The sequence below is a fragment of the Salvelinus namaycush genome, chromosome 5, assembly GCF_016432855.1.
Source record: "Salvelinus namaycush isolate Seneca chromosome 5, SaNama_1.0, whole genome shotgun sequence".
In the NCBI taxonomy this organism is placed as follows: Eukaryota; Metazoa; Chordata; class Actinopteri; order Salmoniformes; family Salmonidae; genus Salvelinus; species Salvelinus namaycush.
In genome coordinates, this window is record NC_052311.1 from 64,769,488 (window position 1) to 64,882,161 (window position 112,674).

Here is a 112,674-nt window from a genome sequence, read left to right on the forward strand (position 1 = left end):
GTCATCCTCATCTGAATAGGTGGGACTGGAGGATGAGTGCCTCTCAATTCTGGGGACCCCGGACTCGGAGGGGGAGATGTTGCGGTAAACAGGGCGAAATACGTTCTGGCGTCGTATTGGAGAGTCAAAGTCTTTTGAGCGGAAATGGGATGTTCCCTTTGTGTTGTGCAAGGATGCTGTGCGCCGTACACCACCTTGTTGGTCTGAGTAGTCACAGGATAGTGTGTCTCTTTGAGAGTACATCTGGGGCTTACTGTATCTGGAGTAGCTACCTACACCATAGCTGTAATACAGGCCCCTTTGGGGCTTGTAGTGGGGTGGGAGAGGGGGAGGACATGTTTGGGGAGTGGGGTAGATGGGGTGGCTGGACTGGGGTAGGGAGGGGGAGAGTGATGGGGAGGGGGGCATGGTCTGACGAGGACGTTGGAACCCTAAGTGATCATATGATGATGGCAGGCAGCTGCCTATCAGAGGGTCCATCGTTTCTATCTTACCACTCATGGAATAGTAACCCAGCCCAAGCCCTACTCGGTGGTAGCCCAACGGAGGCACAGGGAGGGGGCGCGAGTGGAGGTGGTTGCCCGAGGAGGTTGACATAGAACGTGGCTTGGGAGGCAGGACAGGGGCCTGAGAACCAGTGGATGACCTACTGTCTCCTTCACCCCCCTCCTCCTCATCATCATCTCCTAAATCCACCACAGAGAAGTCAGTCACCCTACTGGAGGTGTCTTTGAACTCTGCCACCCCAGTGTTGGGGACCCTTAGCTGGACCTCGCTGGATCGGACGGTCTGGATGGATTTCCCACCTCGCCCAGTGTACTCCTCATCAGAACTGTACGGCGCGCGTTCTTTGCCCAGCATTCCGCTGCGTATCTCCACTAGCTCCAGATCTCCAGGACACAACGAGTCAGAACGGAAAGAGTGCGCTTTCCCTTTAAGAGATGGGGACTTATCTTGAGGGGTGTGCTCCTCCAATCGGATGAAGTACTCGCTGGCGAGGGAGGGGCTACGTGCACTTATCACAGGTACAACAGTGGGTGTGTCTAGGGATTGTCTGTGGGAGGGGTTGACCGTCGGGATTGGCTGGGGAGGAGGAAGTGGTTGGTAGCCCCGCCTCGCATGGGCCTTCTCCCAGAAGTACTCAAAATTTAACCCTTTACTGGTCTCCGTGACTGTCAGGATGTCATCGAGTTCTGTGGAGGATGGGGTGATGCAGTTCCCCACGGGGTCCAGTAGAGGGTAGGAGTTCCCCCTGTAATCCTTCCCATACTCCCTCTCTCTCTGTCGTTCACTCGCTGCAGCCTGGAAGGCCGGAGGACGGAGAGAATCCCACCGTCTCTCAAATGACTCATCGCTCTCTCCTCTTCTTCCTCTCCCTTCCTCATACTCCTCGTCCTCATCCTCCTCGTCCTCTCCCACACTCCTTCGGGACATCCCTCGCTCAGCAGCCAGAAGGGAGGAGAGGAGGAGGAATACCTCAGCGATGGAGGGGCGTTGGGAAGGGGGGAGCCAGCAGGACTGCATGATCTCATACCTGGAAGAGGAAAGACAGGAAAGACAAACACAAAGATAAGGGGGATTGGAAATGACGCAGACAATTACAATGATGGAAGCTACAATCTATCTGCAATATTAAAGCTGATCTATCCCCACCCCAAAAAAGAGAAGGTTTGAGGGGATTACATATATTAGCTTTGACCTTAATGATCTATTGACAAAGTAGGCCTTTAAAGTAACACATCTGTAATCGACTACTTTCTTCATCAAATGCAGATATCATTAGAGAACCAAAAGTCAAGAAATGGCCCACTGACCAGTAGTCAGCGTGGGAGAGTTTGAGCCGTGGCTGGGCCAGGGTGATCTGTCTCTCTCTGATGACGAAGGTCAACACTTCCTCATCACTCAGGTGCCTGTGAGGCTGAGAACCAAACTCAAACAGCTCCCAGATCACCACCCCCAGAGACCTGGGAGAAAAGGAAGAGAGAGGGGAGAGAAATGGGAGAGAGTGGGGGGAGAGTGGGAGAGAAGTGGGAGAGAGAGGAGAGAAATGAGAGAGAGGAGAGGGAAGTTGGGGAGAGAGGGGAGAGGGGGGGGGAGGTGGGAGAGAGAGGGGAGAGAAGTGGGAGAGAGAGGAGAGGGAAGTGGGAGAGAGAGGGGAGCGAGAGGGGAGAGAAGTGGGATAAAGAGGGGAAAGAGAGGGGAGAGATGTGGGATAAAGAGGGGAAAGAGAGAGGAGAGATAGAAAATAGGAGTAGAGAGAGAGAGTTGGAGAATAGAGAAATAATCAAATTAGATAAGAAATACAGAATACAGCTTATTGAAATATTCAGTTGTTTATTTGGTTGTTTTAGAGGCAGGTTGTGTTATGGTACGTACCACAGATTGCTGGTCTTGGTCTGGTCAGTGACGATCAGAGATCCTCTGTACTCCTCCAGCAGCTCTGGCGCTATCCACCTCAGGGGAATCCACAGCTTGTCTGATGTTAGGTAATAGTCATCCTACACAGATAAACACACACAGAGGGATGCATGGACTTGAAGATAAGCCATTTGGGACATCCAATATGTTAGGGATAATCAACAAGGGGCTATGTGTTCTCTGGAAGATAATGAACCCCCTGGAAGGTGTGTTCCATGACACGCTAAAGGAGCGGAACTGACCTTCCACAGAGTTGCATTATTTTGCAGAGAACGCATAGAGCCCCGAGTTGATTATCCCTTTTATACCATGGCTATAATTTAAAACATTTATAGCTAGAAATGTGTTCATTTGCAGGTAAAAAATGTGTTCAACATCCACTGAAGTACCTAGCAAGTTTACTATATAGAGACAGTAGTTGCCATGGTAACCAAACAAACAGACTTGCTAGTTTAGCTAACCAAATTTGAGTCCTAGCTTGCTATTATGAAAATCGAATCCAACAATGCCAATAATGTTTTCAACTTTTGCTTTCAAATGCAGCTCAAGCATAGAGCATGTAATAACTATACCCATTGAATTCTATCGTGCAAATATACTGTGGATTATAGGGAAATAATGCCCTCTCTAGAATGCCCTACAAGCCAATCAGAAACGATTATTCAACAATGCCATGGTATAAAGGGGTATAACTTGTCTACAGATTGTGGTGGTTCAAGCAAAGTACATGGGTAAGCGCATACGCCCACACACACACACACAAACATACCTTGTAGTGGTTGTGAGACAGCCCATAGTCTCCGATTCTGACAGTGAGGTCAGAGGTAAGGAGACAGTTCCTCAAAGCCAGATCACTGGAGAGAAAACAATCATAATCCCTTTACTATCAATCACTCAATTACCAACCAATCAATCACTGGAGCTATTGGAACCCCACTGGAGCCAGAGAGAGCCAGGATATGACCTCACAGACCTGTGGATGTAGTTATTCTCGTGGAGGTGCAGCAGGCCAGAGGTGATTTCAAACGCCATCCTCTGCAGGGTCAGCATTTCCCGGGTCAGAAGGTCAGGGGTCATCCCATCTGACTTCCTCTGGGCTCTCAGGTACCTCTTCAGGTCACCCTGGTAACACATCACAAATATAATAAATGTATTACACCATCAATGAGTGTTACCAATATCATTAATTTATTACACCATCAATGAGCATTACCAATATCATGTACAGTATGTGATACTTAAAACAATCAGAAGAACAATTAACATAGTTTATGACTTTGACCAGACATATTGAGCTATAAATCAAGTACATTTGTACATTTATACTGGAGAAATACCCTCTCCTAAGTGTTTTCCTGAACCTGAAGGTCCTCAAAAGCAGAAGGGGAATTGGAAATGAGTTAATATCATTAGAGAGATAGAGGTTGTACTGGTGGTAGGACAGGAGAATAAGATACTTCAAATGATAAAGGGATGTGTGTTTCAATGTACAGAGGATTTATACTTTATGTTCTTCTGGTAAAGGGCTGCGGTATTGTTTCTCTCCCGTCCCTGGTCGTTAATTGATCTGTTTGAGTCATTGATTGGCCAGAGAGTCCAATCACTTGGGATTTCAGGTCTCAATCGGTCTTTGATTAAAGAGCAAGAATGAAAGCAAACAAACAGAGGCAGCAGGTGTTGAGTGTTGGAGCTGGAAACGACTGGCATAACATTATACTACAAAAGGTATATCTAAGTGTGAAACGTCACCAAGTATTTACATGGTTATTTGATGGGGGAAAAGGAAACTAACCAAACATATGTTTCCATGTACGGAAGCTATAGTCTGGTGTTTGTCACTTAATTGATCCATTTGAATCCTTTATTGACCAGCAACCAGAGAGTCCAATCAGCTGGTTGTTCAGGTATCAATCAGTCTCTGATAAAAACACAATGAAACCAAATAATCCTAGAGGAATGGAGTAAATGTATCCATTCCAAAACAAAATGGCCTCTCTTTGGATCTCCTCTACAATGTGCCCTCCTCTTCTTCTCCATCCCATAATAGTAGTAAAAACAACATGGCCCTCACCAACTGACAGAACTCCATGACCAGCAGGAAGGGAATGCTCTCGTTGCATTGGCCCAAACACTGAAGGATGTTGGGATGTTGGAGACTCCTGAAGGCAAGAAAATAGAGAGGGAGAGAGAGGGGGGAGAGAGAGAGGGGAGAGAGAGAGGGGAGAGAGAGAAAGATGATGAAACGAGAGAGGCAATGCAGCAGAGGATATGCAGTTAAAGTGAGCGAGGGAAGAGGAGAGAGGGGGAGAACATCTGGGCGCATTTGTTTGTGTATGTTTACTTAGGTGAGTTTGTTAGTGAGAAAGTGGAGGACGAAAGAAAACAGACAGAACTAGAGAGAGGGGGAGAGGACGATAGAAAACAGACAGAGCTAGAGAGAGGGGGAGAGGACGAAAGAAAACAGACAGAGCTAGAGAGAGGGGGAGAGGACGAAAGAAAACAGACAGAGCTAGAGAGAAGGGGAAGAGGACGAAAGAAAACAGACAGAGCTAGAGAGAAGGGGAGAGGACGAAAGAAAACAGACAGAGCTAGAGAGAGGGGGAGAGAACGAAAGAAAACAGATAGAGCTAGAGAGAGGGGGAGAGGACGAAAGAAAACAGACAGAACTAGAGAGAGGGGGAGAGGACGAAAGAAAACAGACAGAACTAGAGAGAGGGGGAGAGGACGAAAGAAAACAGACAGAACTAGAGAGAGGGGAAGAGGACGAAAGAAAACAGACAGAGCTAGAGAGAAGGGAAGAGGACGAAAGAAAACAGACAGAACTAGAGAGAGGGGGAGAGGACGAAAGAAAACAGACAGAGCTAGAGAGAAGGGGAGAGGACGAAAGAAAACAGACAGGGCTAGAGAGAGGGGGAGAGGGGGAGAGGACGAAAGAAAACAGATAGAGCTAGAGAGAGGGGGAGAGGACGAAAGAAAACAGACAGAGCTAGAGAGAGGGGGAGAGGACGAAATAAAACAGATAGAGCTAGAGAGAGGGGGAGAGGACGAAAGAAAACAGACAGAGCTAGAGAGAAGGGGAGAGGACGAAAGAAAACAGACAGAGCTAGAGAGAGGGGGAGAGAACGAAAGAAAACAGATAGAGCTAGAGAGAGGGGGAGAGGACGAAAGAAAACAGATAGAGCTAGAGAGAGGGGGAGAGGACGAAAGAAAACAGACAGAGCTAGAGAGAAGGGGAGAGGACGAAAGAAAACAGACAGAACTAGAGAGAGGGGGAGAGGATGAAAAAAAAACAGACAGAGCTAGAGAGAGGGGGAGAGGACAAAAGAAAACAGACAGAACTAGAGAGAGGGGGAGAGGACGAAAGAAAACAGACAGAGCTAGAGAGAGGGGGAGAGGACAAAAGAAAACAGACAGAGCTAGAGAGAGGGGGAGAGGACGAAAGAAAACAGACAGAGCTAGAGAGAGGGGGAGAGGACGAAAGAAAACAGACAGAGCTAGAGAGTGGGGGAGAGGACGAAAGAAAACAGACAGAACTAGAGAGAGGGGGAGAGGTCGAAAGAAAACAGACAGAGCTAGAGAGAAGGGGAGAGGACAAAAGAAAACAGACAGAGCTAGAGAGAAGGGGAGAGGACGAAAGAAAACAGACAGAGCTAGAGAGAGGGGGAGAGGACGAAAGAAAACAGACAGAGCTAGAGAGTGGGGGAGAGGACGAAAGAAAACAGACAGAACTAGAGAGAGGGGGAGAGGACGAAAGAAAACAGACAGAGCTAGAGAGAGGGGGAGAGGACGAAAGAAAACAGACAGAGCTAGAGAGAAGGGGAGAGGACGAAAGAAAACAGACAGAACTAGAGAGAGGGGGAGAGGACGAAAGAAAACAGACAGAACTAGAGAGAGGGGGAGAGGACGAAAGAAAACAGACAGAGCTAGAGAGAGGGGGAGAGGACGAAAGAAAACAGACAGAGCTAGAGAGAGGGGGAGAGGACGAAAGAAAACAGACAGCGCTAGAGAGAGGGGGAGAGGACGAAAGAAAACAGACAGAGCTAGAGAGAGGGGGAGAGGACGAAAGAAAACAGACAGAGCTAGAGAGAGGGGGAGAGGACGAAAGAAAACAGACAGAGCTAGAGAGAAGGGGAGAGGACGAAAGAAAACAGACAGAACTAGAGAGAGGGGGAGAGGACGAAAGAAAACAGACAGCGCTAGAGAGAGGGGGAGAGGACGAAAGAAAACAGACAGAACTAGAGAGAGGGTGAGAGGACGAAAGAAAACAGATAGAACTAGAGAGAGGGAGAGAGGACGAAAGAAAACAGACAGAACTAGAGAGAGGGTGAGAGGACGATAGAAAACAGACAGAACTAGAGAGAAGGGGAGAGGACGAAAGAAAACAGACAGAACTAGAGAGAGGGGGAGAGGACGAAAGAAAACAGACAGAACTAGAGAGAAGGGGAGAGGACGAAAGAAAACAGACAGAACTAGAGAGAAGGGGAGAGGACGAAAGAAAACAGACAGAACTAGAGAGAGGGTGAGAGGACGATAGAAAACAGACAGCGCTAGAGAGAGGGGGAGAGGACGAAAGAAAACAGACAGAGCTAGAGAGAGGGGGAGAGGACGAAAGAAAACAGACAGAGCTAGAGAGAAGGGGAGAGGACGATAGAAAACAGACAGAACTAGAGAGAGGGGGAGAGGACGAAAGAAAACAGATAGAACTAGAGAGAAGGGGAGAGGACGATAGAAAACAGACAGAACTAGAGAGAAGGGGAGAGGACGAAAGAAAACAGACAGAACTAGAGAGAAGGGGAGAGGACGAAAGAAAACAGACAGAACTAGAGAGAGGGTGAGAGGACGATAGAAAACAGACAGCGCTAGAGAGAGGGGGAGAGGACGAAAGAAAACAGACAGAGCTAGAGAGAGGGGGAGAGGACGAAAGAAAACAGACAGAACTAGAGAGAGGGGAGAGGACGAAAGAAAACAGACAGAGCTAGAGAGAGGGGGAGAGGACGAAAGAAAACAGACAGCTAGAGAGAGGGGGAGAGGACGAAAGAAAACAGACAGAACTAGAGAGAGGGGGAGAGGACGAAAGAAAACAGACAGCTAGAGAGAGGGGGAGAGGACGAAAGAAAACAGACGGAACTAGAGAGAGGGGGAGAGGACGAAAGAAAACAGACAGAACTAGAGAGAGGGGGAGAGGACGAAAGAAAACAGACAGAGCTAGAGAGAGGGGGAGAGGACGATAGAAAACAGACAGCGCTAGAGAGAGGGGGAGAGGACGAAAGAAAACAGACAGAGCTAGAGAGAGGGGGAGAGGACGAAAGAAAACAGACAGCGCTAGAGAGAGGGGGAGAGGACGAAAGAAAACAGACAGAGCTAGAGAGATGGGTAGAGGACGAAAGAAAACAGACAGAGCTTGAGAGAGGGGGAGAGGACGAAAGAAAACAGACAGCGCTAGAGAGAGGGGGAGAGGACAAAAGAAAACAGACAGAGCTAGAGAGAAGGGGAGAGGACGATAGAAAACAGACAGAGCTAGAGAGAGGGGGAGAGGACAATAGAAAACAGACAGCGCTAGAGAGAGGGGGAGAGGACGATAGAAAACAGACAGAGCTAGAGAGAGGGGGAGAGGACGAAAGAAAACAGACAGAGCTAGAGAGAGGGGGAGAGGACGATAGAAAACAGACAGAGCTAGAGAGAGGGGGAGAGGACGATAGAAAACAGACAGCGCTAGAGAGAGGGGGAGAGGACGAAAGAAAACAGACAGCGCTAGAGAGAGGGGGAGAGGGCGAAAGAAAACAGACAGAGCTAGAGAGAGGGGGAGAGGACGATAGAAAACAGACAGAGCTAGAGAGAGGGGGAGAGGACGAAAGAAAACAGACAGAGCTAGAGAGAGGGGGAGAGGACGATAGAAAACAGACAGCGCTAGAGAGAGGGGGAGAGGACGAATGAAAACAGACAGAGCTAGAGAGAAGGGGAGAGGACGATAGAAAACAGACAGAACTAGAGAGAGGGGGAGAGGACGAAAGAAAACAGACAGAACTAGAGAGAGGGGGAGAGGACGATAGAAAACAGACAGAACTAGAGAGAGGGGGAGAGGACGAAAGAAAACAGACAGAACTAGAGAGAGGGGGAGAGGATGAAAGAAAACAGACAGAGCTAGAGAGAAGGGGAGAGGACGAAAGAAAACAGACAGAGCTAGAGAGAGGGGGAGAGGACGAAAGAAAACAGACAGAGCTAGAGAGAAGGGGACAGAGCTAGAGAGAGGGGGAGAGGATGAAAGAAAACAGACAGCGCTAGAGAGAGGGGGATAGGACGAAAGAAAACAGACAGAGCTAGAGAGAAGGGGAGAGGACGAAAGAAAACAGACAGAGCTAGAGAGAGGGGGAGAGGATGAAAGAAAACAGACAGAGCTAGAGAGAAGGGGAGAGGATGAAAGAAAACAGACAGAGCTAGAGAGAGGGGGAGAAGATGAAAGAAAACAGACAGAGCTAGAGAGAGGGGGAGAGGACGAAAGAAAACAGACAGAGCTAGAGAGAAGGGGAGAGGACGATAGAAAACAGACAGAGCTAGAGAGAGGGGGAGAGGACGAAAGAAAACAGACAGAACTAGAGAGAAGGGGAGAGGACGAAAGAAAACAGACAGAACTAGAGAGAGGGGGAGAGGACGATAGAAAACAGACAGAGCTAGAGAGAGGGGGAGAGGACAAAAGAAAACAGACAGAGCTAGAGAGAGGGGGAGAGGATGAAAGAAAACAGACAGAGCTAGAGAGAAGGGGAGAGGACGAAAGAAAACAGACAGAGCTAGAGAGAGGGGGAGAGGACGAAAGAAAACAGACAGAGCTAGAGAGAAGGGGAGAGGATGAAAGAAAACAGACAGAGCTAGAGAGAGGGGGAGAGGATGAAAGAAAACAGACAGAGCTAGAGAGAAGGGGAGAGGACGAAAGAAAACAGACAGAGCTAGAGAGAGGGGGAGAGGACGAAAGAAAACAGACAGAGCTAGAGAGAAGGGGAGAGGACGAAAGAAAACAGACAGAGCTAGAGAGAGGGGGAGAGGATGAAAGAAAACAGACAGAGCTAGAGAGAAGGGGAGAGGACGAAAGAAAACAGACAGAGCTAGAGAGAGGGGGAGAGGATGAAAGAAAACAGACAGAGCTAGAGAGAGGGGGAGAGGACGAAAGAAAACAGACAGAGCTAGAGAGAAGGGGAGAGGACGAAAGAAAACAGACAGAACTAGAGAGAGGGTGAGAGGACGATAGAAAACAGACAGCGCTAGAGAGAGGGGGAGAGGACGAAAGAAAACAGACAGAGCTAGAGAGAGGGGGAGAGGACGAAAGAAAACAGACAGCGCTAGAGAGAGGGGGAGAGGACGAAAGAAAACAGACAGAACTAGAGAGAGGGGGAGAGGACGAAAGAAAACAGACAGAGCTAGAGAGAGGGGGAGAGGACGAAAGAAAACAGACAGCGCTAGAGAGAGGGGGAGAGGACGAAAGAAAACAGACAGCGCTAGAGAGAGGGGGAGAGGGCGAAAGAAAACAGACAGAGCTAGAGAGAGGGGGAGAGGACAAAAGAAAACAGATAGAGCTAGAGAGAGGGGGAGAGGACAAAAGAAAACAGACAGAGCTAGAGAGAGGGGGAGAGGACAAAAGAAAACAGACAGAGCTAGAGAGAGGGGGAGAGGACAAAAGAAAACAGATAGAGCTAGAGAGAGGGGGAGAGGACGAAAGAAAACAGACAGAGCTAGAGAGAGGGGGAGAGGACAAAAGAAAACAGACAGAGCTAGAGAGAGGGGGAGAGGACAAAAGAAAACAGACAGAGCTAGAGAGAGGGGGAGAGGACAAAAGAAAACAGACAGAGCTAGAGAGAGGGGTGGAGAGGACGATAGAAAACAGACAGAGCTAGAGAGAGGGGGAGAGGACGAAAGAAAACAGACAGAGCTAGAGAGAGGGAGAGAGGACGAAAGAAAACAGACAGAACTAGAGAGAGGGGGAGAGGACGAAAGAAAACAGATAGAGCTAGAGAGAGGGGGAGAGGACGATAGAAAACAGATAGAGCTAGAGAGAGGGGGAGAGGACGATAGAAAACAGATAGAGCTAGAGAGAGGGGGAGAGGACGATAGAAAACAGATAGAGCTAGAGAGAGGGGGAGCGAGAGAGAAAGATGATAGAGAAACATGTGTTTCTATATGTGACAGAGAAAGAGGCAACTGTAAGTGTGTATGAGAGAGAGAGATAGAGAGAGATGGCGGGCCAAGTGTCATTTTAATCTAAGTTGAGCATAATAAATAGGTCAGACCAGTAGTCATCTGTCACTCCATGTTACAGTTCTAACACTGCACCACTTGTATGCAGCATGCAGTCTCTAACTACCAGCATCTCAATATGACACACGACAATTAAACACATCTACTGATGTGACTTGGTCCATGTAGATCTTTTTCAAACAGCACCAAATCAACCAGAGTGAAATACAGGTTGCGAGTTAACTGTGAAGTTAATCCCAAGAACTGTGATTTATATACACTGAATGTACAAAACATTAGGAACACCTGCTCGTAACATGACATAGACTGACCAGGTGAATCCAGGTGAAATGTCACGTTCCTGACCGGTTTTCTGTTATTTTGTATGTGTTTGACGGTCAGGGCGTGAGTTTGGGTGGGTAGTCTATGTTATGTGTTTCTATGTTGGTTTAAGGGTGACCTGATATGGCTCTCAATTAGAGGCAGGTGGTTTTCATTTCCTCTGATTGAGAGCCATATTAAGGTAGGTGTTTTCACATTGATTGTTGTGGGTGGTTGTCTCCTGTGTCAGTGTCTGTGTATGTTACGCCACACGACTGTTTCGGTTTGTTTGTTCGTTCGGTTTATGTAGTCTGTTCCTGTTTCATGCGTTCTTCGTGTCATGTAAGTTCTTATGTTCAGGTGCGTCTACATCGTTTGTTGTTTTGTAGTTTGTTAAAGTGTTTTCGTGTTTTTTCGTCTTTTCTTTAAATAAATCATGTCATATCACGACGCTGCATTTTGGTTCAATCCCTGCTCCTCCTCTTCGGATGAAGAGGAAGAGGAACGCCGTTACATGAAAGCTATGATCCTTTATTGATGTCACTTGTTAAATCCACTTCAATCAGTGTAGATAAAGGGGAGGAGAGGTTAAATAAGGATTTTTAAACCTTGAGACAATCGAGACATGGATTGTGTATATGTGTCATTCAGAGGGTGAGTGGGCAAGACACAAGATTTAAGTGCCTTTGAACGGGATATGGTAGTAGGTGTCAGGCACACTGGTTTGAGTGTGTCAAGAACTGCAAAGCTGCTGGGTTTTTCACACTCAACAATTTCCCATGTGTATCAAGAATGGTCCCCCACCCAAAGGCCATCCAGCCAACTTGACACAACTGTGGGAAGCATTGGAGTCAATATGGGCCAGCATCCCTGTGGAACGCTTTTGACACCTTGTAGAGTCCATGCCCTGACTTGAGGCTGTTCTGAGGGAAAAAGAGGGTGCAACTCAATATTAGGTAGGTGTTCCTAATGTTTTGTACACTCAGGAAACCACAAAAACAAATAACTTAAATAAAAGTGTCTGATGACACAAAATGTCAGTTTCTCTGACCTGTATGGCTCAGACTCAGCCAAGAACTTCCTCTGCTCCAGAGGGCTGGCACTGACCCGCAACTCCTTCACCACGGCCTGGGAGGAGCTGCAGTCACACAGCACCTCCGCTAGGATCACCTGAGGGAGGGAGAGAGAGAGGGAAGGAGGGAGAGAGAGAGAAGAGAGGGAAAGAGAGAGAGAGGGAGAGAGAAATATAGTGTGTAGGAAGAAGAAATAACTCATGAGAGCTGGTAGGAAGCCAATATTAGATTTACTGAGAAGCTGTTAAAAGGATGTGTCTTTTAGAGGAAACATGGGGTTAAGAGACATTTGGAAGAACTGCCAGATCCAGCTACCACCATTACATGATGACGTCACAACTGAGGGTGGAGGTATGAGTTGGTGATCTCACCTTTCCAAACCAGCCATTTCCTATTTCCTGAAGGTAGTTGAGAGTGTGCCTACGGAAGTACTTCGACTTAGAGTCTTTAGAGACAGAATAGAGGAGATGAAAAGAGAAAGACACATGATTTGGGCTTTTCTGATATCCATCAAGTTTGCTAATATTCATGTGCTATATACTGCCATCAGCTCCAGCTACAGAGAGTCTGCCTTAGTTACCTGAGTCATCTTGCAGGGCGGGGCAGTTAGCCCTGTCCCTGAGTGGGAGGGTGTAGACCTCCGGGAGGGAGGGGCAAGAGGACAGACTGTCCTCCTGGGCGGGGCTAGAACCCCCAGAACACTCCTCCCCCTCTGCATTGTCAAACTCCTGATTTGACAGGAAAGAACAGAGGAAGCGTAGAAGCTTTAGAGATATTGTAAGTTTGAAAAGCAGTGATCACCAAGCCTGGTCCCGGGAGATAAAGGGTTTGCAGGTCTTTGTTCCAGCCCAGCACCAACACACCTGATTCAGTTTATTAAACTCTTATTTATTACCGTAGTTGATTAGTTGAATACGGTGTGTTAGTTCTGGCCTGTCCTGGAACAAAACCCTACACACCCGAAGCTCTCCAGGATGAGGGTTGGTGACCGCTTTCTAGTGGGTGTGTCAATAGCCTAAAGTGGTTTACGTTTCTAAAGAAATTGGGCAAGTGTAAACGAATAACTGGTGGGCAGATACCATATTACTTTCCCCTTGTTGCCTGTGTTTTCACATCAGTTTAGATGAAGGAGGGGAGCCACTTTAGATAATTGAGATGCACCCAGTGTGCTGGCTGAAATGTCACAAAGAAAGACCTATCTGGATTTAATATGAGGACATCTATTAAATGTAAACAGACCCTAAGCTTTCTGGCTCATGCAACATCTGTAATACTTCTGGTAAAATGTGGTGCTGCACATGCAGCCAAAGAAACAATGAACCATCCAAAGATCCCAGATTCAAAGACAATAGATTCATAGAGGGTTTGAATTATGGGGATGCCCACCGCCCCTGTGGTGCTGGGCCCTTCCATGACAAATCAGGACATTCCCATATGCTATAACATTGTTACAGCCCTCAATGTTTAGGGTTTCCCTAAGGGCCAATGTGTAATATGATGCCTATATCTATTGATCTACAGTCGTGGCCAAAAGTTTTGAGAATGACACAAATTTTAACTTCCACAAAGTTTGCTGCTTCAGTGTCTTTAGATATTTTTGTCAGATGTTACTATGGAATACTGAAGTATAATTACAAGCATTTCATACGTGTCAAAGGCTTTTATTGACAATTACATGAAGTTGATGCAAAGAGTCAATATTTGCAGTGTTGACCCTTCTTTTTCAAGACCTCTGCAATCCGCCCTGGCATGCTGTCAATTAACTTCTGGGCCACATCCTGATTGATGGCAGCCCCTTCTTGCATAATCAATGCTTGAGGTTGTCAGAATTTGTGGGTTTTGTTTGTCCACCCGCCTCTTGAGGATTGACCACAAGTTCTCAATGGGATTAAGGTCTGGGGAGTTTCCTGGCCATGGACTGAAAATATCGATGTTTTGTTCCCCGAGACACTTAGTTATCACTTTTGCCTTATGGCAAGGTGCTCCATCATGCTGGAAAAGGCATTGTTCGTCACCAAACTGTTCCTGGATGGTTGGGAGAAGTTGCTCTCGGAGGATGTGTTGGTACCATTCTTTATTCATGGCTGTGTTCTTAGGCAAAATTGTGAGTGAGCCCACTCCCTTGGCTAAGAAGCAACCCCACACATGAATGGTCTCAGGATGCTTTACTGTTGGCATGACACAGGACTGATGGTAGCACTCAGCTTGTCTTCTCCGGACAAGCTTTTTTCCGGATGCCCCAAACAATCGGAAAGGGGATTCATCAGAGAAAATGACTTTACCCCAGTCCTCAGCAGTCCAATCCCTGTACCTTTTGCAGAATATCAGTCTGTCCCTGATGTTTTTCCTGGAGAGAAGTGGCTTCTTTGCTGCCCTTCTTGACACCAGGACATCTTACAAAAGTCTTCGCCTTACTGTGCGTGCAGATGCACTCACACCTGCCTGCTGCCATTCCTGAGCAAGCTCTGTACTGGTGGTGCCCCGATCCCGCAGCTGAATCAACTTTAGGAGACGGTCCTGGCGCTTGCTGGACTTTCTTGGGCGCTCTGAAGCCTTCTTCACAACAATTGAACCGCCCTCCTTGAAGTTCTTGATGATCCGATAAATGGTTGATTTAGGTGCAATCTTACTGGCAGCAATATCCTTGCCTGTGAAGCCCTTTTTGTGCAAAGCAATGATGACGGCACATGTTTCCTTGCAGGTAACCATGGTTGACAGAGGAAAAACAATGATTCCAAGCACCACCCTCCTTTTGAAGCTTCCAGTCTGTTATTCGAACTCAATCAGCATGACAGAGTGATCTCCAGCCTTGTCCTCATCAACACTCACACCTGTGTTAACGAGAGAATCACTGACATGATGTCAGCTGGTATTTTTGTGGCAGGGCTGAAATGTAGTGGAAATGTTTTTTGGGGATTCAGTTAATTTGCATGGCAAAGAGGGACTTTGCAATTAATTGCAATTCATCTGATCACTCTTCATAACATTCTGGAGTATATGCAAATTGCCATCATACAAACTGATGCAGCAGACTGTGTGAAAATATACATTTGTGTCATTCTCAAAACTGTACACAATATGCATGCAGACAGTGCAACACAATAGACAAGACGTGTGAATAAGTCTCTTACATGATGGAGACTTACATTGAATCCCACTCCTCCCTTCTTACAGCACAGACAGGTGAAGAGCAGTAAAACAAAGGAGACGAGCCCCGAGCAAGAGATGAGAATGACGACGTAGGGCGGAGAAGAGAGAGACGCAGCCCTGGATTGAGAGACTGAGATATGGCGGGAGAGAAAAGGAGGAGAGGAAAAGGTTAATACGGTTAATCGGCCAGGTAGTACTTCCTGAAGGAAACACACAGTTGTTAGGTTGAAGTGTTGGTGAGTGGATGAGTGAGTGGGGGAAAGAGAGGCTTCAGAGAATTGGGTTGAAAAGGGTCAAAGTCATTGTTACATATTGAGATTGAGGAGGAAAACCGTTGGAATTGTTTCAATAGAGGTACGTTTGAGACAAAGCGGAGGATCCCCAATGAACAACTGTCATTGGAGTTTTGGGAGAAGCAGGAAAAGGAAATCAACTTTGGAGGAAAGTCAGGAAACCATCTTCGGAATCAATAAAAGAGAGGAGAGAGCGGAATTAAAGTTAAAATCAGGGAAGTCTACCATTCCGGTTAGGAAAGAGGGGGAGGAGGGAGGGGGTACCAAAAAAAAAAACATTCCTTCCAGGAAACCCAGTTGAAAAGCAGGGAGGGGTGGCGTTGTCATTTTGGGGAAATTGCTACCGGGGGAGGGTTGGAAAATTGGAAAAGAATCACTCAAATCAGGGAGGTTGGCTACCTAGGTGAGAAGGAAGAGTTTGGGGCGTTTTTTTATATATTTGTACCTCAACTTGGCCGTTTGTGAGGAGCGAACCATCTGTGAAAAAGAGAAGGGGGAGGGCAGGGTGGTTAAAAACCCTTCACAACAGGCTACTACTTGTTTGTTGTATCTTTACATTTTAAACCCTCAAATCAAAACAAGCATCGCCACAATCAAAAATGAATATTTCTAGATGAACTTGTTGTCAATATTATTTGTTTTTCCCCATATACAATTTTACAAAAACACTTCTCCAACTCCCGAAGGTGAACCTCTGAGTACACATACTTGTCAATACACTTGCAAGTCAAGTGTCAATTCAGTACAGTACTTATGAATATCAACCACAGGGTGAGCATTTTCAGTGTCATTGGAACCAGAAAATGCAAGTACCAGAGCTACTCTGTTTTCCCCTGCTCATCCTATTCCATCATGCCCTGTATTCATCACTACTTCTAGATATTGACTCACTATTACGACACAGTAATGAATAATGCAAAACCAAATGTACGTTTCCCCATCCATTTCATGAGCTCATTGATTACTGAAAGCATGGTGTGGAGATGCATCAACAGTCCAATAATAGTCAAAACAAAAGGCTTTAATTGATGTTTACCCTGTTGGTAGATCAATGTGTAAGCTTAACTGTGATTAACAATTCTGGCACATCCTCTCCTCTGCCTCTCCCTCTAGACAGTACACAAATCTTACAGAGACGTCCAATAACACACTGAAAGGGAATCCAATCACAAATAGGCTTTTCTGATCAATGGAATATTTTCATGAGATCATTCATGAGTGGAAAATGCAAGTTACCCCTAAAAAGACATTTATGAAGCACTTTGAGCACTGATTTAAAATATATAAACAACATAATTGAACATTGTAATTAGCATTAAGGATGTTTTGAGCTCAGAAGTTATATGTTGTATGATTCCATCCTTCAATGGCTGTTTAATGAGAAAAACACTCAGACCTCTATGAAGGCCTAAAAACATAATGGTCCATGGTATTCTAACAAATTCAAGAGTGACGTGTAAATTCTAAGTAAGAAAAGCTACAAAAAATCATGAGTATGAATTTGAGAAAGATACATGAATTATTGGCTCATCATAAATGTGTAATAATTTCGTTGATTTATGTACTGGATTGGACTGCAGCCTATGCAAGCCTATGGCCTGGCAGTAGAATTACATTGGAAACTGTTAAAATAGGAAAAACATGTTGGCCTATATGAAATTCAAACTCTTTCACATAAGTCTATGTAGAATACAATCATATTTTATGTAGCCTATCCATCGGCAGTATAGATGCACAAATCCTGGGCAATTCTATTATTCTATCCCTAGACAGCTGTCCAGACATACACTGCATATAAATAGGTACACATAGCAGGGGCCTATTCCACCAGCTCCAGTTTACAGCTCTTATCAAAACAATACACCAGAACAACATGACTGCAAACGACAATACACAAACAAAACACTGCGATGCCTAATAAAAGGAGGACAAAATAAAACGGATTTTGTGGATTTTAAATGGAAATTCAAAGATTTTTTATCATTAAACCCAAGTGGGATAATATAGGTTTGATATACACATGAACGATACAGTGGCGATTAATTTAATATTCATTGGGCGAATTCCCGTTTTGACATGCCATCGATACTATTGATAAATATCACCGAAATAGGGTCGCAGATCCTACCGAATTCTCCTGGCTACTTGATGATAATAATGTGGCCATTGTCTTTCTGATTTCATCCCCAGTGTTATAAAGGCATATTGCCTACCATAGCCTAATCCTATCAGCCAAGAAAGATACAATATATCGTATTATTGTTGAGGCTGTCTCGGTGTGTTTTGGCCGTAATATTTCCGAGTACCTATTCATAACCCTCTAATCTATCCCCTCTCCCACCTCCCCCTCTCTTCTTTCTCCCAACGTCAATATCATTCCAGCTCACCGACACCACTCACATTCTCTCTGCGGGGCTCCAAGGGCTCTCTCCGGGTTGAAGTACGACAACATCCCCGCCAGCACTATCACCCAGCAGTGTCGTCGCATCGTCGCGGGATCCACCACCGCACAATCATTCGAGCGACGCTTTCGGTCTTCTCCTTCTGTCCGCTACGGTATCCTGGTCTGGCGCTGTCTTCCCCCGCTAATAAAGAACGTCTCCTTGTTGTTGTGTTCCCCTCTTCCCCTCCTCGGTTTGATCCCCCTCTCCTAATCCGCAACTAAACACGGTGTAAGAGACGCTCTTTTGTGCATCCCGTCCTGCCAACCCAACCCATCAAATCCAGAACCGTTACATCAGTGGTCTCTCCACAAAAACGGCGACGAAAACAACAAATAACCCCAATGAGGTCAAACCATCCGCTATTTTTCCCGTTTCGGCTCTTTCCCGACACCAGTACGAGGGCGACTGTAGTATTTATCTCCCGTTAATCATCGGCTACGTCAGACAAAAGTGAGCTTGCATTATCATGGTTCGCCCGTGGTTTCATGCGAGTGCGTCTGTCTCGCTTCTACACTGCTGTCTCGGGCCCGTTTTATTTCGCGGTGCTGTGCGTCTGTGTATGTATGCACCTGCTAGAAAAATGTATGTATTATACTGCCACAACTCTGTTTTGTAGCACAATCTATTGAAATTGCTATAGTAACATGTTTTAGGTTAATCATTTGGGTGGAGCATGGATATGGGGTATGTATAAAATAAGCAAAATAACGGAGAACACAGGATTTTGTTATTTGGCAGGCCTAACATTTTTATTGAATTAATTGAAATGGAAAATGTGCAATAATAGTTGAGCCAACCACCCTAAACTGCATCAGCTTGTTAAATAGAACAGATGCATGTACACACACTCCTCCTAAATTGGCACATGCTATTATCAGAAACAAAAAAGACATGAGACTTGAATAGACACAATTACATTTGTGACACAATGTTGCCATCAATAGTAAAACATCAAACACAGTCCAACTTGAACAGTGGTCTTGTGTTGTGGAGCAAAATGATCTCTGTATTGTCTCACACTTGAGCAGGGTGCCAGACAGACACCAACACTACACTCAGCTGTCCCAAATCTCTTGATTGGTTTCCTTTCTTTTTCTACCTCATTAGAAATAACATTGATCATTCAATGACAACAATCATCAATACGTCTGCTTAGGATACTCAGGATAGCCTAGTTTTTTGCTATTTTTGTACACATCTTCACTAGTTCAACAACCTACAGTGTATGCCTACACGCATAACTCCATGTTACTGCAAGAATAAGCTAAAAGCACTGGCTCACATTTCACAACAATACAACTGAATAACCTTCCAGGCTCTCTAGTCCTTGTCGACGTCTTCGGTGTCTTTCAAATACTAATAAATGTATCTTGAATGCCTCAATGTTCTGTGTCTGTTGCCCAAATAATGAGACTGCATGATGTATGACTTCAAAAGATACCATCTCTCCAGGCATTGCGGTCTTTCCTCTGCCTCTTGCGGGCCAGCTCTGGGAAATAAGCACTGTTGTACGGCATTTCCCTCTCCTCTGTCTCCCTTGGTCGCTCCTTCTCTTTCCCTGTTCCATTCTTCTGGTCCAGCAAGGCCTGGGCTCTCCTCTTCTCCTCCGCCTCTCTCTGCAGTCGCTCCGCTCGCAACCTTTCAATAGAGCTAGAAGAGAAGAGGTGGTTACCATCAACCATACATGTTTATCCAGAGGCTCAGTACACTTGGTTGTGCACTTGTCCACTTGGCTCAGTGTACTTGGTCTCTCGGATATGCATCCAAGTGGAGTTGAAACAATAACAAAGAGCCACCCCGCCCTTTTCGGCACTAAGCTGAAGAAATGTAACCACTCAAATTCATATACAGAGCTATGGATGCAAGGACTGACCATACACAAAATTATAGTTATAACAAAGTTGGGGCAATATAGTATTTGTTTACATATACTTGGTTTACAAACAGAGTTCTGATGCGGTATGACAGTTAAACTAAGCTAATGAGGCATTTATAACTTATATTCGTCAAGAATGATTTGGTACACATCATTAATTTAGAAATCCAAAAATGTATGTAGCAACTGCTGATTGCCCCTTTAGGTCAAAGCTAATTGGTCTTATGATTGATTAAAAAAAAAAAACGCCCCCCAGACATACAGATAAGACACCTAGTCTTGATAAAGACTTCTCACCTTTCTCCACCACTGCTTCTCCTCTCCCCTCTATCCCTCTTCTCCTTCTTCTTACTCTTATGTTCTTTTCTATCCTTCACCGCCAGTGCTTTCTTCATCTCTTTCAAGGGGTCCAGCATGTCTTTCAGTCGTCTGTCTCTCTTCTCCTTCTCCTCTTGACTGAGTGGCAGTCTCTTTCCTTTGTTGTCTTTCTCTTTCTCCTTTTCTTCGTCTTTCTCTTCTTCATGGCCTGTTTTCATGTACCATGGAGTTACCTCTGTCCCAGGTTGGGGGCCTAGGGACACTAGCAGACCAATAGCACGCTCCTCACGCTCCTACAACAACAGAATCACCATAGCATTAGAATAAGTAGAATATTATCATTCAAAGTAATGATCTGTGATGGGAGGAATCAGGACCAGCTATTACTATTTGGAAAGTTCAATACATTTATTCACATCTCATTCTCTGATCCTTCCATTGATGTGATAAGCATCAGTACATTAAATCTGTTAAAAAATCTTCCATATTAGCACCGAACACTCCATGATATTTAAATTCCAATATGCATTCTCAATTGCCAACATGGTACCCACTGACATTCAAAATCTTAAACTGAATTGGCCAATCTTTGTTTAGAAATGGCTCTGGACTAAATTAACCAGGCACTGTCATTGGCTGGCTAGATCCACTAGAGAAAAGCTTTGAAGTGTGTTACTAGAGCGGGATGAAAAAAACAGTAGCCATGTGCACAAAGAAACTTGATTTCAACACAGGTGAAGGGGGAAAAGCATAACAGAATGACAGGGAGGTCACCTTTTCATCTTTCTGGTCTTTGAGGTACTCTGCGTTTCCTTTCTTCTCAGACGACTCCTCCAGAGGAAATAGATTGAGGTGTTCCACCACTCCTCCACTCCCCTCCCCTCCTCTCTCACCTCCCTCTCCTTCATCCTTCCATCCTCCAGACTGTTGAAGTGCAGCTCGTGACTTCTGTCTCAGGTGCTCTGTTCGTGCCTACAGCAAAGAGGTTACTTACCTACATAACATTCAATTGCAATAATGAAGTACATATACACATTTATATGCACTTTTATGACTTGATACTATTTTAACAAAGCCTCTTACATCGCTTCTCTTAAAAAAATCGCACCTGTCATACATCGTATCACACAAAGTTTGGTTGTCACTTCAGACCATGCTAAATCAATTATGAGTGATGTATCAATGTAGCAATTTGGGGAGGCAACGTTGCTATGGTTACCTCCTGCTCTGCTCGCTCCACACGACGTTGGACCTCTCGCTCCTCTTCTGCGGCTTGTGCCTCGTCTCGACGCACGCGAGCGACGTTGTCCTTGTTGCGAACATGCCAGCTCTTTTTAGGTAGAATATTCATTTTTCTCCTGAAGTCGAGTGTTTGTTTTGATCAGGGCTTGTACAGTTAAACAAAAATGTGTCAAAACCGTAACATGCCCTGACTTCTGTTGTTTGCAATTCAGTCAATCTCTACTGTAACTCCAGTTCGCTAGCTAGCTAAAGTTAGCTAGTCTTAACCCATTTCCTGTAAAAAACAACAAAATTTTAACAGCTATTTCAATCACAGAGATGTAAATTCTGACACTGGATTTTGTACAGCTGTTACCGAATGAATAAAATATTTGCATAAAGCCAAAGAAAATATATTTAACACATCTGAAAGGTAAACAAGCAACCAAAAAGCTATTCAACCACAACCGGATATACACACCCGAAAATATAATTACGTCATAACGTCTACGTAATTTTTTTTTGTAGAAGTTCTCTCACGGGTCAGCAGGGGGCGCACGTTGCACATGACAGAAATAATAATATCATTTTGTTCCTTATAATTTTGTATTTATTTCAGAGATCTAAATACACAAGATACTGAGATATATATATGAGAGCGAGAGAGAAATTGTTAAACTGAAGAACATTAAAAATATATGTAAACAATATTTAAATAAATTTAGAAAAATAAACACATTTAATGTTGTAAAGTAGAGGTAGCCTTTTTTAGAATCCGAGAGTGAAAGACTTACACTCTTAAATCTAACATGTAGGTTCAGCATTCCCGAACAGTCCTATTACAAGTCAGAATGTTGAATAATCTTTATTTCAACTTGCTTTGCCTGTTGTCCGCTGATTGTGTCCTTATTTCGGGAAGTAACAGACAAAATATCAACAGGGAAGTGTTAACCTGACTTTCAATACGCTGGACTGGTCTGTATATTCGTTTGTATTTTCAGTACTGGCACAATTCGCACATGAAAGTTCCCTCTCAGTGAGCTGGGTATAATTTGTGGAACGTTCCAACAGGAATCTGTTCCAAAAAGTAAGTAAATAACAAGGTTGCCAGCAAACAACGGATACAAAATTGCACAATATGTAAGTAATGGCCAAGCTTAACTGAATCACAGACCGAACGTTGTCGCACACAATCAACTGGCAAATTTCACAAGCACTTCAAGTTGATGGGTGGGTATAGTTTGTGGAACGTTCCAACAGGAATCTGTTCCAAAAACTTCGTAAAGTATAATGTTGTATACAAAGTAGCATGATATATTCACCTATATAACTAACTGCCGAATAGGCATCAACTCACCACGTAGCTTATTCTTAATGTTTATCCATAGGCTACCAGAGTGAGAACAGACATTTTTCGGAATAAACAGTGGTGAGTGAAAAACTGAATGAAATAGCCCACTCCCTACCCGGTATCTTATTCTGCCGCTATGCAATTTTGTATCCGTTGTTTGCTGGCAACCTTGTTATTTACTTACTTTTTGGAACAGATTCCTGTTGGAACGTTCCACAAATTATACCCAGCTCACTGAGAGGGAACTGCTTCGGTCGACAACGTTCGGCTACTGTTTACATAATGTGCAACAATGCCTCGGGAGATTGAAAATACAAGCGACAGAACCTACCTTCGCCGCAAAAAGTCGGTTAAACAATACTTTCCTGTGGATATTTTATTTCCACTTTCTACGGTCAAAATAGACTGCGGCTAGAGCTGCTACGTAACACAGCACCACACTATCAGGACAGGGAGATAGAGGAGAGCAATGTTTATGCAACAAACACAGAATGTTATGTACAGGAATCTGAACACATGGAAATAACCCATGCTGACCATATGAGTCTATGCAGATATGGGCCTCCCATTTGTTGAGTTACAAAGCAATATTACATCATCAAACACAAGGTAGATAGTAACACACTGACCCATGTACCTGCAATGGACAATCGGATCAGTAAGACTAAATCACTCACCAGGAGAAAATGATGAGATCAGTAAGACTAAATCACTCACCAGGAGAAAATGATGAGATCAGTAAGACTAAATCACTCACCAGGAGAAAATGATGAGATCAGTAAGACTAAATCACTCACCAGGAGAAAATGATGAGATCAGTAAGACTAAATCACTCACCAGGAGAAAATGATGAGATCAGTAAGACTAAATCACTCACCAGGAGAAAATGATGAGATCAGTAAGACTAAATCACTCACCAGGAGAAAATGATGAGATCAGTAAGACTAAATCACTCACCAGGAGAAAATGATGAGATCAGTAAGACTAAATCACTCACCAGGAGAAAATGATGAGATCAGTAAGACTAAATCACTCACCAGGAGAAAATGATGAGATCAGTAAGACTAAATCACTCACCAGGAGAAAATGATGAGATCAGTAAGACTAAATCACTCACCAGGAGAAAATGATGAGATCAGTAAGACTAAATCACTCACCAGGAGAAAATGATGAGATCAGTAAGACTAAATCACTCACCAGGAGAAAATGATGAGATCAGTAAGACAAGGTGACTCACCAGGAGAAAATGATGAGATCAGTAAGACAAGGTGACTCACCAGGAGAAAATGATGAGATCAGTAAGACAAGGTGACTCACCAGGAGAAAATGATGAGATCAGTAAGACAAGGTGACTCACCAGGAGAAGATGAAGAGAGGGATGGAGAAGGCCTGGGAGCCCATGTAGAAGATGAAGTCCTGTGTTGTCAGGGAGAGAGTGTAGAAGGTGTTGGGAACGATACTCCACATCATAGTGAGAGAGCGGAACGGACCACAGCTCATAGAGGGATGGATCCTGAGGATGACATATCAACACCCTCACCATCTACCACCACTACTACACCTGGTCCATCTGCCACTACTATCCCTGCACTGTATAACAGGCTTCCTTCCTGCTGCAGTAGAGATAGAGACTGCATCCGAAGTGGCAGCCTATTCTCTATATAGGGCACTACTTTTGACTATAGGTTCTGGTCAAAGGTAGTACACTATATAGTGAATAGGGTGTCATTTCAGACGTAGGCAGAGTCACTCACTGGGCCAGGCTGTAGATCATGGCGACAAGGGCGATGCCCCAGCCGAACAGCAACACCACCAGGAAGAAGATGATGGAGGTGGTGGAGCGGAACGTCTTCACCGCCGGACGACAGTTAGAAAACAGAGTGACCTGGAGGAGGAGGAGAGATTAAGAGGAGGGGGGTTACTGTGGTTGTGTAGTGAAGGGAAACTGATCTGGGGCCAAATGTTAACTTTTCCATTATTGGTACAGTATGGAGAGCAGCCTGACCTTCTTGCAGTAGAAGAGGATGAAGAACTTGAGTGTGTTGATGAGAGGCAGCAGAGGGCAGAACAGAGCTCCGGTCCACACCACTGTCTGACCGTAGACCTGACCCAGCACATTGGGAGGCACCAAGAACTCCTGACGACCTACCCACCGGGTCAGTGCACAGGAGTAGTGGTCCACAAACAACCTGCCACAGTATGGAAGAAGAGATTATCAATAAATGTGATAGAGGATGACTAGCTCATAGATTGAGTTACACCACAGTAGGGTGTACAGTGTACACTACCTGCGTGGAAACTCCACCAGGATAAGCATGGCGATGGTAATGAGGAAGTCAAACAAGGCCAGTTTGTACATCTCCTGTCCCACACGCGTCTCCCAGCACTGGGTGGCAGCAGCAAGACAGACAGACATAGCATGGGTGGGAAAGAAAATAGAAGATGTGCAACATGGTTGATACCAGTTCTGTACTGTAGGTAGAATCGGATGGAGATATCATCTTTTCAGCCTTTTCTAGACCAATCTGCTAAATTAGACCCTGACTGCTACCCAGGCTACCATGGTGTTATAAGAGAGTGGTTACCGGATATTCCTTGTTGTTGTACTGGCAGAGCTCACATTTTGGACTGTCTTTAAAGCAGGTGATCTGACTCCACAGAGTAAACAGCAGCACTCCCAGACTTATCATACGCAGAAACACTGACCTGAACACAGGAGGGAGGGACACAGGCAATATTCACACACACAGAGACATACACACACGTATGCACGCACACACACTGGTTGAGTGAAGATCTAGCAAAGCGATAAGGTCACACACACACTAACCTAACGTAGCAGGCGTAAAAGAAATGCCTGAAACTAGGGACTCGACAGAAGCTACACACACACACACCTGAACAGTGCCATGATGATGGTGGTACTAGGAGAATATCTCTCAAACAGGGCTATCTGGTCACACATGAAGGGCACAACAAAGTTTCCTGTTGTGATGACGATGGAAGGAAGGTAAACCCAGAACAGGCCCAGAATGCCCTCTGCTCCAACCTGCGCCTAGAAACCACAGGGAGAGGGGGCAAAGGTCAACCAGAAAAGGTTAGAACAGCCCCAGGATACCCACCTCCCTGTACTGACTCAATATGACATGGAGAGGATGAAAGGCCAAACATTCAATCAATAGTTTTTGTTTTGTTTCTTTGTGTTTTTGACTGACCTGGCTGAAGACAGTAGCCTTGAAGATGCCAAAGAAAGCTCCTCCTATGAGGGCGAGGGAGACGAGCATGAGGAAGATGCGTAGAGAACACAGACCCACTGTCTGACCTAAGGTTAGAGACAAAGACTTTTTCTGTAGCCTCTCCTCCTCCAGGTCCACCTGACAGAGGGAGGAGACAGATAAAGGAGGGGAGAGAGAGTGGAGATGGGAGGAATAAAGGGGAGAGATAATACAGAGAAATTAGAGGGGAGGAAAGAGGAGTGCATCTTCAGTGACCCTGCAGTAAGTGGCAGAGCTCCTACCTGTAGCTGGTAGTGGATGCTTTTCTGTTTGAGTTGGGTGGCCCGGTCTCCCTGGCAACCGAAGTCCCAGCCAGTGAACACCATCTTGCTGTAACTGCCGGCAGCACCGCTGCCTGTTGCCACAGCAATGCGAAGTGCACTCCCCATGCTGTACAAGGGACCAATCGGAGTGGGGAGTGGGGGGGGTCAGTAAGTCATTAGGGTTAATGTCCATTCTATCCATTTTATTTCTATGCAGATGGATGTGTAGGGCATTCCAGAAGGTACCGTGTGATGATGCAGATGAGACAGAAGGCGAAGTAGAAGACGGAGGTGAGGAGGTAGGCCAGGGGCAGGTTGTAGTGGAAGCCACTGCTCTCTGCCACGGTGTTGTTATAGTAACCATAGAACATGTAGGAGTACTCCATGAAACCCTGGGAGAGGGAGATAGGTGGAGGGTGGGAAGTGGTGAGAGTGGAGCCTACTAGACTAGAAGCGTATCAGACTTGACACAAACCCACAAAATTACACAAACCCACAAGCAGACACAGACTACGTTTTTTATTTATTTCACCTTTATTAAAACAGGTAGGCCAGTTGAGAACAAGTTCTCATTTACAACTGTGACCTGGCCAAGATAAAGTAAGACAGTGCAACAAAAACAACAACACAGAGTTACACATAAACAAACATACACAAAACATAACACAAAAGAAAAATAGAAAAATCTATGTACAGTGTGTGTAAATGTAGAAGAGTAGGGAGGTAGGCAATAAATAGGACCTAGAGGCAAAAATAATTACAATTTAGCATTAATACTGGAGTGATAGATGTGCAGATGATGATGTGCAAGTAGAGATACTGGGGTGCAAAAGAGAAAGAGGGGTAAGTAATAATATGGGGATGAGGTAGTCGGGTGTGCTATTTACAGATTGGCTGTGTACAGGTACAGTGATCGGTAAGCTACTCAGACAGCTGATGCTTAAAGTTACTGAGGGAGATATAAGACTCCAGTTTCAGAGATTTTTGCAATTCTTTCCAGTCGTTGGCAGCAGACAACTGGAAGGAAAGGCGGCCAAAGGAAATGTTGGCTTTGGGGATGACCAGTGAAATATACCTGCTGGAGCGCGTGTTACGGGTGGGTGTTGCTATGGTGACCAGTGAGCTGAGATAAGGCGGGGCTTTACCTAGCAAAGACTTATAGATGACCTGGAGCCAGTGGGTTTGGCGACGGATATGCTGTGAGGGCCAGCCAACGAGAGCATACAGGTCGCAGTGGTGGGTAGTATATGGGGCTTTAGTGATAAAACAGATGGCACTGTGATAGACTACATCCAGTTTGCTGAGTAGAGTGTTGGGGGCTATTTTGTAAATGACATCGCCGAAGTCAAGGATCAGTAGGATAGTCCGTTTTATCAGGGTATGTTTGGCGTCATGAGAGAAGGAGGCTTTGTTGCGAAATAGGAAGCTGATTCTAGATTTAATTTTGGATTGGAGATGCTTAATGTGAGTCTGGAAGGAGAGTTTACAGTCTAACCAGACACTTAGGTATTTGATGTGGTCCACATATTCTAGGTCAGAACTGTCCAGAGTAGTGATGTTAGTTGGGCGGAAGCGTGCGGGCAGCAATCGGTTGAAGAGCATGCACTTAGTTTTACTAGCATTTAAAAGCAGTTGGAGGCCACGGAAGGAGTGTTGTATGGCGTTGAAGCTCGTTTGGAGGTTTGTTAGCACAGTGTGCAAAGAAGGGCCAGATGTATACAGAACGGTGTCGTCTGCGTAGAGGTGGATCAGAGAATCACCAGCATACACAGGCAGAAAGACAGACGGACGTGCAGACAGAGAGACAAAAGTGTGTGAAAGGCCAAGGTCACTGAAAACAGAGCTGCATGGTTTTGCAGACTAAACTTCAGAGAAGTGTTGTTCTCTCTGCTGTATTCAGTATATCTATAACCAGTGGTACACAGGACTAGATTACACATGTTGTGTTTTCTCACCGTTCCAGAGAGTAAGTCCAGGAAGTACTGGTAAAACACCACCAGACCTTGAAGATTTGGATCATAGACCCTACACTCCTCTAGACCTGAGACACACACACATCACACATATTCTCAGCTGTTTGAAGAAAAGCCAAGGTCACATTTGATCATGTTTCCCACCGCAGCCTTGGCACAGAATACCTCAGTTCCATAACCTGCTACTTTGTTAGGGACTCCATTCTCAAACCCGTGAGAGAATACCAGTAACAACTGCTGCAATATTTGCAGTTTCAATCCCTCAATTCAATTAAAAGCCCATCCTCTTAAGGCAGATCTGTTGCTATGATACTGCTACAGGGAACAGTGAGAAGATATTGTTTTATATTGGACACACAGAATAATGTTAATAGACTGGACTGGAATAGAGATAGTGAATGTCACTACAATGCCATCACCCTTTAACCAATCATAGGCCTGGTTTGAAAATGCATCCTCCAGTGCTGGCCTTACCAGTGCTGTCCACTGTCATGTTACTGGTGGATCTGAACACGATACTGGGGATGAGGATGAACCCAGCAATCAGCAAAAACGACAGGAAGTTGAGCACCACCAGGAAGCGCAGGAACATGAAGTAGGACTGGACACCACCGCCAAAGTGTCCTGCAAAGACAGGGGTCACAGGGCCATGTTGTGAATGTGAAGGCAACATAATTAACAATGACACTAGCCCTGGAATGTTTTTAATATTTTTCATAATTTCATAATTAATTTAAATAAAAATAACATATTGGGATGCAATGTCAGAATGTAATACATTTCAAGTCCTATATGTGACATGGTACAGGGGTCTTCATTTTTTAAGCCCATAACCATGTGTATGAGGTTATATTTTAGTTTCAAAGGAGATTTGTTTACGACTACCATGACTATCATGTGACCATGATTTAGCTCAATGCAGTAGAAATGTGTACAACCGAGGCCTTTTAGATATTGCTGAAAGCCTCGGGAAAACTTAACCTATATGTGAGGTGATTATGTATGTATTAACAAGTACATATAGTTAAGTTCTGTATATGTCACATACAGAAGTTTACATACACCTTAGACAAATACATTTAAACTTAGTTTTTCACAATTCCTGCCATTTAATCCTAGTAAAAATTCCCTGTCTTAGGTCAGTTAGGATCACCACTATTTTAAGAGTGTGAAATGTCAGAATAATAGTAGAGAGAATGATTTTTCAGCTTTTATTTCTTTCATCACATTCCCAGTGGGTCAGAAGTTTACATACACTCAATTAGTATTTGGTAGCATTGCCTTTAAATTGTTTAACTTTGGTCAAACGTTTCAGGTAGCCTTCCACAAGCTTCCCACAATAAGTTGGGTGAATTTTGGCCCATTCCTCCTGACAGAGCTGGTGTAACTGAGTCAGGTTTGTAGGCTTCCTTGCTTGCACACGCTTTTTCAGTTCTGCCCACAAATTTTCTCTGGGGTTGAGGTCAGGGCTTTGTGATGGCCACTCCAATACCTTGACTTTGTCCTTAAGCCATTTTGCCACAAATTTGGAAGTATGCTTGGGGTCATTGTCCATTTGCGATCAAGCTTTAACTTCCTGACTAATGTCTTGAGATGTTGCTTCAATATATCCACATAATTTTCCTACCTCATGATGCCATTTATTTTGTGAAGTGCACCAGTCCCTGCTGCAGAAAAGCACCCCCACAACATGATGCTGCCACCCCCGTGCTTCTCGGTTTGGATGGTGTTCTTCGGCTTGCAAGCCTCCCCCTTTTTCCTCCAAACATAACGATGGTCATTATGGCCAAACAGTTCTAGTTTGTTTCATCAGACCAGAGGACATTTCTCCAAAAAGTACGATCGTGGCCCCCAAGTGCAGTTGCAAACCGTAGTCTGGCTCTTTTATGGCGGTTTTGGAGCAGTGGCTTCTTCCTTGCTGAGCTGCCTTTCAGGTTATGTCGATATAGGACTCGTTTTACGGTGAATATAGATACTTTTGTACCTGTTTCCTCCAGCATTTCACAAGGTCCTTTGCACTTTTCAGTATGACGGCTGCGTGGTCCCATGGTGTTTATACTTGCGTACTATTGTTTGTACAGATGAACGTGGTACCTTCAGGCGTTTGGAAATTGCTCCTAAGGATGAACCAGACTTTCTTTCTGAATTCTTGGCTGATTTCTTTTGATTTTCCCATGATGTCAAGCAAAGAGGCACCGAGTTTGAAGGTAGGCCTTGAAATACATCCACAGGTACACCTCCAATTGACTCGAATGATGTCAATTAGCCTATCAGAAGCTTCTAAAGCCATGACATAATTTTCTGGAATTTTCCATGCTGTTTAAAGGCACAGTCAACTTAGTGTATGTAAACTTCTGACCCACTGGAATTGTGATACAGTAAATTATAAATTAAATAATCTGTATGTAAACAATTTTGGAAAAATTACTTGTGTCATGCACAAAGTAGATGTCCTAACCGACTTGCCAAAACTATAGTTTGTTAACAAGAAATTTGTGGAGTGCTTGAAAAACTAGTGTAAGAAATTGTAATAGATACTGGAAACTTGTAATAACAACTTCTCAACATAAGCTATCTTTTATACAAAATGCACACACCCCCTCTTTCCCTTGGACATATGCTGGTCTCATTAGACACCAACCACCGACACACACAACTCCCCTCCCCCATGACAACCACAGACACACACAACTCAAGGTTGGAGCACAAGACAAAGAATTATCTCAAGAACCAATGGAACGTTGATACCAGGCCTGATCAGGACTACCCACGACCCAGATCGACCAATCAGAAGGCCAGACTACAAGATCAACCTACTTTGCTTGTTGCCTATATAATCTGTATGAACTGTTTAGAGCGGCCTCTTTTCCGACGATTCCATACGAATCAGACAGAAGGGGCCGTGCTGCACGCTTTGCCTGATATTTTTACACTTGAATAAAACGGCCTTATTATACAAATATCCACCTCGTCCTATGTCTCCACTTGATCTCCTGTCTCCAGTAAACGTTTTATCAACAAAACTTGGTAAGCAGAGGATGGTTTAGACACCTTTGAATTCGGTCCATAGAAAATTGATCAGACAGGAGATGTGTGGGAGAAAGATTCCAGAAGGAGAGGTGACCTGTCCGAAGGAGATATCGCGATTCAACTCACCCAGGAAACTGATCAAAGAGCTCGAAACTATAAGGTAAGCAGATGCCTGTTTAATCAAAATCTGTATATTGTATTATAGCCAATATCTAAATTGTGATCAGGAATACTGGGGTGAGTGTGAATTGTTGTTAAATTTATGTGGAATTGTTTAGAATCTGAGGCATTGTGTAAAGATATCTGCGAAGTATAAAATCAAGTCGTATTAGTAATCTGGAACTAGTTGAATTGTTCTTCAACTAGGAGTATCGGGGATAAATCTAAGCTTGATGCTGTTCAAGTCGTATTAGTAATCTGGAACTAGTTGAATTGTTCTTCAACTAGGAGTATCGGGGATAAATCTAAGCTTGATGCTGTTCAAGTCGTATTAGTAATCTGGAACTAGTTGAATTGTTCTTCAACTAGGAGTATCGGGGATAAATCTAAGCTTGATGAAGTGTTGAAATGTAATGTAATCTGTTCAAGTCGTATTAGTAATCTGGGGCTAGTGGAAATGGCACCCCACTAGGAGCATCGGTGATAAATCTAAGCTTGGCGTTTCGGGATTCAAGTCGCATTAGTAATCTGGGACTAGTCGAAATATTCTTCCACTAGGAGCATCGGTGGTAAATCTAAGCTTGAACTAGGAGTAATGGTATTAAACCTGAAACTCTCCAAATTAATGTGAGTGATTGAACGTTCCACGAGACCGATTGCTACTAATTAGCCATATGCTAAGTTGAGGCTGTGTTTAAAGTGACCGCCGAGTCAGAATGTGTGAGCTGCTGTGAAGCAGCTATTTTGTGCTGATAAGTTGACTTGATTTTTTCCCTCTCGTGCTGCTGGGTTTGCCTTAAGGACTAGAAATCATTTGATAATTATTCTAGAAGCGCTAGGATACACTAATATATTGTCCCTAAAGGACACGTTTGAAATACTTTGGGAAAGTATTTAATTAATTAGTTGAATATTGTAATAATAATATTTTTTGAGAAAAATGAGTCCTAGAATTAATTAAATAATTATTTTAGAAGCGCTAGAATATACTAGTATATTGTCCCAAAAGGATATTTCTGAAATGTTTTGGCAAAGTATTTAATTAATCGAAAAAGTTAAAATTAATCGAAAAAGTTAAAAGTAATAATAACTTTTGAATAAAAGTTCCTAAAATTGCCATTCCAATTATTATAGAAGCGCTTGAATTCACTAATATATTGTTCCAAAAGGATATTGCCGAAATACTTTGGCAAAGTATTTAATTAATCGAAAAAGTGAAAACCAAAAATAACTTTTTGGAAATAGTTCCTAAAATCTTTATTCCAATTATTTTAGGAGTGCTTGAATATACTAATATATGGTTCCAAAAGGATATAGCTGAAATATTGTTGGAAAACGGGAAAAAAAATAATAAAATAGAATAGATCCAGATATAGCTTAATTACAAAATGGCCACGACCACCGTCCCCAAACACAAATTCAATGAATACTTAGATCAGAGAATGAAGGACAGAGCAGGGGGGAGAATACAATATAAAGCCATTAAAAAGGTGTGGGAAGAAGTGAGGCTAAAATGGACGCAGGCAGGTTACCTTAGTGGGGCGGCCCCATCAAAAGGGCAACTCCTCACTATGGAGAAAGAATTAGAGGAAGCAGTGAAGGAAGGGATAGAAAGTGAAGTTGAAAAGAATAAGAGTCACTTATTTAAGAAGGAAGGAACAAAGCATAGAGAAAGAGCAGAGGCTGAGCTGAAAGTAGGATCGTGGGCAATTGAGGGAATCAGAAGAGCACTCCCTTACAGAAAACCTGACATGATGGGGGTGGTCACTGGAGCCCTAACTGACACCAAAGAGGGCATGTCCAACAATAATGACGCCCCACCTACCACCACAGCAGCCCCATCGGCCCCAACCCATCTCAGGGGCACTGTGGGGTTAATGGCACTTCCCCAGGCTCAGTTCAACTCCCATGTGCATCACCACATCACCCAATACAACAAGGATAAGGGAGGGGCTGAAACACAAGTCCAGTCCCTACAGGTACAACTTTTGAAACTACAACTGAAAGAGGCCCAGAAAGGGGAAAAACCCAAGAAACAGATGGTGGCTGAAGATCAACCAGACATCTCACAAATCATTGAAAAAACGGTTTCACAAATGATACAGCAACAACAACCCCCCATGTCAACCCCACAGGGACCTCCCCTACCATCACAACTCCTGGATCAGCCATTACCCATGGTCACCCCACCATACTATCAACCAACACAACAAGGTTATCCTTCAACATGGGGACAACAACCACGTTACCCATCACCCTGGGAGACAGGACAAGCAAGACCAATGAACTGCTACAATTGTAAACAAACTGGACATATGGCACGTCAGTGCCCATACCCATTGACACCGACCCAACATTACTGGATGGCCAATCGGGCACTACAAACCACCCCAAGAGGACGTGGAGGAGTCAGGCCAATGATGTATCAACCACGTGCGGCCCTTCAACCCGCATACAACCACCCGAATCTAGACCCAAATCAGCAATCACCTCCTCCTTTCCAGGGCATGTCTGACGAATATGCCCCATGGCCCTGAAGCTGGCCACCACTAACCTACACTCATCATTGACCTGAACTACTGAAGCATCAAAGGCTTTTGCACTCTTGAAAACAGATCTCTAAGTGGCAGCAGCCTTAACAGCACCTGACTAAAAAAACAAGTTCCATCTGGATGTTTCTGAAAAAGAAGGATTTACATCATCCATCCTTTTCCAGAACCTAGAGGGGGAGAGTAGAGTGTTGATGTATCACTCCTCCAAACTGGACCACATTGAAGTAGGACAAACCACATGCTCCAGGTATGTGGCTGCAGTGGCAAAAGCTATTGGAAAAAACAGCTCATCTGGTAATGTGCCATCCATTGGAAATCCACACCCACCATGGAGTTGCAGCATATCTGATGAGCAAAGAATTCACGTTCAGCGCTGAAAGAAAAACGAAAATCCAGAATAAATGCACACAATCACACATCACATTTGTCAACACTGACAAAAACATGGCAGACGCACTCAATGCTGAAGAAGGTCTACCCCACTCCTGTGCAGAAAGAGCTGCACAAGAACTGAAACTGAGACCTGACCTGGGGAACGAACCACTCACCAACCCGGACCTATGGTTATACACAGATGGATGCTGCTATAGAGGAGAGGAAGGGAACATAGCAGCATACGCAGTGGTGCAGCAGCTCCCGGATAGATCACATGTGACTTTGGAATCTGCCATCATCCCACAACCTGCATCAGCCCAATTAGCTGAAATCATAGGTTTGACACAAGCTCTGGAAAGAGCTGAAGGAAAGACTGTAAACATCTACACCGACTCAGCTTATGCTCATGGAGCAGTCCATACGAATGGATCACAATGGCTGAGACGCAACTTCACCACCACAGGAAACCTTCCAATCAAACATAAGACACAGATGGAAAAAACTGATTAAATCGGTCTCACTACCTGAGAAGGTGGCCATCATGAAGTGTAAAGGACACCAACAACTGAAAAACAGAGTCGGCGAGGGAAATGATGCAGCTGATAAAGCAGCCAAGAAAGCTGGCGGATACACCCCGAGACAAATGGTACTACGGACCCAACCAGCTCGGACTGAGCTCACAAAGCAACACATAAAAGAACTCCAGCTCACAGCAGGACCCTATGAACACTCAGTATGGGGACAGAAAGGGGCCACCAAGGGACCTGATGAACTATGGAGATGCCATGATGGCAGACTAGTGGCCCCAGCAAACCTATGTCCAGAACTAATACGAGAAGCTCATGGGCCCACACACGAAGGCAAACTAAAGACTTTACAGAAGGTGTCCCACAACTGGTGGCACCTACACATGAAAGACATGACAGATTTATTCTGTGATAAGTGTGGCATTTGTGGTAGCCACAATCCAAAGAAACCATATCAAACGCCCATGGGTTCATACCCAGTCCCTAACGCTTGTTTTCAGGACAGAAGAATAGAGTACATTGACATGGAGCCAGATAATGTGACATATGGGAAAAGGTACCTTATGGTAATGGTAGACAGGTTTTTCAAATGGGTCGAGGCAATACCAACAGCACGTGAGGATGCCAGGTCAGTCATTAAGTGCCTGCAGACTGAACTCATACCAAGGTATGGAGTTCCAAGGTAAATCCGATCCGACAAACGGGTCCCATTTTAGTAACCAACACCTGAGACAGGTGGAGGAAAGATTGGGTATTGTGCACAAGTTTGGGTTAGTGTACAGGCCACAATCTCAAAAGCCTCGTGAAACGCGCCAATCAAATGTATGTCTGAATATGTGAGAAAACTGACGGAACTTTCTGCAGCTCTCTCCACACAGATTCACAAGGTCCAAATGGGGGAGCTGACGGGAGATCCGGCACCACTGAAGGTAAAAATTGGTGACTGGGTGGGGTTAAAGTCCACAAGAGAAAGTGGCTAGAACCCAGGTGGACTGGACTGTACGAAGTGAGGGAGGTTACTTCACACTCAGTCCAGGTCAAAGGTAAATCAGGCGCACCTTGGCATCACCTTACACATTGCACTCCAGCCCCAATCCCTTCTAGAACACTGACAGAAGTCAGAGCTGATTTAAACAGCTTAAATTCGATTCCAAATGAAGACATTCCTGACTCAGGGGATGCGGCATCAAACTCCGCCTCCCCTGAAAAAGGAACCTCGCCCAGTTAGAGGGACATTTCTCCCTCCCTGGGCAAGGCTAGGGATATCTGGCCCCTTATTTGTGATATTCCTACTGATATTTGGGGTGTCCCTGGGTACTTTCACATGGTTAATAGAATAACTATAACCGGATCCCCATGGATGTATGTCACGGACACTCTAGTCTAACTAGGTAATAATAGATAAAAAAAAAAAAATCAAAAATCAAAAATTTATTAAACAAAAGTTAAAATAAGAAACTATATGGCTTAAATTGGGAAGGTTGAATAGAGCGGGTGGAGAGCTGTGCAGAGAATGGACAGAAGATGGCAGTATTGCAGCACTCAACGGTCTCCCAGCCGACGGGGAGCCTGGTTGAATGCTGGTGACATAATTTTGTTTTTTGGAGTAAACGTTTAGGTTAAGGGTTTCCGTGTTCCCAGAGATAAGATATCTTAAAGGAGTACACTTATATATATATTAGGAGGATTATTTTCTGAGTTTTATTTAGACAAGGGATTTTTAAGATAAAGGGTTCTTTTAGTAAGTCTAGATATAGTATGAAACACGAATGTAAGGAGGTGATGTAACCTCTTGACCTGTCTTCATTGCATTTTCGTGTGGTTTGATCACCCACAGGGGAAATGTAGTGAGGATAATGAAATTGTGGTCATTTGGAATACTAATTTTGAGGTAAATTGATTATAATAGAGTTTATAACTCTTGACCATAATTGCAATTAACCACAGAGGAGTCAGGTTTCTGTTTTTAAACATTGGCTATGACGGTTTTGAATGGGCTGTTATTCCTTTTGCTAATCTTACCTAAGTCATTATTAAGAGTAGGTAAGGTTGATACCTGGCCAGAGCCAGGTATCAAACGGGAGAGGGGTACATTGTGGTCTAGGATAGGATTGGGGCCTATTGGATAATAACTAATTAAAAATTACAAGTTACTAGCTAACAAATGGGTATAGAAGTTAAATATATAATCAGATAGAACAAATGAGAAACTGTTTGTTAGCCAAGCCTGTATGTCCAGGATTCTATGCGTTACAGGTGAATTAAAGGAGAAGGTGAATCACTCGACCTGGGAGCATATCGCACTTGGAGGGTGAGACACACTGACACTGCCGAATGATCACAGAGTTAAGGAGAAGAACCGTTGCTAATAGAGCTCGGGGATCAACTCCTTAATGAAGAATCCCTGACCCCGACCTCTCAACACTGTGTACGTTCATAGAAGTGAAAGTGTTGCTTGATCTCTGGCTGATGATGTGTTCTCTGAGAGAGGGTGGGGTTTTTACAGGACTGCTGGTAGTCCTGAGCTGTCTGATTAGGATACAATGGGGATGTTACCATCACAGTGCTGCCAGAACCACCACCAGTTCCAACGGACCAGGGTTCAGCCGGCCTCCTCCACCACTTCAAGACCAAGTCCCACACCACCACCTAAGCTCTCCAATCCGGTACAGGTAATAAATATAAAAGACATCTCAGATAGTGAACAATTGGGGACTGAAACTGGTTATGAGAAAAGGAGAATATGTGGTTGGCCTACAAAACACTTAATAGAAAGGACTGTGTCGTATGTGGACATGCCAGACCTATTCTGGCTGCTCACCCATTTGCCCTAAGTAATGGGGAAGGTTGGATGTGTATATCGGAAAGTTTAAGCCAAATTCAACCCTGTGTAAAACTCTGAGTTTTGTGTTCCCAGAAGTCCCTCCCCAGAAGGTACCGTGGGGAGTTAAGGCATATGGGAGATATTACAGCTGTATCACTGGTACAGGTAGGGGTATAGACTATGGGAGGCTCCCTACTACTACCTGCATCACTAATGCCACTATTAACTAGAGGTGTTGCTGATGTATGGTGGATGTGTGGACCTGCCAGGCGGTTGACCCCATTTTGAAAGGAAATTGTCGTTGCACATGTGTTTTGGCCAGTCTGATACCACCATTGCCTATTATTGAGGTTATAGCTAACCAACTTCTGGGAGCTGCACATGACACAGAGACTCGGTACCAACCCAGGAGACGGCAGAACCGTGACGCTCCGTGGTCCGAGGGTACGGATAACATGCACACCAACCTGTTGGGGTCCCAATAGGGGTCCCCCACGAATACCAGACATCAAACAGGAATGATGGCCTGTGGCATTTATTGCCCATTTTTGGCCCAGCTATTGTTGATGCTAAGCAGAATGCCTGGATCAATTATATCTACTATAATCAACAATGATTTGTTAACTACACCCACACAGTACTTACGGGGATGGCTGAACGATTGGATGCTACCTCTCAAACCAGTAGACAAAATAGACTAGAACTGGACATGATTCTGGCCAACCAGGGAGGTGTATGTAAAATGATTGGAGAACAGTGTTGCACGTTTGTTCCTAACAATACTAGTCCGGATGGGAGCATTTCAAAAGCTCTGAGTGGGTTGGCAAGGTTATCAGTGGAGATGAAGGGTCTTGCAGGTGTGGAGGAGAGTGGACTGTTCCCTGGCTGGGTGGTTGGTTTGGTAAGTACACTACAATGATGGTTACTGGATTTCTGTCTCTAGTTGTTGTTGTTTTTCTTATGCTCATGTGCTGTGCTGCCTGTATCATACCCTGTTTGAAGAAGTCTGTTACAGATGTGGCAAGGACCTCTGGTATGATGCCGTTGCTTGATGCTACAGTTGGAGAGGCTGTTACGGAATCAAGCTTTCGCAGGAGAGTGGGCCTGACAGAGGAGGACCCTTGGTTTGCTGTAGTAGAGGTTGTCGAATGAATAAAAAGTGATGTTTGTCCTCCCTGTTGTGAAGGTTTGAAGTTCCCGGGTGGCGACGAGCCCACCTGGTACAGGTTGTATAGAGGGATGGACCTTAGGGTTTAACATTTTCTCGTTTTTGGGTTAATAATGTGTGATTTTGGACTCAACAAGGCTTTGAGGCGGTCCATGGACAATTGGCAGCCACATCCCTGATGGCATTTCAAAATAGAATCGCGGTTGATATGTTATTGGCAGAACGGGGGGGGGGGGTCTGTGCAATGTTTGGTGAGCAGTGTTGTACTTTCATTCCCAATAACACAGCTACGGATGGGAGTCTGACTGTAGCATTGGAGGGACTTCGCACCCTTAATGGTAAGATGAAACAGCATTCTGGAGTGGACACTTCTATGTGGGACTCATGGATGGATGCTTTTGGTAAATATAAGACGCTGGTTTCCTCTATCCTAGTATCTATTTCCGTTTTTGCGGGCATTCTTGTACTTTGTGGATGCTGTTGCATTCCATGTGCGCGCACGCTTGCTAGCCGTGTTATCACTGCCGCCATAGACCCTAATCAGGAAAGGGCCCAAATGTTCCCATTGCTTGATGATGGAGAAGCTGGACCTGTCTATCTATTTGAGGACTAAGAAACTTTTATGTCACGTCTCTTGTGAGACGTGAAGAGGGGGAATCAAAATTTGTCTTCTGACAAATTTTATCCCATAGCTTTGTTTTTTTATACTTTTATGTCACGTCTCTTGTGAGACGTGAAGAGGGGGAATCAAAATTTGTCTTCTGACAAATTTTATCCCATAGCTTTGTTTTTTTTATACTTTTATGTCACGTCTCTTGTGAGACGTGAAGAGGGGGAATCAAAATTTGTCTTCTGACAAATTTTAACTAGTTTATTCACGTCTATAAGACGTGAAGAGGGGGATTTGTAAGAAATTGTAATAGATACTGGAAACTTGTAATAACAACTTCTCAACATAAGCTATCTTTTATACAAAATGCACACACCCCCTCTTTCCCTTGGACATATGCTGGTCTCATTAGACACCAACCACCGACACACACAACTCCCCTCCCCCATGACAACCACAGACACACACAACTCAAGGTTGGAGCACAAGACAAAGAATTATCTCAAGAACCAATGGAACGTTGATACCAGGCCTGATCAGGACTACCCACGACCCAGATCGACCAATCAGAAGGCCAGACTACAAGATCAACCTACTTTGCTTGTTGCCTATATAATCTGTATGAACTGTTTAGAGCGGCCTCTTTTCCGACGATTCCATACGAATCAGACAGAAGGGGCCGTGCTGCACGCTTTGCCTGATATTTTTACACTTGAATAAAACGGCCTTATTATACAAATATCCACCTCGTCCTATGTCTCCACTTGATCTCCTGTCTCCAGTAAACGTTTTATCAACACTAGTTTTAATGACTCCAACCTAAGTGTATGTAAACTTCCGACTTCAACTGTATATCATTTGTATATTTTCAATAATGTCTCTTAGGGCTGGGAATTGCCAGGGACCTTACGATAAGATGTTATCACGATACTTTGGCGCTGATACAATATGTATTGCAATTCGATGTTCCAAACATACTGGTCACCATGTCTGCTGCAAAGGGACAAGAGAGCCATGAGAACACAAGTTGTGATCAGTCATGGAAGTAAGTGCTGAAAACAAATTGGCTCCGGATTTAAAAAGATGAAGAAAAAATACTGGAGTTTTGTTGCAGGTACAGCCAACTAGCGCAAACAAATATATTGCGATGTTGTCAAAACGATACAACATATCGTCAAAAAATAATATATCGGTATGTAACTGCATGGATTTCTCCCCCACCATCACTAATGTCTCACCGCCAGCTGCTCTTGATGATGATCCATGTTCCAAGCACTGTCACCAGCGAGTGGAGCGCATGGACATGACAGGTTGCTATGGTGATCGAGAGGCCCAAGAGCAACGCTGCCCCCTGCTCCATTGGAGGACCTACAGCAACAATAACACCCACACACATTTCACTTACAATAAACCTTCAGAGCAGAGCAGATAGGCCTATTATACATCATGTGTTCATCTCTGTTCAAAGGATGTAGCTAAACTTCTAGAGTAAACGTACTCACGTTTAAAATCAGGCCGACATTCAATATAGTTAACAATTCCTGGAACAAATATTCAAGCACAGTGATGATTTGGTAAATCCCACTTCCTACTATCGCAACAACGTGTCATTCACAACCAAAACCCCGCACATGGACACTGCCCAGTCCATAAATGTACATTTAAAAAATAATCAATCATTCTGCTTGAAATGGTTTGGAATTTTACATTAATATAGCGAACCCATTGATTCTTGAGGAATATTACTTAATGTCTCATAAGCTTTGTTCAACTGTCGTACCCAATTATACAGTATACACTGAACAAAAATATAAATGTAAAGTGTTGGTCCCGTGTTTCATGAGCTGAAATAAAAGATCCCAGAAATGTTCCAAAATGCTTATTTCTCTCAAATGTTGTGCACACATTTGTTTACATCCGTTAGTGAGCATTTCTCCTTTACCAAGACAATACATCCATCTGACAGTTGTGGCATATCAAGAAGCTGATTAAACAGCTTGATCATAACACAGGTGCACCTTGTGCTGGGGACAATAAAAGGCCACTCTAAAATGTGCAATTTTGTCACACAACACAATGCCACAGATACCTCAAGTTTTGAGGGAGCGTGCAATTGGCATGCTGACTGCAGGAATGTCCAATTGAGCTTTTGCTGGAGAATTTAATGTTAATTTCTCTACCATAAGCCACCTCCAACATCATTTTAGAGAATTTGGCAGTATGTCTAACATGCCTCACAACCGCAGACCACATGTAGCCAAGCCAGCCCAGTACCTCACCTGCGGAATTGTCTGAGACCAGCCACCCGGACAGCTCATTAAACCTTTTTTGTTGTTGTTGCAAACCTTAGACTTTCTGCACAAACTGTTAGAAACCGTCTCAGGGACAATCTGCATGCTTGTCATCCTCACCAGGGTCTTGACCTGACTGCAGTTCTACGTTGTAACCGACTTCAGTGGGCAAATGTTCACCTTCGATGGCCACTGGCATGCTGGAGAAGTGTGCCCTTCATGGATGAATCCCGGTTTCAACTGTACCGGGCAAATGGCAGACAGCGTGTATGGCGTCATGTGGGCGAGCGGTTTGCTGATGTCAAGTTGTGAGCAGAGTGCCCCATGATGGCGGTGGGGTTATGGTATGGGCAGGCATAAGCTACGGAAAAACAAACGCAATTGCATTTTATAAATGGCAATTTGAATGCACAGAGATACCATGAGGCCCATTGTTGTGCCATTCATCATGTTCAGTGTATATTCCCCATCAGAACCCAAAATGAGCTTATTTTAAGCAATTGTAACCAATGTTAAACATGGTGAATATCATTTCAAATTATGGATATTTGTTCCTTGCATCCATAGCCTATGAATGAATGTTTACATTTCTCCAGCCCCATAAAGGAGTGGAGGGATGACTGCTTTATCATTTTAACCGCAGATTGGCCTAAATTTCAAGTGTCAAATTTATGAATATCATCAGTCTAACATCGCCACTTGGTATGGCAACTGCTCAGCATCCAAATACAAGGCGCTAGACTAGAGGGTAGTGCTTATGGTCCAGTACATAACTTGGGCTGAGCTCCCTGCCATCCAGGATCTCTAACCCAGGCAGTGTCAGAAGGCCCTAAAAATTGTTTGACTCCAGCCACCCAAGTCACAGTTCTGATAACAGGGAAAACTGATGCACCAAGTCTGGAACCAACAAGACACTGCACAGCTCCTACCCACCTGCTTGTTAACCAATAGCTATAGATGATCTGCATTCACCCTTTTTTGCCCTCTTGACTTGTCACCATTCATCCCATTGCCTAGTCACTTATCTACTTCAATTCCTTAGTACCCCTGCACAACCTGGTACCCTGTGTCTCTAGCCAGGTTATGGTTAGTCAGTGTTATTTTCATTTATTGCTCTCCACTGTTGGGAACAGCCCATAAGCAAGCAGTTCAGTTAGTCTACACCTATTTACAAAGCTTGTGAACATTTGATTAGTCACACCCAATAGCCAACTGAGCAAGTCAGAATTACATTAGCCCTATATAATTTCCAGCAATCACATCTGTAACCCTAATGTAGCCATTATGTGTAGTCAATTATTGTGCAGAGGCCTTAACTAGCATCAGTTTCCACCACATATCAAGTAAAAATGATCACTTAAATTCATGGTCAAATGTTTTTATTATTGAAAAACAGGAAGTGTCAGTCAGCCTCCATTTTAATCCTCCTCTTCCTCATCAGCTCCCCCAGCACCACCCTGGCCCTTCTTGGCATTCTTTCTCTTGACACGGCCGGGGCGTCCGCCACCGTATGGTGAACGCAGGGAGAAGTCAATGTGCTTCTGGCTGTCCAGGCGCACCACGAAGGAGGGGATGTTGACCACCTGCTTGCGCACACTGGAGGGAGAAAGGAGAACTCAGTAAGTGGTTTGTTCCTCCCCACTTAATAACATAGACAAATAACCATCGAGCTGTGAATAGTTTGGCATCAATGACAGGCCTCATTCACGAGGAATTCTTGACACCACAGGAAGTCTGAATATTAATTTTAATCATCGGCCTGCCTGATGAGGTAAAGTACTCTTACCAATCTAAATTGAAGACCATGCAATTGCCTAACAAGTTAAATACACTTGACAGTTTGCCGTGACCATTGCTCCATATATCTGCTCGAGGTGCAATTCTCCATACGTTACCTGTCAGCAAATAAGACAGCAGCAGTCTGCCTCTCGCTTGGCTCTGAGCAGTCTTATAGACAAGGTATACAGTCTGTTACTGCATTGACCTTGCTGAAACTGTTTTCCCACTCGATGGGCAGGATTGGCTCTGGGCAGTCATAGACAAGGTATACGGTTTGTTACCGAATTGACCTTGCTGAAATGTTAAACCACACTCAGGGATGAGCTATCGTTTGAGGCCCTCTAAGGATTGAGAAAGTAACTCATGAGTTGTGCAGTTTCAACTCATAATAGTTAACTGAACAGTTAGTGTAGGCATGTGAGATCATTTTAGACATGTACATGTTACAAATGGTTTAACAACCAGTCACAAGTTCATCATAGAGCCTGTTTAAAATAACAGACCAGTGTAATGATCTACCGACTTGTCCTTTCTAGCATGGCCATCTAGTGACCATCAACAGCTTACCGGATGTGCCTCTGGCGGATGAGAACTCGGGCGTGGTGGATGCTCTTAGCAAGGCCCAGCTTGAAGACCTGAGTCTGGAGCCTCCTCTCCAAGAAGTCCTCCACCTTCAGGCCCAGGATGTAATCGAGCTTCATCTTGCCCTCATCCAGCACACCGATCCTCACCAGACGCCTGAGCAGGGCGTTACCTAGGAGACAGGATGCAGCCATTTTAAGTCACTGATCACAGCGTAGGGCCTAATCAGGGACTGATTGAGATCTAGAACCCCAGGTGGGTGCAATTAATTCAGGTAGAACAGAACCAGCAGTAATCTGGACCTCTTAAGGTAAAATCTGAATACCCCCGATTTAAGGCATCTAGAAATCTGACTGACGGCCTCATTCACGAGGAATTCTTGACACCACAGACAATCTGAATATCGAATATTTAAATCATTGGCCGATATCTGACTAGCTAACAGCTCAAAGGACTTCTAGAAACAGTCAAAATATAGCTCAGAGAACAATCTAGCTGTGGTGTACCTTCAAAAAGACGCTTGGGGTCCTTCTCATCCAGAGTGAGCAGCTCTCTGGCGGCCTTGCGGATCTTGGCCAGGGTGAACTTCACCCTCCACACCTCACGCTTGTTCCTCAGACCATACTCCCCTGAGAGATTAAAGTTAATTTAATGAAAAAATACATGGTATTTAGAGACCTGCATATTCATATATAAATCAAAACCTGCTATTTGCACACATACCGATAAGTTTAAGCTCCTGGTCGAGACGAGACTTCTCGAAGGGGCGGCGGGGGGTGACGTATGTCTTGCGACAAACCCAACTCCTGGCAACGGGCATGGTGGATCAAAGTGCCTGAGGAATAAGAATTGATATGGCTGTTCAGTTCCAACATTGCGATTACACATGTGATTATACTGAATTTCAACCCATGTTAATTATTCTGCAGTCCATCTTTAGTCATACACCCATGAATATTTAACGTTTAATAAGGCAGTTAAGCTATTAGCAAAATATAAGTAGATTTAGTTGTATGGATCAGGGTCAGTTCACCGTGACAGGCCCCGATATTGTTTACTCCGTAACTTGGCTGGCGAAACCAAGTGGGAACTTGTTGGCCATTTAACTAGCGTCAAAAGGACTCACAAATAGACAATTTATATTAAGGAATTTGTTTCCCAACCTATACAACTTCAAATTGTAAATGTAGTTTGATAGAGTGTAAAGCTTTTGAGAAGATGCAGAGAAATCCAGCATAGTAACGTCTGCTATGTCACTCTTGCTAACTAGCTAGCGTTAGCGTGCTAACAACGTTGTACAGTGCGTGTACGACCGACATGATCGAATAAGGCAGAAGTTATGCCAAAAATATACAAACGATGTTGGTCGGTGTAACCGAAATGCACAACTAAACGAATAAATACATTACTTCTCAACATTGCGACCCTACTTCTATGGAAAAACAATACAAACTAAAGCGCATAGTACGTTATTACCTGTGTTCCACAGGCCAGTGCGATAAAGAGGAAGTCAAATTGGATTTCTCCATTATTTATATGGATCCCACGAACTACATTTCCCATAAATATGTGACGACACCACTTCAAAGCAGCAGTTGGTGCTGTAAATACCTCCATCTGTTGTTCAACTTTAAAACTACAGCTTTGTTCGTCAAACTAAAAACGTTTCTGTTTACTTGCTGAACAAGAACAACTAACTTTTCAAACAACTATCTAGTCTAGTGTACTACACGGAATGAACGTTGGATCACCTAGGTATGCCATGTATTATTTTGTGAGCTGTTGTGTAGGACTCTGTTCGGTTATTGAATATTGTTTAGAAAATATCAAAAAAAATGTGTAACGTTATGTGTGTTGGCCCGGCATCCTATGTAGGGGCTGTCTCTCTGTGTGTGTGTGTGTGTGTGTGTGTGTGTGTGTGTGCGTGTGTGTGTGTGTGTGTGTGTGTGTGTGTGTGTGTGTGTGTGTGTGTGTGTGTGTGTGTGTGTGTGTGTGTGTGTGTGTGTGTGTGTGCGAGAGACCCAGCTGTCACAAATCTCTGACAGCCACCACTGTCAGTGCTACTGGGAGACAGAGAGCAGAGATGTAGACACAACAAATGGACCAGTCTGAGTGTGTTGATTGATTATTTTTCTTTCATAAGGGTAGCTAATGCTTTTAGAAAAGTGATAGCCTACTAACCACCACACCCACTCAAACGACATGTTGCACGTGCACTCACAACAGAAGAGCGTGCATATGGTACCTAGGAGTAGGCTAATTGATAGAGAGGGGGTGGAGGTGGCAGAGAGAGAGAGAGACAGGGACTATTTATAACACCCTGAAACGGGACCCTTTACATGTGTTTCTGTCTGTCAGGCCGACCAACTGACAGGCTGACAGACACACAGCAGTGTTCTTTCTAACTTCTCTGCCATATCCTGTCTTCCTACCTAGACGGGCTGACTTTCTTAGTTTAGGGTGTTTGTTTTAATTTTTTTAAACTGAGAGGTTGACTGTTGACAGTTATCCTTCTGACTTTACAGCTCTTCCTCTCATTCACTTGGACCTTCTGTGTTTTCATCACTTGGATTCTACTCTCTTCTTAGATTTTCCTGCCTTGTTTTTTCATCTCCTCTGAGCATACCATCCTCTCCCTTTCCCCCTTCACCCTCTCTTGTCCTCCCATCTCTCCACCATTCCCTCTCTCCTGGTGGTTTTCGGGCTATGCACCATGCTCTCTTCTCCTGCAATGATTCTTCAGCCTTACGGACTGCCCGTCTATCCCCAGGGTCCCCAATGTTACCCCAGCCTAGTACAGGTAATCTACCTCTGTCTCTCTCCTTGTTCCTACCATGTTTTAGGCCGGGTGTGTAGCATTGGATGTCTTTCTTGGTACTCTGTCAGTAGACCCAGAGCCACATACAGAGATCAGCAAACTATCCTGCATAGCTGTTGGTGCAAACATGGCCCCCATTGAATTCTGTATACATGGCTCTCATCTCAAGCGTCATTGAGATAGTTTGGTTTTGAGTCACTGGATATGCTGAATCACTGGCCCGGGGAATGACATGTCATCATGACACAAACAACAGATTGGAGGGCCTGTTTGTGAAATGGAAAGGGACATTCAGATTAAATGTATTCAGGCCCAGTATTACACATTATAAAGGATACTGTTTGTGTTTGTCATGATGATTATAGCAAAGTGGTTTATTGAACTAGATTTCAAAAGAATCCAAATTATGATGTTTAGTTCAGAGTAGTTCACAGCAAAATGATGTGGTTGTTCACAGCAACTGGTTGCCAGTGTAGATTTGTGTCATGAGATTGCAAACAGCTGTATCTAGGCCTAAGTACTGTTGATAGGGCCAAACCCATTTGTTTTAAATGCAATGACACACTGGCAGTTATATTTCATCTGCAGGTCTCAGTGGTGGTTTTGTTAGAGTGTGTGTGTGTGTGTGTGTGTGTGTATGTGTGTGTGTGTGTGTGTGTGTGTGTGTGTGTGTGTGTGTGTGTGTGTGTGTGTGTGTGAGTCCCTGACAACCCGTTGGTGAATGCCAGCACAGATATGATGTGTGTCTGGAATCTGTCTTCCTTGTCTCTCTGTGTCACAGCCCCTGTATTTTTAGCCTATTCCTTGAAAAGTAGATTAACACAGAGAGAGAAGGCTCCCCTGTCATGCTATCCTGATAGTGTGTAGCCTACGTAGGGGGATGAGGACCAGTGTACTGTGCTATGATCAGAACATACCAGCGGAGTAAAATGTCTGACGATCTGTGTTTGTGATAATATTACCTGTTCCATATTACGGTATACTGTATGTAATATACACTAAGTGTACAAATCATTAGGAACACCTTCCTAATATTGAGTTTCACCCCTTTTTGCCCTCAGAACAGCCTCAATTTGTCGGGCATGGACTCTACAAGGTGTCAAAAGCATTCCACAGGGATGTTGGCCCATGTTGACTAAAGTGTATCCCACAGTTGTGCCAAATTGGCTGGATGTGTTTTGGGTGGTCGACCATTCTTGATACACATAGGAAACTGTTGAGCGTGAAATCCAGCAGCGTTGCGGTTCTTGACACACTCAAATCTGTGTGCCTGGCACCTACTACCATAACCCATTATTAAATATTTTGTCTTGCCCATTCACCCTCTGAATGGCACACCGACACAATCCATGTCTCAGTTGTCCCAAGGCTTACAAATCCTTCTTTAACCTGTCTTCTCCCCTTCATTTACACTGACTTAAGTGGTTTTAACAGGTGACATCAATTTGGTAGCATAGCTTTCACCTGGATTCACCTGGTCAGTCTGTGTCATGGAAAGATGTTTTGTACACTCAGTGTAAACATACTGAATATAGTAGGCCGTAGGGTGTGTGAGTGTTTTTGTTTGTGCGTTTGTATCCCCGGCTATATGAGCCCTCTTAAAGGTCACATCAGCAGTTTCCTGTGTAAATCCTCCAGCAGCTGTCCCAGCAACCACCTGTCTCAGATCCAGTGACCTTTGACCCTGAGACCTGACAGCTGAATAGGGGGAGGAAGGACAGAGGGTAACAAATGGCAATCAAAAAAAGACTGCAAGGAATAAAGTTGAGACACATGGAGAGATACTGTGTTTAATGTTTGTTTGCCAACAATGTAATACTGTACTGGGAGTGGGAGACAAAGAGAGAGAGAGAGAGAGAGAGAGAGAGAGTGTGTGAAGGTGGCCAGTGCTAGTATCAAATAGATTCTATTATCTCCCCCTGTCAGACACTCTCCATGTATGGTGTGAGCTTGGGAAGGTCAGATATTGGGGGGTGAGGTGGGGCGGGGGACACAATACAGGCATGTGTGTCGGTGTTGACATGTCCTCTAACATGGCCCAGTTACTGTGTGTACTGATCGGCAGGATCTGCCATGTGAAAGCTAAAAGGACAGTTTCTGAATTATTATGCGTCAACCCTGGAATAAACCCAGATATACAACACCCATGCCTTCCAATATTAGCAGACAGGATGCAGAGTAGTACATGTAAAAACATTTTATCTTTAAAGGTTTTACTATGATTATTTCATGGTTGTTGTTTTGGCCCATTTGAAAGCACTATGTAAGATGATCTGCTAAATGACTAACCTTGTCAATGATATGCCTGTAAATCTATTCTAGAGACCTAATACATTCAAGATGGTATCAGTCTCACTTCTGACCATCTCCCAGTGGAATTTCTAAAGTAAGAATTCAGAGGTATAGGAGGATCATCTGTGTGGTCTGTGTAGAGAAATCCTGAACTTTGTACTGAAACCCCTGATGTTTGATAGGAAGAATCTGAGACCTACACAGACAAGGTGTTCTTTTTCCACTCCTAGTGAACTAAGATAGTCTATCTTATATTTTACATTACATTTACATGTTAGTCATTTAGCAGATGCTCTTATCTAGAGTGACTTACAGTTAGTGCATTCATCTTAAGATAGCTAGGTGGGACAACCACACATCAGTCATAGCAACTACGTTGTTCCTCAATAAATGAAGTAATCAGCAAAGTCAGTGCTAGTAGGAAAAGACAAGTGTGATTGTTAGTTCATATCTTAGTATAGTAAGACCTTTGATGCTGCGGTTTTACCTGCAGTAGCCACACTGTCTTGTTAGACCTATGAGAATGTAGGACACTCTCCCTGCGTTACGTATCAGAATCAGCTGATCGTACAAGGTTTAAATGATCAGATCAGCTTTCATACCTTCCCTCCACTTCGCCCTCTTCAATTTCACCATCAGTCCTATCTCCCCCCATCCGATAAGTGGAACAGCTGATGGACAGATAGAGAGAGGGGGGGGGAGGAGGAGGAGAAGAGGTTGGAGAGAACAACATGAATCTGTATTAAATTACAGCCAGTCTGATATATAGGCCTTGACACTTACTGGACAACATAGGACAACATAAAAATCTTCTAATGGCTCTGCCAATCTTCTGGTTGACCTCTGGTCAGTTTCAGAGTAGCGATATAAGGGTTTATTAATGTGTTTTAATGTGAAAGATATAAAACTACCCAAATGTTTCCTGCCTGCTTTTGTCTCTTCAAAGAGTCTGGTCAAAAAGAAGGTATTGGAATGATATGAATATTTACAAGGCATAGGAATATTTAAAAGGCAATAAGTCAGCAATTACAGGATAATAATAAGGATAGTATTCTTAGAGGTGACCTTTTAGTGGGCAAGTTGAAGTACGGCTACAGTATTAGCTTTTAATGTAGAAATTACACATTTTTGTGTAGCTCTCCTAAGTCTTTAGTGTGTTTCTGCGGAGGGGGGGGGGGCGGTTAAAAGTGATTGACAAGCCTCCCGGGTGGCGCAGTGGTCTAGGGCACTGCATCGCAGTGCTAACTGCGCCACCAGAGTCTCTGGGTTCGCGCCCAGGCTCTGTCGCAGCCGGCCGCGACCGGGAGGTCCGTGGGGCGACGCACAATTGGCATAGCGTCGTCCGGGTTAGGGAGGGTTTGGCCGGTAGGGATATCCTTGTCTCATCGCGCTCCAGCGACTCCTGTGGCGGGCCGGGCGCAGTGCGCGCTAACCAAGGGGGCCAGGTGCACGGTGTTTCCTCCGACACATTGGTGCGGCTGGCTTCCGGGTTGGAGGCGCGCTGTGTTAAGAAGCAGTGCGGCTTGGTTGGGTTGTGCTTCGGAGGACGCATGGCTTTCGACCTTCGTCTCTCCCGAGCCCGTACGGGAGTTGTAGCGATGAGACAAGATAGTAATTACTAGCGATTGGATACCACGAAAATTGGGGAGAAAATGGGATAAAAAAAAAAAGAAAAAAAAGTGATTGACAGGTACAAATGACCACAGCTGGCATAGCGCCCCCCAGCTCCACCTCCCCCCAGCACTCCTGTCATGCGATTGGTGGTTAAGTAGAACTTATGGTGTAGTGGGCGGGTGGAAGCCGGCATTAAAACATGTGGCAGTTGTTGGACAATGTACCAGAGAATCAGATATGCAGTGACGGGGTAAGACTATCATCAATTCTCCTGTTGTGTCTGTGTCACCACTGTCACTTTTCATTGTGTGAGAATTTGTCACGTCACTGTGTGAACTCTTGCTGTTTATTTTTGGTACATTGAAGAAACGATGGATTGGAATGGATTTGGTACATTGATTAGATAATCATGATGATGTTGAAGGTATTAGTCTGGAATCAGTTTCGTGCTGAGTTGATTTTTCATTACAATTAAGTGTTTGTAGGTGCACTGTTTTGGCATAAGTGGTAAAGTATTGGATATTTGCCAGATACTCTTTTCCAAAGCATGCTGAATCCTGAATGAATACTCAAAAGGAATAGTATGCGTATCACAGTGAGCTGTACTGTAGGTATGGGTTTGTTGTGTGGATCTTTCTTAAGGTCCTCAAGTTTTGTACCAGCTGTGCAAATCTAAGCTGCCCAGCACCACTCAACCATAAGACATTTCCCAGGTGATATTGTAGACTCAAAGACTGAGAGAAAATGACTTTTATGAAGCCTGAGGTCTTTGTGCTTACATTAGAGATGATTCTATGGGCAGTCACACATTGTCAATGAATGTATGCTGTGAATCAAAAAGGTCTATTTTTTATGTAATTCATGAATAATCTTTTGATAGTAATTTATTATTTTGTTTCTTATAACAAGTGTCACCCACTATTACAATTTCAATATGGTTTATCCTACAGCTAGGTTGGATAGATACTATGACAATGTTATTTTGAATGATTATTGACTGATTCTCTTCTCTCAACCAATCACAGGGAGGCCCTGGCCAGGAGGCCGGCCCCGGCAGTGGTGACCCCACCCTCCCCCAGGTCTATGCCCAGCCTCCCTCATACCCTCCACCAGGACAAGCTCCTCCCACACCTGCAGGCAGACTTCCTCCCCTAGACTATAGTCCCGCCCACCCCAACTCAGAGTACCAGGAGCATCACCAGCTCAGAGTCTATCAGGGCCCGCAACACGAAGGGGCTGACACTCTGGCAGCCACTAGCACGGTAAGAACGACATGATAGACTGGAGGTGTGGGACTATAGAAGTAGTGTCCAGGAAAGATAGAGAGACAGAGATACTTTGTAATCAAGATATGTAGCTACTGTATGTGTATATGGGGGAATCACATGTTGTTTGTAACATATTTCTAGGAGGGGATTTTATTCTAATCAACGACAACATGTCATACAAAGTTTGAGGAAATTCTTTGTCAATAACATGGAACACACACAGAGGACCCTGCTACTTCTATGTTTAGCTCCCCAACTCCACTCCTGTGCCCATGTAGGGGAATATCCTCTGACATCCAGCAGAGCAGATAGGGGCAGCTGAGAGGAGATTCATTTTTGAAAGTGAATCCCCCCCATCTCTCTCTTTCCCTCTCCCATTTATCTGGAAATAGAGCAGCTAATCCCAAAGCCGTTAACATGCAGTATGTCTGTGTAAGATCATGCACCGGGTTACTGGTAGGGGGTCGGGGTAAAGAAAGTTGAGAAAGGAGAAGTTAAAAACACAACACAGTATTTAAATGTAGGATTATAATTTAAATGTATTTTGGTATATTGTATGGCATAAGTTATTAAGTAAGTTATCAAGGTTCAATGTAATATTTCCTACTATTTATTTCCATATAGCCTACAGCACAAAATGACATGTATTTGATGGGATCTTATGTATTTTCATAAGGAACAATGCCCAGTTTATGAACTTATAATGAGGAAAACATGTACATGTATGTTTATGTCCAGTGTCCTGGTAGGCTTTATATACTGTAGGTTATTACTCTAGACAAAGACAGAGGTGAATGGTGAATAAAGGTCAATGCATTGTGACTATGAAGTCCTTTTCCCTGCCTCAGCAGCTCTTTCTGATGTCATAACTGACTTTTATGGCCACATTTATATATTCCATCACTAGAGCCCCAGACTTACAAGGTCCGTCCTGATTTTCGGAGAAAGTTGAGACGCCGCCACACATCATGGAGGTGGGGTCAACAGGGGAGGCTGAACGGGTGACCCCTCCCCCTCTGAAATATCGGCCAGGTTCAGAAATCAATTTTGCATCGTGACATGACACCAACATCCAACCCAACCCACCCACCCCTTTCTTCCACTCCCCCCTCCCCTCTCACACAAGTGTGTGTGTGTGTGTGTGTGTGTGTGTGTGTGTGTGTGTGTGTGTGTGTGTGTGTGTGTGTGTGTGTGTGTGTGTGTGTGTGTGTGTGTGTGTGTGTGTGTGTGTGTGTGTGTGTGAGAGGATGATGAGGAGGTGGTGTTTGTGTGAACCATGCTGCCATGGGAAGCCAGTATATAACAACACAGCAGTAGCCTGTATGTACTGTTTGTGTGAAGCTCTCTCTCTCTCTCTCTCTCTCTCTGTGTGTGAATGTGTCTCTCTATCCCTCTCCCTCTGTTTCTACCCCACTTATTAATACATGCCCCCTCGGAATCTTGAGTAATGAACTTTAACCTTTGGCAGAAAAAAGCAGCACCGTGATCCCAAACTGACATTTAGAACATTCAACTTTGACCCTGCCCGGCACTATGCCTCCCAGCTCCCACTCCTCACAACCCAAGCTTTTTGCGCAAGTTCCTGCCTTGTTCACTTTATCTTTTTGTTTAATTTATTATTTATCGTCGCTCTGAAGACATTATGCACATCTCTTTCTATCGGCCTTCCTATATTATAATGCTAATAATACCTGTGTTTTCATTTCTGCATATTAGGATCTGTATTTTGATTTGCATTCATATTTATCTGCATTCACTTTGATTTTCAATTTAAAGATATTTTTCACTTTTGCTATTTTTTCTTTGCCATTTGTTTCTTCCTTTCACATTGCACTCTGCTCCCTCTCTCCTATCTCCCCCACTGCTCTCGCTCACTCCTTTTTTGGTGTAATATTTTTTTCATCTTAATTTTCTTGTTTGGACTCATATAATCCCTTGGTTTTTGGAGGACCAATAGACAGACACTGGCATCGTGGTGCATTTTGGGATAGTGGATGTTTTGGTTTTGAAGCACATTACTATATCCTGTATGGTTTTGCATGGGGGCATTTTAATGAGATTATATTATGAAAATGTATTCCTGCAGGCTTACTGTTTACGTGTCTATATAATCTATGTCACCTGAACTACCTAGTTATTATGAATTTCTAAGTATAATTCATCACAATTATGTTCAGTATGATATTGTATTTAGTTACAGTTCCTCCAAAGTATTTCTGTTGGGGAAGCTGTTACTTTCGGTATTGGCTGGTTGTTATAACTGAATCAACATGACTATGTAGCCTAATATTTTGTTAGTGTACATCAGAGGAGGCTGGTGGCAGGAGCTATAGGAGGACGGGCTCATTGTAATGGCTGGAATGGAATCGATGGAATGGTATTAGTTGTCTATTCAGAGGTGTACAAGTGCATGGACCAATTGGCAACATGTCCTTAGTTTCCTCTGTAATCTCCCCCCTTCTTTCTCTGCCTTTCCCTTGAAACCTTTTTTATATACTTCCTGCTCTCTGTCCTTCTATCCTCCTCCTCTCCCCATCCTTTTTCTTCTTCTTCTGTTCTCTGTCCTTCTATCCTCCTCCTCTCCCCATCCTTTCCCCATCCTTTTTCTTCTTCTCCTGTTTTCTGTCCTTCTATCCTCCTCCTCTCCCCATCCTTTCCTCCTTCTTTTTCTTTTTCTCCTGTTTTCTGTCCTTCTATCCTCCTCCTCTCCCCATCCTATCCTCCTTCTTTTTCTTCTTCTCCTGTTCTCTGTCCTTCTATCCTCCTCCTCTCCCCATCCTATCCTCCTTCTTTTTCTTCTTCTCCTGCTCTCTGTCCTTCTATCCTCCTCCTCTCCTCCATCCTTTCCTCCTTCTTTTTCTTCTCCTCCTGCTCTTCATCTGTCTATTCTCTTCCTCCTTTTCTTCCTTCACTCCTCTCCTTCCTTTCACCTTCCTTCACTTCCTTTCTTTCCTCCTCATCTCCTCTATTCTTCCTTTTCCTCCTCTTCTTCTTCCTCTCTTCCTCTCCTCCTCCTCTTCTGTCTCCCAGGACGATGCCCTGGTTCCGGTGACATCTGACTCCCAGGCTCTGAGTGTGTCAGTGTCATCAGGGGGTGGAGCAGGAAGTGGTAGCGATGAGGAGGGGTCAGGCAAGGCCCAGCCCAAGCGTCTCCACGTCTCCAACATCCCCTTCCGCTTCAGAGACCCGGACCTCAGACAGATGTTTGGGGTGAGAGACACAACTAGTGGTTATGTCCAGGTTTATTATCCTACGAGACATGATGTCATCCTACGAAACATTATGTCATCTCTTATAACCTCAGTGATAACCTGTGGACAAGATTGTGATCTGGTTTTGTCTTTCAGCAATTTGGCAAGATCCTGGATGTGGAGATTATCTTTAATGAGAGAGGGTCAAAGGTGAGAGACCACTCAATATCAGAAATTACAAACTGAACAAATGAAACCTGGTTGCCCTATTCTTTTTTGCCTTACCAAGACAATGACAAGTTGGACAATCAGAAATGTTTCTCCTTCCGTCTCTCAGGGTTTTGGGTTCGTGACCTTTGAGAGCGCAATGGAGGCAGACCGAGCAAGGGAAAAACTGAACGGAACGATCGTTGAGGGGAGGAAGGTTGAAGTGAGGAATAACTATCTATAGTATGTCTATCTTGAATATCTGTCTGTCTGTCTGTCTAAGAAATTGTACTCTCTGTCTGTGCAGGTGAACAATGCTACAGCCAGAATAGTCACCAAGAAGCCCCAAACACCTCTTGTGAATGGTGAGGTTTCACGTAAGATACCTAAAGTTATTTGGACACATCTTTCCGTGGCATGTGGGAGGTGTTGGACATGCACTCTGTACTTCTGAACTGTGTCTGTGTGTTCCCTTTATTCTCCATGATCTCCACTGTCTCTTTCTTCCTTTACCTGTTGTTTAATCTCTCTCTCTCTCTCTCTCTCTCTCTCTCTCTCTCTCTCTCTCTCTCTCTCTCTCTCTGTCTCTCTGTCTCTCTGTCTCTCTGTGTGTGTGTGTAGCCCCTGGATGGAAGATCAACCCTGTCATGGGCGCGATGTATGCACCTGAACTCTACACCGGTGAGTTTCAATGTGAGTTTGATTACTTCAATATTAGCTTGTCCTTGTAATATATGTTCTAGTACTGTATCCCTATCAAACCCAATCGGAATTCATGACCCCTTGTAGCGGGGGTCAGTCAGACTCTTGTGATGAGGCCTTGCTACCTCATCACCAAGGAGGAATACTATTTTGGTCTAATGGTTATGACGTGGGTTTCCCGAGTGGGAGACCCAGGTTCAGATCCCACCTGTGATACTCAATCTCTCTTATCGATGGCTCCAAGAAAGCATGCTCCCTTGGGGGAGTCAATAAACCTGCTTATAAAGGCAGGGTGGCTACAGTACATATCCTAGTGGGTACTGTAAGCTCTCTCTCTTTCTCTCTCTCCTCAGTTGCCAGTTTCCCCTACCCCGTAGCTGCTCCCACCCTGGCCTATCGGGGCTCACCACTGCGTGGGCGGGGCCGGGCTGTCTACAACACAATTCGCTCAGCTGCTGCAGCCGCACCCACTGCCATGCCCGCCTACCCTGGGTAAGATCATTTCTATCTTCAAAAAATCTATTTTAAAAATGAATAACCATTTCCATTGTGAGTGTAAGTAAATTATTTAATTTTCACTGTTTAATGTGTGAATGATAGAATGTCTCCTTTCAGTGTGCTGTACCAAGATGGATTATATGGAGCTGAAGTCTATGTAAGTAGACATTTTTCTTCTGATTTCAGCTTATTTCAGATTGTCTACCTTGTGTTTAGCTAAAAGCTTATCTTGTCTCTGAATGTCTTTTTTCCTATTAGGGCGGGTATCCTGCAGCATACAGAGTTGCCCAATCACCATCCGCTGCCACAGCAACATACAGTGATGGGTGAGCAGCAGCGCCCAATGACTGACAATGTGACTCTGTTTGTATGAGGATTTCAAGGACTTTTTCCTTCAAATGGGACATAGAACATGAGATAAGCAGCACTCCAATGTTGAGGTTCTGTGGTCTTCAAGTCTGGTCTATGGAGCCTCACTGTTTGTTCTAACACACTACTAGCACACCTGTTTAGTAACCTGGACGGACATAGTGAACGAAAATCCAAGACACTCAAATTAGAATGATATGTTACTTTTGGTATGATATGTATTCATTTGTGGATGTCCATCATCCATTTCGTATGATATGTTACGAATGACAACAATTCGTACAATATGTTAAGAATTTGCAATATGTATGACACGAATTCCAATTTATTGTGGCTAACGTTAGCTAGGTGGCTAACGCTAACGTTACCTAGGTCGCTAACATTGGCTAGGGGTTAAGGCTAGGGTTAAGGTTAGGGTTTAGGAGTTATGTTAAAGGGTTAGGGGAAGAGTTAGCTAACATGCAAAGTAGTTACAAAGTAGCTAAAAAGTAGTAAGTAATTGCAAAGTTTCTAGCTAAAATGCCAAAGTTGTCCGTGACGAAATTCGAACATGACGTTTGCGTTAAACGCCCACCCATCCACTCCGAACCGCCCACCCTCCTTTCCTTTTTGCCTTAAGTAACCTTCTGTCTTATGTAACCGTACCAAACGTAACATATCATACTAATTTGAGTGTCCCGGATTTTTGTTAACTATGTTACGTCTAGTCTATGAGACCATGCTGGTTTAGTATGTTTTCTCATTTGGGGTTTTGTTTTGTCTGTCCATCAGATATGGCCGAGTTTATGCTGCTGCAACAGATCCCTACCACCATTCAGTGGGACCCACGGCAACATACGGCGTCGGAACAATGGTGAGCCTCTTTAAAACTCATAAGCAGCACCACTCCAACGTTTAAAGTGTTCATGTGACCCACTAAGTCATCCAGACCATTGTTTCTAGCCACAAGCCAGACTTTAATCGAGCCTCAAAAAGGAATCAGTCTCAACCCGCCAGTGGGCACCGATCCACCATCATCTATCATATCTTCTACTTCTTTCTAGGCCAGTCTGTACAGAGGAGGATACAACCGCTTCACGCCTTACTGAGCTGCCCAATGGGAGCCTGGAAGCCGTTCTGTGACCCCGCCACCTCGTCCGGGATTGGCCAGTCCCAGGACAACAACGCAGGACAGGTTATGACATCACTGAGCTCTGTGTCACCTCCTGTCTGACTCCGTCCACTTGGAGACGGTCAAATCCAACCGACTGGACGTGTAAATACTGTAGTAGCTATTCACTATTTATTCTATCAGAGAATACATATAGGATCAAGCCTGATCTAATGTATAGACAGTTATTTAAAACCTTTATTTTACACTTAATCTGTATTGTTTGTGCCACTGATTTGTTCCAGGGTTTAAGAATGTAAAGATTTCTGCCTCCGTACCTGGGTTATAAGCTACTCTTTCACTATTCTAACAGAGAGAGTTGAATGTGAGCCATTTTATTTTTCATTGGCTGGACTTCATGGTGAAATACTGCAACTCAAGTGGCACAACAATACTGGTTTCTCTACATGGTGACCTTTGTAAAAAAGTTTTTGATCAACGTCTGAGCTTTTGACTTTTCAAGAGTCAAATTGTAGAGTACAATGACATTTTATACAGTTAAATTACTTATTTTTGATGACACTGGTTTTGCCAATGATGTAGCGCACTGTTTGAGCACGTTGAAGTGTGTGTGTGTGTGTGTGTGTGTGTGTGTGTGTGTGTGTGTGTGTGTGTGTGTGTGTGTGTGTGTGTGTGTGTGTGTGTGTGTGTGTGTGCTTGTGTGTGTGTGTGTGTGTGTGTGCTTGTGTGTGGGAGTATGTGACGACATCAATACTCAAAGCACAAGCTATGAGAGACAGCAATGGCACTGGTATTGTTAATGTGCACGGTAATCTTTTTTTAAATGCTTCTAGAACCCGAAAAATATCATTTGCATAAAATGTACATATGTTTTTGCTTTCCTAACAATCTACCTCTGATTCTAAAAATGTTTCACTTGTCAAAAAAGCATTCAAGAGCCATTACTTCTCTGTCAACAAATTAACTGTAACAAAACATTTTTTCTTATTTTCATTGTTGAGCTTCTATCCATCTTCTCTCTGCTTTACATAATGCTCAATGCTAAATACTAGCTATTCGACAAACTTCCCTAACCCACTTGATCATTTTTCTATGGCAGCCTCATTCTGGGTTTTACTTCGCTCTGCCTGACGAGCTTGTAATCTCTATGGTGCTTTCCCTTATTTCCTCTGTCCTGTTAAACTCTATGACGTTGTGTCTGGTTTCCTGTTCCTGTTCTCTCGCCTGCATCTCTCCATTCTGTTTGAGAATCTGTGTTCCATCCACAGAAATAATCAGATGAGTTCTAGTTCTATGGGTCATCTCTCCTTCTCCATCCTGTACTCTAGCTTCACTGTTGTTTATTTGCTGTTGACCTCTCAATAAAACATTGTTTCTGTTTCCCTTTCCTCTCCTCTCTTTGATTCATGTCATTTTCCTTTCTCTTTTTCAATGCCTCTTTTTGCAGTCCTTCACTATTCTGCTCAAACTTAAATTCTCAGTGTTCCTTTTGTCAACTATAAGTGTACGTTTTGAGGCTGACTCATACCAGTGCAAGAAGGTTGTGAGTGTTTTACAGAAATGACTGTCTGCATATGTTTATGCAACTGTTTCTGGTTCAGTACCTTTGTACTGTATGGACTGAATCTTAACTTAAGATCAGCGCATATAACTTCATATTTGAGTTTAGTATCTCAAATGTTGTATGTGTGGTTCTAGGGGGGCTACAGTATAGTACCTAGACACCCAGCCCTGTGCATGCCTTGCTTTAGTGTCTGGTCTTACTGCGTGTGTTTCAACCTATGGACTAAACATCTTCTTTATGCAAAGTTCAGCTTTAGTTTTTGTATACTAATTTCCCCTCTTTCTTCACAGCTTCGTTTTCCTATCTTCTTGGAAGTGGAAAAAGACTTCTCTTTCCAAGCTTTACTGTTGTTGTTCTGGTTTTTCTCACTATTTCTAAGGGGAACTTAACCCTAACCTTAAACCTACGAGATATAATTGAGGGTTGGATAACCATGCCTACAATATCAATTTGAAATAGAAACTAAAGTCACACTTTATCATGGTATTATTCAATTTCAACAACGGTTTGACTGTCATGCCTTCATCAAGGTATTTTTACATCTAGTAAAAATGTATAATATGGAAAAATATGCCTTTTTACTTCTACTCTGCTGTCCTCTCTCTCTCGCTCTTTCTCTCTCTCTCGCTCTTGCTCTCGCTCTTTCAAACTCCTCTGCTTTCAAGTCTGTTATTTTTCTATTTTCTTTTTGCATGGATATCAGATGTATAATTTCCCCTTCTTTCAATCTAATAGCAATTGTAAACTTATTTAGCTACATTTTTTCTCATGTTTCTTCACTCTTTATCCGTTTCACCTTTTCTGTATTAATCTTCTGGCTTTCTTTCTTCACCCTTTGTCTTCTTCTTTACTGACACATTTGTCTTCATTTTCTAAACTTTATTTCTCTGCTTTGACGCTTTCAAATAATTTCCTCACCATCTTGACTCTGTATCTTATCATGTATTTCTCTAAATTGTACATTTCCTAGTTTCTTTCACTGTAATGTTACCTTCCTCGCCTCTTACTTCTGCTGTCCTCTTCTCTATTTTCCCAACAGCATTTCTCCTTTATTTTCCCCTAAATTGTCCTTTTTCTAGGTTAATCTTTCCTCTTTCTGTCTTCTATTTACACAATATTGCTTTTTCTTTTCCCAACTTCTGTTTCTGAATTTTATTCCACTTTTCCTCTGCTACTGATATTCTGCAATTCTTTCCTCTTTGTTTCAGATGTACTCTTTCTTTCTAATCTCTCCTTTTGCTTTTTACACACTGTCCTCTTCGCTGTCTTGTAGTCATCTAGCTGTGCCACTTTTAAATTTCTTGTCTTTGATCATTTCTGTAATTCTGCTTTGCTCTACACTTTGGTATATACTTTCTCTATTAACATGAACTATTTCCTAATACTAACATTACAACCTCCTGATTCTTTTACCTGACTTGTGAGTTCTATCTTTCTGTTTGCTTTAAGCTAGAACTCATTTCCAATTTCTTATTTTTCTGTTTTCTGTCATTTATTTTGCTTTCCTATTTTAAAGTTTTCTAAATGTCCATCTTCTTTTACTTCTCAGCTGTCATTGCTTTCCTTCACTCTACTGTGCTGTCTATTTCTTCTATTTTTTGTTTCTCTATTACCTCTTCTTTCCCTCTGCTCCGCTCTGTCCCTCTTCAGGTCATGCTCTTTCCCTCTGCTCCCCTCTTTCCCTCTACTCATCTCTGACCCTCTTCAGGTCCTCCTCTTTCTCTCTGCTCCTCTCTGTCCCTCTTTAGGTCCTCCTCTTTCCCTCTGCTCCTCTCTAGGTCCTCCTCTGCTCCTATCAGGTCCTCCTCTTTCCCTCTGCTCCTCTCTGTCCCTCTTTCCCTCTGCTCCTCTCTGACCCTCGTTAGGTCGTCCTCTTTAAGCTATGTTCAGTTCTTTATCTTTTATGCTGTTTTTCTTCTTCTCCATTTACCTGTTCTGAATGCTTTCCTGTCTTCTTAGCTCCTGTGAAAAACTGCTTTCATCTTTCAGTAGTCTAGTCAGAATCTTCCCTCTCCTCTCATGTTCTATGCCCCTTGCGTTAATTTTTCTTTGAAGTCAGATCTTTTCTCTTGTACCTGCTCTCAAGTCTGTCACCTTTTATTCCTGTGTGCTTTTCTCTTCCTAGAACTTATTTTCCTTCATTATGAACTTACACATCTGAAGAGATGAATCTTGAAGAATTTCCTCTCCACCTATCTGTAGTTCTCTAGACATGCTAATGAGGACTTCTATTCTGTGGTTTGTAGCTTTAGTGCTTGTTGCTTCTTCACCCTATAGCTATCAGCCTACTCAATTTCCTCTTCATTATTTTGCATGCCTTTTCCAACTGCTCTCTGGTCATGCTGTGAGCTATTTTTTACTTCGGCCATTCTTTTGACATTTAATATTGTTCCTTGAATTTAAGTTCAGTGCCAATCCCTAGAAACAGTGCAATCATGTTGATCAGTGACATGAAAGCCAGAATTTCAGGACTTTGATATCAATCTATCAACTCACTGAACTGTCCCTGTAATATGATTGATTGTCCATTGCCCTCTGTTCAGATTTAAAAAAAAATAATAATAAATGCCTTTAACAATGTTCAGTTTGAGTAGTCTTCTGGGTTTGATACAATATCAATCTTGAGCAGCAATTTTTACATTGATTAAGTAGAAGTGCAACATGTCATTTCTATAACTCAAGACAAAAATACTTATTTCTAAACTTTTATTTTATTAGGTTCTTCAAGAAAAAAATACATATGTACACAGTATTTACAAAACAGGAGTATTTCATTTCAAATACAATCCAGGGAGGGTTGAGACTGGGGAGGAGGGATATTTTGCAAGTATATCCTTTAGTTTCAGCTAGCTGCAACAGAAACCACCTGAGCAGCGTAGAAGCAATACTTACTACCGAGAATGGATAGTTACTCAGCAACAATAGTCACTAGCAAACAGATACTCAACATGAAGAGGGTGGAGAAAGGAGATGATAGAAGGGAAGAGGGAGGGGACACATGCAGGTAAGAGGAGAGAAAAGGAGCAACAGAACAAATCCACTACAGTGAAGAATTAAAAATGAACCAATGCATCAGGCTGAAGTAAGAAAAGGGAATTGTTCAAGTGCAGTCTAATAGGACATATGGAGGCAGGAGTTACACATTGATGGGCTTCAAGAAGTTAAAGAGAGGAAAAAACAAACCCACAGGTGTCAGAAGGAACAGTTTACATTTTAAAAAGGAGAAGCATAGTTAAATGGAAATGTACAGTTATAAACTATTATTGAACAAAAAAATGAATGTATCAGAACTAAAGCATCAATGTGAGATATGAGAGGTTGTGCAATGTTAAACATCTGACCAGGAGATAGCACGCTACATGAACTTGACTTCACTGTTGAAGAGGTGTCTGAAATCAACAGAGACAAGACAGAAAAGCATCCTGTTTAGGAAAGGTACAGAGCAAGACGGAGCAACATTCTGATATGGGAGCCAACTACTACCGGACTACTCAAAACTGACAGGAATGTGGCCAAATATAAGCAGATAAAAAATGTTCTTATCTAGAATGGAATAGAGTATTTTCCTTGATATAATGGAAATTGTATGCTGTATGTCCAGATCCATTTCAAATCCCAAAAAGTTGTTTACATGCTAGAGATACTTATGAATGTGTTTCCAAGTTAAAATAACTCCCATTGTATTACGACAAATACCAAATGCGGGCAAATTAATTTACAGGTAGACCACATGAGAGGCAGCTGACAAAATGCATCGAGGTTACAGACGCCAAATATTCACTGACCAAAAAAGGTTGCCTTACCAAATATTGATCTGTACTTGAGAAGTTGACATAATGACAAAGCAATTTCTAGGGAACACCCTGGTTATGAAAAACAAGAACGCATGCAAATGTTTCTGGACAAACAGTATACATTAACACATGATGGTTTAGAGGTATAGGCCTTCCTAACTATAGACAGAACTTTCAACAGTGTTCCAAAATTGTTTCTGGCAAACTAGAGTGGAACAAATCTGACATTGAATGTTTTCTTGATTCAAGTTAAGGATAGTCAAATAAAATACATTCAAAAGACTTGACTAAAACAATTGAAGTCAGGCTCCCATGTATAAGACACTGCAACATTTCAGGTCATATTGACAAAATGGCTTGAACTTGAGTTGGCAGTATCAAGTCTTCCATTTCTCACACTTTTCCCTCTCTCCAGCTTGCTTCTGGAGGCTGGGAGGAGGTGCTCTCTTTTCACATTCCTTTTGCTCCTGTAATGCAGTACTGCAAGAAGAAAAATAAGAGAAAAGGACTGGTAATGGGAGTGGGGAAAAGTAAAGAGGGACCGAGGATAGGAAGATGAGGAGAGAAGGGACAAGTTGAGTCATGAGTACAACTGCTGAAATTAATGACCGAAGCGAGCACATATCACACAAAATAGTGCCAGTCAAATGAAACAAAGGGATCTATAAATGGGTAGACTGATTACTCATCCAGACATTCATAATGAAACTGATCCTGCAGTTATATATATATATCTCTCACAGGCTCTCTCAATCCAATCATTAAGAATATTAATAACGTTACCATATTGATATTTTACCATATCAAAACACTGACTCACACCAGCCAAGTCACTGTTAATCTGAAACCGGTCTGGGTTTGCTCTTTGACAAACTACTTCCAAAGAAATTGACAAACGGGAGACTTGAGCAACACAAACACACACAGTTTGTTTCTTGGCTGATGGGAGTGCAGTGCCTTCAACCAAACCTTTCTCTTGCCATCAGGATGTTGTGTGGTGGTTTTAGTACATTACTTATCTCTAAGGAAGTGATATTCAAACTTTTTCAGCGGGGATATCATTTTTTCCACCAGATTTTCTGGGGACCATTTTTTTGGGCCAGAAGAATTTCCAAACCTACTGACACCCTTTAAATTTTTTTTTACATCAAATTCATTACATGTTCATCTCATCGAAATTAAAATAAACCAATAAATACATTTAGTCAATAAAAATTGATTTTTCAAACGATCCTTTTCAAAAACGTTTCTATATTGTCCCATACATTATGACCTATGAATGTTTTCGCATTTCCCTCATGGGTCACGATGCTGACTTTGAATACCACTGCTCTAAGGGGTTCATGAGTACAGATAGCCAGAAAGATTGAGATGACAGAAATGCATTAAATAAAATCTAAAAACAAAAATGGGTTTACAGAAGATGAGCATTTTAAAAAATGAGTAAGAAATGAAAGTGGTCAACCAAGGGAAATTTGGCAAGAAAAATATTTGGTTTATACAGCAAATATCCCATTTTCAATCCCTGTAAAAGCCCAAAATATAAACCTTCTGTCCTGCACTTATTGAATAAGCGGTCAAAAATATAGGGTAGAAATCACGCGTGTTTGCACTACAAAAAGCAGTTACTATCAATTCCCCATTTAAATCCACGGCAATATCAAAAACAGGCAATGTATTCCAAATCATCCACCTTTTTAGATTTGTAATTATAATTTACATATTCACATCAATTGTCTTAAAGAATTAAGTGTTTATTACCCATATCTAAAATGCTTCAGCTTCTCATTCACCATATACGTTTGTCAAAATTACACTTGCCCTGGTAAACATAAAACATATCAAAATGTCCAATGAATAGTTACTGAGAAGAAAAAAGGCCAACAATCCATAACAATGTACATTAGATACTGACACATCTACTCTATGGATGAGCACACAGGACATGTTACAGCACAGACTTCTGTTCATCCTGAAAGTAGAGTCATATCTTGTATATAGCCTCGTTAGTTATTATATAATTTTATTGTATTACCAAATCCCTTTTATTTATATAATTTTTCTTACTTTTTAACTCTGCATTGTTGGGAAAGGGCTCGTATGTAAGCATTTCAGTCTGAACCTGTTGTATTCAGCGCATGTGACAAATACATTTGATATCTCCGCAATGGCACTGAACTCACTAAAATACCTCAAGCTTTGATGTGAATCAAGTAAATACTCTTCAAGGTCATGCCTGAAAACAACAATATGCTGATATTAGATCAACTGATATCACCAACTCATGTTCCATGTCTAGGTTCTATTTATGTATTGCCAATTATGTTGATTTACAATTAACTCCCCACACTAGTCTCCTCACTTCAGATCTTATCAAGAGTATACACAGGGATGTAGCCTAATGTATAACTGCTGGATAGGACCCCAAAATAACTACTCTACAATCCTTCACTCTCACCTGCCTTTACTGAAAACCAAAATGTCTACAATGGGGTTTTAGAAATATCACATGATTTCTTAGCTTTAAATAAATAAGCAGATTATTTGATTACAGACAAACATTTGATAAGCAGAGTCTTGTATGCTTTAGCCGTCAAACATTAATGTCCTAAACTAATGTTTTGTGGCAGAATATGACAATTTTCAATTGAGAAGACAGTTACCTTTTAAACCTGAATTTGTGAATCTGCACCTGCATAATTTGACAGTTTGGCTTCATTGTCTTGCAAATGAGGGGTGTTCCCCAAGGGTTAATACTGGCACCCTTCATTTTATATCACAATTTCAGACACACTATCACGTGGATGGAATTTAAGCAATTACCATAGACTTGATATCATACACCTTAACCCAAACCAATGGTTAGTGTTTGTGAATGAGCCAATAGTGAATACTGGGTGATCTATGCTGTGCTGTCATCCACCTCCTTCCAGCACACCAAGAGTCCTTTTTCTTACCAGCCATACATACATACTCAGCCTTATTGAACGGAGTGTGGAGCATACAAACCCAGACGTTGCCGCCATCTGCACAGACAGCGATCTCATCTCCGTATGGCAGAACTGATCCAGCCACCATATTTGAAGGTGGAGACTTTGCCACCATCTTGATGGAGCTGACTTCTTCCTGTGTGGTGGGGGTGCTTGACGACTGCTATTCCATGCTGCTGAGGGGGCTGTTGATCAGGTAACTCAGGAAACACCACAGGCTTGCCCAGAGCCTCAACTTGGTTATTTGGTACTCTTAAGGGGTGGGAGACTGCCTCCTTGTCTGCTCTCAGGGGATAGATGGACTAGAGGTGGATATCCTGCCTCCTGGACACATACCGAGGGATTGCGGAGGCCATTCTTGGTAAATATTAGGGGACTGTATCCACCATCACACTTTATAAGTCAATGCCTACCAGAAGGGACTAGACGCCAGGCTTGGAGATCTTCTATATTAGAGAGCAGATATAACTGGGATGTAAACTTTGTGGTCAAACTTTGGTGAACTCTGGGTGATGACTGTTGAAGGGTGAAGCAGGGGACCGTGGGTAGCGGACAACTGTGGGGTAAGGATGGCTGTGGCCAACATGGGCAAGGAGCCAATCAGAACCTTTAGATTTCTCAGTCAATACCTTTCTGCCAAGTGTGCAGGGCTACGCCGGAACAGGAAGTGGGGGTAACTTTCCCCACCTGATCGCCAATCGTAGACAGCTTGGGGGAAGGGGGGGCAGGACATACAAACCACCATCTCCTCCTCTCCCGGATTGGACGCTGGATCACAAAGGCTTCCTGAAAGCAGCAAAGGGCTAGCACAGTCTCTAGAGCTGAACACCTGAACAGACAAACCTCTTCTCTGGTTGATGGTTTGGTTTTGGAGTGGATGAGCAGCCTGTTGAATGAGGGCTTGAGGGATGACTTTAGCTAATTTCGTTTTCATCTCTCTCTTGGGTTCTCAAGGCTTGTCTTCGCATGAGTTTGAGGCTGTTGACTTGAGGGAAGGAAAAACATAACAGAACACTGTTAGCTTAAAACTTCTGAGAGCGATAGTGGAAGGGAGACCTTGAGGCTACGCTGTTCCCTGATCTGTGTGAGTTGGCGCTTGATCTTCAGGTCTTAACTTGAACTAATGCCTAACATCATCTGTTCGTCATAAAAACGTTCTAAGTCGAAGGTATAATTAATATCTTGAGCTGATCAGAGATGTGGGGCTAAGCTATTCTAAATGTATTTGATGTGCAGCATGTATGCAGATAATCTCCCCCACTCTTGTTATACAGTCCATATCTGTGAGTACAGTGCATCTGTGGGTGGGATCCTCACTGAATTTCAGCCTTAAGTGATTTAGTGGGTCCTAGTGCATATCTCCCTCTTTCTACAGGACTAAATTGTAGTTTCAGTCTAACCACTTGTCTCCCTCCTGAAGTGTAGTGCAGTATAACTGTAGGGTACATTCCTGACCCTGTCTATATCTCAGTATCTCCCTTTACTGTGCTTTCCCCCTCCCCGGTAAACCGCCCACCCCCTCAGGAGGCTGCCAGACAGGCTGAGCTGGTTTTGCAGTCTATCTTGCTGGGGTCAGAGGGGAAGAAGGTGACCCCCAGGCCTGTGAGGAAGGCCATGCAAGAGTCTAAACAAAGGAAACCCAGACTGGACTGCACATACTCCACCGGCAAGTCTGGTCTGAATCTGGGAAAACAGAGGGGGAGAGGCAATTTAAAGTTGGACCATTTCTATCCTACATACAACTACGTAAAATGACGAATTGTTAGGAACCATGGAGTTTGGATGAAAGGCCTCTGACGTACGTTTTGAATAAGGCCCTGAGAGCGATCATCCTCTCCCTCTCTACAAACTTGTCTATGAGGTAGGATGCCATGCGTGGGGCTCTCCGGTAGAGCTGGAAAAACCGGTGGAAGTTTCCCAGAGCCCAGGCGGCGCGGAGGGAGAGAGCGTGGGAGACACACTCATCCGCCCGCAGCGCCGCAGTCAGGTACACCAGCTCAGTCGTGATGTCTGTGTGTGGGGGGCAAACACGCAACCAAGAAAATCAGGACATTAAGCTCAATTCTATGCGAGCCAAAATCCAATGCAGAAATATAATGATTGATGAGGAATATCAGGCAGGTGGTAAGTTACCTCCAGAGTTTTTAGTGAAGATATAGTAGAGTAGTCTGTAAGCAGTGAACTCCCCTATGTTCTCTGACGGGTTGTCCTTATACAGGGCCTTCAGCTGCATCTGGCACTGGTTGAACTCTGCGTGGTCGCCCTGGTAACAACCCAAACATTCAGAGAAGAATGCACATCTAGTACGACACCGCACCTTTAAACTCATACGACGCCTGACGTCAAATACGAGGTAGCAAAGGGGGACGATGTATGGAGAGGTCCTCTCACCTTTTCCAGAGCGATGCGTGCATGGCACTCGTATACTTCCACTGTGAACTCTGTACGAACTCCTTGGACCTGAAAGGAGGAGAGACGCCTCCTGTTTTCATATCCTCATACAATATGATTCAAATACCGAGATAGGACAAAGTGCCTGTTCGACAAAACTAAAGAGGACATGTAAACTGACTGTGAGGTCCTGTCGTATGGACTTCATCTGTTCACAGGCGTAGGGGTAGTCCTGACGGGTCTTCCAGTGGGCCTTCACGGCCAACAGAGACTTCCTCAGCACCTTGCCAGAGACAGGGGATTAGGAGACAAGCATCACACAATCTGAAGGGAGGCCTCAAATAAGGATCCTCTCATTCCACGTGACAGGCGATACTCACAGATACAGGACGCACGGTGGCAGGGTCGGGGGCACAGGTGAGTCTCAGGTAGATCTTGGTAATCTCTTGGCAGGTGCCCACGATGGGGCAGTCGTCCCAGCTCAGGTCCTCCTTGGGCAGCTCCAGGTTGTTGATGGACAGCACCAGGGGCTCTGAGCGCATCTTGGTGTTGTGGAAGCGTGCCGCTCGGCTTTGTTTCTTGGCCTCCCGGTGGGGGTCGTGGAAGTCCAGGCCGGCGTTCCCACCTTTCCTCTTCTTGCCCAGGACGGTGGAGTTAGCGTCATCCATGTTTCTGAGAAGAGAAGCCGAAATGTGATCAGCACAATGAGAATCAGGGAAAGGTGAATATTAGTTTGTGTGTGGGTCAAGGCCAATGACTTGAAAGAAGATTTCACCCAAAACTAGCTTTTGGTATTTGTTTCATTAGTCCATTGTTGATATAGTCCCAGAATGTTTTGCATATCAGCAATCAAGTTTTCAAGACGTATCATTTTCAAAATACAGCCGGTATGATGCATTTTGCATCATATGATGCCGAGTTTGGCATAATATTATGCAAAACGCATTATTCCGGCTATATTTCTGTATTTTGAAAGTTGTATATCTTGAAAACTTGATTGCTGACATGCAAAACATTTCGTCTGGAATTTTTCTTTAGGCCAAAACATGCTTGTTTACCTCCGTCCTCTGTTGCCTCTTCCGCCCCTTCCTCGTCCCCTCTCTCCACCCCCTCTGCCTCGGTCCCTGTCGCCCCCACGGCCACGCCCTCCTTTCTGGTTGCGCCGGGGAAGCTGGGTTCGGAGGTCACTGGACATGCTGCTGTCCGACTGGGACTCAGAGTCACTGGAAGAGGAGAAGGAACAGGACATTACAACATAAAACTACCCAGCATACTTTCTCTCTTTAGAGTGGCTATCATTATACTATATTAAGGGGAATATTTGACCTATAACAAAGCAGGTTGGGACAAATAATACACCTGGCCAATTATGAAAAAAATATGAAAAAATTAAAATCACTGGACTAACCCAAAACATACAAACACACCGTCTCTCACCTGCGTCTGTGTCTCTGGCCATTGCGGTCCCTGTGACGGTTGTGGGAGGGAGAGGGGGAGCGAGAGGAGGAGCCTGAGGAACTGGATGAGGGGCTTCTCTGGGAGAAGACGTTCCTGTAGTGCCCCAGCCTGGCCCCACCACCCCTGCCGCGCGTAGACCCACCTGTACCCCCACCACGGCCCACAGAACTCTCCAGAGTCCTCTGGGTGGGTACAACCTCCCAGCGAGACTGCTTGGCCTTCAGTCTGGACGGCGAGAGAGGAGAGAAGGGATTAGGATGACTAGCACCTCTTGATAGGGCTTAGGCAGAAATTAGGCATTTGGTCTCCACAAGGGGATTCAGGCTTTCTAAGTTCCTAGACGGTGAAGCACCAGGCTAAGTTCCTAGACGGTGAAGCACCAGGCTAAGTTCCTAGACGGTGAAGCACCAGGCTAAGTTCCTAGACGGTGAAGCACCAGGCTAAGTTCCTAGACGGTGAAGCACCAGGCTAAGTTCCTAGACGGTGAAGCACCAGGCTAAGTTCCTAGACGGTGAAGCACCAGGCTAAGTTCCTAGACGGTGAAGCACCAGGCTAAGTTCCTAGACGGTGAAGCACCAGGCTAAGTTCCTAGACGGTGAAGCACCAGGCTAAGTTCCTAGACGGTGAAGCACCAGGCTAAGTTCCTAGACGGTGAAGCACCAGGCTAAGTTCCTAGACGGTGAAGCACCAGGCTAAGTTCCTAGACGGTGAAACACCAGGCTAAGTTCCTAGACGGTGAAACACCAGGCTAAGTTTCAAGACAGTGAAACATCAGGAAACATCAGGCTTTTTCAAGAACTGCTCCACTCACTCAGGCAGAGGTTCGCGGTCCCAGTCGATGGTGTAGGCAGACCCATCCTGTAGTCTTTTCTGTAGGACCTCCTTCAGCCCCTTTTCGGTGCGGTCCTTGTCCTCCTCATTCTCACAGGCTGTGAAGCAGCGCTGAACATACTCCTTCATCGCCTGGGGCCAGTCCTGGGGCCTGAGGGAATCATTTTTATAATCAGCATCGCAACAGTAAATCAGGGGGAAAGGAAACTGGTTTGGGAGTACTAGGTCAATTTGAAGTGACTAATTATTAGTTTGAGAAAGAGGGACATGGTACTTCTGAAATCTATTGGATGCAGATTTTAACCTGTTTGAGCTGCAGCCCGACACCGGTACACTTATGACAACATCCAGCTCAAGTGCAGGGCGCGAAATTCAAAAGATATTTTTTTTAAATATTTAACTTTCACACATTAACAAGTCCAAGACACCAGATGAAAGGTACACATCTTGTGAATCAAGCCAACATGTCCGATTTTTAAGATGTTTTACAGGGAAGACACAATATGTAAATCTATTAGCTAACCACGTTAGCAAAAGACACCACTATTCTTACTCCATCAGTTTTTACTCCATCAGAAGCTATCACAAATTCGACCAAATAAAGATATAAATAGCCACTAACCAAGAAACAACTTCATCAGATGACAGTCTGATAACATATTTATTGTATAGCATATGTTTTGTTCGAAAAATTTGCATATTTCAGGTATAAATCATAGTTTACATTTCAGCTACAATCAGAAATTGCACCGAAAGCAGCCATAATATTTACAGACACCAACGTCAAATACCTAATTACTCATCATAAAACATTTCTGAAAAATACATAGTGTACAGCAATTGAAAGACAGGCATCTTGTGATTCCAGACAATATTTCCGATTTATTAAATGTTTTACAGCGAAAACAAAATGTAGCGCTATATTAGCGTAGCCACAATAGCCAGAAACACTTGGGCGCCCACGACCAGTTCACATGCACGACAGATATTAGAAATAGCATCATAAAATGTTTCTTACTTTTGGTGATCTTCCGTCAGAATGTTGGACAAGGTGTCCTTTGTCCAGAACAGTCGTTGTTTTGATCTGGAACGGCAAATATCCCTCTTCATTTAGCATGGGCACTTGCCAAGTGGAACGGATCACTCCAACGTCAACAAAGTCAGAGAACGGAACACGGCAAAACTCCCGGAAAAATTTCAATAATCTGATTAAACTATATTGAAAAAACATACGTTACGATGATATGGTCAAATGTATCAAATCAAATCTAAGACGGAGATGTTAGTCGTCCATAACGGGAGCAAAACAGAAGCCATATCCATGTCCTCTTTCGCGCGCTCCAGAAACAGGAAGTGGACGGTCACGTCAAAGAAATAGCTTTTATTCCACCTCAGACCAAGATAAACACAAAATTTCTTCTCTCTCAGCCTCTTGACACCCAGAGGAAGGCGTATGAAGTGTACGTAGACTCTTACGTGTCATGACCATGTATAGGCAGGAAGTTGAACAGAGCATATATTTCTGACATTCCACTTCCTGGTCAAGAAAAGTGCTGCAGAATGAGTTCTGTTTCACTCAGAGAAATAATTCAAACGGTTTTAGAAACTAGAGAGTGTTTTCTATCCAATAGTAATAATAATATGCATATTGTACGAGCAAGAATTGAGTACGAGGCCGTTTGAAATGGGCATCTTTTATCTGGCTACTCAATACTTTCCCTTGCAGCCATAACAGGTTAAACCCTTGTCATCTTCTGATCATGAGTAGAGATACTTAATTCTTCCCCAGTAGGTATTAAGGATAGTAAAGATAGATATATTGGTGTCATTAGTAGCTGTCTCCTCACCGTGTCTGGGCACCGCCAGGTGCAGCAGGAGCAGCAGCTGGGGAGGAAGGAGTAGCAGCCAATCCGGTGGGTTGTTCCCCAGGAGGGAAACTCTGATTGGTCATGACGTAGGGTCGCTTGGGAATGTTGAACTTCATCGCACCTGCTCCAGGTGCCTCTGTGGAAAACAATAAAGAAGGCATTGAAACAAAGAAAATAACACCAAGTGATGGGAAACAAACACAAAGATAAGCTGACAGAAAAAAATATGCTTGAGATACCTGAACACACACACACAACTCAATACCCTCACGTTTCATGCGGTGCCAGAGCTGCTGTCCTTGTTGCTGTGGCTGTTGTTGTTGATGGTTCTTGTTTTTGTTGGCCTCTCCTCTCCCAGCTCCTGGTCCATACTGACCCTGTCCTTGTTGCTGGTGTTGGTTGTTATTCTGCTGCTGCTGGTACGAGTTCTGAGTCTGGTAGCTCTGCCCATAGCTGGGCCTGCCCTGGTTGTAACCTCTCATCTGGTTGGGGTCATTGTTGGGGTAGGGCATGGGGTTGTTGGGGTTGTAAGAGTTCTGCCCTAGAGGAAGGGGGTACTGGGAGTTGGGAGGGATGGCTGGGGGAGGAGGGGGTGGGGGTTGCTCAGAGCTGGTGGGGCTCTGGGGGGGTGGTTGAGGGGCAGCAGGAGGAGGGGGTTGGGGCTGAGAGGGGTAGCTGGAGGACTGGTCATCCATTACGGGCAGGGATGGAGGCTGGGAAGGTAGGGACAAATAATAGATGGGGGAAAATAAACTTGTGAAAGAAAGGTAATAAACTTCAAATTGAGAATATCTCAACATGAAAGGAGAAACGCAGAGCAAAACATTCTAACTGCAACAGACTTCAGCTCCAGACAGATTCTTAGTGGGAGGATTACATTATGGAGGATTACATTATGCTGAGCCGCGAGGCACCGGGTAAAGGCCCGTTACATCATCGGTCGAAAGGAGCGTCCTGCTCAAACCGAACAGTAATCTGTGCCCCCTCTCAAAGCGAACAGTAATCTGTGCCGCTCAGTAATTTTGTCAACAAGGCAGCATGACACATTGACCAATCAACAGTGTAGGTTTGTACCTGACAGTGTGAGATAAGGGACGCTTGTCAGGGTAGAAATAGAACATTATTCAAATGCCAGTCATCAATAACATCTTAATTCATGCAATTGATCCCTAGGGCACTTCTGTCCGGAAACAGAAAGTCATTTTTACACAAACGCCTGGCATTGGGGACTCATTTAGTCAATGATTCATAAACTGCAATAGAGGAAGAGTGAAGTAAACTGAAAACTTGATTGTTTTAAGTAGCAACAGTAGCAGTTTTCTAATGGTTACCTGTCCAGTTGGAGTGGTGGGAGAGGGGTAAGGTCCTGGAGGTACACCATACTGGCCCTGAGGAGGATAGCCACCACCACCATACTGGAGAATCAGAGGAAAACACACTTCAAATATGGTACTGGCTTGGCTTCAACCAATGGTTTTATGTTGTGTATTCTGTCGGGGTATCACGTATTAACAGTTCATAGATTTTTTTAGTCGCAAAGTGCCGGTTTTGTAATGTGTAGGCTAAATCTAACAATTCCAATTCTTTATCTAAACGCTATAGTGCATAAAGCCGGCATCAGTGTCGGGGAAATCATTACAGTTAATCTGAAATGTGGAGGATATGTACACGTACGGGGCCAGCCGCCATGGGGTAGTAGTAATTGTAGGGGTAGGTGTATCCAGGATACGGCTGCTGCTGGTTCTGTTGGTACCACTGTTGGTAGTACTGCTGCTGTTGCTGCTGCTGTATGGCTGTGGACTCAGTAACTGCAGGCTGAAACTGACCAGCCTGTAAACACAAACAGACAACTACTAAGTGATGAGAGATTAAATCAGAACGAAAGCCTACTCGTCCATTTTAATCATATTCGGGTAAAAAGCCAGGAAGACCTGGGCCCGTATCCACAAAGCCTCAGAGTAGGAGTGCTGATCTAGGATCAGTTTAGCCTTTTAGAATCCTAATCAATAAGAATACATACACAGGTTGGGACCTGATCTTAGATCTGCAGTCTTACTTTGAGACGCTTTGTGGATACGAGCCCAGATCAGACAGTTGTATGTCTGTGTCAGGAAGGAAAAAATGGTCCATGCTGTACAGCTCGTCAAGTTAAGATAACTGTTGAGGTAATACATTATACCCAATAACAAGCGCCTTTGAGATTAAAGCCGGGTCTACACTACACAATTTTGGCTCCGATTTAGCTGTCCCAGACACGTTTTTGAGATTGGAGATAAAATGTCCATGTCATTGCCTACTCGGGGCACGTGGCCGTCACCGACGCTCGTTTAATGTGAGCGGGTCAGAGACTCAATCTGAGGGCTACTGATCTCGTCTTTGAGCAATCCCAGACGTCCCGATATTTTCAAACATGTTTGATTTTATCGGAACCAAATCTGCAATGGTCTTGTAGTGTGAGATGTGCAACGACAAGTTGAGAACGATGCTCAGCAATAGCCAATGAGAGCTCGCCAGAGAAGCCAGTGAGATGACTCTCGAGCAGGAGCGATGACTATTACTAGTATGTGTTTGTACTTGCCTTTAACCAAAGCGTCAAATTGTTAAAGCTCTGAAGCTCACAAGCAATGTTATTTAATTCAAAACGTAAGCTAGATATTTCAAATTTGTATGGGAAGCGTGAATGACAAAACGTGTATCAGGCTGCTTTGAGCCACAGCCCGTAGCTACGTCAAATGTAATCAAATCATTGTTATTTTGGCAAGACAGCATGGTATGGAAAATCCTCACGACCAGGTCAACAATCTTTCAATGTGTGACCCCGTTTGTGCCACATCGCTTAGTGTGCGCACCAGTACGTTGGCAAGACAAAAAAACCTACAGGAAAGACAGTCGTTTAATGTTTGAGGCTCAGCGATGTTAGGACTTTGTGTAGGTGTAGTTTTCACCCGGCTTAAAAAAAAGGCACTGTTACTATGACAACAATTGCAACAACTAGACCAGCATTTCATTTAAAAATGGGGTCGCGGGAGAAACTCAAGTAAAAAAAAAAAGTGCTTGGTTCATAGAACCAGGGTTACGTCAGCAACATTCAGTAGCTGCTAAATGGGGTTGTAATAAACCGAGCAGCTTCGATTTTTTGACTATAAATATGGCTCTCTTTTGGAATGGTTTAAGCTACAAAATATTATGGCCCCATCACTGAAACAGAAGACTCAGGAACATATATGTGTATTCTGTTTCACTCTACAATGCCCACAAGGCGCGCAGAACTCATTAGAACAGAATGGACGAACAGGCACTAAATCAGACTGGGGGAAAAAGAACACCACTAGTTAGATTTCCATCCAATTGGCAACAGATTTTAATGCAAATATTCTAAAATCCACAAAGAAAATATGCACATTTTCCCTCCAGTGGTGTGTTTCCACCAAACTGACTTGTTGGGAGAAATCTGTGCTTTATGACAGTGCGCATACAAATTGTAATTTTTCGCTTAAGTTTTTATATATCTAATAAAAATGAAACGTTCAGTGTGTTTCCATAGATTTTAACTCCACCGATAGTTTTGTCACAAACTGTTGGGTTAAATAGCACATTTTCCTATTCTGGTCTTGGCACATGCACCCTAGCCAACAGCTTGCAGATACAGTGCGGGTAGGATAGTCTACATACATTCAATATTTGTATTTATCAAACGGCAGTCAAGCAATCAATCATGTCACCAGAATAAGACCCTCGATATTTACTGTAAAGGAGCATCAAGCTCATAGTGTGCACTTTCATAATTTACTTAATCTGTAGCCTAATAAACTGCATGGTTTCCCGAGTTGTAGTGGGCGGACCACACACCATATCATCGCGTGACTCCAAGTTGTCAACCTATGATTGGTCAACAAGCTTATTTGACAAGTCAAATAGTGTTATTTGACACGCAAAGACCCAAACAGCTTTCCATAGTATGAGAAATCCTGGCTGAGAATGAAACGACTGAACAAAGAAACAGCACAGCAAGTGAAAGAAATAGGTTTTGATTATGTTTTACTGGAAAGACGGACATAGGTAAATGCCAACAAAATACATTTTTGGTCAGTTTGGTGTGTGTGTGTAACCTTTATTTAACTAGGCAAGTCAGTTAAGAACGAATTCTTATTTACAATGACGGCCTACCCCGGACGACACTGGGCCAATTGTGCGCCGCCCTATGGGACTCCCAATCACGGCCGGATGTGATACAGCCTGGATTCGAACCAGGGACTGTAGTGACGCCTCTTGCACTGAGATGCAGTGCCTTAGACCACTGCGTCCATGTGTGTGTGTTGACTATTTAACTGTACTAGAATGCTTAAAAGTCCGCAAAAATTGTAAACCTTGGTTATCAGTATCGTTTTTTTGGGCAAGGAAAATATTAGATGTCAGTATCGGCCAAAAATGTCATATCGGTGCATCACTAATTAAAAGCTTATTTGATGTGTCAAATAGTGTCACGCAAAGACGCAAACAGCATTCAATAGTACGTCGTGAAGTTAATAGCAGTGACGCCATTACCGGGTAACTCCGGTAGGGCAACAAGTGTACCGGGGCTCAACCAGTCGGCGAAAGCCAACATCAGCCACGACAGAGAACCGTTGATTGTCAAGGGCAATGAATTCCATTATCTTGGCATAAATGGATTTCACCTTTCAGTTCTCTCTCTGAAATGTTCTTACTCTTTCAAATGACTGCTCCACTTGTTGACTGCTCGATCCACACCAGCAGACATTGTGGGCTAGGGTAGGAATGCTGTGTTGCACGTGTAGTGCAACATTTTACGTGGCGTCATTATGTCATGTACCTACGTTATATAGGTATGCACATCCGCTTTGACATCGGTTTTGCACATCAGCGTTAAACTAGACATCGGGCCTATACCGAGGTTGGCATTTTTAACTAATAACATCCGATTCCGATATGTTCACCGATATATCGTGCATCCCTAGTCAAAAGTACTGTTAGACTGATTTGTAATGGACTGTCATATAGCCCCAATTTAAAAAGTGAACATTTGCCGTTGATGACAAAAAAAAATTTTTTTTACATGGTTGGGTCGCATTTGTATATATATCAAAATGGGGTCGCGGGCCAAAACAGTTTAGGAACCCCTGAATTAGACGAATAGAACTGCCATCTGCCAGACATGAAACCCCTTCATAAGCAGAATTTCACTTCATTATCGTAGATAACGTGCCTTACAGTAAGTGAACAAACGCATCAGAGAAGCAAAAGAACAGACACATAAGCAAACACACACCTGAGCTGTGGTCCGGTTGGCCTGAGCGGTCTTGGTGGCGCTCTGGGTCTTGCTGATGGAGGCCAGTGCCTGTCTGGCCTTCTCCCACTCTGGGTTTTCCGAGACGGTCTGGCCCTCTGGACCTGCTGCTGCGCCATACGACCTACAACAGACAGGAGACACGTGACTGTCAGTCATTCAGTACGGAAACCAAACAAATGTCTGATGCCTGAAACTTGGTCATGTTAAATGTTTGTTAACTTGGAAGATACTACCACCAAACCAGCAATATTTACAGCACACCAATTCTTTACTCAAGAATTGTTTTTTGAAATGTATAACTACACTGAATAAAAATATAAATGCAACAATTTCAAAGCTTTTACTGAGTTACAGTTCATAAAGGAAATATATTTTTTATTTAACCAGGAAAAGCCCATTGAGATCCAGAGTCTCTTTTTCAAGGGAGACCTGGCCAAGGGAGCAGCAACAATCAATACATTACAGAATTAAAACATACAACACAACATGATCCAGCCTTAAAATGCATTTACACGCCTCTGTAACATTCTCCCTTCAAAATGTAAAATTAATTCAGTGGCACTAACATATCTAGATGAAGCATGGATTGTAGACTATTCCATGCCTCTGGTGAACAAGACGAGAAGGCAGTCTTGCCAAATACTGTAAATGTCCTGGGGACTTTAAGTAGCAACCAGCTAGCAGGCCGGGTATGGTAACCGCTGGTTAAGAGAATGTTAAGAGTGTGCAAAGCCGTCATCAAGGCAAAGGGTGGCTACTTCGATGAAACTCAAATATAAAATATATTTTGATTACAAGATTTCATGTGTTATTTCACAGTTGATGTCTTCACTATTATTCATCAGTGTAGAAAATAGTAAAAAAAAAGAAAAACCCTTGAATGTGTAGGTGTGTCCAAACTTTTGACTGGTACTGTATGACTATCTGCATTTGATGCAACTTTTCTGGTTGCATCCCATTTCCCAGATTAATACAAATTGAGAACACCACAAGCTAAAACGGAACTCAGCAGCTAAAATGAAATAAATGTATTAGGTCCTAATCTATGGATTTCACATGACTGGGAATACAGATATGCATCTGTTGGGTCACAGTCACCTTAAAAAAAGGCATGGATCAGAAAACCAGTCAGTATCTGGTGTGCCCACTATTTGCCTCATGCAGCACAACACATCTCCTTTGCAGAGAGTTGATCTGTGATTGTGGCCTGTGGAATGTTGTCCCACTCCTCTTCAATGGCTGTGCGAAGTTGCTGTATATTGGCTGGAACCGGAACACGTGGTAATACACGTCGACCCAGAGCATCCCAAACATGCTCAATGTCTGTTGAGTATACAGGCAATGGAAGAACCGGGACATTTTCAGCTTCCAGGAATTGTGTATAGATCCCTGCGACATGGGGCTGTGCATTATCATACTGAAACATGAGGTGATGGCAGCAGATGAATGGTACGACAATGGGCCTCAGGATATCGTCATGGTATCTCTGTGTACCGAAACAGCCATCGATAAAAAGCAATTGTGTTCGTTGTCCATAGCTTATGCCTGCCCATACCACAACTCCACGCTACCATGGGGCACTCTGTTCACAACGCTGATACCAGCAAATCACTTGCCCAAATGACACCATAAAAGAAGATGAGCTTCCCTGAGACGGTTTCTGACAGTTTGTGCAAGCCCAGTTTCATCAGCTGTCCGGGTGGCTGTTCTCAGACGATACTGCAGACAAAGAAGCCAGATGCGGAGAGCCTGGGCTGGCATGGTTACACATGGTGTGCGTTTGTGAGGCCGTTGGACTTACTGCCAAATTCTAAAACGACATTGGAGGTGGCTTATGGTAAAGAAATAAACATTAAATTCTCTGGAAACAGCTCTGTTGGACATTCCCTCTAAACTTGACACATCTGTGGTATTGTGTTGTGTGACAAAACTGCACATTTTAGAGTGGCCTTTAATTGTCCCCAGCACAAGGTGCACCTGTGTAATGATCATGCTGCTTAATCAGCTTCTTGATAATCATCTTCTTGATATGCCACACCTGTCAGGTGGATGGATTATCTTGGCAAAGGCAAAATGATGACTAACATATGTAATTTTTCCACAACAATTTAGATAAATAAGCTTTATGTGCATATGGAACATTTCTGGAATCTTTTATTTTAGTACATGAAACCAACACTTTACATGTTGCGTTCATAGTTTTGCTCCGTGTATATGAATACATTTTAGTAAGGTAACCTGTTGAATGAGCATCTCAGTTGCTTGAGCATGGCCCCGCCACACACATAAAATTCAAAGCCTGCTATTTCTGTGGTCCCTAAATAAAATGGGACATTCTCATTGGTGGGAAATAAATGTGTCTCTGTTAGCAGAGGGTATGTTGAGCGAATCTCAAAATAAGAGTGCTTTGACTCCACATGAAGAATAGCAAGAACCCCTGTTAGTACAGAATAAAACAGTCATCGCCTGGCCCTGCCTATATTTAAGAGACCGTAACTTTGCTGACAACTAGCTAGACCATTTCCAAATCTTATAGAAGTGATTCAATGACAAGTTAGACAATACTGCCCAAGCCTTGAGAGAGTAGCTTAACTGCCCGGTCCGGAATCAACCCATTAGCCCTATTACACCAGTTCTTGATGACCCATCGTAGACATGAAAATCGTGTTGATACTAGAAGTTGTTGTGACCCAGCCTGGAAGATAACGGTAACTTAGTGAGAGTCCTGGATGGATGTTACTAGGTTACTGGACTGTGACCCAGTTAGCTAATTACCTTGTCTCTCATAACTACGTACTACATAGTTGGTGGTGTTTGCTAGTAGAGAAGGCTAGCCGATACGAAGCTGCAGGAACGTAACTAATGGAACGAGACAAACTCTGCGAATCGCAGGCTTTCTTCGAACGTTATTAAATGTCAATGTCTAGCTAGAATACAGGTCAAAATAAAGTGATAACATATTCGAAAGCTCGATATGTTTAACTTGATAATTTTAGGTCTTACCAGTTAGCAGCTGGAGCTGTCTGGGTCGTTTTCGCCGCCATTTTGCCACCGAGACAACTAGCTAACTACTGTACCAATCTAATAGAACGTCGTAGGCCAGCAGACCCTAACGTAAACAAGAACAATTAAATCACAATATACAAGGAAAGTTGGTCCTTCGGGTATTTTACTCTACCATCCACTACTTCTCAACAAGACAGTCTTTAAATTTAAGAAAAAAAACACTATAAAGCAATATCTAAACGTCGAATAATGCAATTTTCACAAGAACAACCGTAGCTGCAATGGACCTTCAACTGAAAAACAAAATGGCAGTTGCATTAGATATGGAACGTATGCCTCGCCTTCCGTTTCCTTTGCCTCGCCTCCTCTCATTGGAGGAAAATACTTACCTACTTTGTTCCTAGATTTCAAAGTAAGTTTTGCCTTCTCATTACTACTATTGCTACTACACTTGCATATTAAAGTTATTGTTGTTGAACACCGTAACCCTTAATGTTGCAGAATAATATTGAATAAAACATTTTTTTACTCTCCCTGCTGGTGAAAAGCTGTTTTAACTGTTATAATTAAAATATTTATATTTTTAAGACTCTTCAGCCTCCACCACACAGCTGTCAAGCAAGGTGAATGTGATAAGATAGTCTCGACCAGGGATGGGCAACTATGATGGGGGTGGGGGCCACAAAAAATCTGAACTCATCATGAGGGGCCGCAGTTGCTCGCTGGTCTTTGTACCCAAATCCATACCCACACGTGCAGTCAGAGCCGGCCATAGCCTTTTGGGGGCCCTAAGTGAGAGTGGGTGGCCCCCCAGTCGGTAATTCGACCATGATTCCTACAAGTTTAGATAGCTGGCTCGACTAATTTACCAATCTAAAAATGTTTATCTGACATGAGCTAATTGAGTGACTGTGTAGTGACTGACATAACAAGAGAAAAACTGCTGATCCACAACCAAATTTCGAAATTGCACCTTGTGTATTCTACTATTCTAACTCTAAACAGTAATTCGAGAACCCGACAGAGTTCCTGAATTAAAAATAAATAATAATTGTTAAGTTTTGGGAAATTGATCTGCGTATAGCTGAGGGTGCCCCCTGAAAAATCTGAAAGTAAAAAAGTATTAATAACAAAAAATTCTCACTAAAGTTATACGTTTTAATGTCACATGCACAAGTATGGTAAAATGCCTTTCATGCAAACTCAAAACCCAACAATGCAATAATCAATAACAATATATTACTATTTTTTTTAAACACACAAGAAATAAGAATAAGAAATATGAAATACACAATCAAATAAGTAAGTAAGCATACTATATACAGGGAATATTTTTAAAAGTCAGTTCCAATAACATATTTACAATGTGCAGGGATACTGGAGTGATGGAGGTAGATAAGGGTAAGGGGTCTAGGCACCAGGATATAAGCTAAATAGAGTAGCAGCAGTTTGTATGTGAGTGGGTGTGCAAGTGTGTGGAGTCGGTATAAATGTCTGTGCATATTATGTGTGAGCAAGCAAATGATGGAGTGAGTATTTGTTAGTGTGTAGGGTCCTGTGAATGTGCATAGAGACAATAAAGTCAATAAAGTTACAAGGTTAACTCAGATAGTCGATGAAGCAAGTTTGTTAGCTATTTATCAATCATATTGCTTGGGGATAGAAGCTGTTCAAGAGCCTGTTGGTGTCAGACTTGATGCACCGGTACCACTTGCAGTGCGGCAGCAGAAAAAATAGTCAATGGCTTGGGTGGTTGGAGTCTAAAAGTAGTGCACTGGGCCTTTAGACCACTGGCCTTTCCTAGTCCTGGAAACATGGGCCTACAAAAGGGGGCTGCCAGTTGTCCATCCCTGGTCTAAACTCTGGTCTACATACAGCCAGTTCAATTTGAATATTTTACTTGGGTCATAGCAACATTGTTCACAGAGGGCGAATTATACTGTGACATTCAGGGGTCTCTATTTTTTTCATGGGACCTCCTATGTGTGCACACCCCAAAAAATGTATGGGCCTAATAGTAAAGACATGATATTTAACTGTCTATTTTTTATTTAGCATGAACACAACCAGTCATGATGTTTTCATCTTTATTGTCAAACAAATCACTTAAAAAGTAGGCTACCTGCGCATGTTCATCCACTCAAGCATCGAAACAATGCACTGTGCACTCACGCAATTTGATGAATCTGTTACAAAACACCAAAAAGTGTAATGACATTCAGCGATTGTCATTGAGTCTATGCTCTTGTAGCCTGAATTAATAATTTTTTTATAAAAATAAAAGTTGGGACACCTGAAAAGGGTCTGAGATATGGGACTGTGCGGAGATGACAACCCGTACTGGGCAAAGATGTCAATTTTTGTGAATAGTTTGAGTTATGGCCTTGTCTTGTAGGAGTAAAATGAGACACATGGATGGCATGTGGAGGAATAGGACAGCTGAACATTGAAGTGGCAGACCACATGAAGAGAAGAGACACATAGTCTGCTAATTCCACTAAAAGCACACATACCAGACAAATAGGCGCCTAAAACAATTGGACACACTAGACTTATAGTCTACCCATTCCACTAAAAGCACACATACCAGAGAAATATGCCTAAGGCAACTGGACACTAATGATAGAAGAGACACATAGTCTGCCAATTCCAATAAGGACACATACCAGAGAACATGCTGGGGCACTGAGTTAAATACAGGGTTGAGTCATAGGCCTATAGGATAGATGGACATATATTATTTTTAAGACAAGCACGGGTCTGGCCACTATTATAATTTAACTGAAAGCAGATAATGGGCGTTAGTAGGCGTGAACAAGCAGGAAGCCTGAACTAAAAAGATAATAATGGCAGGAAGAATTAGGGGAAGTATGCTTATTTGCATATGGGGTGGACCCATATGCTATTTGTGTATAAATGTTGGAGCCGGGGCTGGGAAGCGGTGTGTGTGTTCCGCGGGACATTCCAGCTGGCTATACAATTGTATTAAAAGCATATTTGAATTCACAAAGTTCTTGTAAGAGTTATATTTGAATTGATTTTCCACGACAGTCTCAGAGGAATGTGCCTCGGAACCAGATGCTGATGATGGGTTGGTTGCCCTTTGGAAAAAAAAATCTGCGAAAGTTTTAAGGATGTTCTTCAAAAACCTCCAAATAGCCTATAATTTACATTCTCAGAACGTTAATAAAACCTCCTACAAAAACTTCCAGGGAACCATAGTAAAACATTCTCAGAACCTCCCTGCAAACTAAAAATGTAAGTTCCCAGAACAGGCAAAATGTTCACTTCCTTTCTTTTTAAATAATATTCTTAGAACTTTCTTTGAACGTTACTAATGTTTTCTTGTGGTTTTTATAGAACGTTTTCTTAATGTTCTAAAAACATGAGGAAACCTGCACAAAACCTTATGCTGAAGTACAGAAATTCCCACAGAAGATCGCTGTTTCTTAATGTTCTTTGAAGGTTTTGAGAACATGACTTTAACCAGTTAAATGTAACTAAATCAATCAGAAAAGTAATGTAAGCCCAAAAAGTAATTATGTATCATGAGGGCCATAAACAATAACTAGTAGTTCTGCATATTCAAAGAAAGATTTAAATCTCACCTTTCTGGTTAAAATAGCTGTAAATTGCTGAGGTGTAGTCACTTTTGAGGACACAAGCTCAAGTACACAGTACAAATATGATAAAAATATTACATATTTTATGTGATGTATTTCCTATTCAACAAAACTGTATGAAGAAGGCTTAAAATGACTTATATGCTTTCTAAATACAGCATAATCAAGTTATAAAACTACTTACTATAAGATTCCACCTTCCTTGTAACTGTGAAATGCATATTTGTATGTTTAGTGTTAGAGAAAATGTGCATATTTTCTAAAGGTCTCTCTTGATGAAAACGTCTGCCCCCATCGCTGCGAATGTCTCACAGAGCTCTAGCTTAGCTTCCCAAACTCGTTAGGAACTCACCTTTCATGTCATATTAATCTTGTCCGCTGTAATCGATGAAAAGCATTCTTACATAGGTATTCCTCTTGTCCAGATGGGTTAGGGCAGTGTGCAGTGTGATTTCTTTGTCTGTGGACCTATTGGGGCGGTAAGCAAATTGGAGTGGGTCTAGGCGCAGGGGTGTCAAACTCATTCCACGGAGGGCCTAGTGTCTGCAGGTTTTTGGTTTTTCCTTTCAATAAAGCCCTAGACAACCAGGTGTGGGGAGTTCCTAACTAATTAGTGATGTTAATTCATCAATCAAGTACAAGGGAGGAGCGAAAACCCGCAGACACTCGGCCCTCCGTGGAATGAGTTTGACACCTGTGGTCTAGGGTGTCAGGTAGAGTGGAGGTGATATGATCCTTGACTAGTCTCTCAAAGCACTTCATGATGAAGGAAGTGAGTGCTACGGGGCGATAGTCGTTTAGCTCAGTTACCTTAGCTTTCTTGGGAACAGGAACAATGGTGGCCCTCTTGAAGCATGTGGGAACAGCAGACTGGGATAGGGATTGATTGAATATGTCCGTAAACACACTAGCCAGCTGGTCTGCGCATGCTCTGAGGACACGGCTAGGGATGCTATCTGGGCCGGTAGCCTTGCGAGGTTTAACACGTTTAAATGTTTTACTCACGTTGGCTGCGGTGAAGGAGAGCCCACATGTTTTGGTAGCGGGCCGTGTCACTGGCACTGTATTGTCCTCAAAGCAAGGAAAGAAGGTGTTTAATTTGTCTGGGAGCAAGACATCGATGTCTTAATAGCGATGAACCCGTCTATGGCGCCATACATGAACAATGTAAGGACAGACATAGAAAAATTATGACTGATGCGTAACCTACACTGTTTTATCAGACACATTGATACTATGTTGTAGTGTCTTAAATGCATTGACTCATGAACCTTAATAGTTGATTTACAGTGATAGTAGTAAATACAATCGGGTGGAATCAAGCACTATAAAAGATGAATAGCGTCCTCTTGTGACATTGAACTGAACAGCAGACACGATTTAAAAACAAGTTTATATGGGCCACTAATCCCATGGCTTTCATTTTAAAAACTATTCGGCTAATGGCTAGGTCATGTCACCCGAGACAGAAGTCCAACTTCTGTCAGATAAGAGCAAATAATAATATATTTTTTATTACTGGGCAAATTCTGACTTCCCAACGGGCTCTATTCTATTTATGAGGTGATGTTTGGCAAACAGAATAGAGCCCGGTAGAGGTGAGTAATATGGCGTAATAAACACACATACATTTGTACCTAATTTCCCCTTTTCCTCCTTCCCCCTGCTGTTCCCTCTATTTCCTGCCCTGCACCTCGACTGCTGCAGGATGTATGTCTTTTCATAGACTCACAACCCTAAGCACAGTGTCTTTGCAAAACACACGCACGCACGCACGCACACAAATGGTCAGCAAAGGAGGATATCTTACTATTTATTGTATGATGTGTGTGTGACACAGAGAGACAGAGATAGAGAGCAAGGACTCAGATGCAATATCTTATATCAATATTTAAATAAAGTTAAATAAATGTTAAATAAAAAAATAAAAACATTCCCATAGGCACTCATCAGTGTGACCACAAGCACCTCCACTGGTTCCTGTTAGTCTACTGGTTCATCCAGGGGTTGTATTTGGGACTTGATGGGTAGTAGAAGACACTTTACTTTTCCCTGATTGAATTCTATTCCCACGGTGTGCCATTCAATTGAACCTTTGGACACATCCTCCCACAGCTATGTAAACCTTGGGTGACGATATTCCACAAAACAGTGAGTCACTTCCATGCCTCACCATTATGTGATTCCCTGAAGTATGAGATGGCGCTGAATGGGGAGAAAGCTCAGAGATAGCTTCTCCTGTCCCACAGCAAACGGAAGGTCTTCCTACAGCAGCGGGCAGCATTCTGATTACCTAGATCCAGGATTTCCTCAAACTCCCCTTTCAAGAAGGATAATAGCGGGACTGACCCAAATTAGCGAAGAGGAACTGAGTTTTAGACCCCACAGGCAGTGCTCTCTAGGACAAAGCATGTTGTGCTGCTCAGTGGTTGAGTATGACGACTGACTTGCCTGACAGCATTCCCGAAAAGGGAGGAATTGTAGCCAATTTCTTACACCCATACTAATTAGCTAAATTTCTATCATGTACAGGAATGACACCAATCTCTCATTAATGTAGCCTAATTATTTATTTAACTAGGCAAGTCAGTTAAGAACAAATTCTTATTTACAATTACGGCCCACCCCGGCCAAACCCGGACGACGCTGGGCCACCCTATGGGACTCCCAATCACGGCCAGATGTGATACAGCCTCGATTCGAACCAGGTTACTGTAGTGACGCCTCTTGCACTGAGATGCAGTCCCTTAGACCGCTGCGCCACTCGGGAGCCCCTTATGCTACATACTTGTAACCTTGTATCAAAAACATTTAGTTATTGATTGTTTGATCATGTGTGCCCTTGATATGGACCCTAGACCCGTCATTCTCCCTCTGTAAAACACTCCCTAATAAAATATCGCGTCACTTCCTTGCCAATCCCTTAGAAAAAGAAATATTAGAAAGGGACGAACGACGCTGGGAAAGAGCGAGAAGAAGCCAGAAGAGAAGATAAAGAAGAAAAGACCGATGAAAAGAGGGATAGCGAGGCGGGAGGAAGAGAAACACGAGCGTAATCAAAGTAAGTTTTCCATACTTTTTCTGCTTTGGAAACACTCCCTTCAGAAACTTGATCGGCGGAGCGCAAGTTTTGTCCCCATTCCTCCCTCCCCATCGACATCACTCATTATGGCCTTCCATAGACTACTACTGCTGGGCAATCTATATGATACGTTTTAGAGTTCAATTCACAGACATTCGCTATTAGTTGAAATGGGGTGCCGAGCTATGGCTGGCAGTAAGTAGCCTGCCTTTATGAGGAGTTGTTGATTTTGCTTTGATTAGGCATATCACTTGCAAGGACAAGGGGACGCACATAGGGACAAATTAACTTTCAACCGCTTACTGTTTCATCCCCTGATGAAAGTTATTAGTAAACAAATGACAGTAATGTCAGACTGCTTTTTAAATGTAGACTACCTCATTGTTTTTAAAAGTTCAGTAACACCGGTTTGAGGCCATTTTCAATATAGTTTTCAATTCAATGCAATAGTGAATCATTGTAATTGCTTTTAGTATTGCCCTAGATAGTGTTTGTCTATGGCTTTAAAGTCTCCTACCCCGAGGGAAGGAATCCAGGCAGAAGTATGTTCTTGTGTTGCATGAGTATGTTGCACTTGCAAGTCTCAGCATGGCCTTGGCATAAATATCAATGCCAAACTACTCGTTGGTTTCTCACACTCTTGCACAACAGTGATGTTTTCATGTAGGCCTGTCATGACAGGTCACTGTATATAAGACCATAGAAGTCTGCCCAGTACAGTGACACTAATCAAGGGAAATGGCCCCTCAGTGACAGCTTGGCTCTGGGCCCCTCATATTCACTTACTCTCTGTTATCTATGTTGACAGTCTAGAATGGACTAATCTGTTCACTGTAGGTTTATATACTGGCAAAAACCCTTTTTGTGAAGGTATTTTATTTCTGTTGTGTCTTCTAAATAGGTTTATTGAGTTGATATTTGTCTCACACTGACTGAACTTGGCTCAGTTTCCGCATAAATAGATCGTTTCCGCATAAAGTAAGAACATCAAGGTAGGTCGTTAGTAGTTTCATTTAGTCTGCCAGTGTGTTTTCTGATGCATAGAAGATCATGTTTCTGCTTGATGTGTTTTCTCACCCCACTGGTTTTCTTTTCTCCCCGTCTCTGGCCTCTGTCTATATTTCTGTCACTTTCATTTTTTCCCATGCTCTCTTCGCTACACCACTTTTTCTCTCCCTCTGTACCCCATTTTCTCTCTCTCTCTTGCCTCCTTTCTCCATAATTCTTTCTCCCTCTCTCAGCTGTCATGCCACTCCACAAGTCGTCCCACAAGGCACCTCGCCTGGACCCCACCATGATCTCAGCTCCGCTGGGGGACTTCCGCCACACCATGCACATCGGGAGGGGCGGAGATGCTTTCGGTGACACCTCCTTCCTGGCTACTGTCGGCCCCAGCCCTGACCCTGGGTCTCCGGGTGCCACGGCAACAAACGACTCAATGCCGCCCGTTGATTCCGAGACGCCACTTAACCACACTGATGATGTCACGGATGGCTTCGGAAGCCCACTGAACAGTGAGCTTCAGCATTCCGAGTCGGTGTCGTCCTTCACACTCGATATGGATTTCGACCTGGGCCCATCCATCATGGGTGATGTGCTGGGGGTGATGGATGGACTGGGGCTGGACTCAGACTGGACTAGGACTCACGCTAATGAGGAAGATGTCTCCAGTCCAAGCAAAAGTCTTGTCATTGAAGTGGAGAATTTTAAAATGGCGGCGGAGGATCAGTCTGTCAGCATAAGGAACGAGCTGAATGAGAAGAAGCTTTTAGGGATCGAGGGAGATGAGGTGGGAGATGGAAGGATAATAGAGGGGACTGGAGGGATCAAGGCCAAAGGCCAGAGGCCGAAGGTGAGATTCAGCGACAAACGAGAGGAGATCATTCGCCAAGCGTCGGAGGAGGAAGGTCAGGAGTTAGATGTTGAGGAAGAGTATGTGAGTCCCACTGAGGAAGATCGAGAGAGAGGGAACAACGTCATCAGCGTGCCAATCGCGGGAATAGAGGTACAGCCCACCAATCACAAGGCGGATTCACCTTCCAGTCCCGCCTCCTCACATAGCTCAGAGTATGAGGGTGTCACCCCATTGGACAGGAGGAGGGTTGACAACTGTCACTCAGAGACTGATTCCGAGGAGGAGGAGGAGGAGGAAGGGGGAGACAATGGACGGGGCTACACATTTGAAGATGAGTTTGATGATGAAATCGGCCTATAAGAGTGCTATGGGGCGTCTTACGTCAATCAATCAGAGGATAAAATGGTTCCTCATTGGTTGTGAACTATGTACAGTTTACTTCCTCTATGCATTGTTCTGCAAATTATCATTCAAAAGGGAGGTTTAACCAAAGCTAAATATTTCAGAATAACAACTGGATATTTGAAGAGTCTCTGTTGAAATGTTTTTGGGACCAAATTGCTCCTTTGGATCCTCAGTCATAGACATGCAGTTAGTAAACAGTTACTACAGGAATCCGTTTCATTGAATCAATCTTATAAGCGCCAATTGATGGACAGAAAAAATGTGACCTTTGAAATAGCCACCTAGTATTCAGATTTGAAATGCTACATTTTTAACAGACACTGTACTTCAATTTATTATGTCTCAATTCAAAATACACAAAGAATAGCCTAGTATTGTTTTAGGCCAAGCAGTTTTTCAGTGAATAAATAGCCTAGTTTGCAGCACTTTAATTCATTTCAAGAAACTGGAAGCTTTACTGTTAAATCAGTGCTCAGTAAAAGATAATGACAGTTTTTTAAATGAAAATGATTAAGGCAAATGGAAATGTTTTAACTAACATGTTTTAGTTTTTACCAGGTCAAAGGTGTTTCTTAAGAGAAAGTGCATACGATACAGAAAGACTAGTATCTTATGCTGAAGGTGCCTTAAAGGGAGTTGTATTGTTCATATCCCTGTGCTTTAACTCACTATAGCCATGTCTTCCTTCTTTATGTTGTATTTTCATATCATGTATTGCTCAGAGCAAATTGCTTTGTTGTCCGTTTTGCATTGCATCTTAATGCTCTTTAGAAACAAACTAAATGAACCAGCCTTTTTAGGACGAATGTAGATTTCTTTGCCACCTGTTTCTCCACCTAATTCATGGAAAGTGTTTTTTCCTGAGTGATTTTATTGTTAAATGCCACTGGGTTGTTCTACGAAATGAGTCCTGTTTAGGTAGTGTAACTTGGTTAAAAAATATATATATATTTTAACATTCTGTAATGATGAGCACATTTTCAACTTAATAAAACATGTTTTCCCATCTCAAGAGGTTAAATAAAAATATATACTATAACTGCCAAATAAAGTAACAGTGTTGACTGTAACAGGGTTAATGATTTCATCTTAAATCAGCCATAAATCCCCTTGTGACAGGGGGAATGGAAGCTTGTTGCTTGCAACAGGGAGGGGCAATTGAATGCAAGGTTCAAAACATTTTATTAAATTAAACATTATTAGCCTGTAGCAATGAGTAGCAGGGGTGACGAGTTAAAGCTCGACCCACTCAGTTTTCCACCACAAAACACCAGAAAATGGCCAAAAAGAGTAGAACCAGCTCACCTGCGTTTACACTATGATTTGACTATTAGTTTATTTTTGAAAAAAATATTTAAAAAGGAATAGTTTCACGATATTAAGACAAGTTCAGTTCACGTAACAGGGTTGACCTTAAAATTAGTGACTTTTTTAAAATAAATAAAAATATGTTTACGATAATGATTCACTAATCTCATGAAATAAAGAATTATCTTCAGAAATGACTGTCAAAGCAACAGAATAACTAGGGTTTTACAATTTTGGGGTGAAGTGGATTAAAATCTTCTGAGAAGTCAGTGCACAGAGGGACATTTATTCATATAAAAAAAATCAGATTTTGAATTTTCCATGTGGTCTACTTCATTTAATATAACAGGTTTTTCAAATCCAATATTGGTGCACAATTTCTACTTAAAATATCAAAGGATGCAAAAGCAACTCATTTCATGGAACAACCCTACTCTGTTTATGGATACCTCAGTTTAAGAATTTCCTCTTATTTAGAGCTTTAATATCTATGGTGTTTTCATGAAATAAATCTATCATTCCTATTTCTTTTAACTGTGGACTGTTCACATTCCAATATTTAATTTCTCAAGTCAGAATTTTTCTGACCTAAATTACATCCAATGTAGGCCTATTTTTATTTTAATGCATTTAGCCTGTGTAGTCAAATTACAAAAGTTCTTAGTATTGTTTTTAACGACCACTGGCAATCTCTGAAATTGATGTGCTTCATCTCATGTTTTGAATTTCAGTTTAATGTTTAATGCTTCTTTTGGACCAACATTGTACAATGGGGTTGGGTTAAATGCGGAAGACACATTTCAGTTGAATGCATTCAGGTGTACAACTGACTAGGTATCCCCCTTTCCCCTTACAAGTAATGCTGTAAGGAGAAGAGGGGGGTCTGGAAAGAAATGCCTCTGGACATGTTCTTTATCTTGTGATGGATCCTTTTGGATATGCTGGTTACTTCAATAAACATATTTCCTTACAGCATAATGTTTCAGCAAAGTGTTTCCTTGTGTCAGTGTACTCATTAACTTTATGTGGAAAGATGGTAGGAACATGAATGCGAGAATACACTCTACTACGTCTGTATTTGGACAGGGATGCCAACCTTTAAAATGTGGCTATATTCTCCAGCATTTTGGATATGAGATAATGTTTCATATGAGATGACAGGACAGAATGTCACCTTTTTATTTGAGGGTATTTTACTCTTTAGAAATGAAAGCACTTTATAGATCTAGTTCCTCCCCCCCCATTTGAAGATGTCAAGCATTTGGACAAATGTCGCTTCTAGTCTGCCAAAGTAGTCAAAAGTTTAATATTTGGTCCCAAATTCCTAGCACATATTGACTACATCAAAATTGTGACTACAAACTCATTGGATGCATTTGCAGTTTGTTTTGCCCAATAGAAACTGAATGATGACTTGAGTAATTTTCTAAGTGAGTAGATACAATGTTTCTGAACACTTCTAAATCAATCCTGATAATACCATGATTAAGAAAAATCATTCATGAATAATGAGTGAGAAAGTTAGGCTCCAACAAAGCATGCAAACCTGTCACCATTACCAATAATGGGGGAGATGAGCATTTTTGGGGGGGTATGATCTTTATCCCTCTAACTTTCTCACTCATCATTCACAAATCATTTATGATGATCTATAATCATGGTAGCATTCTTATTCATGTAGGTGTTCACAAACACCTATTCTTACGATAAAAGTGTCTCAAATGACAGTACATTATTCACCATTCACTTCCTATTGGACAAACATCATCCGAAACACAACCAAAACAAGCTGTAAATAGACCCCTTTCTGTGTTTACAAATATTGCCGCAAGTTGGTGGCAGAACAAGGGGGAGTTCTTATAGAACACCAGCAAAAAAAAAAGCCTATTTACATGTAGTTTATGAGTGCCTTTCACACTACTTTTGGATTATGATTGGATTTTAAGGCTCGTATGAATGTTCTGCTTAATATAATGTTTGTGTCATCATCGCAAATCAACTGCATTATACTTCAACCAGTAAAATTGATATTTCGGCTAGCTTTTGCTACAGCCTATATCAACGAGCGTTAGCATTCTAGCTAACAACTGCTGCATCCTAAATTTGTTATTTTGCAAAGATACCAACCCAAATATAATCTTAACGACTGTTCAAGCAAGAATCAAAACATAATTGTAAGCGTATGAGAACCCCAAAAAGTTATTTTGTTTAGAAGTAATAAAAACGTAGATCTAGGGTATGTTGATTGGGCAGATGGCAATGGCTTTCTTACTGCCGCCAAGAGTAGCGCGCATCTGTGCATGACGTCAGTGTGTCGTAAGAAGTTTGTAGTCACAAGCTTGATGTAGTTAGTGGTCATGTCAGAATACCCATACTTGTGTCCTAATAGGCAGTGGTCTAAAGTACTTAAGTAAAAATACTTGAAAGTACTAAAGTCGTTTTTTGGGGTATCTGTACTTTACTATTTATATTTTTGACAACTTTTACTGTATTACATTCCTAATGCAAATAATTAACTTTTTAATCCACACATTTTCCCTGACACCCAAAAGTACTCGTTACATTTTGAATGCTTGGCAGGACAAGAAAAATTATCCAATTCAAACACTTATCAAGAAAACATCCCTGGTCATCCTGGTACTACCTCTGATCTGGCAGACTCACTAAATGCAAATGCTTCGTTTGTAAATGATGTCTGTTGAGTGTTGGAGTGTGCCCTGGCTATCAGTAAATAAAAAAATAAAATGGTACCATCTGTTTTGCTTAATATAAGAAATTTTAAATGATTTATACTTTTACTTTTATTTTTGATTCTTAAGTACATTTTAGTAATTACATTTACTTTTGATACTTAAGTATATTTAAAACCAAATACTTTTAGACTTTTACTCAAGTAGTATTTTACTGGGTGACTCACTTTTACTTGAGTCATTTTCTATTAAGGTATCTTTACTTTTACTCAAGTATGACTATTGGGTACTTTTTCCACAACTGCTAATAGAACGTTTGAGTATGCCAAAAAAATATACAATTTTATAGTATGTGACGTTTCAAAAATCGAGTATACTTTAAATGTGCAAATGTCATACTCATTTCGGCTTTGACAACAGCTGATAATCAATAGGGATGTGCTACTGAAATTAGTCAATAATGCGAAACCATGCAGTCCAGCATGACGCATTCTCAGTATGCGAAAATAGAACGTTTTATATTATGTGAATTTTCTTAAATCGTGTATGGTTTAAATGCCAGGATGTTCTGCTAATTTTGGCTCTTCATATAGTAGAATTCGATGCACACTTTTCCACAATGCATTGGAAGAGGTGGGCTGCGAGTGATAAGCTCCTAGTTCTCTTTCAACAAAACTAGGCTATTATTAATTGTGAAGATGCCCAATAGCAAGCTTCTGCGGCAACCTGGTCTTAGAACATTTCATATTATTCTGTATGTAAATCCGGGACACTCCATTTAGTATATGTTACGTCTGGTATGGTTACATAAGACAGATGGTTACTTAAGTCAAAAACAAAAGGAGGGTGGTTGGTCGTGTGGATTGGTCGGCGTATAACGTGAACGTCTAGCAACTTTTCAACTACTTTGGAGCTTCATTGCAACTACTTAGCATGTTATCTAACCCTTCCGTTAACCCGAACGCCCAGCCTAGCTAATATTAGCCACCTAGCTAGAATTCGTAACATATCATACGTTTTTCAAATTCGTAAGTTATGAAATGGGTAATGGACATCCAAAAATTAATACATGCAATACGAAACGTAACATCGTTCTAAATGGAGTGTCTCTGCTTTAAATACAGAATACTACAAAATGCTCTGAGACCAGGTTGTTTGCGGTGGTGTTCAAATGCCGTTTTTGTTCTTACAATGATCACGAGTATCGCATCGTAGACTAGTCTTTTTTCTCCTTAAAAACTACGTGGATTTATGTTTTCTAATTGAAAAGTGTTTCTTGTTCTCTTGGCCTTCGTCAGAGCTTTTAAATACTAAACCATCTTTTGATTTGTGATGTGGCGGCACCAGGGACTTGGGATGTGTTATTGATGCCATATTAATCAGGCCTTTTGATTTGAACATATGGATTGTTTTAGTGTTGTAGGCGTGGCTATCTATTTAATGATTTAATTAATGGATCAAGCCTCAGCTCAACTTTAGTTTATTATGGTGCTGTCCAGCAGTTCTGAATTGCATGCACCCGACTGTCCACGTTTTATGTACAATAGCCCTTTGATTTGAACATTTTAAACGTTTGTGTGTACTACTAGGCTGTTTGATTTCATTATTATATGTTACAGCACTTTGTTGAAATGGAAACAAATTAGTTTGTCTTCAGTTCTTAAATAGGATAGATGAGCTATATGGTGTAGGTCAAATGTGATAGCCTTCCTATAACCAGCCTGAGTAGGCCTATAACTCCATTCCTATTCCATTCAGAGTTTAGAGAAATGAATGGAATTGGAAATGAACTATTATCAGGCTGGTTACTGTAATGCATGTCTGTTGAATATAGAAAATATCCACCCACTCTGCCCCGCCCCACCTACTCAGCCAATCAGGAGCCGCTACTGAGTTGCAGCTGTGGCATACTGCATACTTTTTACTAAATGGTACATGCTAAATAGAATGCAACGGTGAGGGAATAGTATGGAGTTTAAGTATGTAGTATGCTAATATGGGTATTTGGACAAGAACACTGTGTGCATATACAGCTCTGGAAACAATTAAGAGACTACTGCAAAATTATCAGTGTCACTATTTATATGTATGTGTTTGGGTAAAATAAACATTTTTGTTTTATTCTATAAACTACTAACAACATTTCTCCCAAATAACAAATAAAAATATTGTCATTTAGAGCATTTATTTGCAGAAAATGACAACTGGTCAAAATAACAAAACATATGCAGTGTTGTCAGACCTCGAATAATGCAAGAAAATAAGTTCATATTCATTTTTAAACAACACAATACTAATGTTTTAACTTAGGAAGAGTTCAGAAATCAATATTTGGTGGAATAACCCTGATTTTCAATCACAGCTTTCATGCATCTTGGCAAGCTCTCCACCAGTCTTTCACATTGACTTTATGTCACTCCTGGCGCAAAAATTGAAGCAGCTTGGCTTTGTTTGATGGCTTGTGACCATCCATTTTCCTCTTGATCACATTCCAGAGGTTTTCAATGGGGTTCAGGTCTGGAGATTGGGCTGGCCATGACAGGGTCTTGATCTGGTGGTCCTCCATTTACACCTTGATTGACCTGGCTGTGTGGCATGGAGCATTGTCCTGCTGGAAAAACCAATCCTCAGAGTTGGGGAACATTGTCAGAGCAGAAGGAAGTAAGTTTTCTTCCAGGACAACCTTGTACGTGGCTTGATTCATGCGTCCTTCACAAAGACAAATCTGCCCGATTCCAGCCTTGCCGAAGCACCCCCAGATCATCACCGATCCTCCACCAAATTTCACAGTGGTTGCGAGACCTGGAGAGGCCTACAAGCCACAGTGTCTCGCACCCACTGTGAAATTTGGTGGAGGATCGGTGATGCGAGGACTGGTTTTTCCAGCAGGACGATGCTCCATGCCACACAGCCAGATCAATCAAGGTGGGGATGGAGGACCACCAGATCAAGAATGTGATCAAGAGGAAGATGGATGGTCACAAGCCAAGCTGCTTGAATTTTTGCGCCAGGAGTGGCATAGTCACCCAACATCAATGTGAAAGACTGGTGGAAAGCATGCCAAGACGCATAAAAGCTGTGATTGAAAATCAGGGTTATTCCACCAAATATTCCAATATTAAAACATTAGTATGGTGTTTAAAAATTAATACGAACTTGTTTTCTTTGCATTATTCGAGGTCTGACAACACTGAATCTTTTGTTATTTTGACCAGTTGTCATTTTCTGCAAATAAATGCTCTAAATGACAATATTTTTATTTGGAATTTGGGAGAAATGTTGTTAGTAGTTTATAGAAAACAAAAATGTTCATTTTACCCAAACACATATATATAAATAGTAAAACCAGTGACACTGATCATTTTGCAGTGGTCTCTTAATTTTTTCCACAGCTGTATATAAAAATACCCTCAAATAAAAGGTGACACTGTACTAAACCTTTTGATCTAAAAGCAAAATGTAATTTTAGCATCACTCTACAAATACACATAGGGGGGTGTACATCAATGGAAATGAATAGCTCATGATCTCATTCCTTCATGTCAACCAACAGGCATTTTGTTGGGTTGAGAAAAAATATACACCAAAACAGTAATTTGGTAAAGTGTTTTATTTTGAACATGTTGGTACACATGCTACTTGTGAAGGCCAGAAGGAATAACATACATGCACAGTACATGGTAAATGCATGCCAACAGAGCAGTGAGGGGACTGATAAGTAAAAAACACAGGCACACACACACACTTAGACCCTCGCCCTCTCTCTCACACACACACACACACACACACACACACACACACACACACACACACAACTATACAGAGATGGTCCTGAACACATTGAAGCCTGACAGAGCAGTAGAGACCATCACTCCAGATATCTGCGGGTGCCAGTGGATTTCCTTGACCTCTGTCTGACCCTGGTGCAGAAACAGCAGCTGGGGGGGCAGGTCCTTCACCCCATCCGCCCTCGCACCCACATCACATGACTCTACCGATAGGTCCCATTGGCTGACCACGTCGTCCGCTCCAGAGGCGGCGAACACGCTGGAGTCCACAGGGTTCCATTCTACTGATGTCACTGGCGCGCTGTGCTGCTTGAAGTTAGCCACCGGCCGGCCCGACTGAAAGCACAGGTAGATAATATTACGGTTTAGCATCATCTATCCTCACTTCTGTTGTGAGCATTCTGGTTTAGAATAACTGCATAACCATGTCTAAGATCTGCCTTGTCAAACACATACTGACCCCAGACCAGTCCTATGGGCGACCTCCCAAGTTAAGGGTTCTAAAGCGCAATACGAGTCAGACCATGTAACCACTGTTGATTTGGTGCTCCTCCAGCACATCAGAGTAATATCAAATCTCTAAACTAAAAAAAAAAAAAAAAAAGAGGTCCAGTGTGCGTGCGAGAGCCAACTTTCCTCTACATTCCACCCACATCTTGAAATACCATCATACAGGAGAGGACACCGTGGGTGTAGAGAAGGAACGGGGGTGACAAGAGGACTTATCACACAACGCATCACCAGGGGCAAACTACCTGCCCTCCAGGACACTTACAGCACCCGATGTCACAGGAAGGCCAAAAAGATCATCAAGGACAACAACCACCCAAGCCACTGCCTGTTCACCCCGCTATCATCCAGAAGGCGAGGTCAGTACAGGTGCATCAAAGCAGGGACCGAGAGACTGAAAAACATATTCTATCTCAAGGCCATCAGACTGTTAAACAGCCATCACTAACAATGAGTGGCAGCTGCCAACATACTGACAAATCACTAGCCACTTTAATAATTACAAAGTGGATGTAATAAATGTGTCACTAGTCACTTTATATAATGTTTACATACCCTACATTACTCATCTCATATGTATATACTGTACTCTATACCACCTACTGCATCTTGCCTATGCCGCACGGCCATCCATATATTTATATGTACATATTCTTACTCATTCCTTTACACTTGTGTGTGCATAAGGTAGTTGTTGTGAAATTGTTAGATATTACTGCACGGTCGGAACTAGAAGCAAAAGCATTTCGCTACACTTGCATTAACATCTGCTAACCATGTGTATGTGACCAATGACATTTGATTTGATTATTGTCCGATGCACAGAAAACACAGGTAGAGATTGATGGCAGTGTGACACTGTTCAGCAGCAGTGGCGTGCAGTGAGGATTCATCTGTTAGAGTGTTGGGACTGCAGCCATTTTAAACCCAAACAAACCAACCCAGATGGTGCAATAATGATGCAAAGATGGCATTTACGGTATTTGCATTGCTTCCATTCCTTTTCATGGGTTTAATATTTTCCAGAAAATCTTCAAAAAGACCGTTGAGAAAATTGCAACCATCCTGGTATTCCTGTTCAACCCAGAAATGCTATTTAAAGTTGCAGCTAATGTAGAAAAAAAAGCTGTGTACATTTGCAAATACTGTGCCAAATCATATATGAAGAATGCAACAAAGATGCAGAATCAGCTGGCCAAGTGCATAAAGTTCCCTTAGCGCTCACAACAAGCAACCGTTGACAAAAGTCCCTCTACTTCTATTCGAGGTGAAAATGATGAATCAGACACCTTATCGATAGCAACAGCTCATGGTCCTCCTGGAATCATTTGTTTTTTTTTTACTCAATGGAGGAACGTATTCAGAGAAATGCTGATGAATGCATGTCTTGATCGAGCTGTGTATGCAACTGGTTCCCCTCTGATGCTCACAGGCAATGTGTCTTGGAAGAGATTTCTGAATGTTCTTTGCCCAGCATACACCCCTCCAACCAGACATGCTTTATCTACTCATTTGCTGGATGCAGAGCTCAACAGAGTTCAAGTGAAGGTCAAGCAAACCATCGAGAAAGCAGACTGTATTGCAATCATCTCTGATGGGTGGTCGAATGTTCGTGGGCAAGGAACAATTAACTACATCATCTCCACCCCTCAGTCAGTATTCTAAAAGAGCACAGACACGGGACAATAGACACACCGGTCTCTACATTGCAGATGAGCTGAAGGCAGTCAATGACCTTGGACCACAGAAGGTATTTGCACTGGTGACAGACAATGCTGTGAACACGAAGGCTGCTTGGTCTAAAGTGGAGGAGTCCTAACCTCACATCACACCCATTGGTTGTGCTGCTCATGCATTGAATCTTCTCCTCAATGACATCATGGCACTGAAAACACCAGATACGCTCTACAAGAGAGCCAAGGAAATGGTTAGGTATGTTAAGGGTCAAGTTATAGCAGAAATCTACCTCACCAAGCAAAGTGATAAGAATAAGAGCACCACATTGAAGCTACCCAGCAACACCCGTTGGGGTGGTGTTGGCATCATGTTTGACAGTCTCCTGGAGGGGAATGAGTCTCTCCAAGAAATGGCCATATCACAGCCTGCCGATATGGACAGTGCCATCAAGAGGATCCTGCTGGATGATGTATTTTGGGAGAGGGTGGTAACAGCTTGAAACCTATAGCAGAAGCCATTGCACAGATTGAGGGAGACAATGCCACCCTGTCTGATGTTCAGACTCTGCTCGCAGATTTAAGAGAAGAAATCCATACTGCCCTGCCCCCTTCATTGTTGCTCCAAGCAGAGGAAATTGCAGTTCTGAAATACATCAAAAAGCGTGAAGACTTCTGCCTGAAGCCCATACTCGCCTCAGCGTACATGTTGGACCCCAAGTGTGCTGGCAAGAGCATCCTGTCTGGTGCAGAGATCAACAAGGCCTATGGTGTCATCACTACCATCTCTCGCCACCTTGGCTTGGATGAGGGCAAGGTTCTTGGCAGTCTGGCGAAGTACACTTCCAAGCAAGAGCTTTGGGATGGAGATGCAATATGGCAGTCGTGCTAACATATCTCATCAGCCACCTGGTGGAAGGGACTTTGTGGATCTGAGGCTCTTTCCCTGTTGCCTCCATCATGCTCCATATCCCACCAACATCAGCCGCCTCAGAGCGCAACTGGTCCTTGTTTGGGAACACACACACCAAAGCACGCAACAGGCTGACCAATACAAGGGTTGAAAAATTGGTGGCCATCCAGGCAAATCTGAGGCTTTTTGAGCCTGACAACGAGCTATCCTCAACAAGGTTGGAAAGTGACAGTGAAGATGAGGCCTCAGAGTCTGATGTTCAAGAGGTGAACATTGATGAGGTCCGGGGAAAAGACATGGAAGCCTGAGAGGAAGACAACCAAAGATTTTGTTTCTAGAATATCATTTTACAAATGTAAGATGTATGTTGAAAACATTTTTGGTTGCAATGGATCATTGGGGATCATTCAATATTCCTTTTCTTTTGTTGTTCAGTGAACTCAATTAAAAGTTCAATTCATAACTAAATCATTTTTTACATTTCTATTGGAAGCATTTAATAATTTGCAATTATGTCTACTTATGATTAGGTAAAAGGTATATGTTTCTGTCTCCATATATGGAAAATATACTACTGTTCAAAAGTTTGGGGTCACTTAGAAATGTCCTTGTTTTTTAAAAGAAAAGCAATTTTTTTGTCCATTAAAATAACATTAAATTGATCAGAAATACAGTGTAAACATTGTTAATGTTGTAAATGACTATTGTAGCTGGAAATGTTGTAAATGACCATTGTAGCTGGAAATAGATGATTTTTAATGGAATATCTACATAGGTGTACTGAGGCCAATTGTCAGCTTCAGTGAAGAGGCGACTCGGGGATGCTGGCCTTGTAGGCGGAGTTCCTCTGTCCAGTGTCTGTTCTTTTGCCCATCTTAATCTTTTCTTTTTATTGGCCAGTCTGAGATATGGATTTTTATTTGCAACTCTGCCTAGAAGGCCAGCATCAACAAGGACATTTCTGTGACCCCAAACTTTGGAACGGTAGTGTATATCCCAATGCAAAAAACATCTACATTTAAATGGTATTAATATTAATTTCTGTTAATTCCGACAAAGTTTCCGCCTCTGAATATTCCCTAAAAAATGTGCAACCCTAGTGGTGACTATTTAAACAGTCTGATGGCCTAGAGAAAGCAGCTATTTTACAGTCTCTCAGTCCCAGCTTTAATTCACCTGTACGGTCTCTGCCTTTAAATGCTAAATAACAAATGTTTTCAAGTGCAACTTTAGCAATGATGGTTTTGGGAAACAGCTCTGAGATTTAATGATGCTCCTACGAAGGTTCTAACAATGAACTTAGCCTTCAGTTTCCCAAAATAAACTTGCCCTGGTTGGTACCGTAGGATCAGCTGACCCTCCCTAAATCACAACCTTAGCCTAAAGTCTAGGTCTAGGGGCAAATTAACCCTACTGCAGTTCTTACCTGGAACTGCCTCAAGTCCCAAACTTTCAGAAGTCCGTCGTCCCCGCCGGACAGGAGGAATGGTTCAGTCCTGTTCCAACTGATGACGTTGACGTCTGAGGAGTGTGCCTCCTTGGCACAGAGCATGGAGTTGGGCGGGGCTCTGGTGTCCCAGACCCGGATGGACTGATCCACAGAGCAGGAGGCAAAAACCTTGGGGGTAGGATTAAAGAGAGGGAGGAGGAAGAAAAGAGGGAGGAGGGAGAAAAAGAGGACAATGAGACAGAAAGTTGCAGTTTTAGCTATAATTCTGCAACTGACCTCATTTCATGTCTGCTTCTTCTGACATTAAAAAAGTTTCTTTACATCTATTGATATTGTCACTCAGCCTAACATCCCACTGCTTCTTCCATCATACCGTGGCTTCTGTGGGTGACCACTGCAGGTCCTCCACGGACTTGGTGTGAGAACTGAAAGGCCGTTGGTCGATCTGCCAGGAAGTCCCTCCCTCCCGTGGTTCCCACACGTGGATGTTCTTTTTGCAGTCGCCACTGACCAGCCGACCTTTTAGACAAAACATACTAATAAATAAGCTTATTATTCTACTCATGTATCCTGTACAAAAAAAATCTAATTTATCGTCAAGGTAATTAGATTGAGCCAGTCATTCTCATTAATTTGGGATGGAAGCCAACATAGTAGACGTCCCCTTATACATAGAACAGTATCTACACAGCGGATGGTGAGGAATATGCACTCTGCTTTAGACGTACCAAAACATCAGACGTGGCAATGGACCGACTCACCGGGTACTTTGGGCGACCAATCAATGGCAAAGCCCTCAGTCATGTGACCTGAGAAACTGAAGAGGGGCGTGGCTTCCTTCTGCTGTTTGACAAAGGTTGACATGGCAGCTGAACTGTGGACGGCTTCCATCTGGGATCGGAGGTCAAATATCTCCACCTGACCTTTCTCTGACCAGACAGCAGCCAATGACTGATCTCCACGATGGGTCACCTGGTGGGAAAACAGACAACGTTAATGTTGAGCCTTTCAAACCACTGCTGCCTCACATCACACACAGTCCAATCAGGGTGCATGTACAGAAGAACAAACTGAGGGTGCAAGAGATATTCAGATACTCTCAGACAATGAGAACAGTTAAACTCACTCGGACTCTGTTGATCCCACCGTAGTGAGGCATCATGGCCAACTCCATCTGTGGCTTCTTATCTTCATCATCATCATTCTCTTCATCACTCTCTCCATCACTGCTCTCGTCCCCCTCCTTCACTTTCTCTGTAGTACCATGGAGGTTGTGCATGCGTATGAGAAGCAGTCTTAGAGGAAGGAGGAGAAAAGGTATGGTAGGATAAGTCAATGAGGCCTGGGCAATGAAGGACTACCAATAGCGGGGTGTGCAAAAAGTATATTCAATGTGAGTATTTGGGGATCCCTTCACATCAGCCTCACAATAGGAAGGCAGTCTGAGGGTATGCTGAGTGTCATTGTTATGGATCGGTGGGTGTGACAGTTACCTGTTGCTGAGGGCAGCGTCAGCCTGTGTGCCTGCACAGAGCAGCATAGAGAGGGGATACTGTTCCCTGCCGTCTCCATTCGCATCTCTCAACACGTCGAGGCTCAGGCAAGGAGCACTTGGGGCGGGGGGTATATGGTGACAAAGCAAAACAATCAGCAAGTGCCCATCTAGATCAATCTTTGGTGAATTACAAACTAATGCTATAACGTTAGCTAACAAGCTATCCAATACATTTGAAATAACAGTTCGTGACATTGCAAGTTCAAAACATTCAAATTAATTTGTTTGATGGGCAATAAAATAACTATATTAGCTAGTTAACTGTTGGACCAACCTGTCTGACACTCGTGGTACATGCGGTAAGCCGACCGGTCCATCTCGAGCTCCTCTCCGGGTTGGAGAGGCTGTTTTCCGGGGACATAAACTTGAGTTTCCTGTTCTCCATCCTTTCCCTCTTCTTCCATTTCGTCTTCGTCGCTGCCACCCCCTTCCATTTCTTCCATCTCTCCATCTTCGTTCGGAAGCGTGTCTTCTCCGGGCGTCGACATTTTGAGGGGCCAGGCTTTGCTTACTTCCGGTGGATTGATCACGTGGTTTGTCTCTCGTTCGCTCTGTCTCGCTCATTTACGATAATTCAGCTGATGTGGCCCCTCTATTCCTGACCTCTTTTGGCAGATAGTCTGGAATTTTGCCTGACCCTTGCTACTGCCAGTAAAGTCCACTAATTCTAAAAGCATCTAACCAAGGAAGGAATTACTGTAATCTTATGGATAAACAAAAAGTATTACAAAATGTAAAGTGAACAAGATTTGAAAATAGTTGATTGTGGCCACCCATTCAAGGCAGGTGGGTTTTTGAGCCCCACGTGTTTAGCTAAAATATTTGTTCCCCTGTTTTGCATGTTATTTTGGCATTAATACGTGTCACATATCAGTTTGCAAACAATGTAAAAAAAATTATTGGGTTAATAAAGCCGAATACAAACATGGTCTCTTTTTTGCTTTCTTGAGTAAGGCAGATCAGAAATGCAGGTGTTTCAGCATAGCTTAGTGCTTTGTGTGGTGGAGGGGCAGCCAGAAAAATACAGAGCGTAGGAGTTGGTAATCTTCTCTAGTTGTGCCATGATTTGCTCAGTGTTCTGTCACTCATGGGGACACTACATCACCACAAAATCTACAGGGAGAGCTAGAAAGTTCAAGCCCCTTGGGTGCTGCCATAAATTTACATTAAAAGTGCCCATGCAAGAAGGCTCAAGGTCATTGGCCACAGATAAAATGACGTCAAATCACGTTATATCTACCGTAGCGTTGATTGGACTGATCATACTTTAATAAAAATCAACATCATACTTTAAAAATCTTAGCTAGCAAGCAGTCATCATCATGAATTAAGTCGACAATCTACTGGCAAACCCTTTTCAATTCTTGTCATATGAAGAGAAATTATAGAAAAAACGTATCGGTGCTCATCAGCCATTGGACATAAACATTACACAGAAAGTTGGAAATCGCAAATTCAACAATGAGTGGTTTGAAAGGAATCCGTGGCTAACTGCAAGTGTTGCAAAGCAATCACTAGCCTTCTATTCGGTGGAGAGGGTGTGTGGTCCAAGTCTGGGTTTAAGAGTCTCTTTTCCAAACTTTGAAAGAGATTTGCGTCAGTTCAAATCTGGTATCAGGACAAAATGTGATTCAGAGTTACCGAATATACTTTAAGTATTTTAATTAAACTCATGCGATAAATGGTAAATGCAATTTTCGTATATACGGGTTCGCTGTATCACCGCGCAGGGTAGAACAGGGAACTCTGGAATGTACTCAAATAGCAGTTCTTATACTATGACAGCTTTAGTTCCAACTCTTCCGTTGGCCTATCATAGTAGAGGCTGAGCGCGGTTTAAACTTTGCTCAGCCTATGCTGGCACTCGGACTTGTCCAAGTCCCATGGTGCTCTCCTCTGTCCGCATCTGGTTGTTGGGTAGATTAGATCCGTCTTGTGTCTCCGTCGATTCTACACTCAAACAGTTCCTAATATGGTATTGTCCAGTGCTCTACCCTCCCTGGTGGCTTAGAGATATGCACCCCTCCCCTCTCCAGATTGACCACAGCCTGTATAGCCTGTCCCTCTATGTTGATCAGTCTTTACACACCTACACATCTGTATTGTTTGTGTGTGTGTGTAACAAAACAATATTCATCTTCAAACAATATGGTAGCGGGCTATAGTGCATAAACATAAATCCTAACAACTTAAACGGATAAATATTCACACGCAACACAATAGGCCAGAAAAGGCTGAATACATTGTCCATGCTGTCAATCCAGAATGACTTCTGCCGCGTTCAAAACAACTGGAAACTCGGAACTGGGAAATCTCAGACTTTAGTGAGTTCAAGGCAACTGGGAACTCTGAAAAAATCACAAGCACCGACTGGGAAAATACATTTTGAACGGTCATCAAACTCGGAATTCCAAGTCGGGAGCTCCGACCTGAAGATCACTGACGTCATGATTCAACCTTGTTTTTTTCTGAGTTCCCAGTTGTCTTGAAAGCACCATAAATCCAGAGAATGCCAGACAAAATTTGCCCACAAGAAGGACCCCCGTGCCACCTTCCTGTTCAAGTGAGCACAGCACAAAAGTGAGTCCAAAAATGTATTTTATGCTGCTGCATCAATGATGTAATATGCCAGGGAGATATGTATACTGTAGCTAAGAAAGTAATACTAAGTGTATGTTGTGTAGTAAGCTGTTAGTAGCCCATGTGCCTCACACTAATAACTTGGTCCCTTTCCCCCTCATAACTTAGCCTACTGTTCTGACTTGGTGGTGCACATGTAGCGTATAGCCTGTTTTAGACAGATGTAATCATTTAATATTTTAAGAGCTTTCATTGTCTGCTTATACAGTACGCCCCCTTTATTTATCTTATGGTTCTGACTTGGTGTACAGGGAGAATACTGTAAGAACGGCCCATGTTCTGAATTCTTTGGCTCTACATTTCAAAAGTGCTGAACAAATAGTTATATTCATTACATCCATTTTAGCTCGCTCATTAATCTCTTAATCGAAATTACGATTGCCTCTTATCCGCTTAATGTTCCCTTATGCCATAGTTTGTACATCTCAATTGTCAGTAGAAACCACATTTGTTTAAACAAGTCAGCCATGGTTTTTAAAAAGGCAGTAAATTAGGCTGAATTAACTGTATCGCTGCCAGACAAGGCACAGCTGATAAGGATTCACTCCATGTGCTGAAAGGAAGGCTCTGTGTTGTCTTGTGTTGTGTAGTGGCTTTACTGGCATGCATCAAAAACATTTTGGGGGAGTGTTCCCCACCAAGATTTACATGCTAAAATCGCCACTGAGCCTACTGTCCAAACTCCAGCCACTTGCATTGCTGAGCCTGAGCATTATCATTGCAATTTCAGTCATGCAATATCAATACTATACCACATATCATCATGTTTACTTCTGGTGTAATGGTGATGGGTATTTACCATAGAGAATGATTGAGGCTTCTAGTGGCCAAAAGGTCGTATTAACACAGGCAGCGCCATAGAGCTCGCCAGCTTGTAGTCCTCAAAAACAGAAATGAGTTACCTCAGGTTCCTTGAGCCATTTCTATTGGGAAAATGAATGGGGAAAGGATAAGGTTTTGTAATAAATGCCGAAAATAAGGTTAACACAAGCTTTGAAGATCAGAGATCTTATACTTTTTGTTCTATAAAATAATATCAGTCAGTTAACATGACATTTATGAATTATGAATCCTTTCATGTGCTTTAAGTGCATTTTTGATTACACAAATGCTTAAAAATTCACAAAAAGTGCCGTTAGCTGATGAAGATTACCTCATAGAACAAAACGTATCAAATCTCCTAAGCCTGTATTTACCACAGACCTTATTTTTCGGAAATGTGTATTTTTGCTGTCTTATGTTATTTCCCAACACCCGGGGCTATGAAGCAGTTAATTAAAACAGAAAGAAAAACTGAAAACTCTCTCTGTCCTCTCTGTGGTTGTCCTCTCCTCATAATAGGACAGCAAACATTATCTGTGTGCATATGTTTGTTTGACTCTCACTGTCTGTTTTGATGTTGTGCAACATCCTCTCTCTCTCTGTCTCTCTGACTCTCTCAACTGTGTCTCTCTCTCAACTGTGTCTCTCTCTCTCAACTGTGTCTGCAGAGGTTTATCATAGTTTCTCAGAAAGGCTGATGCTCATTCTACTGCCTCTACATTTACAAAAGGAAGTGAGACATGCCTTGGGGGTATTGCTGTCGGTCACCGAGCCTTGCTTTTTATAGTTTGTGTGCAAAGAAAGCGCCTGGCTGAGTTTAATGGGAGTTCTGTCTTAAGCAGGAAAAAAGGGGCTCCTTCTTTTTGTATCAAAGATTTTGCAAGTGTTCTGTCTAAAGTGTGTGTGTGCATGTCTGGGTGGGTCAGGGTGTGTGCATGCATGGGCATGAGCGATTTTTGTTTGTGTGAGAAGAAAGAGCCCTTATAATTGAGTTGTGAAGCTACATTCCATCCAAAGTGCATTCCCAACAGCTCCTTTTTTCAGCTCTGCAGCTGCAACTGTAGCTCTGGAGCTGCAACTGTTCAGTCAGTGTGTTACTCACAGGAATCAGCCAGGAAGCTGAGCAGAGAATGACACTGTCACACCCTGATCTGTTTCACCTGTCTTTGTGCTTGTCTCCACCCCCCTCCAGGTGTCGCCCATCTTCCCCATTATCCCGGTGCATTTATACATGTGTTCTCTGTTTGTCTGTTGCCAGTTCATCTTGTCTCGTCAAGCCTATCAGCGTTTTGTCAATGTTGGGGCTGCACTCTGGATGTGGGTTGAGCCAATCTACCACCGCTCTCACCTTGTCAGGGTCCATCTGAATATTCCCTGCAGTGATGACGTATCCTAGGAAGGAGATGGTGGAGCTATGGAACTCACATTTCTCCGCCTTCACGAAAAGCTGGTTCTCCAGGAGACGCTGGAGGACCTGTCGGACATGGAGGACGTGCTCTTGAGCTGACCGGGAATAAATGAGGATGTCGTCGAGGTAGACAAACAAAAATCGGTTTACAACATGTCTCGGAGCACATCACGGACCAGGGTCTGGAACACTGCGTGAGAGTTGGTCAGTCCAAATGGCATCACCAGGTATTTATAGTGCCCGCTAGTCATGTTAAAGGCAGTCTTCCACTCATCTCCTTCCCGTAGCTGAACCAGATGGTAGGCGTTCCGAAGGTCCAACTTGGAGAAGATGATCACCCCCTGGAGATGCTCAAAATCTGAGGAGATGAGTGGTAGCAGGTAACGGTTTTTAACCATAATGTCATTGAGAGCCCGGTAGTCGATACTCAGACACAAGATCTTATCCTTCTTCTCCACAAAGAAGAACCCTGCGCCGGCGGTGGAGGAAGATGGACGCATAATCCCTGCAGTGAGAGAGTCCTCAATATACCCCTCCATCGCCTTGGTCTCCGGACCCGAAAGGGAATAAAGTCTCTTGATGCGGTGGAAGAGATGTGGCTTGGGCAGTGTTGAAAACCTCCCGTAAGTCCTGGTACTCCGTGGGAACGGCAGAGAGATCCAAGGTTTTTCCCAAGCCAGCAGGGAGATGTCCCGGGGCAGGCTGCGCCGACTTCAAACAATATACATGGAAAAGCAGGCTCCAACCCATAATGGACCTTGTAGCCCAGTCAATAAGGGGATTGTGCCTCAGGAGACATGAAAACACCAAAACCATGGGTACACGAGGAGACTGCAGGAGCAGAAACTGCATGGATTTACTGTGGTTGCCTGACACTCGCAGGTGGATAGGAACCATACTGTGGTTTACTCTGCTAATAGATCGCACATCCAGCGCTCTGACATCCATCAGAATGGAAACGGGTTGAGTGGAGATACCCAGCTCAGACACCAGGGTAGTGTCCATAAAGCTCTCGTCGGCTCCAGAGTCAATGAGCTCCTGGATGGATTTGGACTGGCCTCCCCAAAACATGGTAGCATAGAGGGGATTAGTAAGGGATTGGAAACTCCCCGTACGGCTCACCAGTGTACTCGTACCTACTGACGAGCCTGGTCTTTTAATGAGCAGGTAGATAAGAAATGTCCCGTAGCTCCACAATACAGATTATTGGTGTTTAGTCTACGTAAGTGCTCAGCAGGAGACAATCTAGCCCTGCCTATTTGCATGGGCTCCGGAGGAGTCGGGTCGGCAATGCCCATGGCAAAACGGGCTCCAACCCAGGATAGAACCAGTAGCCCAGTCGGTCAGGGGGTTGTGCCTCTGTAGCCAGGAAAACCCCAAAACCACGGGTGCATGATGGGATTCAATGGGCAGGAACTGCATAAACTCACTGTGATTACCCGACACCCTCAGGTTAATGGGACACGTGGTGTGGGTGACTCTGCCAATAGAGCGCCCATTCAACGCTCTGACGTCCATGGGAATGGAGAGGGGTTGTGTGGGGACTCCCAGCTTCGACACCAGTGTAGCGTCCATAAAGCTCTCGTCGGCCCCAGAGCCTATGAGCACCCAGAGAGATTTGGACTGGTTACCCCACAACAGGGTAGCATGGAGAGGGGTACGAGCAATGGAAGATGGGAAACTCCCCGTATGGCTCACCAGCGTACTCGTACTAGTACCTCCTTGATGAGCCTGGTTCTTTAATTGGCAGATAGATAAAAAGTGTCCCGTAGCTCCACAATACAGACAGCTCTGGGTGTTAAGTCTGCGTAAGCACTCAGCAGGAGACAATCTAGCCCTGCCCAGTTGCATGGGCTCTGGAGGAGACGACTCGACAGCCCTCGGTGCCCTCCGAGAGACTTCGTCCGACATCGGATCCACTCGGAAATGTGGGTTTCGGGGATTTCCGGGATTCCTCGGAGGCGAGGTGGAAATCAAGGACGAGCGTCAGCGACAGGGAGCAGACTCCTTCTCCCTCCTACGTTCCTGTAACCACCCATCGATCCGGATGGTCAAGGCAATGAGGGAGTCGAGGTCCAGGGGCAACTCCCGGGCTAAGAGCATGTCTTTAATCACCTCCGACAACCCGTGAAGGAACTCGTCAGCGTTATCACGTACGCTATCCTCGAGTGATCTGAGGGAATTGAAGAGGGTTGCAGCTCAAAGATGAGAGAACACTGGGAGAGAAATGGATCTCCGGGATCTCCAGCATAGCGCTCAGGAGGAGGTAAGTGAGGTTCTTGGGAAGCCAGGGTAGATTGGGGAGAAACGCCACTGGTAGTGGGGTAATTGACAGTCTGGGGGGTTACTGTAGTGGCGGGCTGCCTCACAGACAATCCACGGAATTGCTCCAGCAATGTGTTGAAGGCACAGTCCTGGCATTCCGCCAAGGTCTCGAATCCTTCCATAAGACCTTGAAGTAACTCCTTGTGTCTTCCAATGGTGGCTCCCTGGGAGGAGATGGCGTTGCGGAGCTGATCAGAGTCTGCTGGGTCAGTCATGGCCAGTTTGTACTATCACGACTCAGGATATGACCCAGATGCAGACACGGGAGGCGGATAGTACAGTTCTCAGATGATTCATTAGAAACACGGTTTGTGTTCAGGTCAGAGTCAGGCAGATACAGGACGCCAGGCAGGCTCAGGGTCAAGGCAGGCAGAATGGTCAGAACCAGGAAAAACTAGGAAACAGAACTAGAGAAACAGGAAGGTGGGAAAGAATGCTGGTAAGACCTGACAAGACAAGACAAACTGGCAAACAGAGAACACAGGGATAACTACACAGGGGATAATGGGAAGATGGGCGACACCTGGAGTGGGGTGGAGACAAGCACAAAGACAGGTGAAACAGATCAGGGTGTGACAATTACTCAGGGTGCATGCAGGTACAAAAGGATAGCCACCATGTTCAACTCACAAGCAGGAGAATCCAGAGTGGGAAAGGAACAAGTGTTTTCTGTATGTGTTTGTGAACAAAGCCCCAGGACCAGCTTGCTTAGGGGACTCTTCTCTAGCTTAATCTCTCTGTAGGTGAAAGCTTTGTTATGGAAGGTTTGGGAATCACTTCCTTTTAGATGGTTGTAGAATTTAACGGCTCTTTTCAGGATTTTGATCATTAGCGGGTAACGGCCTAATTCTGCTCTGCATGCATTATTTGGTGTTTTACGTTGTACATGGAGGATGTTTTTGCAGAATTCTGCATGCAAAGTCCCATTTTGTGAATTCTTAGTTGGTGAGCAGACCCCGACCTCACAACCATGAAGGGCAATTGGTTCTTTAACTGATTCAAGTATTTTTTAGCTTGATCATAAATGGGATGTCGAATTATATGTTCTTTTGATGGCGTAGAAGACCCTTCTTGCCTTGTCTCTCAGATCGTTCACAGCTTTGTGGAATTTACCTGTGGTGCTGATGTTTAGGCCGAGGTAGGTATAGTTTTTTGTTGGCTCTTGGGCAACAGTGTCTAGATGGAATATGTATTTGTGGTCCTGGCAACTGGACCTTTTTTTAAACACCATTATTTTTGTTTTACTGAAAT

General features: G+C 43.2%; 7 protein-coding genes across 9 annotated transcripts; 2 read left to right on the forward strand and 5 right to left on the reverse strand.

The window, feature by feature from the left end:
• Positions 1–18,650: 18,650 nt before the first annotated feature.
• On the reverse strand, positions 18,651–21,490 carry LOC120048732 (leukocyte receptor cluster member 1 homolog). Its single transcript, XM_038994912.1, has 4 exons — positions 21,336–21,490; positions 20,891–21,088; positions 20,096–20,409; positions 18,651–19,572 (listed from the first exon to the last, which is right to left on the reverse strand). Exons 1-4 carry the CDS (start codon positions 21,465–21,467, stop codon positions 19,353–19,355), a joined length of 864 nt encoding a protein of 287 aa, XP_038850840.1. The 5' UTR covers positions 21,468–21,490; the 3' UTR covers positions 18,651–19,352.
• A 28-nt stretch (positions 21,491–21,518) lies between these two features.
• On the reverse strand, positions 21,519–34,855 carry LOC120047267 (transmembrane channel-like protein 7). The gene is made up of 14 exons (XM_038992794.1): positions 34,840–34,855; positions 28,674–28,823; positions 28,182–28,285; positions 26,473–26,618; positions 26,206–26,353; positions 25,904–26,062; positions 25,586–25,743; positions 25,274–25,394; positions 24,977–25,074; positions 24,694–24,877; positions 24,443–24,573; positions 24,046–24,201; positions 22,695–23,128; positions 21,519–21,632 (listed from the first exon to the last, which is right to left on the reverse strand). Exons 1-13 carry the CDS (start codon positions 34,853–34,855, stop codon positions 23,065–23,067), a joined length of 1,635 nt encoding a protein of 544 aa, XP_038848722.1. The 3' UTR covers positions 21,519–21,632; positions 22,695–23,064.
• An 8,242-nt stretch (positions 34,856–43,097) lies between these two features.
• On the reverse strand, positions 43,098–45,622 carry LOC120047735 (40S ribosomal protein S9). Of its 2 annotated transcripts, XM_038993292.1 has the most exons (6): positions 45,573–45,622; positions 44,820–44,931; positions 44,603–44,725; positions 44,082–44,268; positions 43,631–43,760; positions 43,215–43,331 (listed from the first exon to the last, which is right to left on the reverse strand). In XM_038993292.1, the coding sequence occupies exons 2-5, from the start codon at positions 44,914–44,916 to the stop codon at positions 43,634–43,636; spliced, it is 534 nt and encodes a 177-aa protein (XP_038849220.1). In that variant the 5' UTR covers positions 44,917–44,931; positions 45,573–45,622; the 3' UTR covers positions 43,215–43,331; positions 43,631–43,633. The 2 variants fall into 2 exon arrangements, with proteins under 2 accessions (XP_038849219.1, XP_038849220.1); XM_038993291.1 differs by lacking the exon at positions 43,631–43,760 and having other exon boundaries at positions 43,098–43,331; positions 45,573–45,614.
• A 1,187-nt stretch (positions 45,623–46,809) lies between these two features.
• On the forward strand, positions 46,810–58,640 carry LOC120047736 (RNA binding protein fox-1 homolog 1-like). The gene is made up of 12 exons (XM_038993293.1): positions 46,810–46,896; positions 51,846–52,082; positions 55,119–55,298; positions 55,436–55,489; positions 55,617–55,709; positions 55,794–55,851; positions 56,108–56,167; positions 56,542–56,680; positions 56,804–56,843; positions 56,945–57,012; positions 57,827–57,908; positions 58,099–58,640. Exons 1-12 carry the CDS (start codon positions 46,810–46,812, stop codon positions 58,141–58,143), a joined length of 1,143 nt encoding a protein of 380 aa, XP_038849221.1. The 3' UTR covers positions 58,144–58,640.
• Positions 58,641–63,016: 4,376 nt separating this feature from the next.
• On the reverse strand, positions 63,017–81,680 carry LOC120048733 (leukocyte receptor cluster member 8 homolog). 2 transcript variants are annotated; one of them, XM_038994913.1, is made up of 16 exons: positions 81,374–81,680; positions 78,350–78,491; positions 74,737–74,892; positions 74,394–74,477; positions 73,334–73,775; positions 73,042–73,198; positions 72,213–72,278; positions 71,175–71,345; positions 70,343–70,588; positions 69,964–70,128; positions 69,286–69,577; positions 69,087–69,188; positions 68,906–68,974; positions 68,648–68,777; positions 68,317–68,524; positions 63,017–68,197 (listed from the first exon to the last, which is right to left on the reverse strand). In XM_038994913.1, exons 1-16 carry the CDS (start codon positions 81,412–81,414, stop codon positions 68,035–68,037), a joined length of 2,634 nt encoding a protein of 877 aa, XP_038850841.1. In that variant the 5' UTR covers positions 81,415–81,680; the 3' UTR covers positions 63,017–68,034. The 2 variants fall into 2 exon arrangements, with proteins under 2 accessions (XP_038850841.1, XP_038850842.1); XM_038994914.1 differs by lacking the exon at positions 72,213–72,278.
• A 6,086-nt stretch (positions 81,681–87,766) lies between these two features.
• LOC120048734 lies at positions 87,767–91,347 on the forward strand. Its single transcript, XM_038994915.1, has 2 exons — positions 87,767–88,060; positions 89,323–91,347. Exons 1-2 carry the CDS (start codon positions 88,009–88,011, stop codon positions 90,294–90,296), a joined length of 1,026 nt encoding a protein of 341 aa, XP_038850843.1. The 5' UTR covers positions 87,767–88,008; the 3' UTR covers positions 90,297–91,347.
• A 6,593-nt stretch (positions 91,348–97,940) lies between these two features.
• Positions 97,941–104,662, reverse strand: LOC120048735 (glutamate-rich WD repeat-containing protein 1-like). The gene is made up of 7 exons (XM_038994916.1): positions 104,499–104,662; positions 104,167–104,283; positions 103,800–103,968; positions 103,435–103,645; positions 103,047–103,192; positions 102,650–102,841; positions 97,941–98,463 (listed from the first exon to the last, which is right to left on the reverse strand). Exons 1-7 carry the CDS (start codon positions 104,660–104,662, stop codon positions 98,155–98,157), a joined length of 1,308 nt encoding a protein of 435 aa, XP_038850844.1. The 3' UTR covers positions 97,941–98,154.
• Between the last annotated feature and the right edge of the window lie 8,012 nt (positions 104,663–112,674).

Bases quoted from the DNA above. Each gene is read 5' to 3' on its own strand.
- LOC120048733 (XM_038994913.1), bottom strand. From the start codon at position 81,414: ATGGCGGCGAAAACGACCCAGACAGCTCCAGCTGCTAACTG. The intron at 68,778-68,905 runs GTGAGAGGACCT...GGTTGTTACCAG, and splicing joins CACGCATCGCTCTGGAAAAG to GGCGACCACGCAGAGTTCAA. The intron at 68,198-68,316 runs GTACGTCAGAGG...CTGTTTTCCCAG, and splicing joins CTCAGGGCCTTATTCAAAAC to ATTCAGACCAGACTTGCCGG.
- LOC120048732 (XM_038994912.1), bottom strand. From the start codon at position 21,467: ATGAATATTCTACCTAAAAAGAGCTGGCATGTTCGCAACAAGGACAAC. The intron at 21,089-21,335 runs GTAACCATAGCA...TCTTTGCTGTAG, and splicing joins TGGAGCGAGCAGAGCAGGAG to GCACGAACAGAGCACCTGAG. The intron at 19,573-20,095 runs GTGAGAAGTCTT...CTTCTCTTCTAG, and splicing joins AGAAGCAGTGGTGGAGAAAG to CTCTATTGAAAGGTTGCGAG.
- LOC120048735 (XM_038994916.1), bottom strand. From the start codon at position 104,662: ATGGAAGGGGGTGGCAGCGACGAAGACGAAATGGAAGAAGAGGGAAAG. The intron at 104,284-104,498 runs GTCCAACAGTTA...CCCCGCCCCAAG, and splicing joins CACGAGTGTCAGACAGGTTG to TGCTCCTTGCCTGAGCCTCG. The intron at 103,969-104,166 runs GTAACTGTCACA...CCTTCCTCTAAG, and splicing joins GACGCTGCCCTCAGCAACAG to ACTGCTTCTCATACGCATGC.
- LOC120048734 (XM_038994915.1), top strand. From the start codon at position 88,009: ATGAAAAGAGGGATAGCGAGGCGGGAGGAAGAGAAACACGAGCGTAAT. The intron at 88,061-89,322 runs GTAAGTTTTCCA...TCCCTCTCTCAG, and splicing joins GAAACACGAGCGTAATCAAA to CTGTCATGCCACTCCACAAG.
- LOC120047736 (XM_038993293.1), top strand. From the start codon at position 46,810: ATGCTCTCTTCTCCTGCAATGATTCTTCAGCCTTACGGACTGCCCGTC. The intron at 52,083-55,118 runs GTAAGAACGACA...TCTGTCTCCCAG, and splicing joins CTCTGGCAGCCACTAGCACG to GACGATGCCCTGGTTCCGGT. The intron at 56,844-56,944 runs GTAAGTAGACAT...TTTTCCTATTAG, and splicing joins TATATGGAGCTGAAGTCTAT to GGCGGGTATCCTGCAGCATA.
- LOC120047267 (XM_038992794.1), bottom strand. The intron at 25,395-25,585 runs GTGTGTGTGTGT...TCCTGTGTTCAG, and splicing joins ATCATCATGGCACTGTTCAG to GTCAGTGTTTCTGCGTATGA. The intron at 24,574-24,693 runs GTCAGGCTGCTC...CTCCTCCTCCAG, and splicing joins TCCTCTTCTACTGCAAGAAG to GTCACTCTGTTTTCTAACTG.
- LOC120047735 (XM_038993291.1), bottom strand. From the start codon at position 44,916: ATGCCCGTTGCCAGGAGTTGGGTTTGTCGCAAGACATACGTCACCCCC. The intron at 44,726-44,819 runs GTATGTGTGCAA...TTAATCTCTCAG, and splicing joins CCAGGAGCTTAAACTTATCG to GGGAGTATGGTCTGAGGAAC. The intron at 43,332-44,081 runs GTAAGCTGTTGA...TTCTCCCTCCAG, and splicing joins ATCCGCCAGAGGCACATCCG to TGTGCGCAAGCAGGTGGTCA.